Source organism: Rhizophagus irregularis, chromosome 5 (assembly GCF_026210795.1).
Source record: "Rhizophagus irregularis chromosome 5, complete sequence".
NCBI lineage: Eukaryota > Fungi > Glomeromycota > Glomeromycetes > Glomerales > Glomeraceae > Rhizophagus > Rhizophagus irregularis.
Window position 1 is genome coordinate 4,523,591 of NC_089433.1, and position 123,853 is coordinate 4,647,443.

The following is a 123,853-nucleotide window of genomic DNA, read 5'->3' on the forward strand; positions in this document are numbered from 1 at the left end:
ATTTTAATAAATCTTCTTCATTACTATTTTTACTATTACATAAAATTTCATAATATTTAGCTCTAATTTCGGGTGGTGATTTTGTACAAGATATAAGCAATATGGACAATTATATCAGAACTATTTCCACAGATCTATTATTGTTTACAATAATTGCATTTGTCTCCAGGTCATACTATTTGGTAAAAAGTTAAGCTGGCTGTACAAATGTTAAATTGGCTGAGATTAGATTTAAACAAGTATTTAGCCATGATTAGGGATTGAGCGTCATGAGAAAAAATATTGTTATGAGTGCCTAAACAAAGTTGAGCCTGTCTACAATAAATTAAAATAGTAGTGTCTGATGGTTATTAATAATATATGCAAAGTGACTTAATTGTTGAGCATAAACCCTTGACCAAATGCTGTGCAAGTCTAGAATATTTATGTAGTGAAGAAAGGCAGTTGGGAAGCATCTGGGGAGGCCACATTTTTGTTTGGCTAAGAAAATAACAGGTTGATATGTCATTCCATTCTTGTTCAGATAAAGTAGCTAGTTGACTAATGTAAATGAGTTTTGGTAAAAGAATATGATTCACCAAATATACACTTGTTCTATAGAGATTTTCTTTTTTTTGTACATTTAATACTTTATTGAGATCAAAAAAAAGAGTGCAATATGGCATAATACAATAACTATCAATCCTAATATTGTGATTTTCTTAAATTGTAGTGGTTGAAGAAATTCATTAATAATATTGTAGTGATATTTTTATTAAAAGAGGTATAATTATTATTGATATGAAGTGTTGAAAAAATATTATTATCATTTGTAGAAGAGTTATTATAAGTGCGATATTTGAAGAATATTTTTGTCAGCATAATATAATCCTAGAATAAGTGCATTAATTGATTCAACATGTTGTGTTGATTGCATCTCTGCAGGAAATAAATACATGGAGAAATACTCAAGGTGTGACTTCCCAGAGTAGAACATCCATAATATGTGTCCCCATCTGTATTCTATTTATATATGAATAAGCCCATGAATGTTGAGTTGATTAAATAGGATTTCCTTACAAATCAATTTCAAAATCTTCCTTTTCATTGGCTTTTACAAATATTAATATTACTTAGTTGAACTGTTATATTAATTATATGTGTGGGGCAATGATGTTATTTTTTTTTAAAGTTAATTTCTTTTTGACTACAGGTATATTTGATGAGTACAAACACAGCATTGTAACTAACAATTGCAACAATTTTATTTACTCCTACTTTGCAAATAACTTTTGATAAATACTTCACAGTGTGTGAATATCTGCCATAATTGCCTTTTTTATATGCCATTTGCATAGTTGAATTTTATTTCATTCCACCCTAATCTATGCCTTGAAGAATCTTGTGCAGTTTGGATTATCCATTTGGTAAATAACACTGTTTTGTCTGTTAGTAAAAAGGTTAATTAATTAAAAACATAGTAATATGAAGTGGAATTTTGATTTGTTTGAAAAGCCAACTTTAAAATACTGATGTCAACCCTGTCATAGGCTTTTGAAAGATCTTGAAGAACTATTTATGGATCTTGTTTTTGGATTCTTGCCTTTAAAGTGTGTAGCATTGTCACATTGATTTATGTGAAATCTTTATCTGTAAGATAAATTTTGGATCCAATCTTATATTGCACAATTTACTAAGAAATTTTGAAGAACAGTAGTGCATATTATTAATTTAATTAAATGTTAATTTTTGACATTTCCTACTTTTAAATACTCTAGAAACAGTAATTGTCATCTTCTATAATTTGGTATATAATTATATTTTCATAATTAAAAATGATATGTAATTCATCTTGAATCCAATTGTCCAAAAAATAATTGGTATTTATAGTATTATTCTCCATTTAATTTATACTGTTCTTGTGAGAATGCTTTCCATTTATTGTTTGAAGATATGTTCATATTCTTATAAGAGAGTAATGACCCTTGTAAAATAAATCTGGATCTAATTAAGATTATATATCTACTTAGGATACAAGAGAGCAAATTCCATTACTATGCTGATTTTTTTTAACAAGGTATATGGTTCTCAGCTTATTTAGGGATAATTCCAACATTTTAAGAATATTAAATAAATTATTGGAGTGAAAATTAGGAAATGACAAGACATTATAAACTCTTAAAAATTGACTTTAATTGGGAATTATATATAAAAAAAAATAAGTAAAGCAATGGAACTTTTTTTTATAAAATAATTAAGTAAACAATGGAACATTTTTAATAATGATAATCTCATAATTAGCCTATAGCCCCTTGTAGATCTTACTTTGGTTAATTGCACATTCCATTTCTTGTATATCATAAGCCTTTCCTTATTACTTTCAATATAGAGAAAATTTTTGGACTAATCCATTAATTTCTACATATTAATAATGAAGCTATTCCTGCATATTTTATTATTATTAAATATCCTGAATATTATAATTCCAATATTAGATAATTGAAAAAAATAAAAGATGCCAGTTATTCTATTCTCTGGTTGTAGACAGATTTGCCATTAATTAAAAAATATGAATTTTCAGTATTCCCAAAAAATATATTTACATTTTCTAATTATCTAATTAATTGAATATTTTTAAAAAAGATTACTATGTTTTTACATCCAAAATAAGATCAATTCTTTAAGGCCAGTTGCTTCAGCATGGCGTGCAAATCATTCAGTCCCAAATCTCCAAAAATAGATTCTGATTGAGTAATGTTTTATAATCCAATATATTCTTCCACAAAAGTCTTACAGAAATTAAACACCACGTGTGAGAAACGAATAACATGAATATAAGGAAGTTTTATTAAATTTTTAAAAATTTCATTAAGACAATCATCATTAAGTTGATCCGTTATGTTATTCAATACTTTAAAGTCAAAAGCCGATGAGGAGGAGGATGAGACTTTGAGTCTTAATTCAAAATCTTTTGAAAAATTTTTGGATATGTTCAAATGTTTTTACATTTTTAAATTGAAAGAAATAATATAAATAAGAAAATTTAAATAAATAAAAAAATCTCAATGTTGTAGGATGATTACAATTTAACTTGAATACATATCATTTTTATGGATGAAAACTCAGAATAACTTAGATTAAATACAGTATACTCTATTAAATATCAGTTTATCAGTTTTTCCATAATAACTTAAAAGTTGATTTAAATTTCAATATATTTTAGTTAGTTTATTGAATATTAAATCAATGACTTCATTAGGTGTATTCTTTAGTCTGTTAATCTTTATTTCAAGATTCTGGACTAATATCCTCTAAATAAAGGCACTGATGTTGCAAGCATACATATGTACTTTTGATAGATTAATAAATTCATTGTGTAGATTAATCCATACAAAATGTTAAATTCATTGTATATATAAATATATATAAGTCCCTTTAATGCAATGATCTTCAATTTCATAATAAAATTAAAAGTAGTTCATTGTGTTTGATAGATTCGGACTGGGCCTATTTCAAAAATATAATAAGCACAAATGACCATAATATAGAAATGTTCTGAGATAATATGTTTTATCTCCTTTTTTGCAATGTCTTTTTCCCAATAAGCTGTCCAAGAAAATATGAAAACTGGAATTTGCTGCAACTTTAAATAAGTTGATATATAAATGATCATAATGAATTCAGCTCTACAACATTGTACTCCCATTTTGGAATAATATGTGTTGAAGGTTCATAGTGAACTTGATGCTAAACTATTTGAAATAATTTGTGTTTCAATAGTGAGTAAGGGCCTACTAGAAAATATATGGGTGTATATTTCTTGTTCCATAATGATGTATGTTTGATAATGGTGTATATATAATGATAAGTGTTATTATCCTCCTGATATTTAGCCAGTAAAGCTTCATGTAAATAGATGAAATTAGTGATTATAAATCTTAATACAACGAAATCTTATCAAGCATCTCGATATTTGAAAGTATTTATTTTGAGTTTACTATTAATGGGTCTGTTCAGTATATTTATATTACTAGGGTTTCATGATGATTTAAGATGTAGATTATCTTAATCTCCCCTAAGCCCTATGAAATTTTAGATGAACCTGTCGGAACTATATTATTAAAAGCCTGTCTAAGCTTTTCTAAGCCTACAAATATGCCAAAATTAGAAAAATTCAACCAAAACAAGTTATTTCAGAAAACTTTGCCACCGTTAGGATTATTAGAAAGAAACCATTTTGTGGCGCAATAAGACAGGTTTGAAAATTCTGATGATAAATAACGAACCAATGATTAACTGTAATAATACAGTAGATGTCTCGTGCCAATTACTGGTACAAGACCCATAAATAACTGTATATAAATCTGACAAAAAAAAAAATTCAACTATTAGCTGTACGTATTTTCAGGGCCGGAATTATGATAAATGTTGGTCAGTATCTAAATAAGGTAATAAATTTTCAATGTGAAAATCCAAATAGAAAAGATCTACGATATTACGCTTGCGGCCTCTTTATGTGCGTTTTTAAATAATTTTTTTTTTAAAAAAAATGGGTTTATGAGACAATTATTTTAGTCGTCATATTCTTTTTTGATATTATCATAAGTACTATGGGCCCTTTATGATAAAATAAATCTTAATTCTTTTAGTAATATATTAATTTTCTGGACAACCTTTATGTAAATTTTATGAGAATATCATTATGAGAGAATATTTCGCAATTGTCACATATATATTTTTACAAATAAACTATTCCCTAATTGACTTGTTATTTATTACATGAATTTATTGTTATTAAGTACATTTAATTTTAAAAACCAATTAGCGTTTATGAAAATGAAGTATATTAAATTCAAACTCCTTGTTGTACTTCTAGAAACCATCAGAATACAATATTATATCAGAATATTATAAATCAAAAAATTTAATCTTCATAACCTATATTAAAAATTTTGTAATTAATAATTTTTGCAAGGGAATTTGTTTCGATATTACGTGGAAATTGATCTACATAATATACTTGTATATGTAAATCGATTTTCGAATTGTGTAGTCGAATTAAAAAAAAAAAAAATAGATTTTCTATATCTCTATTACTAATAATTTTTATCTCTTCAATTTGTAATTCGTACAAGATAAGGTACAAATCGATCATCCAACTTGCCCCTGAATGTTTATCGCAGATCATCACGGAAATTTGATATTTTTTCATGTGATATTAACAAATTTTTTTTTTTTTTTTTTTTTACAAAATTTTTTTCATATATATATAAAATACGAACAAATTATTGATTTTTTCTCTACGGTACAATGGATCTCATTTTATCCGTACTTAGTTGTGCTTTAATCCTAGGTAAAGTATAAAATATTGGAAAGAAATTCACTATTTACATTATATTTAACTTAGGTTTTAACTTTATTTTCTATTCGCGTATATATAGCATTTAAAATTCCGCTAGTCATTCTTGCATATTTTACGTTTTACTTCTTTAAAAAAGGACATAAATCACCAAATTTATTTCAACGTATATCAGCGACCATCTTCAAAACTTTTCAATTATATTTACCCCTATGGCTGATAAGAAAATTATATAACTCATGTGGAACATTGAAAATAATCTCTCATGAACAAAAAAAGCATTGGGTAAAGAAATTGGATGCAAGTAATGAAAAAAACGGATGGGAAGGATATTTAATTGCTGATGATGTTGAACATTCAGAAATAGGAAAGGATGTTGATATGATTATTTTATACGCTCATGGTAAGTAGAAAGGAAAGTTTTGGTTAAAACTATTTGATTTGTTGCTACACTTTTGTTTCAATATAATAGGTGGAGGATACGTTTGCGGTAACGCTTTAATATTCTTATCTACGTTCATCGATTGGATTAAAGCATGGAAATTAAGTTATGGTGCTAGAACACAAATCTTGTCTCTAGAATACAGTAAGCTAATTAAATATTTTAAATATAGTTGTTTTATTAGCGTACGGTTATAATGAATATTTTAAAATTTAATTTTATAGGATTAGCTCCTGAGTATTCATTCCCAGCTTCTAGAGAAAATTTGGTGGCGTGCTATCAATGGCTTGTTAATGAAAAGAAAATTAGCCCATCTAAAATTACTTTTGGTACGTGATTTTATAATTTATTCAAAACTGATATTATATTTAAAACATTTAAAACGATTATATTCAAAAGTAAAATTTTTTTAGCTGGTGATAGTGCGGGTGGAAATTTGGTTGTAACTAGTGCTATACATCTTGTCAATCAATTACACGTAGTTCCTCCAGCCGCTCTTCTTTTAATATCTCCTTGCGTAAACGTGAGTGAATTATCTAAATTATTATTTTTCTTATTCCAATTCAATATTTTATTAAAAATTTATTTAATAACTTTACGTGATCTGTTTTAATTATAAGTACAAAAGATCTAATACAACACTTTTCGATTTTTTCAGGGATTAACAAGTGCCCAATCGTTTATCAGCAATGATTCATTTGATTGCATAAATATTACTTGGTTCCACCATTGTCTAGAATTGTATCTAGGCGACTCAAATCTTCCTCCAACTTGTCCAATGATTTCTCCTATATTCGAAAATAAACTTTCAGGCTTACCGAAAGTATGGGCTTGTGTAGGAAGTTATGAAGTCTTTTTAGACGACGTTAAATTATTTATTGAAAAACTATTGTCAAATAACGTAAAAGCAGAATTGACAATAGAAGATGCCAATATTCATGCTTACGCTGTGGAAAAACTATTAAGTAGAAATGGTGCTTATGATAATACCATCAAACGCATTGGAGAGTTTTTGTATGGTGAAAATATTAATTAAGTAATTTCAAGTCTTAAAAAATTTGCAACGTTGCAATGTGAAAAAGTAAATTAAGTATGTTTCATATGAATGATATCTTAAATTAAAAAAAAAAATATTTTTTTTACCATGTTCTCGAAAATATTCTTTAATAGTTGAATTTTTTTTTATATTTCTTAATGACTTGATTTTGTTTATAAAGAATAAAAAACTTTCCTTATCATCATTTCTTTCAATATGTTTTAAAAAAAACATTAAATTAGAAAGTGATTTTAAAATATCATTGAAATTATTTCACGTGCTGTCCTATGTCGGACGTAAATACCGAAATGAAATTCGAATGAGGGAAATCAATTTACATAATTTGTGACGGGACTGGTTAAGGTATCTCAAAAATCGGAAAATCAACTATGTCAAATTATCTAATAAGGTCCCGGCAGAGATGTGAAATGTCGTGTCATGTTCTCCAGACTTAAGAATTTTATTAACTTTTTAGTAATAAGTTCGATATGATATCTCACTTACAATTAAATATATGAATAAAAACAAATTGGTACAATTTGCATCCAAAAAAATTTTAATTTTAATCGACTAAAGGTTCTTGGTTAGTCGGTTTTTAGCCAACCTGTTAAAGTTTATTTTTGGTCGGTTCCGATCTTAAGTGAATTATTTATATTAAATCTTAATTGTATATAGTATATGTGAAAAATGATAATAATACCATTTTACTTCCGGTTCGATTTACTAAATCAATTAAAACCAATTTTTAATTTATACGTGATTAGGTTTATCAGTTTACAATTTAGTGGTAAAGTAACGTTTTAAATTTTGGGCATAATAAGTTCATGAAATCATATGTAAAAGCCGTGATTTATATCAATAAGAAGAAAAGAATAAGATAGAAATAATAATTATGCACATAGCGATAGCCTTATTTTGTCAAAACAAGTTTATTAAAGATAAATAATACACTTTTTTTTTAAGAAAAAAAATGGGTTTATATAATTCCAAAAATATATAAAAATATATAAACATATTTATATATTGATGGCTTATTTTGTCAACAATCAAATCAGAACAAGTTTATTATACATTTTAATAAAAAAAAATAGGTTTATAATTCCAAAAAATATAAAAAATATATAAAAGTATATAAATAATTCACAAAATCTTAGGATTCTAAACAAGCTTTTCTTTTCTTTTTTTTGTCCTTTATTAGTATTGAGATAATTACAAACGTAACTAATCCCAATATAGATGTTAATATATAATAAATACATCATATCAATAAAGTATCTATCTAATACATAATTATTGGCTATACCAAAAATAAAACCTAATTACAGTACAAAAGACTACTCTATTGAATACATTTACTCTTTATCACCATCAGTATCACTAAATTCCCTAGCACCCTGAGATTGCGCACTACGTTTTTTATTAGCGTTCAAAGTATCATTACCTGTTTCACCTTCTTTACCTTTGCCTTTAAATCCTTCTGTATTACCACTAATTTCCTTAATTCTATCACTAAATTCCTTATTCAATTTATCAAACTCTTTAACCGGATCCTTATTGTAAGTCGTTGAACCCATTCGACTATCCTTCCAATCAAAATACCAATTAGCGTTGTTAATTGAAGTCGTATGAGTTCTTCACGTTCTAGGCGATCCATCGCTACATATAATTTGATCCTGTGATTTCAATTGTAAATCTGTTCCTACTAAATCATCTTGCAAAACAAGCTTTTCTATTTTTTAAAAAAAATTTCAAAATTAATACTATATATAATAATTAAGTATTAATGTGATAACATCAGATATACTAAAAAAAGTAACTCACCATTATTTTGTATTTCAGTTTTTATCTCTGCAACTTTACACAATGAATTTTGGACTGTAGAATTTATGTCTGGTAAAGGTGACCTATTATTAAATTAATCACTATCATATTAGCTACATTAATATCTAACTTAATTATTCCTATTTATAATTCAAATTAATACCATTGAGCGTAATTAATATCAAGTTCAATTTCTCTTGAACTATACTCTAAGAAATATAAGAAATAAGAAATATATAACAATAAGTTTCAATTGAATTCTTAAATTATGTTTTGTACAATTTAACACATACCTTGTTTTATTGGAAACATTTCATTTAATGGTCTACTAGTATAAATCGCATTTGGGCATTGAATATTATTCACTGAATTCTGAGTAGTAGAATTTAATTCTGATAAAGATGACCTAAATATAAATATTTTTAAATTATTAATTGCATTAATGTCTGTTTTAATTATTTTGTAATTACATATTAATACCGTTTAACATTGTTAATATCAAACTCAAGATCTTTTGAAATATACTCTAAAATATAGAAAATGTAGGATAAATTTTGTATATTATTAATGCTTAAAAATAATTATAACGTTAAGTATTATAAATAAGATAAAAAAATTAATACCTTGTTTCTTATTAAAAGTTGATGATGATAAACTAATAGATAATGACTCTGAGTCAGAGATTAAAGGATTTAATAATCTGCTAGTATAAATAGCTCCAGGATGAGAGTTTACGGCAAATCTAGGATCAAGTTTGTTTATCTTTATTAATCCCAATCGTATTTTTTCAGCTTGATTAAATTCATCATCTTCCATATTTACAGCTTGATTAATATGTGAATGTAAAATATTTTTTATTGCACATCTCCATAAAGCAATGGTTTTACGAATTTCTTCTATACGAGGTCTTTTTAAAGGATCAGAATCCCAACATTTTTTCATTAAATTACTAAAACATTTAGGAGTATCATCTGTGATTTCAGGTCGTTTTCCATCAATAATTTTATAAATAAGATCAATGTCATGGTCAAAATCAGCAAAAGGTTTACAACCTATCGTTAATTCCCACATAATTATACCAAAACTATAAATATCTGATTCTTTTGAAAATTTGTTACCATCAAATATTTCTGGAGCGATATAAGGTATTACTCCATATATTTCATTATTTGATGAAGTAACATTTGCAGGCTGTGATAATCCTAAATCTCCAATGTGCCATTTTTCATCAACTAATAATATATTTCCACTATGTAAATCTCTATGTATAAAATTCTCTTTATGAATGCAATCAACTCTAAAAATAAAGTAAACAACTTTGATAGTTAGCCAACCTAATATTAATTGACGAGCACAAATTAAATAAATATAATAATCACCCCCTTGAAATTTCCAGTAAAATAGTTAATTTATCTTTCCATGTAATATTTTTAAAATTGTTTTGTAAATAATTATGCAAATCTCCTCCATCTGCATATTGCATTATTATCATATGATCTTTTGTATTAGGATCTTGTGTAATACCATAATATTTAATAATATGTTCAAATCTATTATGATATTGAATAAATGATTTTAACTAACATAAATTATAAGGTAGTTATTGGTTAATTTATTAAATAATAGAAATAAAAGATTAACTTTTTATATATTTACCTCATTAATAAAATATTTACTGATATTCTGTGATTTCAAAAATTTTTTTACAGCAACAATTTTTCCATTAGGTGATGAATTTATTTTCCAAACTGCTTTATAAATTATACCAAATCCTCCCTCTGCAATTCTTTTAAAATCTTTAGTTTTGGAATATTCAATCACTTTTATATTTTTCCGACTCGTCTCAATTCTATTTTTAATAAAATCATATATTTTTAATGGGTCATTGTCTTTATAAGTATTATTCATAAATTTAGAAATTTCATCATTAGTATCAATAGTAGAATTAAGAATTTCATCTATATTATGATTTCCATTGATACTAATAGGTTTCACTTTTTTGCATTTTATACATTGAGATTGGTTTGTAAATCCAAAAATAATATTTGTTGTTAAACAATATCTACATCCATTATAAATTATAAAGCAATGTGAACACCATTTTTGACTGTCAGATTTATATTTTAACTTCTGCCTACAAACTATACAATCACTAAAAGTATCCCACCAAGGTAAATAAAGTATTGGAATATTTTTTTTGGTTAAGGTTGATTCTGTATATCCAGAAGAAACTGAATAGCAATCCAAACACATGAAAGAAATTTGGTGATTAATTAATTTTCCACACTTACAACTTTCACTTTGAATTACCTTACTTTGTTCATTTATATCAAATGAATGATGTGTAATAATCTGTTTAAAGTATGAAATTTCAGAACAAATAATGCACCATTCTTGTATATTTTTTGTACAAACCCCCAAATTTCTCAGTTTATCATGTTCAGTACATTGAGTATTACTTGTGAATATATGTACATCTACCGTATTTTGAGTTGTAAACTTTGCAAACTTAATGTACCAATGTAAGCAATATTTGCAATATTTTTGTTTAAACAGAAGTGTTAATGAATATTCATTTCTACATTGATGACATATATTCTCATTATTATTAAAAGGAATGAATATGATTGGAATAGAAAAATTTTCTTTACTTTCTAAATTTGAATGGGAAATATATTTTAGGTCAATATAATTAAGCTTACTTATAAATCCATATAATTTTAATAAGTTAGAATTTTTATCATTAACATATTTAACAATCCGATCGTGATTAACAGCATTCATTTTTGTAGAAACAATAAAATTTTCCATAATATTTTTAGTATCAATAGTTATAAATGATCTTCTTTTACATTTTTTACATTTAGATTGATTTGTAAATCCAAAAACAATATTCGTTGTTAAGCAATATCTACATCCAATATAAATTGTAAAACAATTTGAACACCATTTTTGACAATCATCTGATGCCTCAGAGGGTATATCATTTAAGATATGTTTACAAACAATACACTGCTCAATATTATACCACAATGATAAATAAAGAATTAAAATAACTTTTTCAGTTAAAGTAGATTCTATCCATTCAAAAGAGATTAAATAACATTTTGAACACAAACTAAACTCAGTATTGATTGATAAATTTTGCCGACCACATAGTGTACAATCCTTTACATATTTAATTATTTCATTTTGTCTTTCATAATAATAATTCATATCAAATGAATATTTTGTAACTATTTGCTTAAAATATAAAATCTCAGAACAGTTCATACACCATTCTTGAATATTTTGTGTATATGATTCAATATTTTTTGATTCATGTTTAATACAATGAGAATTACTAGAATTATTTATATGCACATCTAAACATACATTTTTGTCACTTAAGTCCTTGTGATACCAATACAAACAATATTTGCAATATTTTTGTTCAAATAAGATTGTTAAAGAATAATTAAGTCCACAATAGTTACACCTATCCATATTATTACTAAAGGAAATAAATCGAATTTGTCCATTTTCTTTAATAGGATAAGAACGATTATCCGGATTTTGGTATTGTTTGGATAATTTGATATTAGACATATACCTATATACTGTATTCACCAAATCTGATTCTTGTTTAATATTATTCATCCGATTAACAAGATTATTCATTTTAATAATATCAAAATTGTCTAAATTATACTCAATGCATGTAACGTTGATATTAATAACTCTTTTACATTTTCTACATTTAGATTGTTTTGTAATTCCAAAAATAATATTTGTTGTCAAACAATATCTACACCCTGTGTAAATTACATAACAATGTGAACACCATTTTTGACAGTCAGATTTATATTCTAAATTCATTTTACAAGCCAAAGTACAAATACTTGAATTATCCCACCAAGGTAAATAAACAATTGGAATAAGTTTTTTGTCCAAAGTTGATTCTATCCATTCAGAAGAAGTAAAATAGCAATTTGGACATAAATCAAATAAATTATTGTAATCTTTCTTATATTCACATAATTTACATTTAGTTTCTTTAACTATATTCCATTTATTTTTATTCATTTCATTATTTTCAAGAAAATTAAAGTGATCAAATAATATTATGTCTTTTGTAATTATTTGCTTAAAACATAAAATATTAGAATAACCATTGCACCATTCTTGAATAGTTTGTGTATCTTGAACTTTATTTCTTATGACATCCAAATATATATTGTTGTCAGTCAGTTTCTTAGCATAATCAAATAAGCAATTTTCACAAAATCTTTGACAAAATAGTGTCTGAGAATAAAAACTTTTACAGTAAGCACAAACAAACGTATCGTTATCGAAAGGAATGAACAAAATTGGCACAGGACTGGATTTTAATCTTGGTGTACGATTGAAAGAGTTTTTATCGTTAGTACTTATAAGTTCCATGATATAGTTTATTTTATTGAATAATGAAGGAAGAAAATTTTGAAAAATTAAAAATTATGAAGATATTTATAATAGAATTTCGGAAAAATATCTCCGTAAAGAATTCCTCCTCAGAATTCCATGATGTATCAGGTATTTAAATAAGGAAATGATCTGCAGTAAGTAAGAATTTTTTTTTGCCGATTATTTTTGAATACTGTGAATACTGTAAATAATTTTTATTTCTGACAATTTAATTTAAATTATTGCAAGAGATTATCATAATCATGTGTTAATCATATTACGCTCATTAATTTTATTATGATATTAAGTGAATTATTTACATTTCATAGTTAAATTTCTCGAAATGCATTATAAATCAAAAATCCAGGATGTCGATCATCCGGACTGAAGATAGTTTTTGAACGTAGCTTAATGCCGTAATATACCTAGTAAATTTATTAATTATGAGGCGTAGTATTATATTTAGAATTAGTGTATAAATTTTAGTATTTAAAATTGTATGACGTTACAAATGCGTCCTACGGATTTGTTTATAGGTGAAGATCAATGATCGACATATTGAATAAGATCCAAAAAATAACGTATAACTTGAAATTATTGAACGGGAACTATTGAGATATGAAAAGATACAAAAAGGGATTAAATTTGACTTGATAAAATTTCGGGTTACGAATTTTCAAATTACGAAATTTAGAAATTACAAAATTTAAGTTACAAATTTTGAGATTATAAACTGAGATTATAAACTGAGGTTATAAGCTGAGGTTATGAATTTAGGTTATGAATTTTGGAAAATTGTTTGAATATTTACTTTAAGGATACGAATTTGGAGATTTAATTGAATATTGGGATATTATTTTATTTATTAGTATTGTTAAACCAAGCATATATTGTATTTATTTATATTATTTTATATTATTAATAAAGTATTACTTTGTTAAGTCCTAAGGTGGCAAATTTATTGTTGTACGGGCCTTAATAGTAAATTGATAAAGCACCGGACGATCATCGTAATAAAAAATTTGTCTTCATCAAAAAATTTGTCCCATGAGAAGAAAAAACGAAAAAAAAATATTTATAAAATATTGAACTCAATTTATAAAAATGCCTACATACATTTAGAAGTACTGTGTAATCATATCAAATATATTCGTCACTATCCGTATTGTAGAAAATAGGAAATAGGTTGCGGGAATATTTGTCAATAGAAAACATCAATTCTTCAGTACTACTTAACTTAAAAATCTATCTTACGACAATCACACTCCAATGTTTATATTAAGACCACATAATAATCTATTGGTAATAATTTATATTCGCAACTCTTTAAATCTGATTAATTAACTTTTTTTAACAAATAAAATATTAGTAAGTTTAATTAGAAACATTTTTTTTTTTTTTATGAAAAATAATCATTTTAATTGGTTACTTAAACGACTATGATACGCTCTACTTTTTTCTTGCTAATGACGTAACAAATTACTGTACGTGTAATAACAATTTACTCCATATTTTATGGAACAACAAAAAGTAAAAGTTTTGTTCCAATTAAAATTGTTGTATTATAATTTCTATAATTTCTTTCAATAATACCATTTACATTAAACTTTAAACTTTTATTCATTCAATCCATCTTTGATCACCGAAATTATCATGCATCACGTTGAATGATTATCCTTTCTATTTTATTAAATTGAAAGACACTGATATGCCAGATTGTGCCGTTAGAGAATGAAGCATGGCAACGAAACAATTTCATATCATGCAATTAATAATTATTTACTATTAATGGGTAAGTATTATAGTATTCATTTTATCACTAGTACATGAAAATGGATTATTTTAATACGAAAGGAAATTTTGTGTAACTCTACAGGCACGTAAAGTATTAACGGGTAAGTTCGATGGTTGTTGTCATAATTAACTTCATTATTTAGCTGATATTATTAACAACGAGCTTTAAATTGTAAATTCGAATATAAGAATTTTCACCAATATTTAATGAAAAAAAAAAAGATAATAATAATAATAATAAAATTGTTTAATCTAATTAATAGTCTATTCAATGTATCTCAACTTCTACTTAACTCACCGACTGGAGAAATTGGGTCTTAATTATTTTTCATTCATTAGCCAAAATTGTAAATATAACATGATCTAGTCAATTTAAAAATCATTCATAATTATTAAAAAGTACCATAATAAACTTTTCTACCCTAATTTTTTTATATGAGACTGTGTCCAACCCATTGTCCCACATACTTTACGACATTACTCCAAAATTTAGGAAGAACTTCTTCTATTAACCGATATGATTAACGTAGCGAAAATATACATGCGTTATATCATATCTTTATATTCTATACCAGTATACTAGCACCTTATAAATTTGTTTCATCAAATAACTCCTTTCTCTTTTTTTCTTGATTAATAACTACAAAAATAATTTAAAATTATTTATAATATATGAGAAATTATAAACATTAAATAAATAATGTAAATTACCTAAATGGTACTTGAAATCTTAAAACATTTTTATTTTAATAATTTTTATAGAAAATTGTATTTCTTTCATTCCAATATCTATTACACAGATTACACAGATTTAAGATAGCTAAATTTATTTTCCTTGAAAAATTATAAATTCAAATAAAAGATTTTTTTACATTACACAACTTTCCAGTAAATTCACTCTGCAAGCGTAGTTGACGTTGTCTTCTATTTTTCTCTAATAAATTGTTTCTACATCAGTTGAGTATTTGATAATAGCATTGCGTAATCAAATACAAGTTTACATTTTTAGAGTTTGAGCAAACAGTCTATTATTTAGCTGAGTAAAAGTTCTAAATAGGTTTGGTGAACTTTGGTTGTTGTGTGTAAACCTCAAAACATGGTTTAAAATATCAAACAAATATTTTAATTTACCATTAATACTGTTAGACTTAATTATTATTTTTTTTTTCAAAAAAAAAAAAAAAATTGCCACTTCTTGGCAAAATTTAGAAATTCGCTCCTTGATCAAGATGCAATAAAAGTGGATAAAGCAAAATTTTAACTCTGTGTATCTATTTGTATAAATACTATTTTTCAATAATTTTAATAAATTTAACAAAAAATAAAACATACTTTTAAAAATAAGCCCACTCACTGTATCCAAAAGTACACTAGTTAATTTTTTTTTTTATTTTGATACTAGCAGTTTCCTGTTGCTTCGCACCGGGAGTAGTAGTATTACTATATAATATTAAATTTTTAGTCACAATTAGAAGCTCACTTTGATTAATAATTAGATTATGAGAGTAATAAAATATAAATTAATTTTAATAAAACAATATGCAGGTAAATATTGTTATGTATCCATATAATTAAAAACAATCTCATCAAAAAAAATATTTTTATGTGAATTTATTAGTCAGGAAATAATATTGAAAAATTAATCTCAATAAACAAAAAAAGTTCTCATTACAAAATTATTAATATTGTTATGTATCTATATAATTAAAAACAAACTAACTAAAAAAAAATTGTTGATATTAAAAAAAAAATTTTTACACGAATTTATTAGTCAGAACTCAGAAGCAATATCATTGACAAAAAAATCTCATCAACATCAAAAAATTTGTAGGACATAGTTCTAATTTGATTATAGTTTGATCCGATCTAAACTAAAAAAGAATAGTAATATTCTTTTGGGTTAAAAAAAATTCCAAAAATTTTGATAAATTCCGATTAAAAAAAATCCAATAAAAATATAATAAAAAAAAGAATAAGAAAAAATTTTGGTTAAAGTTAGTAACCGAAGGGATAAAAAAATTAATAAAAAAGACTAAAAAGGTAGTTTCAGTTTTTTACGGTAAAATCCGAAAATAAAAAAAAATTATTATTGTCTATCTAATAGAAAGGGTTAGTTGTGGTAACTAAGAGAGTGGTAATAACCGCAATTAAAATACTTTTTTTTTGTTAGTATTAATTTATTAGAATAAAAAAAATTCCAGTTAAAATTTTAATTAACCGGAAATGTATCAGTTTGAAGATTTTCTTAATTATGATGATTTAATAAATACGAAATAGATCGGGCGCAAGAATATCACACTTTCAATGTTACACAATACAAATTATTTATATGGGTAATCTAAATATGATAAAATTTTTTTAATTTAACTATTATAGATTAAGTATATGCCGATCATTTTCAAGTTGGTTTTAATGAAAAATAAAAGTGATATTTAAAACTATCTTTGCTGTTCTTTGTCATTCTAAGTAAATTTGCAAAGTAGCTAAACATAGTCTTAATGACTTTTAAAAATTTATATATTTATTATGTAATAAGAAAATTTTCTCTATTTTGTGATTTTTGTTACGTAACAATGATTGACATGCAAAATTTGTTTTGTCATACATGCAATATTTGTGATCAACATTTTGTATACAATGCATTTTGAATAAATATTATTACCATATTTATCTTTACTAATAGGGCGTTTAATATAAATAATAAAAAAAAAGAAAAAAAGTTATTTCTTTATCTTCCCCAATTAAGAAGAATTTGATATAGTAATGGATCAATGTATCGACAAAGGTAATTATATAGCAGAATATATAATATAAAATTAGAAGTTAATAGGTTATCTTATAATTAAATAAAATTAATAATAACAGATAATGAAATTAATTATTATTTTTATTATATTCTTATGTAACTAAATAATTTATTTAATGATTAATAATACCATAGATTGTAAGTTATCAGTTACTTAAATTTTTAGTTTTTTTACTTTATTTATATTCAAATAACTAAATACTTTGTTTAAATAATTTTTTAATACTACAGCTAGTAAGTTACAATACTTAATAATATTGTATTTAATATTACATTTATTTATTAATATTTTAATATAACTTAACTAATTATATTTTTAATTTAAATAAATAGATTGTAAGTGATATTTTAATTTATAGTAAATAGTATTTTTCTATTATATTTATATCTAACTAATTAATAATTGATAATACTACAGGGTGTAAGCTATATGATATCTATATTTCTATATTATATAGTAATTTAAGCTAACTCAATTCTTTATTTAAAAATTATTTTGCAATTTCTTTTAGTGGGTAAGTTATTTATTTAATTCTATTATTACTTATTGCTATAATAAACTAACTAAATTCTTTATTTAATAGATGGTAAGTTATAAATTAATTAACTAATTCTATTATTACTTATGGACATATATTTACATATAATTTAAACTAACTAAATTAAAAATTATTTAAATAATATAGGATGTAAGTTATTTATTCTATTATTTATTGTTATAAGATTTGCATATAATTTAAACCAACTAAATTCTTTATTTAAAAATTATTTAAATAATATAGGGAGTAAGTTATTTATTTAATTCTATTATTACTTATTGTTATAATATTTACATATAATTTAAACTAACTAAATTCTTTATTTAAAAATTATTTTAATAATATAGGTAGTAAGTTATTTATTTAATACTATTATTACTTATTGTTATAATATCTACATATAATTTAAACTAACTAAATTCTTTATTTAAAAAATTATTTTATAGAAGGTAAATTAATTATTTAATTCTATTATTACTTATTGTTATACTAATATTTACATATATTTAAACTAACTAAATTCCTTATTTAAAAAATTTCTTTTAGCTAGTAAGTTATAAGTTATTTATTCAATTCTACTATTACTTATTGTTGTAATATTTAAATATAATTCATATTAACTAAATTCTTTATTCAAAAAAATTATTTTGTAATTTCTTTTAGTGGGTAAGTTGTTACTTATTATTATAATATTTACATATAATTTAAACTAACTAAATTTTTTATTTAATAGATCGTAAGTTATAAGTTATTTATTTAATTCCATTATTACATATTGTTATAATATTTACATATAATTTTAACTAAATTCTTTATTTATAGCTCGTAAGTTATAAGTCATTTATTTATTTCCATTATTACTTATTTTTATAATATTTACGCATAATTTAAACTAACTAAATTCTTTATTTAATAGATCGTAAGTTATAAGCCATTTATTTAATTCTATTATTACTTACTATTTTTATAATATTTACATATAATTTAAACTAATTAAATTCTTTATTTGGAAAATTATTTTGTGATTCTATTAGTTAGTAAGTTATAAGTTATTTGTTTAATTCTATTATTACTAATTGTTATAATATTTATATATAATTTAAATTAACTAAATTCTTTATTTAAAAAATTATTTTGTAATTTCCTTTAGTGGGTAAGTTATTTATGTAATTCTATTATTACTTAATTGTTATAATACTTACATGTAATTTAAACTAACTAAATTCTTTATTTACAAAATTATTTAAATAATATAGAGTGTAAGTTATTTACTTAATTCTATTATTACTTATTGTTGTAATAATTACATATAATTTAAACTAACTAAATTTTTATTTAATAGCCCGTAAGTTATAAGTTATTTGTTTAATTCTATTACTACTTGTTTTTATAATATTTATATATAATTTAGCTAATTAAATTCTTTATTTAAAAATTATTTTGTGATTTTTTTTAGTTAGTAAGTTATAAGTTATTTACTTAATTCTATTATTATTTATTATAATATTTACATATAATTTAAACTAACTAAATAAAAATTATTTAAATAATACAGGGTGTAAGTTATTTATTTGATTCTATTATTACTTATGGTTATAATATTTACATATATAATTTAAACTAACTAAATTATTTAATAGATCGTAAGTTATAAGTTATTTACTTAATTCTATCATTACTTATTGTTATAATATTTACTTATAATTTAAACTGACTAAATTCTTTATTTAAAAAATTAACTAAATAATATAGGGTGTAAGTTGTTTATTTAATTATATTATTACTTATAATTACATATAATTGTAACTAACTAAATTCTTTATTTAAAAAATTATTTAAATAATATAGGGTGTAAGTTATTTATTTAATTCTATCATTACTTATTTTTATAATATTTTAAACTAACTAAATTTCTTATTTAATAGGTCGTAAGTTATAAGTTATTTTTAATTCCATTATTACTTATCGTTGTAATATTTATATAAAATTTAAACTGGCTAAATTTTTTATTTTAATAGATAGTAAGTTATAAGTTGTTTATTTAATTCTATTATTGTTATAATATTTACATATAATTTAAACTAATTAAATTCTTTATTGAAAAAATTACTATTTATATAGAGTGTAAGTTATTTACTAAATTCTATTATTATTTATTGTTGTAATATTTATATAATTAAACTAACTAAATTCTTTATTATTTTGTAACTTTTTTTTAGTGGGTAAGTTATTTATTTAATTCTATTATTACTTATTGTCATAATATTTACATATAATTTAAACTAACTAAATTCTTTATTTAATTTGTAATTTCTTTTAGCTGGTAAGTTATTTATTTAATCTATTATTATTACTTATTGTTATAATATTTACATATAATTTAAACTGACTAAATTTTTTGTTTAAAAAATTATTTTGTAATTTCTTTTAGTTGGTAAGCTGTTTATCTAATTTTATTATTACTTATTGTTATAAATATTTACATATAATTTAAATTTAACTAAATTCTTTATTTAATAGATGGTAAGTTATTTACTTAATTATATTATTACTCATTGTTATATTATTTACGAATAATTTAAACTAACTAAATTCTTTATTTAAAAAATTATCTAAATAATATAGAGAGTAAGTTATTTATTTAATTCTATTATTGTCATAGTAATATTTACATATAATTTAAACTTAATTAAATTCTTATTTAAAAAATTACTTAAATAATATAGAAAGTAAGTTATTTATTTAGCTCTATTATTACTTATTGTTATAATATTTATATATAGTTTAAACTAACTAAATTCTTTATTTAAATAATATAGAAAGTAAGTTACTTATTTAATTCTATTATTACTTATTGTTATAATATTTACATATAATTTAAACTAATAAATTTCTTTAAAATTATTTAAATAATATAGAGAGTAAGTTATTTATTTAATTCTATTATTACATATTGTTATAATATTTACATTTTAAATTAACTAAATTCTTTATTTAATAGATCGTAAGTTATAGGTTATTTATTTTATTCTATTATTACTTACAATATTTATATAATTTAACTAAATTTTTTATTTAAAAAATATAGCTCGTAAGTTATTTGTTTAATTCTATTATTACTTATTGTTATAATATTTACATAATATCTAAACTAACTAAATTCTTTATTTAACAAATTATTTAAATAATGTAGCTCGTAAGTTATTTATTTAATTCTATTATTACTTATTGTTATAATGTTTACATATAATTTTAGACTAACTAAATTCTTTATTTAAATAATATATATAGCTCGTAAGTTATTTATTTAATTCTATTATTACTCATTGTTATAATAATTACATATAATTTAAACTAACTAAATTCTTTATTTAAAAAAATTATTTAAATAACATAGCTTGTAAGTTATTTGTTATTTCTATTGTTATATATTTTATATAATATTTATTTGTTAACTATTCTTTTATTTAAAAATTTCTATTACTTTAGTTGGTAAGTTGTGAAATATAACTTATTATTATAAATATTTATACAAAAACTAAGATATATATTATCTTAAATTCCTATTTAAATTTTAGAGTAAGTGTTAATTTTAATCTTAAATATTAGTTTAAATTTTATTATAAACTTTAATATAATTTTAATTATTTAAATTTATAGATTTGGAAAAAGTGGAAATGAAATCATAGATGAAATTATTCTTGAAAAAAAGTTAAGATGGATTCCTTATAATAAATTTAATAATATTGAATTTCTTGATGAAGGAGGATTTGGTATTATATACAAAGCTATTTGGTTAAATAATAATGGAAATAAAGAAGTAATTCTTAAATGTCACAAGAATTTAAATGATAATTTAGTTGAATTTTTAAATGAAGTATGATGTTATGTTATTTTTTTAATTTAAATTATAATTTATTTATATTAATATGTTTATTATTTTCTATAGTGGAAATATCATGGAAGCTGTTTAGATTCAAATGATATTATTCATTTTTATGGATTTACAAAAAATCCAGATACTTTGGAATATTTGGTAGTAATGGATTATGCAAACAAAGGTAATTTAAGAAGTAACTTAACAAGAATAATTGAAAGTGGTTGGGATCAAAAAGTTTTTATGCTGTATGGAATTATTTATGGACTTGGCTTTATACATGAACAAAATCTCATTCATTGTGATTTTCATGATGGCAATATTCTAAATCATAATGAGGATAAAATTTATATTAGTGATTTGGGATTATGTCAACCCATAAAATCATCTTTAGAAGAGTCTAAAATTTGTGGCGTTATACCATTTATGGCACCTGAAGTTTTAAGAGGCAAACCTTATACTCCAGCTAGCGATATATACAGTTTTTCTATGATTATGTGGGAATTTACATCTGGAGTACCACCATTTAATGATAGAGCACATGATATTCAACTTAGTTTAAGTATTTGTAGAGGTGAACGTCCTGAAATTATTGAAAATACTCCACAATGCTATGTAGATTTGATGAAAAAATGTTGGGATGGTGATCCATTAAAAAGGCCATCTTCTGGGAAAATTTTAGAAACTATTGAAAAATGGGTTTTATATCCTAAAGACAAGAAAATTGAAGATATTAACGAAGAATTAAAATGCAATATTATGGAATTTATAAATGCACCAATTGGGCATAATAATCTTGCTACTGAATCTCACTCACAAGCTTGCCATACAAGTCGCTTACTTAATTTTACTAGTAAACAATTGAATGAAATTCTTGAAAGTAAAAATTCACAAACTTATTATGCAACCCATTCTTCTACTGGTATAACTGAAGATTTGGATGATTGTATAATTGAAGATACAAGTAATTAGGTATGTAAAGTGTATATAATATAGCTAGTGTAATATAAAATAAATTAATTACAAATTAATTAATTTTATTTATTTATTATTTAGATATTAAAAAAATGAAAATTAACTAATTATTTGTGTTTTAAAAAAGATATAGTTTTTTTGTAATATTTGATATCATGCATTTAACAAAAATTGTTCTTCACTTTATTCTTTTTAGGTTTATTTAAACACTAAGGCTAGAGTAGTAAAATATTTAAAAGATTCTTAGTTTGTAATTTAAATAATTCCTTTTTTTTTTTATATTTTATCCAAATATTAAATACATGTATTCTCTCTTTGAATTATTTAAACACTAGGACTAGAGTAGTAAATATTTTACAAATTTCTTAGTTTGTAATTTAAATAAATCTTTTTTTTTCTACAAATTGTCAAATAACAAGTATATAAACCCATTTATACATAAATTAAAAATGAATAATGTAAAATTTTTTATACTTATTTCAATAGCTGATTGTATTTAATTATATTGTTGACTTATTTTTAATATTATTCAAATATTTTGGTCAATATAGGAATTACACCAAGGATGTCTACTGGATTATATAATGCATTAGTTATTTTTTTATTTTTTTTGATAAATCAAAGTCTGCTTGCTAACTTTATCCAATTTTGATGTACAAGTACATTTATGTATGCTAAAATAAATATATATTTTATTTATTGCTTAATGTAATCGAATTAAAAAAATCAATATACAGTAAACTATTATGTTATTAAATCTCAATAAATAATTTCCTCATTATGCAAACATTTTACAGCATTTACAAATTGAAGTGCTAATTTATATTTATCATTCCATTTGAGTTTATTAAAATTCTCTTTTAAATAGAATGTAATGATTCACAACAAGCATATTCCATAACCAAATAAATATTTGTTTTCCATTTTGAATTGGATAATATTTACATGGCAATTAACTTCTCATTGCATTTTTAACTATATTTGTATGATATTAGCAGTATACACATATAAATATTACAAACCATTTTTAATATTTTACCTTATTAACAATTTTGTTAATTGTTAAGTAAATTAAATAGAAATATTAAAGCTATAACAATATAAGAATTTTTACAATTTGTACAAATACATTTTAAACTAAAAGACTCAGTGAAATTGAATTGGATTAATTTGGGATGATGGTTATGGTTATTATCTATTGCTTTTAAGATGTTAGTTTTAATATTATTACTATACTTATTATAATAAATTAATCGAAATAACTTCACTAAAACACCATTGGTGCTCAACGACATAGTAGTATGTGTTTTCACAAAAACTATGGTCTAAATAAAGAAGTTGCTTTAATTAAAATTGCTTAACACCCTCAAAGATGGCCGAAAAAAAGATTTAATTAGTACTATTCTTATTTTTTATGCTACAAATATTGCAAAATAAAAAAATTAGGAAAATATAAGCAAAGTATATGCTTGCAGCTAAGGTTGAATCTCAACTGTTTTTTAAATAGTTGCAAAATTACAACTATATATAAGACTTAGAGTTGTGGTTGTGAATTATGAGTTGTAATTAGTAAGGCCTAGTTGCGACCACATTGCAGCATTAAGTACTATAATGTGAAATATAATTATTACATTAATTTTAACCAGTTTATTAATAATATATAATAAAAAGTTAAGGTAACAAATAAAAAATGCATAAATCATTTTTAAGCATAAATAGTTTAAAATAATACTTAATATTGTTAGCATGAATATCTTTATTATAGTATACAATCAATAATGGACTGTAACAATGGTGAGTATTTAAAATTTTATCAAAAAGTAAATAAAGTGTAAGATGGCCATCTAACTTTTATATATAGTATTGTTACTGAAATATATCGGCAAGTAAAGGTCGATGGTTGGTTAAAATAAGTCGTATAAACACCAGGTTATCAACGGGATTCTTACTCAATACTACTTATCAGGTATTATTCGTTAAAAATCGTCAAGATAAATACCTACAAAATACGATAATGATAACACACGTCGAGTAATAAATGAATAATATATCAAAACACACAGAAACAACAATTAACGATACGATGTATAACGGTTTTTATTAATAACATTATGAAGTGATAGGATTAAGGGTTTTACAACAAAGCGATAATAAATGATAAAAGTGATAGGAAAAGGATTTTTACTATAGCTGATAAAATACAATCTTCGGTAATGACTACTTTTATCAACGAGTTGGTGAAAGGTATTTATATCTATTCTCCATCTCTTTTTCCAACACCATCTATTATCATATCAAAATCTAATCTACCAATAGGTTATAAACACATAACGGAATATGTTTCATGGTAATATGGCTAATTACTATAATAGTGATAAAAATAACCATTATAAGCCCTCCTTTTGATAAGTTACGAATGACAAATTCTATCAGTTGATTATTATTAATCAAATTATCCTTCATTAACTCTTATTATAGATCTTATACATCAATATACATCAATAATCTTTAAAAAATACAATTATAGACAATAAATAAAATAATATAATATAATAATAATATAAACAATATTGTAATATATGATTATACATATGTAAAACTAATAATAAAAATAATAATAAAATTGATAAAATAAAGAATATTATCTATATGGCTAATTTAATGTACACAACCTGCGGTCATAAATCATTATGTAATGATAGAAATCGACATGGACACAAATTATATCGGATCGTCATATAAACATCGAATAACGTCGAACATCGGATGTGCATTTTATCGCGTAACAGTATATATAATAATTTTTAACTTACACTTTTGTATAAAGGGTTAAAATTTAATGATTATAAAATGATAAAACTATAATGCTCATTACTTTCTTTACTCACTGGTTCCTCTGGTTCTTTTATTTTAGGTTTGATTTCACTACAACTTTACGAAAAAAGAATGTCTGGAATTTGTCACCAGAACTGTTTGGAAATTGTCCAGTATACCTACAAAATGTCTGGAAAATGTCCGGAATTATGAAAAAATATGGTGTCCAGAATTTTTTGAAGTCCAGAATTTGTTCAGATATGAAAAATTCAGGACAATTTCAGATAGACAAAACTGGACAAATTCTGGACAACTTGACAAATTCTGGTAGTTAGATGAGAAAAAATTCCAGGCAATAAAAAATCAAAAAATGTAAAAAGCAAAAAACTGGTATTTAAAACCTGTGTGTATACTAAGTAAACTTAAAGAGCAAGCAAAAATACTATCTATGATGTTAATTTGAACTACTATAAACAGTTACCAGTTACTCAGTTAGGTATTTGTATAAAGGAATATATTATTGATATCATGACTTGCCGATCATTTCAGAGAAAATTTTTTTTCCAGACAAATTCCAAATCTGGACAAATTTCGGACAAAAATCAATGTCTGGAAAATGTTCCAAATCTTGCGCATTTTCGTATGTTTTCAGGTAGTGGTCCGATCATATTTTTGAAGAGTCATCTGGATTCAATCCGAATCTTTACAGCCAATCCGGATGATAATCCAGATCAATGGATTTATCCTTTATTTAGGATCCATCCGGATTAATCCCATCCGATTTTAAGGATCCATCCTTTATTTCGGATCTATTCGGATTTATCCTAATCCGAAATTTAATGGATGATCCGTATAAATGAATTTATTAATTAATTACTCCTATTATTTATAAAGTTTTCAAGTTTTCAACAAATAAATAATAAAATTGTTAATATATATAATATAATTGAATTCATTGAATTAAAGAAATAGTAAAATATTTTATTAGACTAACAAGAAAAAATACATTATGAAACTTAATGAAAAATTTATTCTAATAAAATTTCCTGAGTTTCACCATCCCATTCTTTTGCAAAAACTTCCATTGAACGAATATTTCTTTTTAAAAATAATATTTGTCCTACCAAATTTGTATCCAAATGCGTTCTTTTTACTGTAATTAGATTACTAGCATGCGAGAATAGTCTTTCACTTGACACGGAAGTCGCAGGAATTCCAAGATATTTGCGGGAAATTTGTGATAATTTTGGAAAATTTTTGCACGAATTCGCCACCAATCTAGTGGATTTTCCTCCTCCAATGCAACCGGCATTGCTAAATAATTACTGACTTCATCAGTGGCTGCAAGTGATTTATCTTTTTTACTTTTAGTTTGACGGCGTTGACGGTATCCTTTCTGTGAGCGCAATGATGATTCTGCATCCGAAGAAGGCATAGTTATATTTGATGGCTCTACTGCAGGTGAGTGCGGTGTTGAGTTATTGGATTCCATTTCATTAAACTCATCACGAAGCTTTCGAATTATTTTTTCCTTTTCATCATCTACGATTTCTTCCTTAACTGATTGGACTGATCAATTCCATCATACCATGTCCCAAAACAGGGCAAAGTCTTCTCATTCTCTGACTAAACGTCAATCTAGAGACATTCTTAAATCTGAAATGAATAGATTAGTCGCAGCTCACCCTAATATTTTAATTGTTGACAACCAATATCATTGTAATTCTCGTATAGTTTGCAATGTTAGGGGTAATTTAGTCCCCTTTGATCCTTATACATCAGATGACATGAAAAGTCTTGAAATGTGTTCTTTAAAACGTGATGTAAACATCAATTTGAATCTTTCTTTGCATCATAACATATCGAAATGGTCCGTCTAGATCTTTCCTTTGCTTATGATTCCAAGCAGGTGGGTCTGTCTAATAGTTCTAATACTAATTAATTTTCTTTTTTTACAGTATAGAATTTATTACTTTTTCTTTTTGTTTTTTTTTGGAATCCTTTTATACATAGATTTATCTATTTCTGATACTTGTTTTTTTTTACAAGATAGTTTTTTTTACAATTAGAATAGTGTGAATCACTCCACTTATGACAGTATTTACAGGTGGCGACCTTGTGTCGAAAGAAAAATACGGATCGAGAAATCTTTTTTTTTTGGTTGTTGGGGTGGATGCCCTATTCCTTTGTTGGTCGTAGCTTAGGAAAAGACTAGGTTCTTTATATAATTAGAAGTTTGGGTCCGTTAGGTAATGGATGATAGTAAGAAGTAGGATAAAACCCTTTAGAGGGTATATGTTCTGTTTAATTGTCTGTCCAACTTCACATAAAATAAATAAATAAATAAATAAATGATAGAATAAGAGAAATAGGTTGCGTGGAGAATATGCGAAGTTATAAATATAAGACGGTCAAGGCTAAACTTTGCTTCACAATAATCTATGAAGAAATTTATAAGCGAGGGCCAATATAACAATTAAAAAGAACGGTCGTCAATATTTTTTCCGAATGTTTGATTCTAAGTTAACGTTCAGGCGTAAATAAAAAATTTTGTTGGCAAGAATGCGCAAATTTCTACAGGAAATGAGATAACAGATGGTGAAATTGTGAAAGAACATAACAAAAAATACGGAGCCTTTTTCGGAAAAGTTATTAGGATCACAAATTAAAATATATCTTAATATACTAACAACAAAAATGATATGATGAACATGATAACAAATCATAAGTTAGAAAAAGGATTACAATTGAAAAGTCAAGATGAACTTATAGGAAAAGACGGTAATTTCAGGTCTCAGAGGATCCACAAGACGAAGCTGAACAACAAGGTATCAGACAAGTCAAAGGACGAACAAACTCACGATACAAGGAATAGTCTACTAGATCTAAAGGAACTTGGAAATGACAAGGTTACAAATTTTAATAAATTGAACGAGGTTTTTAGCGATAGAATAAATAAAATTAATGATAATCAAAGGTAACAACGGGTAAGGTATTAAAAAAAAAGAAAGATGGAGAGATTATAAATGAAAATAAAAACGTGTTGCGTCTGATCGATTGTGAGAGTGATAGTAGTGAATAAAAATTTTAATATGGTAGATTTAGATTTGTATTATTTATTTCATGGGGAGTTGGAAATAATAGGGTTTTTTTCCCGAAGGGAAAAAAGCCCTATTGTTTTCCTTCCCAGGAAATAAATGGGTAATCCCCTGGAGCGTGTCACTCATTAAATATTAACTATTTCAACTATTTTAAACTAAAATTAGTAATTTTCCGGCTATATATATGAGACCGGGAAATAACTAAATAGCTTAGGTCTTTTATAATATAGAATATAGATTCAAATTTGTATTAGATAGATACTTTATTAACACAATGCATGATTTTGGGGTTGATTACTTTTGTAATTTTCTCTAAAACTAAATAAAGAAAAAAATAAATAATTACTTTTGTTTACTGTCTCAATCGTAAAAAACCATTGTCAATTTGCGAAATCTTTTTGTTTTGCCCTCATCCCTATAAAAAATGACCCTCCAGAATATTTCCGGTATAACTCCATGGGTTCCGTAAATATTCAGTGAATTTTTTCGGAATAATAACCGGTTGAATAACAATCCGGATTCTCTCAGTAATTTCAGCAATATAAATACGGAATTATCAGATTTCTAAAAATAACTGATAATTTGCTGATAATTAACTATGATAAAAAATGGAAAAAATATGAATATATCTAAATAAAAAAGCAAATAAAAAATTCACTAGGGATAACAGTCAGTGACGCCTTGGATCTGTAATCCTAGTTTTTTATTATGTAATACAACGCCGTAACGAACTATAATTTATAAATAAAGTTTTATTTAAAAAAAATATATTATTAAGAAAATTAATACAATAGTAGTATTAAATATTGGCTTTATTATTAAATATTAAACTATTTATACTTTCAAATTAATAAGACGCGTATATACTTTTCAAAAGTTTATAAATATATAAACTTTGTTTATTTATTATAAATACAACTCAAACTTTTATCTAATTAAACATTCAACTCTTAAAAGAAATTTTTAAAATATTTATTGTCAAAGAAAAGAAAAGATGTCACAAAGTACTAATCACACTATTGATATTTGTGAACTTAGTTATGAACAGCGCAAACAACTCTTTGCTTAAGAATTAATAATTTTATGTAATTATTATTACAGAATGATTTACTCGTGGTGAGTGTATAAATTCATATTTTTAGTGAAGGTATAAAAATGAGTATAAAAATAAATAATCTTCATTATTTTATTACGGTTCAAAGACACAAACCTTACATTACCAGTTTCTGAATCTAACTTTATATTTCGTGAATGGCTTGCTTTGTATTGTAATAATACAGGTTTGTGCTCTATTATATAACTTTTTGTATTTTTTTAAAACAACTTTTACTTAATTTTATTATTGTTGACCAAGCCAAAAAAAGAAAATCGCTGGTGCAAAAGAATATGGCCTTCCACTACCACAGCAAAAAAAAAAAAAATTATCAAACCACCTAATAATAAGAAGTGTAACATGAGTGATTCTACTGGCAGCTTGCAAGCTTCTGGAAGTACTTCAAGTATTATTTTTATAATTATTCCATAGTAATTAATATTAACATTTTAAATAATATAAACACTATTATTTTTTATTTTCAAAAGCAACAACTTCTATCTCCAAAGCTAATGCGCTAGATACTGAGGCTCTACCATCTTCCACTCCAGGCGAAGTTAATACTTCTGAAACTAAGGCCAATTCTCTCCATATTACACCTGTTATGGATAAAATTGCAGAAACTTCTAGTAAGGCAGTAATTTCATTTTTTTCAAATAAATATAATTATATTTATTATGCTTTCCAATTTTATAGGTAAAAAAGAAAAAGAAATCTTCCTCACAAATCCAAGTAAAACTACAAAATCTTCATGAATAACAAGGTCTGTTGGCAAGAAAACTAATTAGTAACATAAAGGAGAAATCCTAGAATTGTATCTTGGAAATTTATCCGAAATTTATCCATTTTACGCAATAAATTATTCTATGAATTAAGTTTTTTATTAGTTTATTATCAGTGTTATTAATTAAATCTATTCAATAAATTTTCAGTTTTTTTACAGGTAATTTCAGTAAAATTTCCATATAAATGCCGCAAATATGAGACCTTTACTGAATAAACACGGAATTGTCTATTTAATAATATAAACGGAATAAAAACGGAATCAAACGGATCAAAATTTTTATAGGGCATATATGATTTATAAAATAGTCCAATTCTTTCTTCTATTCAGTTGCAGTCAATATAATTTTTTTTTAAAAAAACCGTAACGCGTTTATTATTTATGAACAAGTCAAAAGATATAGTTACATAAAGCTATAAACACCTAGAAAAAAGCAGACAAGACCTACTTTCCTCTATAACTGAGTCCAATCTAGTCTAAAAAACTATGACAAATCTAAAAATTAATAATTGTTAATTTTAAAATCTATCTATTGTGTATGTTGCAGTCAATTTAACATTTTGGTGCTTCTGGTTTATTTATTTCAGGTCTAATTCCCCTACAGATTTCAAATGCTAATATTTCATCATGTGCAAATTTGTCAAAAGGTTATCTTCCAGTTACTAAAAAATACATCTCTGCTAAATCCATATCTGAATTACAAAATATATAACTACCATAATATAAAAACTAATAGTTGCCAATATATTTCCTGTATGAAAATCACGATGAACCTTGATGAATATTTATTTTTAAGACCAATAATAATAATGTTTAATAATGCATCAAGATTATATGACCAATCAAGTTTATTATAATGCTTATTTATCCAATAACATACTATATTTCCACCTCTTGCACAATCAAGAACATAATATAATCTATCCTTCCATATTGCTGAATAAATTGTAGCAAACCCACCTTCATCTATTTTTTTAATATTTTTAAATTGGTTATAATGTAAAATATTATATCATTCGGTTCATTAAGTTTTTAATTGCATTTCTTAAATTATCAATTTTTCATTTCCAATTGTCCATTTTGTAAAATTTAGTTTTAAATTGTTTACCTGAACATTCTAACACCATTTATATATTACACGAACAGATTTCACCACACTTTTTACAATATGATGAAAAATAATGATATAAGAATTTGTATCTGGATCTTGAGATGTTTCATATATCGATACTAAATTTTGCTAAATATTTATTAACCTATAAAATAAAAAAAAAACAACCTTTTTATTTGAATTTCTTGTCCATTTTTTATTATAACCAAATAAATAATGGACTATTTTCCATCTTGCTAAATATATCGTAACAAAATCATCGCTTATTTTTTGAATATCCTTTATTTTTATATTTATCGAAAATATAATTATGACAAACTACACATATTTCAAAAATATCCACAAATTCGCATTCAACAACAGATGATGCGAAATAACTTCCTGATGAAGAAAAAACTTTTTTAGATAAAAAAATTTTTCGTTCAGAAATAAACATTATTAACTCTTTTTAATAATATTGTTGTAAAAAATCATATTTCTCTCAACTAGTTGGAAAAAATCCAAGAAGAAATTGGCGACTTCCAAAAACATTATGAAGAAACTTCAAAAACGTCATGATGTGACTGTGCGGGCACTTAACAAATAAGCCACTTTAATAACCTTAAATATAAGACTATACAACCTGAACTGTATATACAACTTCTTTCCGCTTATGTCAACTTCGTAATAAAATGTCTATACGTCCATACACGAATATTTTTAATCGCAAACAGTGTCATTGGTTTTTTAAACGAAAGTAAAGAAAAGCGGATCGAACAACTCTTCTAACACAGAGCCATCTATGGAGGAGCAGTTACAACAAACATTTTTGCATTCCTCTTTCTACTACTATAAGAAAACGGAACTTAGTTGGACGCTAATGAAAAATGCTTAGAAAAATAAATTTTATCCAATAGTATGTAATTAGATTCATCCTATTAGTAGAAGTCTGAGCTAAAACGCTAAGATGGGCCTTTTTTTCGAATGTCTTCAAAGATTTGTTCTAGAAAATAAATAGATAGACACCTGCCTAAGAGATTTTTGAAATTAATATTTTAATAAATTAATATTTTAATAACTGTCGAGTACTGGTTACTGCATTAGCGACTCCTAATGAAATGGAAATTTTATTATTTAAACCGAAAATTAACTTTTTCGATTATTAAATTATTTATGATTAACGTGGTAAAGGATTATTAAAATCTCGCATGTTCATTTATAATTTTTAACAAATATTTCTGTTAAAATAAAGAAATATTGAATTTTTATTAAGAAAACATCTAAATTAAGACATGATAAGTTTTTGTGTAAAAGCAAATTTTTTTTTTTTAAAAAATAAATAAACAAAAAATAATTGTAACTATAAATATTATCTAGAGTCCGTCTCTTTTAACTCTTTTATCAAATTTTTTCACCATATAAAAACTTTCCAATGCGTTTGACGGTGTTATCATAAGCACCACCCCTACTTAATGCCCTAGTTGCCGCATAACCATGCATATTAGCATCATCTACCACGAATTCTGTTTTTATATTATTTTGTTGTAATTTTCCAATAAATGCTGTAACATCATCCAAAAAAATGTCAAAACTTCCAACGCAAGCAAATACTTTCGGTAAACCCAAAAGTTGACTTTCAAATAATGGAGAAATCATTGGACAAGATGGAAGAAGATTTGAGTCGCCAATATATAAATTTGTGCTATTGTTGAACCAGGTAACATCTGTGATGTCATTCGAAGCATTGTCGATGAATGATCGAGTATTTCCTAGTCCCTGAAAACCCCAAAAAGAATTATAAAATGAATAATTAGCAAGAATACTACGTATAAAAACTATAAAATCATAAATTACTTACGGATACTGTAGGAGAAAGTAAAATAAGAGCAGCAGGAGGATCGGTATATGCTTGATTTATAAGATGTATTGCGCTAATTATAGCCAAATTTCCGCCTGAACTATCACCAGCTAAAAAAAAAAAAATATTTTTGAATAAAATTAATTTAGATTAAAATATTAATTTAAATAAATTATCAAAATATGTACCAAAAGCAATTTTGGATGGGCTAATTTTCTTTTCATTAATAAGCCATTGATAACACTCCAACATATTATCTCTAGCAGCTGGGAATGGATGCTCAGGCGCCAATACTATAAAATTAAAATTTCGATATTCGTTATAGATTATACATTCAAAAACATAATACGTTAATATTTAATTAACTTACGATAATCTAGTGATAAGATTTGTGTTCTAACGCCATAACTCAATTTCCATGCTTTAATCCAATCGATGTATGTATCTAAGAGAAATAAAGCGTCACCGAAAACGAAGCCACCACCTATTTCGTTCAAAACAAATTAATATTATTGAAAAATTTTTTACTTTTTTCGATTCTTTACTTACCATGAGCGTATAAAATAATCATATCAGCATCCTTTCCAATTTCTGCACGATCAACACCATCAGCAATTAAATATCCTTCCCATCCATCTTCTTCGTTACTCGTATTCAATTTCTTTACCCAATGATTTTGTCTTCCACGAGTGAATTTTTCAGATCCACTAAATAATTTTCTTAATAGCCATAGTGGTAAGTATAACTCAAAGGTTTTAAGGATGGTCGCTGTTATACGTTGATATAAGGATGGTGTCAAACATTCTTTATCAAAGAATAAAGACGTGAAATATGCAAGAATTGCTAGTGGAATCTTAAATGCTAAAATAATACATATATAGAGTTGATTTAATTAATATCTCAGGAATAAATAATTTCTTATCGACATTTTTATACTTTACCCAAGACTAAGGTACACAAAAGTACAGATAAAATGAAATCCATTTTTGATATTGATAAAAATAAATGAAATTAATCGGTGTTTATATTAAATGTTTTTAAAAAATTATGCTGCGCATCACATGAAAAATTTAATTCAAAAATGTGAAATCCGCATGCGAAAAATTTGTTTGAAAGTGATCTGCATAGGCACTTTTCCCATATTAATTAGCGTCAAAATTTTTTCTTGTGACTTCATCGTGACTTTTTCTTTTTTTTTTTAAGTAAATTTATTTTATTCGTTAAAATCATGGTAATAGAATGGGGAAATTGTATTTTAACGCACCCTGCACAAAATGCATCTCGACTACTGTTGACAGCAGGAGTTTAGGTTAAGTTAGGTTAGCATTTTGTACGTCATATCCTTTCTATGTCCCTATTTTTAGTATCACTAATAATAAAAATCTCCGTTAAATAACATCCCTGCATTTTACGTGGAATGCATCGAAGATAAAAACCCTTAAAAAATATTTTTATTTATTGCAATTAATACAATTAATTCAATCAACCCAATTTAGGACGATTATCCTCCACTTTTGAAGTTGAATTATTATTAATACCCCACTTTATTATAGTCGAAGACATACAAAATACAGTAATAAATCATGTTGATAGTGACTTTGAAGGAGAAAATAATCACCCCTTAAATTTTATATTCTCGTAACGTCAAATTCTTTAAAATTATTGAAATAATATGAAATATGTAATTTTTTTCGTAAAACTTTTATAAATCACGAGATATTTCAATTTATGTATAGAATCACGTGAAAGTTGAGTTAAAAATTTATTTCGTCGGGAGTTAGTTAAGCGTTGGGACTGGTTGAAAAATAAAAATGTTTAAACGATTGCATTGCATAAATATTGTTCATTCCTTGTTGAGAAAAACTCGGGAAAATTTGGTAATAACTTAATCGTGTTCTGTCGTTACTCGTTAGTTTTCACCTTATTCTGAGCTTTAACGAGTTTTACCGAATGTACTGTACCTATCCCGTATTTGATGCAAAATTTGAGTCGGGTCATTAACCCGGGTAAACTCAGCCCGTACGAATTACAATAAGACAACATTTTTCTATTATTTCTATTATAGATGTAAAGCCCATTTAAAATTTAGACAAATAACAAGTGCGTACATGAAGCATTATTGTTCCGAACATGCGCAAAAAACCCGAGAAAAAAAATTATTTTTATGCAATCAATTTCAATGATTAATACCGCAAAAAATTTGTATAATATTCTTTGTTTTAATCTTTATTTCGAGACAAAAATCTAAATGTATTAAACATATGCTTGTACATAAAATGATCGCCGCTATGAATGGCTGCGCCATAATTAATTAATGAACGGACGTTAATTTTTTTTGCAAAATAAAAAACAAACTTTATATACAGGTGAAGATCATGCGATGATAAATAAATTATTAGAAAAGAATTTTACGATATAATATTGGAATGGATACACTATTGATCAATTTTTTGATATTAAAGAAATAAGAAAAGATGATTTAGGTGATTTATCACAATTTTACAGAAATACGGTAAACTGGTTCGTTATATTATAATAAAAGGAATTAATGAGAAATTCTTACTTTATTTTGTATAACTCAAAAATCTATAAGTTCACTGTTGAAATATACTTTATTAAAACAAATATATTATTCCTAAATTATGAATTTAAAGTAAATATCACAAAAGATTATTTGTTTGTAGTTCTTCACGCTGTGAAAAATCTGTATGATTTGCATAATTCGCAAAATATTTTAATCCGTTTAACGGAAAATGTTTCACTTATCAAAATGACGCAACTGATCTACATCATTTGAGATTAGTGCTGGTCAACGTGATAATTCTGGCCTATATTATATTAAAATTAAAATGATGCCAACTAAAATGAAGTAAATCCCGCTTTAAATGGCAGGTCATTTCCGAGCACTTATTCAATAAAAGTAATATTCTTAAAAAAGTCATCTTAGTTGCATACAGAGCTATTTAAGCTAAGATGGTTCGTTCATACACGCGTATAGAAAAATTATCAACCGACAGTGCACAAATGGGATCTTTTAGGATGACGGATGGTGTATAGATTAATAATATTAGATAGTCGTCCCGTAATTTAGTTACTTACAAATTGTAACATATAAACTTTCTAAGAACAACGTTTTTTTTCCGCAACACATGTTAAAATTAAAAGTGGAAATTTTGGTGATTGGATAAAAAATTATTAATAACTTTAATTTAATTAGTCGTACAAAATAGAATTATTATTAAATTATTAATAGAGTCCTTAAGGAAAATTCATCAAGAACGGATGGTTTACCTTGATTTACATACAGTCATACAGGAAATAAATTAAAATTATAATATGTAGTCCTTGAACTCTTGAAGTAATAAGAGATGACGATAAACAAGCAGCTGATACATAATTTATGATTATTACGTATTTAATAATAATTGACCTTTTCTAATACTCACATGATGAATCCTAAATATCACTACAAATACAGTCAAACCTCTATATACCGATACAGCTTTTTTTAGAAAAAAATATCGGTATATCAAAATATCGGTACTTGTAATTCGTTAGCAAATTATAATGCGGGCCAAAATCTAGGTATATGTTGTTATACTTTACTATAAATGGACAAAGGAATTGTATCGATATATGTTATATTGTGAAATTATGTTATAATGAGGTTTTTTTATTAGTTGCGAAACGGGAAAAAGGAAATTCATCGGTATATGTCAATTATCGGTATATAAACTATCGGTATATCGAGGTTATTATGTTGATTTAAATAAAAAATGTTGTGATTCATGATTCAAGTCCAGATAATAGACCAAATGTTATTTGACTATTGATCTTCGAAAGGAACATTATGAAATTAAAAAAAATATTCCAGAGAAGCGGAAAAATATAGAAATTTACATTACATTTTGTAAGAAACAGAAACTTATTTATACGCCTTGACCGCTTAATACAATTTACGATTTTATGCTAAATAAAAGTTCTTTTACGCATAATATTACTTGTATGAATTTTTAATTGCAATTTAATATAATAATAATAAACATTTATTCTTGATACATGTATTAATTGTATTATTGTAGTTTCTACTATTACAAATAGAAATTAATTTATAATAATTACCTAACGCCTTCTCTTGATTCATTGTGCGCAATGGTCTTTTATTTTCTTGTGAAACCTTAATAAAACAATATATTTACAAGATCATATATAATTAAACTCTTAGATTTATTATAATATAGTAGTTGAAACAATAAGAAATGTAAATTCAAGTGGATCGCGATCAACCTTTGGATATGAAAATTCCCCTATGTTACATTAGAAATAACATATAGGACTGATCATCAAGGATTTAAGTTTCAATTCAATAATATAAATTCATATTTGTAAGTAGGTTATTATGATTCCGGATAAATTTCCTAGAACTTTACCGAATAAAGTCTTATTTAACACGATTCATTATTACTCAAAGCCATTATATAATCGTTAAGAGAACCCTCTTTCCATATTTAGTCAATTAGTATGACTATCAAAAGTAAAAACTCCGGAATTTAACCGAAAACTAATTAATCTATGGAAAATTCTCGGATCTATCGGGTAAATTTTGATTGTTCCAATGGGAACATTTCAGGGGCTTTTCGACACAAAAATAAATATAAATAAATAAGAAAAAAAAAATTTTTTTTTTCAATATTGAAGATTCAAAGAAATCGTTACATTTCACTAAATATACATTTTTTAATATGAAGTATCATTCGTTGACTAAACGATTATTCTCGAAGAAATTTTTACACTTCATTATTCTTTGCAATTTATTTTTCAATGTGGTCATCGGTGCAGATCCTATTCCATCAGCTGCGCCTCCAATAAGTGGTTGGATTCCAAGAGAAATGAATCTTGATCGTACTGAAATTCCGAAAAATATATTGGTGGTGGTTCCAGTTGGAGGTAAATTATTGTTTTTAATCACGAAATTTAAATTCATTATTTCTAAAATTACGTTAAATTTAATTATAGGATTGAGTCATCTTCGACACATTTTAACAATTTCAAATATCTTGGCCGATCGTGGATACAATGTAAGTAAAACTTTGGAAATTCCGAAAGATACTTTTAATTTTTTATTAAAAAAAAAACTTTCTCTATTCTTTTTCTCATCTTCGCAAATAGGTTACGTTAACGACGAAAGGAACATTTAAACTATCACAACAATATCCAAAAATTAATTTTATTTCACTCGGAGAAGTAACCGATTTCTTAAATAATCCAGAATTCGTAGATTTAGTTCAAGGAAAATTTAACATAGGAAAGCTTCAAAACATATTTAAAAAACGGTTCGATTCTTATAATAGTACATTTTTACAACTTAAGGTAATTTCTGAGATAGTTAAACCGGATTTATTTTTCTGTGATACTTTAAATAACGAACCGTGTTTTGACATGGCTTGGGTAAAAAATAAACCTTTCGTTGGAATTGCAACTAGTGTCTTAGGTAAGTTAAATTTTTTTTTTATTCCTTTTTATTTTAATAAAAAGTATAAGATACATGTAAGAATTTCATATATTTTAGGATTGTCACGTGTCCCTTATAAATCAGATCCTTTATTTGAATGTAAAGTTAGCATGGAAAATGAATCATTTTGGGAAAGATTTAGATGTGAAATTATTTCACCACTTAAGTTCATATGGACATTAAGAAATTCTTTTGGCGAATTTAATGAAGTAAGAGCTAGTTATGGTTTACCAACATTAAAAAATCCATTTGATCGATGGCAATCTTCTTTATTCTTACTCGATAATTTCTTTGGTTTTGAGGTTAGAAATTGAAAGATTATTTTGTTATAATTGTTTTTTTTTATCGATTAATTATTTAATAATTACAATTATATTTTTATTTTGATTAGATGCCAATTCCTTTATCTCCGATAATTCAGGTAAATTTTACATTGGTCGAGACTCAGCTTTTATTCTCATATCCTCAAAAAATTTTGTTGCTTTGTATATATATATATATATATATTAGGAAATTGGACCGGTTTTACCAGATTATTATCCTCCATTAACGCCGGATATCGAGAAATTCCTTACGTTGCACAAACGTACAATGTTTGTAGCACTAGGATCATTCTTATTCTTAACACCTGAAAATAATGCAAAATTATTACAATCTATCATTGAAGCCACTGAAAATGGAATTGTTGACGGAGTTATTTGGGCAAATATTGTAAAGAATCGAGAATCATTTCCTCCCAGTATAACTCTTTCAAATGGTAGAATTATTTCCACTTCCGATATATTTGAAAACAAGAATCCAAATATTCACATGGCATCATTTGCACCTCAATTTGCCATATTAAATCATACTAATACAAAACTTTTCCTAAGTCATTCTGGGGCAGGAAGTGCTCACGAATCATTATATACAGGAACACCTATACTCGCATTACCAATTACTTTTGATCAACCTGGTAATGCCGAAAAATTGGAATTGGCTGGTGTAGCTTTAACATTAGATAAGCTTAATCTAGACGTGAATGATATATTAGATAAAATTAAACGAATTCAAAATGATGAACAAATACAAAGTAGTTTAAGAAGGATTAAAACTTTAGCCATTATTAATAGTAATAGAAAATATAGGGCTGCAGATTTAATCGAATTCACCTTACATTCTTCAGCATTGAACCAAAAGAATATAAATGATGATAATAAATTTGATGATAAATTGATATTTAAAGATCTTATTACTCCAGATACTAGGATGGGTTTCATTAAGGGAAAATATTTGGATGTTTACGCTACCGCTTTAGTAATTTTCGTTAGTATTTTATATGGAATTCTTCGAGGTCTTTATATAATTGGAAAATTAATTTACGTGAAATTATTTAAAAATGAAGATAAAGAAAAGAAAGAATAATGAGAACAAATTTAAATTTTTTTCTAACATTTTTAATATCAATATTTCATGTACCTTTGATCTATTTTACATTTTTTATTAAATAATTTTTAGCTTCAGTTCATCAATTAGTATTTTTTAAATATGATTTCGGTATACACAACGTCCTTAGAATGTTTTTCATATTGTCACGTGGACGTTAATTTGTCGGTGACGTAACTCAAACTTCATTTAAAAAGGAATAGGGCGTTGTATTAATCACGTGACATCGTGACGCTGTGATGAAAATTATTTTGACTTCCTATACTTTGTCCGGAAGGAGTGAAGGACAATATATGTCTACGCACTATTAAAAAAAAATCGATCACATGAATTTCTCTGTCCGCCACGTGATAGTCACCCAATGAAATCGCAAATTTTAGTTTTTCGCTTCGGACTTACAACGGTTCCCGTTTCCTAGTTCTGTATTCTGTATAAACGAATAACATAAAATTTCTTATAAAAAAAGCGTTGTAAGTTTATAAAATTTCGCTTTAAGTAGAAATGCAATTTTCCTTCTTGCAATATACCAAGTAAACTTCTCACACCTTGGAATTAGACATATATAAATACAAATACTGGAATAAATAAAATATTCAATATATATTATATAAAATTTATACAAATTCTTTATAAAAATACAAATAATGAAAGAATAAAATAATAATAATAATAATTTGTTTCGATTGTTATATATTATACAAATCTTACATATTTTTTTAGTATTATGTTAAAATAAAATATAAATACATAGTTTAAAATTTTGTTATAATGATTACCTACATTAATTAGTATAGTTCTTATTCCATTGAGCTGTTTTATCATTATCTCGGAAATCTAAAATCATTATAATTATTTAATTATTTTAATTTCAATTATAACAATAATTATGAAATTTACTTACCATTATTTGAATTTACTTTTAAATTTCCAATTACACTGGATAATTTTTTAGTATTATCATCAAAATCTATTAAAAGATGATAAATCGGGATTTAATTTTATTTTAATTTCAATTGTAATAATAATTATAAAATTTACTTACCATTATTTGAATTTATTTTTAAGTTTTCAATTACACTGGGTAATTTTTTAGTATTATCATCAAAATCTATTAAAAGATGATAAATCGAGATTTTAATTCAAAGTGTTCAAAGTTAATTTTACAATCATGTTAAATTATATTACACTTACCATTAGGAATACTAAAGAAATAATTACTATGGAATTCTTATAAAAAAAACATATCTTAGAGATATTTATATAATAATATACATTTAAAAATTAGTTAAATTTATAGTAATACCTTTTTGTCCTGTTTATTTATTTAAAAAAGAAAAAGATAATTATTAATTGAAATTTTTTAAAATAATAATATAGTCATTACATAAACATACCTTCACTTGAATTCGGGAATTGATAAATATTACTGGTATTACCTCGGCTTGTAGGGATATTTAATTGCAATTGCGAACTATATGATTCTTGGTTGCGTTTCAAAGCTTCATCTAGATAATATGATGCACTTATCTTTCTTATCTTTATCCAAAGATCATTTATATTAGGTCTTTTTTTCGGATCAACATTCCAACATTGCTCCATCAAATTTTTATATTCTATAGGAATATGTGATATTATTTTTGGTCTCATTCCATTTATTATACTCATTGCAAGATAATAATCATGCTTATAATTACTATACGGAGATTGCCCAAATGCAATTTCCCACATTAGCATCGCAATACTATAAATATCAGATGTATAATTATATTCTTTTTTAATTATAACTTCGGGTGCTATATATGGTAAATTTCCATAGATGGATCTTAATGGCTCATTTACTGGACCACAAAATCCAAAATCACATATAAACCATAAATCTAAGTATTTTGAATATAATATGTTTCCAGAATGTAAATCTCTATGGATTTTATTTTCTCTGTGAATACTATCCAGAGCATTTATTATATCAACGGTAATTTTAATTCTTTCTTTCCAAGTAAGATTATCATGGTTTTTTATTAAATATGTTCTTAAATCCAAATCCATTTGATGCATTACAAGGAAATAGTTTTGAGTTCGTGGATCTTGCGTTAGACCATGACATCGAACAATTTCAATCCATTTATTACTCATAGTTAAATGTGATTTTGCCTTTTAATTTAAAAATATTTCAAAAAAAAAAAAGATTTTATTAGAATAAATTAAATAAATTATATTTAATAATTTTTGTAATTTATAAATTACATACCTCATCAAACCAAGTTCTATTTGCACTTATAATATTTTCTAACTTTTTAAGGATCACTTTATGCGTACCTATCCTTTTTAATTGATTTTCTTTAATATCCCATTCGTTATATTGTCCATCTATCCATTCAGCTAAATAAATTTCGGAGAATCCACCTTTAGTTAAATATTCAATTTTTTGTAAATTATTGTACGGGATCCATTCAACTATCATACTTGGATGAAACGTTTCAGATTGACATTTCTTTATTAAATCATCAATATCATCATTCCCTGATGTCCAATCTAAAGAGTTTATTTCCAAATAGTTTCGAACGCAATGTTCACAATATAAAGTTGCTAAACATTCTTGTTCGCAATTTTCGCACGTCCTTTTTTCTCCTTCACCATAAAGAATTTTATTATAATCATAATCTTCATTTAATAATTGCTCCACTTCTAATCTTTCATTTTTCGTAAGATATTTATTGGTATTAATGGTTTGTATTCTGAATTCATGTCGTTTGGTAATGTTATCGTGGAAATTATAATCAGTTAACGCGCATACTTTGTTAAATGCATTTATAGCATTAACATTATAAATATAGCCCATAACTAATTTGTTGAATTACTTATTTTCGTAACTCAAAAAAAAAGCGAAAAGCAAGAAAAAGGATTTCCGTTTTATTTACGTTTATTTATACTTAATTTCATCGGATTTAAAACTCCGTCATTCAAATGGATTATTAACATATAATTTTAATACAGTAGTATTTTAAAATATAATTATTTGATAATCTTAATCTCATGAGTCATGGTCGATAAAAGGAAAATCTCATAATGTACTACTGTGAATTAAAATTAAAAGATAGAAAGAGTATATTTTTATTTTTGTGTCATTCATGGAAATATTCTTTATTTGTTTAAAAATGAATGCGAACGTTTAAAGTAGTTAGATTCATGTTGATCAAAACAAACAACTTTTGCTTTTAGTATGATCTACAACACGTTTTTCATATGCGTTTGTAACGAGAGTTACGTACTGATAGGGGTATTGTTTATTTTTCGTGTCCATTGTTACAAAATGTTACAATAATAGTATTCACAGTTTTTCGAAAACAATAGGTATTCAAAGGGATTATATACGAATGTTTTTCAAAGGGTTATACACGAATGTTTTTCAAAGGATTATATACGAATGTTTTTCAAAGGGTTATACACGAATGTTTTTCAAAGGATTATATACGAATGTTTTTAAATTATAACGAAAATAAAAAAAAAAAATATGACGTGGATTAAATTATGGTCTCATTCTTTATAATCCTTATAAATGTCATTCATTACAATTACTGTTACACAGTATTTACGAAAAGAGCAAAGGACGTTGTAAAATTTAGGTAATGCATTCGAAAATCAATTTAATGCAAAAATTATTAATAATACTTTCATTACAGTGAATTTTAACATTACAATAAAACCTTTTTAAAAACTATTGATGCTTCTTTCAATATTTCAATTTCATCTATGATAGATAATGCAACATACATCCTATAACTATAAATATTTGTATCCGCCGTATTCTTGCATCGAATTCTATTTTTTTGTTAAACCATGCATATTTTGCATATTTTCTTATTGAACGCAGCAGCATAAATGATATTTATCAAAACGGATTAATTAAATGTATTTGTTGTCTATTACAGTTTACTTTGGACTTATCTGATTTCATTGTTGAATTAAAGTGTAGTACGAATTTTTTTGATCTCAACATTATTCATTTTAAACTTACTTTTTATGTAAGTTGATAATGTCCGGAAAATTATTTGTTGTACAATGTAGTTATGGGCTTGAAATGTGTAATAAGTAGAAAAAATATAAAATGGAGATTTTTGAAGAATAAATAAAACCATTTCACAATGACTAACATAAATGAAATTACCAATATGAATGAAAGATTAAATTCGAGATTCAAAAAGTTCAGTTTCAGTGGAATTTGCTCATTTATTTTCTTTAAAATTCTTGCAAGTGTACGTTTCAATTATACTTTATTAAACATATAAAGAAATTTTTTTGTGAGAAAAATAATCGACGTTAAATATGCAAATAATTCGGCAATAATTAACAATTAATATAAAAATGTTATGATAGTTACGTTAATTACCTATGTGTTTTTTACTTTTTTTCCAATTCTTCTCAAATTTCTTTAAACTTAATCTTTTTCTTTTTGGAAACTTTGTTGTATTCCAAAAATCTCTTGTAAAAGAGGCGCCAGTTCATGAGATGAACATACTTTGTGCTTATTTGATAATTCTACACTAAGAAGTTCGGAAACAGAAAGTCCCGAGGCGGTTGGAAAATCAAGGAGATAATTAATATCTTTTCCGCTAAAATATTCATTTGAGAAGAAAAATTTAGCCATGGGATCCTTTTCCAAACGAAATCTGGCATCTTCCGAATCGCTAAAAGTTAAAAGGTCATTGACAAAGATTTTGATTCTGTAAAATAATTCGTCATCTGAATGCAACTTTTGCAGTTCAATTTTATGGTTCATTGTATTTTTTTCACGCGTAAAGTATAATAATAATAACCTTTTTTTCTGACGCTTCCGATAATAAGCGTGTTATAGTTTTAGTTTATTTAATTATTAATTCAAGAAATTGATCTAATTTAGATTAATATATTTTTTTTTGATTTTTCGATGATACCTGAATTATCATAAATTTTAAATTATATCATATACTGTACATGACATGTGATTTGTAATTTTAATTTTATAATAAATCTGGCAAAAATTACATGAACAAAGAATTTAGTAATTCCGGCCGAAATTATTTCGGTCAGAGCTAAGATGAGTAATTTTGGTCAAGATTTATTGATGACCGAAATTAAGTTTAACTAATAATGGAATGTTCATAATAAAGTAAAAGTTATTAAATCAAATTTCTTTTAAATTCACAGATCTAACCATATTTTTATTATTTATTTTAATTTAATAATTATATAAATCTAATATATCGTCAAAAATGATTATGATCAATATTAATTAATTAAAATAATAATAAATAATAATAAATTAAAATTAAAAAATATATATATATATAAATTCCAAATAGAAAAATCGACATAAAAAAAAAAATTTTTTAGACTTACTAAATAAAATTTAGTGGAGTAAAATCTGAAACTAAATTACAATCTCGTACGCGTGGTAATTATTTTATGCACATATATTTCCGGTTGTCAATGTCAAAAAAGAAAAGATCCACATAATTATTTGAAATTCTTTTACGTAATTATGATAATCAACTTTGATTGGTAAATCATTAATAATTAAATTTTATAAATGTACGAATTAATGTGAATTTTTAATGATGGCGTAATTGATAGCGTAATTTAATGGTAAATTTACAGATAAACTATTTATTATTAATTTATGTACAAAGTATACAAATTACAAAAGTTAATAAAGATAATTAGCTATAATTGTTGATTATAAAGCGATCTAAATTTTCGGAATTGTTTTTCAGAAAAATTTAGATTTACATATACATCCATTTATTATCTACAAATATTTATCTCTTTCACGTGTCTGACCGCATTTCATACCTTCAATCTCTACTCGTATTACGCTGTTTTCTGAATTTTTGGGGTACACCAACACAATCTCCAAAAAAATCTACTAATTTCCTAAACCCATCTTCACTTATACCTTCTGCGCCTCTAATCTTTAAAATACTTAAACTTTTAATTGGGTACATATAAAACATTTCCAGATGCTCATCGGTCATACATGTACAAAATTGAAAGGATAGTCTCTGTAATTGTGTTGTCCTCGTCACCCTCATATCTTTTCTTGTGTCTTTAGATAAAATTGCTGTCGTACTTGAAGTATCGCCAAGATTTTGTAAAAATGATCCGAAAACTTCAACGCTAAACTTCCAATTCATATTAATATTGAATTTAATTAATGATGGTGGAATCGCTCGTCCTATCTCTGCTAATAAATTTTCAACATTAATAGTTTGCATATCCCTAATTGAAGAATAAAAGGATCGAGATTGATACTTTGGATCATAAAGACTTATACGTTTCAAATTTCTACATGAACGTAATAAAGACGGTAGATATACTATTTGACTTTCATTTACACACGCCAAAAATTGCCTTATATTTGGACACATCTCAATAAATGGTTCTAACATGGAGTTCGAGGAGGGATTAGAAGTGACTTGTAAATTATTTGCAAAAGAGTTTGGTAAAGGAATTTCCGCGAACACTTTTCCCATTAAAACAACAGTTTGTAAAGAATACCCTGCCAAAGAAATTAATTTTCTATATAATTCAAAAGGAAGTCTACTAGAACTAAAAGTGATGGCCTTCAATTGATGAAATTGTTGTAATTTTTCCGTTATTTTAGAACAATTTCCATAATTCTTACAATTAACAATCTTGAGAACTTTTAAATTCTTACAAATTAATAAATGTTTTAGTGGAAAATTTTCGTGAAAATTAATTGATAAGAATTTGATTACGGTCAACGTATCAGATTGAGTTGTTAAAGATTCAAAAATTTCATTCTTAAATATTGTGTTGTACCTTCCATCTGATAAAAGGATTTTCTTTAATTGTCTTTGTGATCTTATTAAGCGAGCCAAACCATCCATTGAATCATCATTAACATTATTAACATTAGGGTGTTGAGGTTCGAGGCAACGAAAAGATATGTAACGAATATCTTTTGCCACACTTGCACAAGAATCAATTAAACCTTTCGTATATTCCCCAAAAAAATTACAATTACGCAATTTTGAAAAACTACGTCTCGCTCCAGGAAATAAAAAAATATTATCGCTAAAAAGCATACTCTTTTTGAAATCAATTCGATCAAATTTTGGAGAATTGGCAATAAAATGTTGAATTAAAAGTTTGAATATGAACAAACGAAAAGAGGATATAGAAATTGCCCAATAATGAAAAGCCAATAAAATCTTTTCACAATCAAAAACTCGTAAGAATGTAGCGTAATTAAAAGTTGAAATTTCGTTCTGTATGGGGACCAATTCTCCAGGAATTTCTTCTGTTTTAAGACGTGAAACGTAGGTGTTTATCAGCATTTTGCAACGATTAGATTTTAAATCTCTACCAAACGGATTCCGCCACAGTATTGGAATAGTAATTTCGCACCAGTTTCGATTTACCAAAAGACAGGAGTATAAAGAATTTGTATCATTACGGAGATATTCTAGAATTTCCCTAATACATTCAACCGGTAAATATGATGCCATATTAAAATCTATAAGATTGAATTAAAATAAAAGGTTAAAATGCTTAATTAATTTCTCATTTTTCAAAAATTGAATTATAATAATTTTAATATTACCTGGGTGTACTGAGAAAATAATTTTGTCTGAAAAAAAATTATAAAAATTCGTTAAAAAATTACTTAACCTATTTAATTATAACTTATACTGATCCGATAAGTCTATTATATTATATACGGTTACATCATCATACAATTTTTTATACATCATGATATACAATAAATATAACCAAACAATTCTTTTGATTTGATATAAATAAATTTTCCAAATAAATAATTTTGACCCGAAATCATAATAAAAATAATATAAATACTAACCTTATTAAGATGAAATAAATAACTTCAAAACTTATTTATTTTAAATAATTAATTCATCTGAGAAAATCATAAGATACGTCGTTTCCTGTATGGCGCAGCGAAGTTTTAAGCTAGCTGTTCTAGCTATAAAAGAACTAATTAAAACATGAAACATACAAATATAGTACGCCTTTTTTTATAATTTAAATTTTTCCGAAAAAAAAAAAAGAAAGAAATGAATCAATAAAAAAAATTTTTTTTTTTTTTAAGGAAAAAAGAATTATTTTTCTTTATAAAATATGAATGTATGCAAAATAAATAACAATCAGGTATATAAGGTATTACTAAGCATTTTCATTATTTAGCCGAATAAAGTCTGCGCCACGAAGATCATTAATACTGCAGTACCACCCATTTTCTTACACGATTGAGATTATAAAATCCGGAAATTATTCGTTCCGCAAGTCATAAACGTAGTACAAAATGGAGAATGATTTGTGTTACGAAGAACGAAGTAATGTCTTTTTGGTTGAACAAGGTTTTTTATTGACCTGCACATAAAAAGCTAATTTCTTTCCCTCTACCTGGTTTGAAGTCTTCCATATTTTATCCACGTACATATTTTAAACTTCAAATTTTTTTTTTTTCATGATTGCGAAAAGTTTAATTTGAGCATTTTGAAGTGTTACGAAGGATAATCGATTTACTTTGTGGCTAAAATGTACTACGCTGCATGAATACAAAATTGGCATATAAATAAGACGATACATTTCCGGATTACGTTTTCTTAAAAAAAAAAACTTTCATTTTTTTATCTTTATCATTTACCTTCTTTTTTTTTTTATAAAAAAAATTACTATCCTTAACTATCTTTTTTTTTAGAATTTAGAAATCAAAATAAAGATTAAATAAAGAATATATACAATATATATAAGAATATATAACATGCCAGAAATATACGACACAGTAAAATCATTTAAACAACTATCTTGCGATTTCCTAAAAATATTAGATCAAGAAGAAACGTTTGATGTCATTATTTACGTTGGCGATGAATCTAGTTGTGAAACATTTAAAGCTCATTCAATCATTTTAAAAACTCGCTCAGAGTATTTTAGAGCCGCATTATCGGCTGCATGGAGTAAAAAGAAAGAGGATGGTTTTTACGTAATTGATTTGCGTGGAATGAACATACCGCAAGCTATATTTGGTCATGTGCTCTTGTATGTATGGAATGATTTATTTTTTTATTTTGTTGCTTTTTTTTTTATTTTTTTGATCTTTTCCTTTCGAAAAGTGTTCTTTTTTTTAATAAAAGAGAAATAAGATATTTAAATTCTAAATAATTCAAAATTTAATATTAATTAATTTTTTATTATTATTTTTTATAGTTACGTATATGGAGCATATTTAAATTTAGAAAAAGTAGGGGTTTCAGAGAAATTACAATTATTAAAAGCAGCAGACGTATTAATGATGGATTCTTTTGTAGATTATATGGAAGCCGATTTAATACGAAATGAAAATACTTGGATCAACGAAAAAAGTAGCGAGGTGCTTTATGTAGCTTTACAAATTTCAAGATGTAAAGAGTTAGTTTCATTGTGCAATAATGCAATACTTCGACACCCAAAAGCTTTTGTAAGCTCCAAGGAATTTTTATTTCTCCCACATGATTATATGGTTGGCTTATTAGAACGAGACATATTTGGATTGGAGGAAATTGATATATTTGCAGCAGTGATAATGTGGGGAATAAATAATACTCCTGGAATTTCGTTGGTAGATGATTTTTCAACTTGGACATCAGACCATATAGCAACATTACAATCAAATGTGATTCAATTACTTTCTTTAATAAGATTTTTCCAAATGGAACCCGATGATTTTATTAAAAAGGTTGGACCTTTAACTAAAGTATTCATGCCAGAATTATATGATCAAGTTATTGAATATCATTCGAACACACAATTTCAATTTATTTACGATATTTTACCTTTAAGATTAAACAGCACAATTATAAAAGAGAAAGAGGAACCTGCGTTAATATCATATTGGATTCTTCATCCTGATACTGCGGATGATACACCAGAAAAAAATCCTTACACGACATTCGATAAAGTCCCTTTTGATTTTCACTTGATATTTAGATGCGGTGGTGCAGAATTGGGTGAACAAAAATGGCGCGAACAATGTTATAATCAAGGACCAACTGTTACGATAATAAGAACAAAAAATCAAAATGAAGATGAAGCTGTATTTGGTGGATATAAAAGTATAAGTTGGTCAACAGAAAATCAAGAAATGCGAATCGGTGGTGATGGATTTATATTTGGTTACCTCTGGCAACAAAGAAAGTTATTGCTGCCCTGGATGTTAAGAGTTAATAATCATTTAGATGTTGACATGTTTTTAGGAGATGGTATTGAAGTCTTTATTGATTTTAGGCATGGTCAGAAATTATTGGCTCATGCTAATGGATTTCAAGATTTGGAAGAGACAATTGAAGAATTAGAGGTATTTAGGGTTGTTCAGAAAAAATTTGATGAATGACCAGATGTGAACGAATTGATAGGTTATACTTGTTGGAGTTTAGAATAGAATGAAAAGTGTTTATTATGAATATGTTTTGAGAGTCGCGTTGACCGCAGATATCAAGAACATTATTGATATATATATATATATATACACATTTTTTTTTTATTTTGTTTTTCATTAACAAACAAGTAATTAACATAACAAATACGGGTTTTGGTTAAATTAATTTTTAGGATTTATAAATTTGGGTTTAAATAATTACAGTGTTGGCTATGATATTTGGTAATATATTTTTTTTTTATCTTTATTTATTCTTGGTATGGACAATATGTGAATTCTAGAAAAAAGATAGTATTTTTCGATACAACATTAATAAGTTAATATGGTATCGATTTTTTTTTTTATCCAATTTAACTAATACTAAGAACAAATTCCCAATTTCGATCATTTTTAACAACATTCCTTATTTCATTTTTTTTTCTACCACATTATTATATATTTTTTTTTACGTAGTGGGAACCTAAATATAACCATATATTTCTCCTTCTTTGTTAATTTTTGCAAATAAAAAAAAATCGAATGTAAATTATCCTTTTTTTTAAACAAAAAGAAAAAAAACTTCATAAATAAAAGAAAAACACATTTGCAAAGTTTACATTTGTCATTAACTTATTAGCCTTGTTAGATTGTTTGTGCTTGTGAATTTGAAACTTTTTTTTTTTTTAAAAAAAAAAAATTTACGTGGTTACGTTACGAAAATAACTTTTCGCGATTACCTTGATCATCAATTGCAGCTGTGATCGTTAATTTACGTTGCTAACATAAATGCGATCTTGAAAAAAGAAAGGGTAAGTAATACAAACATACAAATATGTGAATAAAATTATCGTTTTAAATCACGCTTGAAGGGAACGCATAGTAGTAAAGTAGGGGGAATCGGTATTTAAGCCCAAAGATTTAGTTGATATTATAAACAAATACATACAGTGCATCCCTTGTCGCCACCATTTCTCGAAGTCAATTTTCTGAATGCTCGTTTCCCGAACTGAAACATTTTCCGAAATTCTAATTTCTCGAATGTCTTGAATCCCAATTTTCTAAAGTTCAATTTCCCGAATCCCAATTTCCCATGTACTAAACTCCTGATTTATCACATAATATATGTGATTTATACAATAACGAGGATTAAGGAAATTATTGCGTCAAGAATTTTATTGTTAAATTTTTAAATTTATGAACTCACTTTGTATGTACTAGCAATAATTACTACGCAGTAGATCAGATGAATTTTCTTTTTATGGCTCTCACGCAAAGAAGTTTACGTATATAATAAAATTTTGTAATCAAATACTTCACGAAATGATATATTCGGGAAAATGACAATCGGGAAATCAAACTATAATCCAGTACATCATCAATTACATTAATTGAAGCTCCATTATCTAACAATCTCTCTAATAATTTATTCCGCTCCAGTTGCCCCTTTACCTACTGTATATTGAATACTCAACCAATCGGGGTAGAGGAGGACAGACAGTATTAAATTATCTGTAAAAAAAAAATTTTTTTTTTTTTACGAGAATTTTCGAGATTATGGCGTAAACATGCGTAATTAATGTAGTATAGTATTTAGTAATCACGATATGTTTCATTAAAGGTTAAAACTTAAAATATATCAACAATATGACACATTCCTATATTGTCGAAATTGTCAAAATCAATATTTTAACACTAGCGATTTTTTTTTCTTACAGAATTTTCTTTTCTCATATTCTAAATTCTAAACTTTCGCTCTTTTCTCCCTGTTATACATACATTATCTTATAATTTTTATATACAAATTTTACGACACAGCGCTAAAAATATCTATGAGCTAAAGAAATGACTACTATATTAAAAAGAAAATATCTTTATTTATAACATTACTTCAAATTCATTACTTTCTTATTCTTTAACACATTATCTATCAACAAGTTTTATGAACAAATGTAATATGATTCCATAATAGATTCTTCAATTCCATTAAAAGACACTTGTGTACATTCATTTCCAAAAAAAAAGAAATACTATTATTTATAATATATCATAAAATTATATCTAATCATATTACTACCTTTTTAACATATCAGTTTCATACAATCAATACACATTAATTATTTTTTTAAGAAACTTTAATATCTTGTTACTTACACCTTTATTATATCAAGTCATTTTTCAATTTATATACAGCATATATGTGTATATATTTTCAACGAACCCACTTACAATATGTTCAATGAATATTTTATTTAGCTTCTAAAGAAACAAAAATATTTTTTTTTTAAAAAAATTATTTTAGCATTTCTAGACTGTTTAAGACGTGGAGGAATCCCGGAAAGATATTTATTCTTTATTATTAATATTTTATTAATTCTAATATTAGATTGTATATAACAAGTACAGTATAATCCATTTTTAGCTGTTTAATAGTCAAATTAGGATTTCACGAATTATCACGAATTTTAAATGAAAATAACCAACCATTTCTTCAAATCTGAAAATCTATTAATATTTTAGTTAAATCATAAAGTAACAAATTATGAATATTTTCTCAAAAATTCCAATTTCCAAAAAGCTTATTACCAAAAACACCTGCTGTAAAAAAATCACCTGCCACGATCAGGCAAGCCGAGTTAGACAGACATTGGGGTCTTCACAAAATTCGTGATTGAGATTATGATTGAGATTAGAGGTTAATCTGGTTTCACAAAAAACGTGATTGAGATTAAGCTTAATCTCAAGCTGATCGTGATTGAAATTTTATATGAAATTTCAATCTTACTCATCAAGTAAGATTAGAATAAGATTAGCATTAACTTCATTAACCTGGCAAATTTTCTTGAATTTTTTTTTTTCAATTTAAAAAATGTATGCATATTTTTTATTTAAATACTTTTTGAACGCGAAACTATCGCAAAACGCGAACTTTTTTTTGTCATTTTTCTTAAACCATTTTCTTTTAAACACTAAAAGTTTGTGATCTTTTTAATAAAAAAAAATGGAATCTACCCATGAAAATAAAAAAGATAAAAATACTGAGAAACCTATTAAAGCTTCAAGAGTCAGATGGACTGAACCTGCTATTAAAGCTTTATTGTCTTTTCTTCTTGAACATAAAGAAAAGCTTGAAGATTTAAAGTATAAACGTGGTGCTACATCTAATCCAGAGAGTGTTCAATTGTGGAAAAATGCTGAAGCTTTTTTTTGACTTTTGAATTTGAACAATCTTATAGTGTTGTTCAAATTGCTAACAAGTGGAAGAATTTAGTAGATAATTATAAGGTTTTTATTTAAAATTAAATTTTCTTTACTTATTATTTAAATTTATTAATAAATTTTTTTTTATTTAAGTCTCAACTTGCAGCTTCAAAAAAAAGTGGCGGACCTCCCATTGTTATTCAATATAAAGAAGAGATTGAGGCAATTTTGAATAAGGATAGGCCTACATTAAATCCAAAATCTTGTATTGATTCTTCCGTACCCTTACCAAGAATAGAAAATTTTGATCTTGTGCAAGAAGATTTTGAAGACAATAACAAGACAGAAATTACATATGAATTCCCTAAAATTGGTAGAAAATGAACAAATAAACGTGAAAATAAAGAAGTTGATGTTAATGTAGATAATCAAAGCAGAAAAAAATCCAAAAATCATGGAGCTATTTTGGAAAATACTATTCAAAAGTGGATGGAGCAACAAGAAATTAGGCAAATAGAATTTGACAAAAGAAGAGAAGAAAAAGAAAAAAGAGATCAAAGGGAAAGGTCAGAATTGCTTACAATGAAACATCAATCAGATATGATGTTATTTGGTTTATTAAATAATATTACAGAAAGTTTGAGTTCTTCTCAAGGAAATTCAAATAATCAATCAGAAAAAAATTTACAAGGTATTTATTATTAATTCCAATGGTAATATTAAGTTTATTTATATGTCATGTTCAAATTCAAATGTTTGTATTGCATTCAAATCTTGATTTTTGCGTCACATTTAAATTTTGATTTTTGCGTCACGTACAAATTCAAATTTTTATTTTACGATCAAAATCTGATTTTTTATATTAAATTCAATTCTAATTTTAATTTAATTAATTTAATTTTAATTCAATTTATAGATGATTTACCTCAATTTTCTTCAAATTTCATGTACTTGCAAAGAAATTTACAAACATCTTTACCATCTTTTGCACAATTGGATGATTCTGAATATAAAAGTGATAGAAATGATAGCTCACGCACCCAATAATAAATAATGTAATTCTTTTAAATGTTTTATGAAATAAATTGGAAAATATATGTTTGTAACAATTTTTTTAATTCATTGATTTATTACTTAATTATTATTTGTATTTAAATATCTCCTCTGATGATTATTCCATAATAAATCACATATTGCATTTCTTATAGCATTACCTTCTGATGTTTCATTAACATTTGTTTCACTATTTACATCAGTTCCTGTATCATGATATTGTTCTTCTGGTGGTAAAAAATCGCGTCTTTCTTCACAAATATTATGGAGTATACAACAAGTAGTTATCATATGTGGTATTATTTCAAATGAAACTTCTAAACTATGAAGAAGACATCTCCATCTACCCTTTAATAAACCAAAAGCTTGTTCTACTTTGATTCTTGTTTGTGAATGTTTACAATTGAAATATGTTTGTTTTTGAATTAATCCTCTACCTATATCTTTATAAGGAACTATTAACCAACTAAGATTCGGATATCCTCCATCACCTAATATGTATTTATTATTAAAAGTTGTTACTAAATTATTAAACTTATTATATAGATTAGAATTTACTAAAATTCTACTATCATGTGTAGAACCTGGCCAACCAACACATATATCTAAAAAACTTGTTTTATGGTCAACTACTGCTTGTAAAACAATTGAATAAAATCCTTTTCTATTAAAATAATCTACAGGAAATAGATGAGGTGCTTTAATTGGTATATGACTACCATCAATAGCTCCAATAACATTAGGAATTCTTCCAGTACCTTTGAATCCATTTGTAATTTCATTAATTTCTGATTCTGTATTTGGAAAAACAATTTTTTCCGCTAGAAATTTTGTAACTATTACATTAATAAAATCTCTTAATGCATAACTAAAAGTTGATTCTCCCATTCCAAACCTATTACCTATAGACCTAAAACATTCTCCAGTAGCAAGAAACCATAATGATGCACCAACCTTTTGTTCCCATGCAAGTCCAACTATACCAGGTCCTGTAATTTCTCTTCTTAAATGTGGTATTATTTCACAGCATAACCATTCGAATGTAGACCTGGTTAACCTAAAATGTCTTTTAAATTCAAAATCTTGCATATTTAAACATATTTCATTAAACCAATACTGAGATATTGATCTATTTAATCTTCTTAAATTGATGCACTCATTAATTTCTATTCTATTAAGTTGTAAATATAGCAAGTTTAAAGGTAAAATGTTAAAATTTTCTTCCTCTTCTTCTTGTTCAGTTTGATAAGTAGCAATTAAATTTTCTTCAAATTCATTATATTTAATAAGTATAATAATTATTAATATACAAATTGAAATTTGGAATTCCCTGTTCATTACTGAGAAAATAATATGTAATTATAAAAATTTATGTAAAATTTTAAAAGAAAGTACGAAAAAAAAAATTTTTAAAGCATAACGGTAAATCATTAATCTAATGTAACACAAAAATTTGTGAATCAAGATTGAAACGTTAATCTCAATTTCAAGCTGATCTCAATCCCAATCTCAATCCCAATCTCAATCACAGGTTTTGTGAAGACCCCCATTGTGCGGTAATAAATCAAGCATGGCTAGACAAAATGTCACCCTGTGTCTGACATTTTACCTGTTTATGCTTGATTTTCATCTGTCCCGTGCTTGATATTTATCTGTACGTGCTTGATATTTTATCTGTACGTGCTTGATGTTTTATCTGTATGTGCTTGATATTTTATCTGTCACGTGCTTGTTGTTTTATCTGTACATGATGCTTGATGTTTTTATCTGTTCGTGCTTGGCATTTTTATCTGTCCGTGCTTGAGGTTTTATCTATCTGTACTTTTGTCCAATTGTATTTGATTTTAATTTTATCTTGTCAAAAATTAGTTTCTTTGTCAGCATAGGGGTGATATTTTGTCAATCACATGTTTTTTAAGTTTAGCATAGTTTTTACACGAAGAATTTTTTTTTATTTTATTGGCTTTTTTTTATAAAACAATTTTTGTAGAGAATTTTTATTTTTAATATAGGCAAAGGTTTTTTTTGATAAAATTCTTTTGGAATTTTTTTTTAATAAAAAGACTTTTTTTTGATAAAAAATTTTGTTAGAGAATTTTTTATTGATAGGGAAATTTCTGAGTTTTTCTTCGATGGATAATTTCGTTAAAAAATTTAAATTTCATTGGAGATTTTTTTTTTAATAAGATTTTTTTTTTTGATAGAGAATTCATTGAGAATTGAGAACTTTTTTTTTTTGTAGAATTTTTATAATAGGAAAGATTTTTTTTGATAAAATAATTTTGTCAGAAACTTTTTTAGCAAATGAGATTTTTTTTTGATAGAGAATTTCGTTAAGAATTTTTTTTTTAATAGGAGGGAGTTTTCCTTGATAAAGAATTTCTTTTGGGAATTTTTTTTAATAGGTGAAAGTTATTTTTTATGGAGAATTTTATTAGAGAATTTTTTTTAATAGGGGGATTGTTTTTGATAGAGAATTTTATTAAAGAATTTTAATTAATAGGAAGATAAATAATTTCGCTGAGAATTTTTTTTTTAATGGGTAAAATTTTTTTTTTTTTGATAGATCATTTCATTAGTAAATTTTTTTAACAGAGAAGATTTTTTTTTGATTAAGAATTTCATTAGAGAATTTCTGGTTGAAAAGTTTTTTTATTTTTTTGATGGAGAATTTTGTTAGAAGTCTCAATAGAAAATTTATTGAAAATAGTTTTTTTTAATAAGGGTATCGAGAATTTTGGCTTGATATTTTTTTTTTTAATAAAGAATTTCATTAGATAGAGAGCTTTTTTTTAAAAAAATTGATTGAAAATTTATTAAATTTTACAATTTTAATAAATTTTTTTTTTTTTTAATGGATATTATAAAATAAATGGTTTGCTGGTAGTTAAAGCTCTGCATGAGCTGGCTCGAGCTGAGCCAAGGCATAGCTCACGCTCAGCTCGAAAATTAAGAGAGCAGAGTCCGCAATGAACTGAACCACGGCAAATATTGGCTCAAGCTTTTTGAGCCAAGCCGAACCATAATAAATCCTGGCTCAAGCTGAGCTGGACTTGAGCGGGCTCGAGCTGGCTTGAGCTTTACCTAAAAAAAAAGAGAGAAATGGCGTTAATGATGTTTTATAACACCATTACACAGCCACACACTCACCAAACAACACCTACCGCATATTCCATAGCCGGAGAGATGAAAAGGAGTGATGGGAGACGAAAAGGAGCGATGGGAGATGAAAAAAATTTTCTTACAAAATTTTTTATCAAAAAAAATCTTTTTATTATTGCCGTTTTCAAAATTACTGACAAATTCCGATTTGCGAGGTTTGATATATGATTTTTTGTATAACAAAAGTGAATCACATTTTTACGCGAATTTTTAATATTTTCATGTCAAATTTTTTTGTGAATCATCAAATTCAAGATAAAATGTGTACCAACGCAAAATTTTAGCATATATTTAATATAAAAATTTTGGACTTTTACTATGCAGATATCATTTATTATAGTTATTTATATATAAAAATAAAGTGAATCACATTTCTGCATGAATTTTTAATATTTTCATGTCAATTTTTTTTTGTGAATCATCAAATTCAAGTCAAAATGTGTATCAACGCAAAATTTCAGCATATATTTCATATAAAAATTTTGGACTTTTACTATGTTAATATTATTTATTGCAATTATTTACATATAAAAATAGTGACATAGAAAAGTCCAAATTTTAAATGAAATATATATTGAAATTTTGCCTTGATATACACAATGTCTTGAATTTGATGATTCACAAAAAAATTTTAATATAAATATATTAAAAATTGATGTAGAAATGTGATTCACTTTATTTTTATATATAAATGACTGTAATAAATGATATCTGCATAATAAAAGTCCAAAATTTTTATAAGAAATATATACTGAAATTTTGTGTTGATACACATTTTGACTTGAATTTGATGATTCACAAAAAAAATTTGACATGAAAATATTAAAAATTCATGCAGAAATGTGATTCATTTTATTTTTATATATAAATAACTACAATAAATGATATCTACATAATAAAAGTCCAAAATTTTTATAAGAAATGTATACTGAAATTTTGCGTTGATACACATTTTGACTTGAATTTGATGATTCACAAAAAAAATTTGACATGAAAATATTAAAAATTCAGAAATGTGATTCACTTTATTTTTATATATAAATGACTATAATAAATGATATCTGCATAGTAAAAGTCCAAAATTTTTATATTAAATATATGCAAAATTTTGCGTTGATACACATTTTATCTTGAATTTGATGATTCACAAAAAAAATTTGACATGAAAATATTAAAAATTCGCGTAAAAATGTGATTCACTTTTGTTATACGAAAAATCATATATCAAACCTCGCAAATCGGAATTTGTCAGTAATTTCGAAAACGGCAATAAAAAAAATTTCAAAAGAAATTCTATCCTATCAAACAAAGCCTTTGCCTATATTAAAAATAAAAATTCTCTACAAATTTGTTTATTAAAAAAAGCCAATAATAAAAAAAATTATTCGTGTAAAATTTAAAAAAAAAAAAAATTTTTAAAACTACGCTAAACTTAAAAACATGTGATCGACAAAATATCAACCCTGTACTGACAAAGAAACTAATTTTTGACAAAGATAAAATTATCGAGTATAGTTGGATTAAATCAAACACAGTTGGACAAAAACATCAAGCACAGACGGACAAAAATATCAAGCACAGATGGATAAAAACATCAAGCACGTACAGATAAAATATCAAGCACATACAGATAAAACATCAAGCACGTACAGATAAAATATCAAGCACGTACAGATAAATATCAAGCACGGACAAATGAATATCAAGCATGAACAGGTAAAATGTCAGGCACGGTGTAACATTTTGTCAATCCATGCTTGATTCGGCTTGCCATACTGTAACACCTGCTGTACCTGCTGTACCTGCCGTAAAATGTGGCATACTTTGTCAAGTATGGCTCGAAAATCGAAATAGTGATCACATAATAAATTTTGCATAAATATTATTACCATATTTACTCATACTAATAGGGCGTTTAATAAAAAAAAGAAAAAAATAGATTTTTTTTTTTTATTCAGTTAGGGAATATTTTGATATAATAAATAGTAATGGGTCAATGTATTGGTAAAGGTAAAAATCGTATATATAGTATGAACATTTGATACAATAAGAATTTTAAAATTTTTAACAAATTGACAATATAATAAAACTAGTTTCTGGTAGTGTTAATAAAAAAAATGGCTCTGAAGAATCTGAAGGAAGTACCGAGGAATATGAAGGTATATTAAACAAGCTGAAATATTAAAATACTTATCTATAAATAAACCTATATATAATATATAACTAACTAAATTATATAAAATCATATTAAATAATTTAGCTCGTAAGTTAATAGGTTGTTTTATAATTAAATAATAACGGAATTACTTATTATTTTTACTATATTCTATGTAACTAAATATACTATAGTTTGTAAGTTATCAGTTATTTAAATTTTTAGTTTTTTACTTTATTTATATTTACATAATATTCAAATAACTAATAAATTCTTTGTTTTAAATAACTAATTAATTATATTACAGCTGGTAAGTTATAATATTATATTTAATATTATATTTATTTATTAATATTTTACTATAATTTAACTAATTATACTCCTAATTTAAATAAATAGATTGTAAGTAATATATTCAATTTATAGTAAATACCTTTCTATTATATTTATATCAACTAATTAAGAATTAATAATAATTCAGGGTGTAAGTTATATGATGTCTATATTTCTATTATTTATATAATTTAAGCTAAATTCTTTATTTAAAAAATTATTTGTAATTTCTTTTAGTTGGTAAGTTATTTATTTAATTCTATTTTACTTATTGTTATAATATTTACATATAATATAAACTAACAAAATCCTTTATTTAAAAAATTATTTTAATAATATAGGGAGTGAGTTATTTATTTAATTCTATTATTACTACTTCTTTACAGAAACTTCAAGAATGGCTTAATGCGCAGTAACTGCATATATGTAATTTCTTTACAATTGCATAATGTGGTCACTATGTATTTATAACGCAGTTACCACGCATTAAGCCATCGCTACGATCTTGAAGTTTCTGTAAAGTTATTGTTATAATATTTACATATATTTAAACTAACTAAATTCTTATTTAAAAAATTATTTAAATAATATAGAGAGTGAGTTATTTATTTAATTCTATTATTACTTATTATAATAATATTTACATATAATTTAAACTAACTAAATTCTTTATTTAAAAAATTATTATATAGATGGTAAGTTATTTATTTAATTCTATTATTAATCATTGTAATAATATTTACATATAATTTAAATTAACTAAATTTTTTATTTAAAAAAATTATTTAAATAACATAGCTCGTAAGTTATTTATTTAATTCTATTATTACTTATCATTATATAATTTAAGCTAAACTAACTAAATTCTTTATAAATTATTTTGTAATTCTTTTAGATTGTAAGTTATAATTTATTTATTTAATTCTATTATTACTTATTGTTATAATATTTATATATAATTTGAACTAACTAAATTTTTATTTAAAAAATTATTTAAATAATATAGGGAGTAAGCTATTTATTTAATTATACTATTCTTATTGTTATAATATTTACATATAATCAAACTAAACCAACTAAATTCTTTATTAAAAAATTATTTTGTAATTTCTTTTAGATTGTAAGTCATAATTATTTATTTAATTCTATTATTACCTATCATAATAATATTTACATATAATTTAAATAAATTCTTTATTTAAAAATTATTTTTGTAATTTCTTATACTAGTTGGTAAGTTATTTATTTAATTCTGTTATTATTTATTGTTAAAATATTTACATATAATTTAAACTAACTAAATTCTTTATTTAAAAAATTATTTTATAGATGGTAAGTTATTTATTTAATTCTATTATTACTTATTATTATAATATTTACATATTATATAAACTACTAACTAAATTCTATATTTAAAAAATTATTTAAATAATATAGGGTGTAAGTTATTATTTATTTAATTTTATTATTACTTATTGTTATAATATTTACATATAATTTAAACTATCTAAATTCTTTATTTAAAAAATTATTTAAATAATTTAGGGTGTAAGTTATTTATTTAATTCTATTATTACTTATTGTTATACTAAATTCTTTATTTAAAACTTATTTTGTAACTTTTTTTAGTTAGTAAGCTATTTGATTAATTCTATTATTATTTGTTGTTATAATATTTGCATATAATTTAAACTAACTAAATACTTTATTTAAAAAATTATTTTATAGATGGTAAGTTCATATTTAATATCTATTATTATTATTTGTTATAATATTTACGTATTATTTAACTAACTAACTAAATTTATTATTTAATAGATCGTAGGTTATAAGTTATTATTTAATTCTATTATTACATATTATTATAATATTTACATATAATTTAAATTAACTAAATTCTTTGTTTAATAGATCGTAAGTTATAACTTATAAGTTATTTATTTAGTTCTATTATTACTCATTGTAATAATATTTGCATATAATTTAAACTAACAATTCTTTATTTAAATTATATAAATATATAGGGTGTAAGTTATTTATTTAATTCTATTATTACTTATTGTTATACTAAATTCTTTATTTAAAACTTATTTTGTAACTTTTTTTAGTTAGTAAGCTATTTGATTAATTCTATTATTATTTGTTGTTATAATATTTGCATATAATTTAAACTAACTAAATACTTTATTTAAAAAATTATTTTATAGATGGTAAGTTCATATTTAATATCTATTATTATTATTTGTTATAATATTTACGTATTATTTAACTAACTAACTAAATTTATTATTTAATAGATCGTAAGTTATAAGTTATTATTTAATTCTATTATTACATATTATTATAATATTTACATATAATTTAAATTAACTAAATTCTTTGTTTAATAGATCGTAAGTTATAACTTATAAGTTATTTATTTAGTTCTATTATTACTCATTGTAATAATATTTGCATATAATTTAAACTAACAATTCTTTATTTAAATTATATAAATATATAGGGTGTAAGTTATTTATTTAATTCTATTATTACATATTGTTATAATATTTACATACATTTTAAACTATCTTAATTCTTTATTTAAAAAATTATTTTGTAATTTCTTTTAGTTGGTAAGCTATTTATTTAATTCTATCATTGCTTATTGTTATAATATTTACATATAATTTAAACTAACTAAATTCTTCACTTGAAAAATTATTTAAATAATATAGGGTGTAAGTTATTTATTTAATTCTATTATTACTTTATATTGTTATAATATTTACATTTGTTTAAACTAACTAAATTCTTTATTTAATAGATCGTAAGTTATAAATTATTTATTGCTTACATTATTACTTATTGTTATTATTATAATATTTACATATAATTTAAATTAACTAAATTCTTTATTAAAAAATCATTTAAATAATATAGAGAGTAAGTTATTTATTTAAATCTATTATAGTATTATTACTTATTATTATAATATTTACATATAATTTAAACTAACAAATCCTTTATTTAAAAAATTATTTTAATAATATAGGGAGTGAGTTATTTATTTAATTCTATTATTACTACTTATGATATTTACATATATTTAAACTAACTAAATTCTTATTTAAAAAATTATTTAAATAATATAGAGAGTGAGTTATTTATTTAATTTTATTATTACTTATTATAATAATATTTACATATAATTTAAACTAACTAAATTCTTTATTTAAAAAATTATTATATAGATGGTAAGTTATTTATTTAATTCTATTATTAATCATTGTAATAATATTTACATTTAATTTAAATTAACTAAATTCTTTATTTAAAAAAATTATTTAAATAACATAGCTCGTAAGTTATTTATTTAATTCTATTATTACTTAGTATCATTATAATATTTACATATAATTTAAGCTAAACTAACTAAATTCTTTATTTAAAAAATTATTTTGTAATTTCCTTTAGATTGTAAGTTATAATTTACTATTTATTTAATTCTATTATTACTTATTATAATAATATTTACATATAATTTAAACTAACTAAATTCTTTATTTAAAAAAATTATTTTATAGATGGTAAGTTATTTATTTAATTCTATTATTACTTATTGTTATAATATTTACATTTAATTGAAACTAACTATTTAATTTCCTTTAGATGGTAAGTTATTTATTTAATTCTATTATTACTTATTGTGATAATATTTACATATAATTTAAACTAACTAAATTTTTATTTAAAAATTATTTAATAATATAGCTTGTAAGTTATTTGTAATTTTATTGTTATATATTTTATATTTATTTGTTAACTGTATTCTTTCATTTAAAATTTCTATTACTTTAGTTGGTAAGTTGTGAAATATAGCTTATTATTATTATATATATTTGTACAAGAACTAAGACATATATTATCTTAAATTCCAATTTAAATTTTAGAGTGAGTGTTAATTTTAATCTTAAATTTTGTGTCAATTTTATTATGAACTTTAATTATTTAAATTTATAGATTTGGAAAAAGTGGAAATACAATTATAGATAAATTTATCCTTGAAAAAAGATTAAAATGGATTCCTTATAATAAATTTAAAAATGTTGAATATCTTAATGAAGGAGGATTTGGTACTATATACAAAGCTATTTGGTTAAAAAATAATGAAGATAATAAAGAAGTAATTCTTAAATGTCATAATAATTTAAATGAAAATTTAAATGAATTTTTAAATGAAGTATGATAGTATATTATTTATTTTTTTCAATTTGAATTATAATTTACTTATATTAATATATTATTATTTTTTATAGTGGAAATATCATGAAAGATGTTTAGATTCAATTGAAATTATTTATTTTTATGGATTTACAAAAGATCCAGATACTTTAAAATATATGGTAGTAATAGATTATGCAAACAAAGGTAATTTAAGAGGAAACTTAACAAGAATAATCAAAAATAATTGGGATCAAAAATTATATATGTTGTGTGAAATTATTTCTGGACTTAATAGTATACATGAACAAAATCTTATTCATTGTGATTTTCATGATGGTAATATTTTAAATCATAATGAGGATAAAATTTATGTTAGTGATTTAGGATTATGTCAGCCTGTAAAATCATTTTTGAAAGAGTATAATATTTATGGTGTTGTACCATTTATGGCACCTGAAGTTTTAAGAGGCAAATCTTATACTCCAGCTAGTGATATATATAGTTTTTCTATGATTATGTGGGAATTTACATCTGGTACGCCACCATTTAACAATAGAGCACACGATATTCAACTTAGTTTAAGTATTTGTAAAGGTGAACGTCCTGAAATTATTGAAAATACTCCACAATGTTATGTAGATTTAATGAAAAAATGTTGGGATGAAGATCCATTAAACAGGCCATCTTCTAAGGAAGTTTTAAAAACTATTATAAAATGGATTGGTCTTCCTTCTAACAAGAAAATTAAAGATATTGATAAAGAATTAAAATGTAATATTATGGAATTTATAAATGCACCAATTGGGCATAACATTCTTACTACTGAATCTCATCCACAGGCTTGTTATACAAGTCGCATACTTGATTTTACTAGTAAAAAATTGAATGAAATTCTTGAAAGTGAAGATTTGAATAGTTGTATAATTAAAGATTTGAAGTCATTAGGTATGTAATATAGTATATATAAAAATTAATCTTGCAAATCATTTTTGTGAAATTAATTTATTATTTAATATTAAAACAGATAAAAATACTAGTAAAAAATTGAATGAAATTCTTGAAAGTGAAGATTCACAAACTTATTATGCAAGCCATTCTTCTACTGGCATAACTGAAGAGTTGGATGATTGTATAATCAAAGATACAAGTAATTAGGTATGTAATATAATATGATATAAAATAAACTAATTTTGCAAATTATATACATGTAATTAATTTTATTTACTTTAATTATTCAGATATTAAAATAGATAAAAATCAACCAATTATTTATGTTTTAAAAAAGGTTTATAGTTTTTTTAAGTTATATTTGACATCATGCATTTAACAAAAATTGCTCATTATTTTATTCTTTTTAGATTTATTTAAACACTAAGGCCAGAGTAGTAAAATATTTTAAAGATTCTTAGTTTGTAATTTAAATAATTCCTTTTATTTATATTTTATCCAAATATTAAATATATGAATTCTCTTAAAATTATTTAAACACTAGGACTAGAGTAGTAATTATTTTACAAATTTCTTAGCTTGTAATTTAAATAATTCCCTTTTTTTATATTTTATCCAAATATTAAATATATGGATTCTCTTCTTAGAACTATTTAAATACTAGGACTAGAGTAGTAAATATTTTACAAATTTCTTAGTTTGTAATTTAAATAAATCTTTTTTTTATAAATTATTAAATAATAGGGTATATAAACCCATTTCTAATGCATAAATTGAAAATGAATAATGTAAAATTTTTATACTTATTTCAATAGCTGGTTGGATTTAATTTGTATTGTTGACTTTATTTTTAATATTATTTAAATATTTTGATTAATATAGGAATTACATTAAGGATATCTGGGTTATTTTTTTTGATAATTCAAAGCCTGCTTACTTTATTCTATTTTGATGTATAAGTACATTTATATATGCTAAAATGAATATATATTTAATTGAAAAGAACTTTTTCCACTGATCACTTGTCCATAAATTTTAGGAAAAACTGATGAAACAAAAAGCGGAAGAGTTCATATGTAAAGTTATTTCTTGAGCCAGACAAATATTATTAACTTCTTTAAATTCATTTTGAGACTAGATTCACACAAAGTTAATAGGAAAAATTCTTTTGGACCTGTTACAACATTTTTTCTTTTTTAACCTATACGGAGGCTTGAGACCTTGTAAAAGTTAGAGGACTTGTTTTACAACAATACGAATTGGCTTAAAGGAACAGAAATGGTATCACATAGTACAACCCAGTAAAAAGTCCTGTACTGAATTCATATTAGGTTTGTATTGAATTTATACGTGAGCCCGTTTGGTACGAAAAATTGGACCATAAATAGGATAAAATTAAAATAAATATGGCCAAATTTTATACCGAATGGGCTCATTTCATAATTGGCCTATATTTGGTACAAGAACTTTTTACTGGGCAAGTAAAGCTCTTTCCTTTGTTTTATCAGCTTGTTAGAAACTTTTACTCTTTGACCTTGGGTTTCTTGAGAATTTTAGGTCAAGTTTAGCATGGTGGTGGAAGGAAATAAAAATTTTTTGAGGAACCAATGAAATTGGAAATCAATTGCATCATCTTGCCGGCGTAACTACATAGTCAAGTAATAGTAGTAAAAATATTTCAGGGACTAAGCAAGGTGACGTCAGATGGGATAATAAAGCAGGGTCGAATTTAGTTTTGGAGCTATTAGTTGTTATTTATTGTATATACATGTAACACTGTAACACATTCTAAGATTAGATTTATTAGATTTGCTGCTAAATTTTCATCATTACTACTCTTGGGCATATTTAGTATCTATTGGGTTAGTAGTTTGGTGTAGAATTTCTTGGGCTAAATCCTGTTTTAGTTAAAGTTAAGACTTAAGACCGGGTTAGAATCCCTGGTAGTATTTGTTTTTCATTAAATGGTACACTAAATAAATGTTTAGTGTTAAATAGGAATGCAATAATCCATTCTTTTATAAAAACATAAACAGAAGGAGTAAGAATTCCAGATCAAGTTAAAATAGATTTGCAATCATTTTTCTCTAATGTGGAATGAAAGATGAAACGAAAGATGATGATCGCAGCAATGTTAGTAATAATATCATAATTTAATAAAAGTCATAAATATATTACTCCAAGGAAATTCAAATATAATCATATTGAGGAAATTTTAAAGGGAGGAATTCTATTAGTAAAAAACTCTATTAACAAATTTGATAAGCTTTTTTTTGAAATTTCTATATTGCAATCATTGGTTGAATTTAAAGTGTAAAAATACCAAGTTCGAAAATTAAATATTTTGTATGACAATTAATAAATGATTGATTAATCATATGGCCGATTTGTCTCTTATCACTAATTAATTTTTAGTGATAAATATAAATTATAATCAACATGCCGATCAAAATAACCTGAAAAAAGTGATAATAACAGATTATGCACAATGACATACATGACGATTTCATATTTAAACCAATTGTTGGTATCTTGAAACTAGTTTCTCGCAACTTTGAAACCTGTCAGGAATTGGTCTGTAATTGGTTTTATTTGGAAGGAACTATTTTATTTTGGAAAATGGTAAGTAGTATATTAAAAATTTATTATACTCACTTAACGAACCTTTTTTGCTTTAAAACAATAAAAATGGCTGGAACAACCGTACGTGTTCTCATTGCTGAAAGTAATTTTTTTTTCAATAATTTTTTTTAATGTAGGAAAGTTCAATAACACCCTTTTATCAATAGCTACGTTTTCTAATTGTGTTTTCATACATGATTATCCAAGAAGTTCTAAAATTGAAGCACATTTTCAATCAAATGAACGATTATATATTTCATATTACAATATTATTTCTCTGGGAACCTATCCTTCCACACCGAAATTGACACAAAAATCTAAAAACAACGCATCTCAATATCCAATACCCGACGATTATATAGTTGAAACAGAGTTTTCTGAAAGAAGTCTTATATGCAAAACTAAATATATTTCAGTTTCAAAGGTAGTATGCTATACAATTAATTGGAAGATTGGTCATGCAGAGTGGAGTGTTAGTAGTACCCAATCTTCAACAGCTGTTGTTAATACATTTTTACAGGTATTTAACTCATATTTATATTAGATAAATTTTAATAACATACAATTAATTTTAATATTATATTTAATAGAAAATTAACTCAACTAAATCATCTGGGCCTCAGTTATTTGGATTTGATATTGAGCCACTATATCATGCTTGTTTACAAATTGGGTTTTGACCTGCTACTGCTGTTACAACAGAAGTTAATAACTGAAAAAGACCACTTGAAGATATCACTTCCTGTTCACAGCAAAATAAAAGATTTAACAGTTTTGGAAGGGATGTGCAAAAAGCAGTTGATGAATTGATTGTTAAACATAAGCTGACAAATTTATCTGGAGAGCCAATTTTATATTTACAGCATATTGGATTTGATTGCAAAAAGAATCAAGTTTGCATCAACTTCAAAGATTTGAATTCTATAACAATTCAAACAAAACTTGATGCTATTGTACATGTGTGTGATGAAGCACTTTTAAGTCGTGATGGATATCGGCATTTAGCAGCAGATGTACCATCACTTTTTTGTGAATATTTAGTTGCTGATCACTGAAATAAGATAAATAAATTAATAAATACTCAGATACATGTGGAAATTTTTAATATAGAAGATATTGATCAATTTAATAGTGATAATATATAATTCTGATGAACGTGCTAGTGATGCTTTAGTAAATAATTATAAAGTAGGAAATGGGCTTATCGGTCACTTTCAACTTTACTTAAAATATTAATACCTGTTTGGAAAGGAAGAGAAAATCCTGTAATAATCCAGGAGATATTCTTCATATAAAACTTGGTGGAGATGGTCGTAATGTTGGGAGAAAACAAAATCATGTAATGGTTACTTTTTTGTTTATTAAATGAAAAGGATGATATACTTAAACCAAACTATCAATATAGGTATATTTTTTGTGTATTGTTAAATTAATTGTAATTTTAATAAAAAATAAAATAAAATTCATTACTGTTTTAGTATATATCTTTACATAGGTAAAGAAAAATATGAGACATTGGATAAAGTTGGCAAAATATTTGCCTTACAGTTGGCTGATTTAAAGGAGAATGGAATAATTGATGATGATGGCGTTCACTGGCCTATTAAATTTTATTTTTCTGGTGATTGGAAGTTTACCTATATTATTTTGGGTCTAAATGCACCTAATTCTGAATATTTTTGTCTATTCTGTGAATGTGATGCTAAATCCCGGCATAATATGGATCTTTTTTGGATGCCTACTGGAAATACTAAAGGTTAAAATTTTTTTCTAAATTGTTAATTGGTAAAAAAAAAATAATATGTAAGTAATCATTATAATTACATTAATTAGGGGGGAAAAGGGCATCTTTGTTTCCTGTGATTGATTTACTTAATTATATTTCTGATGAGCTTCATATCTTATTATGGATATCTGATATATTGATGGAATGTCTATTTAGAGATCTATTTAAGAAAAATGATTTTGAACAAAATTTTAAAGAAAAAATTGAAAAAAAATGAATGACATTAAAATACTACAATATTTTCCTGTAAGTGAATTTATACCTGGAGTACATGGAGTGGATATTAAAAATTTGTGGTGTAAATTTTATCAGTTGTATGAGGTTTTAAGAAAACCATCTCACACTGAAGCAGAAATTTTAAAATTTGAGGAAGATGCAAAAAATTGGCCAAATGAATTCTGCAACAGCAATTCTGGGACTTTATAGGAAGGATGATGTCACACCTTACATGCATATGCTTACAATGCATGTCCCTTATTTTATGTGTCGATTAAAGAAAAAAGGACTTTTGCTTAGATTATTTTCAACAAGTAGCATTGAAAAAAAAAATCACGATCAGGTATGATATAAAATTTTGCATAAATGTTTTCATTAACTTATTATTCGTTTATTACTTATTAGGTTAGATTGTTTTTTAGAGGAACAACTATGGGAGGTGGTAAAAAAACTTCCTGTTGCTTATGATATACTAGTATTTAAAAATTGGCAAATCTTTTATTTGATCCTAATGAAATAACATGTAGAAAAATTAATATTTATAATGGTGAAAATACAATCTAAATTATGTTTTACATACAAAACTTCTAATTTATAATTTATTTATTTCTGGAATTCTGGTTGAAATCCAAAAAAAAATTCTATTAAAATATCTATAAATTATTTATTGATATCTTTTGATTTAATTCTTGAAGGGAAGCGTGGTAAAATAAGTCTATATTAGTGTTCCAATCTGTGGATCATCCGTCATCCGTCAATAACTGTGATCTGAATCTGAATGGATAAATTTAGTTCATCCGATGAGTGATCTGATGGATGATCCGTCTAACTAAATTTAGTTACTATGATCAAAGTTTAAAATAAAATTTTTTTTCAAATATATAATTTTAATTTTAACGCTCCTTTTAAAAATGAGACTAATCGCTACATAAAACTCTTAACCAATGAAGACTTAAGAGCTGAAAATGAAAATTTGATTATTTTATTAGAACTTTTCCCGTATTCTTTATTTTATTCACGAATTTTGTAGTTGTTTTCTTTCCTGATTTGCAAGCCTAATTACCCAGAACCTCCTAACTAAGCCGTTTGCTGAGAGAACAACTACATTTTACTTATAATAAGAAAGTTATTTAGGAAGAACATTTGAACTTTTCTTTTCTTTTCTTTTTTAGGAATGGGGTTTTCAACTTGATCTTGGTAAGTGTCGATGATGCTTCATGTTTCTCCTTTCAGGAATGACAATAACATTCCTCCTTTCTTTTTTTCAAAAGGAATGGATTCTGTCTAGACTGAAACAATTTAGGTAAATATTAGAGGGATTTCTTGTTTCTTCTTAATTTTTTTTCTTTCTAGGAACGGCATTGACTGTTCCTTCCCTTTTTTAGGAGCGGATTCAGCTCAGGCTTCTTAGAATGGCCTTAGGTAATATTGGAAGGTTTTTTTTAATCTTTTCTTTCCAGGAATGGTATTGACCGTTCCTTCTTTAATTTTTTTTTTAGGAATGGCATTAATTATCCCTTCTATCTTGTGACTTGGACTTTAACGTTATTAAGATTCTTGACTAGATTCACCATGAATTGAATTTAAGTGTTTGCCATTTCGTTTTAAAAATATTAACTTTTTGAAAAAATTAGGACACGTCCTAGTTCTTTTTGCAGTTAATATATTGCCAGCATTAGAGAATAGTCTTTTGCTTGCAGTTGAACATGCATAAACTGCTAAGTATTTCTTAGCAAGACAAGTCAAGATTGGAAACTTTTCTTTTCACTTATATCACCATGCAAATGGATCACCTTCTAAATCAATTTCCTCTAATTGTAAATAACCAATCTCATCATCAGCCAGAATAATTTTCTTCTTTAAGTCTGCAAAAATAGTATATGCTTTTTTGTTTTTTTTCCTATTATCATCTACATTTATAGGTAATAATAAATCATCATTTGAACCTTGAAACTTTAATTCTTTATATTTCTTTTCCAACAAATCTTTAGCTGCATAACGTTCTGAATCAGAAACAAAGCTAAGATCTTTCATTCTTGGATCAAGTAAAGTGGGAAGAAGTTTATCAAGTGATGTAAGATCATTCCAATAATAATTCATCACTGTGAAAAGACTGAGTTTAATTTGATCAATTAGACCATAACAATTAACAGGATTATTAATCTGAGTTCTTTTATTATTAGTCAGCAATTGTCATTCATTATTCTCTATTCCAGCTTGCAGTTATTCATTTTCTTCTACTGCCATATCTTCATCAAATGCCGTATCGTTATCACCAAAATTAATATTAATTTTTTCAGCTGCTGCAACACCACATGATGTTGAAGGATGAAACCTCTTTTTGATGTTAATTAATATAGGATTCATCATTGAATGGGTACAATAACTACTTCCTCCTAGAAGTTCTGTGGCTTCTGCATAAGGTTTTAATACTGGAATCAAATCCTGAATTAAATCCCATTCATCTGAAGTTAACATAATACTATTTAACCTTTTTTCGAATCTAAATCATTTTTTGTAGTAAGAGTATTAATCAACATAATAATATGATTTTTAAGTTTCAAAAGCCTCTGCCAAGCTAAATATGATGAATTCCATCGTGTTGGTGAATCAGATATAACATGAAGATATTCAGATATCTTTTCAGGATTCTATATTATATACAAAATTTTAATATAATTTTTTGAATATTAAAAAAAAAAATAATAAAATTATGACAAAATACTTGCAATATATTCCTTTCTAAGATCATTATTCAAATCTGGAAATTTTTTCTGGATATCTTCTAAACGCTCACTCTGCTTTGAATGCAAAAAAAATTGATAAGACATTTTACACGTGCTATTAATACCTCTGCGGATTTCATACCCTTCCCAACAACCAACTGTAGTATATAAGCTGTGCATCTTAGACAATTGACATTTTTCATATCTAGAATTGCTTTTTTGACATTAGAACTGTTATCTGTTGTTGCAGTAAATACCAATTCACGAATTTTCCATTCCTTCAATATTTCCTCAAGCGTTTCAAGAATATGTTGAGAGGTATGTGGATACTTTACGTAGGCTATATCCAAAGTATATTCGTGTAATTCAAATGAATTATTAATAAATAAACAAGTAATTCCAAAAAAGCCTTAGCGGTTCTTAACAGTCCAAAGATCCAAAGTCAAGGATACCAATTTGGCTTGAACTCTAATAGTTTGTTGCAATTTTGAAAAGGAAAAATTAAATGCATTGTGAATAATACCCTTTACAGTTTCTGGACAAGGCATAACAAAGGTAGGATTTAGTTGATTAATCAATTGGCAGAATTTTAGATTTGCAACAACGCTAATCAGTTGGATATCATCAACTATCCAATCAACAAGATATTGCCAGCATTCCTCTTGATTTTTTGCTGAATAATGTTTATGACTCTTTGTAACTTGATTATCTGGATCTTTAACAAACCTTATTGTTTTTACCATCTTTAGTGATATCATGCTTATTTCTTAAATGATTTATCGCATTACCAGTAGACCCACTACTATTAATGTATATTTTTCTACATGGTGTTTGATTGGAAGCATCAATAACTTTACAGACAATTACTTGACGTGTTACACCTTTTATTTCTTGTGTCTCTTCATCCCAATAAGTCAATAAGTCCAAACCTAGCTAGTTTTTTTTTGCTGTTCTTAGAGTTGGTCTCATCATCATTAAGTAATGGTGCATTATTGGGACTTTCAGTTTCGTTAGGTATTGGTATAGGTATTCATTTTGGCTAAAAGTATTTCGTCAAGTTTGATTTAATGATTATCATTTATAAGATAGTTCACATGACCTAAAGTATGATCTTTTCTTGTTAAAGACGATACAAAAATATCACATGATAGTAACGACAATAAAGATAATTTATCTTTTGCTGATTTGATCTTTATTCTTAAATAGAACAGTTCAATTTTCTTTATATATTATTTACAATCAAAGTAATTTATTTTAATTTTTTTGTGTTTGATTTAACAAAGCAAGTCCTAGAATGTAAGAGTAGTTAATATTATTGATCATTCTTAAAATGAAAGAACTTCGAAAAAAAAGGAAAACAATACCTAAATTGCTAAACCAGCCAAAAGAACCTAAGCTGAACCCATTTTTAAAGGAAAAAAGACGACATGATTAATACTTAACACCAAAGAAAAGTCATCAAAAGAGTCTCTGGACTTACTAGATCATCTAAGATCATCTAAGATCATCTAAGACAAAACAAAGGTGGCCAAACTATTTTCAACAAAATAAAAGGAATAGTTGAATTCATTCCTAAAAAAAAAAGAAAGGAGTGGTTAATGCCATCTCAGAAAGAAAAAAAAAATAAAAGAAGCAAAAAACTTACCTAAGATCATTCTAAGAAGTTCAAGCCTAACCCATTCCTAGAAAGAAAAAAATATCAAAACCAAATCCATTCCTTAAAAAAAGAAAGAAAAATTGGTTAATTTCATTCCAAGAAAAATCTCTGTCCTGACACTTAAATTCGCCCATGCCTTAAAAAAGTGAAGAAAAACAAAACTTAAAAGAAACACGAAATCTCTCCAACACTTACTCCAAGGAGCCTAAGCCGTCAAGCTGAAGAACCCATTCCTAAAAAAAGTAAGAAGGAACGGTTAATGCCATCCCTAGAAAGAAAAAAAAATCTTAAAAAAAAACAAAAACCTACCTAAAGTCGTTCTAACCTAGCCGAAACTATTCCTAATAAAAAAAAAGGAACAGTTAATTCTGTTCCTAGAAACTAGAAAAAAGGAAAACTTTCTATATATATATACCTAAAATCATTCCCATCATGTCGTTACCGTTTCTAAAAATTAAAAGAGAACAGTTAATATCGTTCATAAAAAAAGAAATACCAAAAAAAAAGAAAAAATTAACCTGAAATAAGTCTAACGGCGGTATAAGCCGCTGTTCCCTAGTTGTTCCATTACAAAAAAAAAAAAAAGGTTTAAAAAAAAAAAAAAAAAATTTTCTTAAAAACCTATTTAAGACGATCGGATTTGACAGATGATCTGATTTCATCCGATCCATCAATAAAATGCCCATCCGATCTATCTAATTTATCCGACGGATGACGGATATCCAAATTTGGAACGGATAATCAGTTGACGGATGGAACTCTAGTCTATATTGCGATTGATTATTTGTTTTAGTAATAGTAGGTATTGCAGAGTGAGCAGAAGTGTGATTTTCATTTGTTACTTCATTTCTAATAAAGAAAAAAATCAAACTATTAATTCTTCAAAACTATAAAAGATTTGTATGTGAAATTCTGAACCTTACCCATTATAAACTCTCATGAATCCGTTATAAATGTGCAGATAACTGTCCCACACTGAAAGATTCGGTTGTTTTCAACCAATTCATTCTGTGCCTAACTAAAAGAAACTTCATAAATTTCCTCACTATTCACAAATAGTAAATATCCCGTTGTTTTTGTTTTGGGATCTTGTTGGCAATTCCAGTATTCATAGTTTAAAATTTGCTTTAATCTACCTTTCCCCACCTCACCTTTAAATGTACAACGATATTTTCACAGTGCTGAATTATACCTAAAAGAAGGTTCATTTTGAAATAAATGAACAAATACATTCTCAGGAAAGACACTTATTGAGAGTCGTTTGGATCCTACAGAATGTCTATTGAAACCAAGACGTTTTTTAATTAAGACTATAAACGCATCTTGGTAAGATACAAGCTGCTCAAAAGTAGGCTGGTGGAGTGAATGGAGATGATGTATAGTTTTATTGTTTTTATGCTTAGTTCTATCATGAGTTAAAAGTTGTTTTCGTGAAGAAAAAGTTTTTTGGCAAAGGTAACATTTAAGGATACAGTAAACGCGTGATTGTGCCGCAGCGTGAATTTTATTTAGTTGTGATTGGTAAACACAATGTGATATGTATAATAGTTAAACTGGTAATGATCGACCGTCGATCATTTCGCAGGTGATATAACTGAAGTGAGCCAAATCGGCCATATGTTTTTATTTATAACTTAAATCAAGGAATTTCTTTTTTCATCTGAATTTTTTGATACTGGTGAATTAAATGAATTAGGACGCCAATTAAATAATGTCGAGATGCATAATTTAAATTCTTTCTTTTGATCCAAATTTTTTTTGATCTAAATACGCTCCATTAAATTTTAAGAATAATAATATTTCTAATCCCAAAAATGACAAAATTATTTTGAAATGAAGGAGGATGATCTTTTTCACGGTAACTTATTGGAATTAGAATAACTAGAAGTGTTAAAGATAATAATATGTAAAAAGGTTTCCTTTCCAAATTGGTTTAAATGTAAGTGATATGAATAATAATAATGGATATAAATAGTACTGAAAAATAGGTAATTTTGGTGGAAATTCTTTCCATGTTGATAAAGGTGAATTAAAAATGTTTTATTGAGAACCTAATAACATTTTAGTAATAAATGTTATTTGTCTATTTTCTATTGATGTAAATATATTGAAAAAAATTAATAATATGATTTTGTTTTCTAAGTTATTTTTAGAAAATGAAAAAAAAAAATGAAAAACTCTTTGAATTTATATACTTTTTTCTTCTTGTTTTTCAGAACAATGAAAATCATTATTATAACAATGATATTACGATAGACAAGAAAGCTTACTAAAAGGTCTTTACTAATTTTAAATTTCAATACCTTATGAGTCATTGTTGGTCTCTTGGTACGATGTGTAAATAAATTTCTTTGATAGGGCATTATATAAATTCGTTCTTCTTTAGGGAGAATAATTGGAAGAACTCTAACACAATGTAAAGCGCACAAATGATCCTTCACAAAAGGTTTAATAGCAGATTCTTCCGTGTATCTTATATAAGCATGTTGGAATCATACTCATTCGCAAATAACATACGATTCACTTATAGAATTAAAGAATAAAAAAAAATTATATGTGGAGAGAGTTTACAAATTTTCAATAAGAATACGTCATATAATTAAAGCATGAACTAAGCCAGCTTGAAGCTGGCTTGAACTTTTCAAGCCAAGACAAGCCAAGTCAAGAAATAAATTACTTTTAGAAAAATACATTTTTATAAATCAAAAATTTCAAATCAGTGAATTGATCGCTAATGCATGTGACATTAAAAATTATCTGCGCTAAAAGTGATGTGTACTATGTATACGAATTTGTACTAAATTTACAAGATTTGATCGTACAGGTGCACTATCACTGAATACATTTGTACAAATTTAACCGTCAGGTCAGGGGCTGATTGAAATCATTAAGCTATTATAAGCTTGTTTCCAGAATTTTTTTTAAAATTTTTTAATTTAAACAATTACGCAATTCTGGCCCTGAAGTGGTGCGTTCTTTAGTCTAAAAAAGAGTTATAAATAGAAAATACAAAGAATTGTAGGAGCATCGAAATCACATTGCATGTAATTGTTTCATACAATAAAATTCTAAGAACAGATTTTTTTATAGTTTTATATCATTATAAAAATATTTAAATAAATAGAACAATGAAATTTCCAATAATATGTATGAAACATGCCAAGAAGTTATTCTATAAAATTTTACAACGAATTTATCTCACATAAAATACATCATAAGAACATGAAAAAAAATTTTTTTTAATGTGTTTACTTGATTCTAACAGGTTCTAACTTCTAAACGAAATTTTATTAATAGTACTTTTTAAAAAACATTTAATATTAATATTAATTCTTATTGGTGTTTTATAATTGACCATTATTTAAATAAATTTTTTTACTTTATTTTTTTTAAAAAAAAAACAAATCATTATTTATTTATTTTTAAAAAAACAATTTTAAAGATAACAAGATAAAATTGTGGCATAATGTTACATTCTAGTTGCTGTTGAAATAAAAGTTGTGATGGAAACTACAATCAAAAATATGCAGTAATTTTCTTATAACTTTTCATATTTTCATAAATTTTTAATTTATAATGTTTAGTTGATTGGATTCATAAATAAACAACATTCATGCAGCAAATTTATTATTAAAACATGAAAACATCTTAAAACATTAAGCGGAATGAACAAATTTTAATTAACAAAAAATTTAAGATAATGAAATTTTATTTATAAACAACATTTAATCCATTTGAAATACTAAAACTAGAGATCTGGTAATCATTATTCAGATTTAAATCCAAATATCAAAAGAAACCAGATATAATAAATCAAGGAAACCGGATTTATCATATCTAACTAAAACTAATTTGCATCTGATGGATGTGGTCGGTTGTATTTTTGTAACTCGTCATCATATCTTCGTTCGCGTATTAATTTTGCCTTATTTGACAAATGTGTATCGAGAAGAAACAATAAAATATAAAAATTAAATCTAGCGACTTGATTTTATATCTAAATACAGTATATGTTTCTTTCAGATTCATGTTTAACTTTTTTAATTAGTTAATCTTCTAATATTTATAACAGAATATTTAAATTGTCAATAAATCAGATTTCTCTTAGGTTTGTTGGTGCAAATCTTTTTAACAGTTATCAACAAATCAGATTTTTTTCAGATTTGTTGATGCAAATATTTTTAACGGAATACTTAGATCAACAACAAATCAGATTTCTTTTCATGGTGCAAATATTTCTAACAGAATATTTAAATCAACCAATTGGATTTCTCTTAAATTTGCTGACACTGGTCTTTTCCGTATATGCACTTTATTTGTGCTGAATATCTGCCGATTATCTTTCTTCTGCCATCCTCTAATGATCAGGATGAAAAGAGAGGTCATTGCATTTGTTAGATTTATCTCAAATAGTCTGGTATGTTTTCCACAATGCCAGTATTTGAAATTATGATCAATACTAATTACACAGCTCTGAAAAGTTCCTGGAGTATGTGTAAGGCCAAAAGGATAGGTCAAAACAATGATAGGCACTCTACTGATGGACAATTTTCATAATAATTAATTACTTTGAGATCACCACCACCATTTGATATTGCTTTTAATGTAACATAGTCTATTTTATTCAATTGTTGTTCCATAAAAAAAACAAAAATCGGCCGCCACTAAAGTTCTTAAGTTAAAAGTAACTCTTAAAATATTGTATGTTCAAATGATAAATATATAAAGAATACATTTCTAGATGAATAAGTGATTGTTTCGTCTTCAAAATCATCTGTCCATTTAAAATATCTTAAATTTTATTGAACAAATATGCCAATCCATAGTTAAATCGTGTGCATTTATTAATAATTATAATACAATTATAATTATAATATAAGGCTATTTGATAATCCATAAAAGTATTGTTGAATTGCATATCAATTCATAAAGAAATCCAAGATAAACTTTGGGTTTAATAAATATTTTACTTTGACACATTTTTTTTAACAAAGTGTTATAAAATTCTTCTTGTAAAAAGAATTGATTAATTACTATTATATCCCCAAGGGTTCTTCCATAAAATTGGGATTGCAATAGCTTATGGTTGAAGATAACAAATAATACAAGAATGACTATTAGATAATGCAGTTGAATCTCGAAAGTGTTCAATAAGATGTATATAATGTACAAGATGGTCTTATAATGCTTTATTAACCATTGGACATGAAAATAAAGCATTGGAATTCTTTGAATATAAAATAATTTTATTTATGTTCAGTGTTAAAAAGTCAAAAAATGAAACCAGTAAAAAATATTTTTTAATAAAGGGAAAAAATTTTTTAAGGGGAAAGGGGCTCAGTGGTAAATTTATAGGAAAATAAGAAAATGTCAGGATCATCAATTTACATTGTTGTACAGGTTCTTTCTAATACATTGAGATGTACCAAATATGCATCTCTAGTAATGATTTGCTGAGTTGCTATAATTGTTAAATGTAAATTTTTTTTTTTTCCTAAAATAAAATACTATGATATTATTTAGGTTTTTGTTTTGTAAAATTAATAAGTATATAAATATTTCATTATTTCAACAATTAAGTATTTTATTAGATGTTACAGATGAACAATAAATTGTAATTTGTGTAGCTTATCGTGCATTATTGACGTCTCACAATAAGCATTTAATTTCTAGCGTGATCAGTTATTTATAAATATGGTAAATAATTTATTTATAAACAGAATGAATACAAATAAGACACGGAATTTTTATAAACAATAATAATTTATATAAGATACATAATTATTTGGAATAATTTTTCTCTAAAATTTGATTATGTATAGATTTTTCTAATATAAATTGTATTGTGTTAATATTTAATATAATCAAATATTCAAAATATTCAAAAGCAACATTTATTTATACTGTATGATTTAATAATGAAATAAATTTTGTAAAGACTGTAATGAATTTAAAAAAAATTTCTAATTTACAAAATAAAAATTATCTTAAACTTTATAGAAATTTTTATGACTATCACAAAATTTTTGTTATACTGTATATATATATAAAAAATATATTTATATGGATGGTTCCAAAAAATGTTATTATCTATATTTTCTACTAAAACCTGTTATTTTATTATTATTATTATACTTTTTTGTTATATAGTTGATATTGTCATAAATTTTTTCCAAAAAAAATTACTTTCAATTTTGGCATTTTCTGGACAAAATTTAAGTTTGTTTTGACTTTTCCATGGGACAAATGGGACAAATCTTGTTTGACTGATGTCGCTTTAACACTTTCCAGAATCAAATCCGATTTCTACTTTGACCTTTCCAGAACCAAATTTTGTTTTGCTAGCCTTTCCGGGACTAAATCTTGTTTGACTGCCGTCTCTCAGACCAAATTTTGGCTGGAATCTGCTTTTTGGACTATAAATAAATGTTGAATTTTCAACTCATTATTTAAGATATTTGCTTAAAAATATGAATTTAATTTAAAAATATCCATACCAATTTTTTTTTCATTGATTATTAATGAATTATACGTATAACAAGTGTATATAAAGTATATTGTATATCTTTTTAGAAAAAAATTTTAAAAAGTGAGAAGAAAATTGATAGTTAGAAAAAAAAAAATTTTTTGAGCTTATTTATATTTACATTCTACATATAAAGTCAAATACTTTTTGAATTTCTTTGTTTTGCTAATTAAATCTACAATAATATTATCTAAATGTATAACAAAAGGACAAAGGATATAAGAAATTCCTTGTTGAATATTTTGTAATAATAATAAATGTTATTAATAGATATGTCATGATTGTTGTATGTTAAACTTATTAATAATCAGAATTGAATCTTTATATTATTATCCTTTAACAATAATGAAATTGAGAATTTTTTAATGCAACTTAATTTATTAACATATTCAAGATACAAGAATTGTCTGCGTAATTTATACTTTTTATTACAAGATTAAGGTAGTCAACAATACGGCTAATATATTGTGGATATGACCGATATTTTTAATCTATTTTAACAATCATCCCTGATCGTCTAAATTATTTCAGGGGATTTACAGATGAAATTATGTAGTGTTTTAATATACGCGTAAAACATTAATATATTAAATGTATCATATTGATTTTTTAAAGAGTAATAGCAAAATTTTATTATTACTAAATTTTAAAGCTCGAAGTTTTGCTTAAAGTCCCAAATCTTACAATTTTACTACGCGTTAAAAACTTTTAATAAATGGTAAAATAGTTACTTATTATATTAAATATGAGATCCTTTTCTTATATCATAAGCCCATTAAAACTTCAAATCGGGCAACTATATATTATAAGTTTGAATGTGAGCCGCGTTTGATGTTGAATTTTATTATTTCTAGACAGTTTTTTTCTTTGGACGAAAACTAGTAGTATTCATAGTCGAAGCAGTTCATTTCTGTAAGGTTGTTATTTCCACCATCATATAAAAAAATTTTTAATTTTCTCTAATTAACTATCGGACTATAATGATCATATTGTTGAAACTGATTAAAGGATATTTAGGATATCTATAATTAAAAATTGTAATCATCCAATTTGATGATAAAATTCCTTAAAAAACGTCAACGATTCTCTCATTTTACGATATATACTTACAGCATTAGTTATGATTTATAATCAATATAATTATACATTTTAGTTTATATAATTAAAATTTTACTATAACTAATAACTTGTGTTAGAGTATGGGAAAATTGTCTTTTTATTGGTGTTAATTATAAACAAATAAATACAACAATAAAATAAAATAATTTTTTTTGAAGAAATAAAAAATTTTTTGGTTTAAGGCTTCAAAAGTCTTTTTTTTCAGTTTAAAAAAAAAAACCGAAAAAAAAATTAAACTTTCAGTCTATAACGATAAAGAAAAATTTCAGTCTAAGAACCGAAAAAAGATATTCTTAAATAAATTTCTTGGTTTATACTTTATATGGAGTCGAAAAAAAAAATGATAAAAATATTAAAAAAAAAAATAGTAAAAAAAAAGCCTTAACCGGATGGATAGCTTTGGCGAATGGCCAAAAAATCAAAAATGAAATATGATTGATAAGACAAATTAAACTTTTTTTCATTAAGACTTACACACAGCCAAGTGAGCCAATCAAATTATTCTAACTATAATAAATACGGAATAGATCAGGCGCAAACATATCATGCGTTTCCATGTTACAAAATTCAAATTACAACAAAATTACAACGAGACAGAATTTTTATATTTAATTGGAGTCGTGACAAACGTGACGATCGACAGTCAACTCATAAGCTCAATAAATTTATAAATTTTATAGTTGTGACGTTAGCCTCTTCTGGAATTTAAAAAAAGTAATATGCCAAGAGGAGTAAAAACATCTTTAGTAGCGCAACTTTTAATATTAAATGCAAAATCGTTTATTATACTAGTGGCTAAAATAACGATTATAAAAATAATATCAGAAAATTTTAATTTTTAAGAAATCAAAACAATGGAAAAATTATCACAATTAATTTATTAAATAAGCGTGGTATATATTCAAATGAAACTAGGCCAGGCAGCAATACTGAAAAAGATAACAATCGAGGTTGCATAGAATTGGCCAAAATGATTTATAGATCTTTTTTTTTTTTTAATGCCAGCCAGAGTTTTGTGCCACCTTAAAATCATTCACTGACATTATGCATCTCCGGCCAGAATTAGGATACGTAGTAAATGTGTGCCGATCACTTGTTACCCTCTTTATGTATTGCTCGGGGTCCTAACACAACATTAGATTGGCAACATGCCCAGTTTTAGAATTCACTTTTGGATATGTGTAGCCGCACCTGCATCAATTGCAACACGTATGCATCAATGAGCTGCAGGCTACTGTGCATGCATCTAATTCATTATTTACAATGAAATAAAATATTCCCAGAATTCAAAAAAAAAAAAAAAAAATTCCCAGAATTAATAACGGTAAAAAAAATTTTTTTCAACAAATAAATAAAATTTTACCATTATTACTTAAATGACAAAATGACATTGGTAAAAGAATGGATTGAAGAAAAGATAAAGAATGAGTATATTCGTTATTTTGAACACGATAAATTTAGTTATATCGAAGAAATTGATGAAGGATCTTTTGGTGAAGTGATAAAAGCAAAATTGGCTAATATAGGATTTGTCGCACTAAAAATTATTGTTAAAAAAAATTCAAAAGAGAAACTTAGAGATGTAAACAATGAGTTTGTCAAGGAGGTAGGAATCGTAATTTTATGTTGTTGGTAGAGTATTAATAGCTTGGTATATAAATATAAATTAAGTTTATTTTTATTTTTAGTTAAAACTCCTTCGTGAGATTGATCATCATCCAAACATCAATCGTATTCTGGGAATAACAAAAGGTTTAGTTTTTTTTTTTGGAATAATTCATTTATAAAGTTCAATATAACTTATTTATGTTCATAATTATTAGATTCTAAGTCTTATATTTTGGTTCTGGAATATGCCAATGAAGGAAATTTAAGAGATTATTTAGAAAATAATTTTGCTTCCTTGGAATGGAATTATAAAATTCAAATGGCGTTAGATATTACTAGTGGATTGAATTTTTTACACTCCAAAGAAATAATCCATAGAGACTTGGTAAGGCGTATTAATTTTGTTTTATGATTTTGTGATTTTGTCTCTGATGATAAATTTAATAAATAATGTCATTTATTTTTTAGCACTCAAAAAATATATTAGTGAATAATGGAAGATTATTGATTGCAGACTTTGGATTATCTAAAAAGTTGGCAGAAGTCTCAACTAATTCAATTGGTAATAAAAAGGGGATTACTCAATATATTGATCCACAATGTTTTAAGAATATAAAGTATAAGAAAGATAAGAAGTCCGATATCTATAGTTTAGGTGTTTTATTATGGGAAATTTCAAGTGGGCGTATTCCTTTTTTTGGCTGTACACTACTTGAATATCACATTAAAAATGGAGGTAGAGAAGATCCCATTGAAGGCACACCTCCAAAGTATGAAAAACTTTATCAAGAATGTTGGGATGACAAACCAGAATTAAGACCTGATATTGAAAAAGTACATGAAATTTTAGGTCAATTAAATACTGAGAATTCTTCTGATCTACAATCTTCACTTAACAAAAGTAATTCGGAAGGTGATGACTTATATATATCTGATTATCCAAGAGGTAAGTTTATATACTAATTAATTAATTACATGGTCTCAATACTAAATATTACCGAACTTAATTATTTTAATCAACTAGAAAAAGTTAAAAATCTTCTGATAATTGGCGGTACTTTGAGCGGTAAATCATTGTTATCCAACATATTGTGTGATATTGAAAACGGATGTACAAGTAACGAGACCAAAGATTTATCGAAAAAAGATTTCGAATGGAATGGAACGAAATATCACGTGATTGAAATTGTAATTTGGTCTATTGAAAAAGTTATTTATAATAAAATAACAGATTTGATGCCAGAAGGGATAAGCCAATTCTTATTTTTGGTTGATGAAAGCTTTACAACAAGAGAAGAAATAATGTTTGAGTTATTTAAAAAAATTATTTTCGAAACCGGTATTCTTCAATATGTTACTATTATTCAAAACAAGCGTGAAAGGGATCAAAAATATGTGTTTGAAAATAAAATAATTGCTGAAATAGTTAAGTCATGCAATGGTGTAGATAATTTCTCAATAGATATTGATAAAGAAGAAAACAACAATGATTATGAAGGACAAAATATTATTGATAGAAATGTAAAGAAAGAGATAAGAAATAAATTACTAAATTACTTGGAAGAAAATTTTCAGGAAAAATATTACAAATTAGAAAAATGGGATGATATATATAGTAAGATTGCTAATTACGCTAAATCAGATATGAGTTTTGTTGAAGTGGAAAAAGCTGATATCACAAGTAAGTTAATTTAATTAACTAAATTGATTAACATTAGAACTAATAATTCCTATGCTATTAATCAGATATGACTTCAGATATTTTCAAGAATTTATTTAACTATATTGACAGTGAATCAAAAAAAAGAGATCAACAATGGTTTAATGAAAAATATTCAGAAGCGGAAGTTATGGATATTACTGATAACAGACGCTTAAATCTTACTGATTCTTTAAAAATAGAAGGTTTTGAAAATTTAAAAAGAATTAGAATAAAGAAATTTAAATTAATTAGTTTGGAAATAAGAAATTGTTCTCAACTTAATGAGATTAACTTAGTAGAGCTTCCTATACTTACGAGTTTATCTGTAACTGGCTGTTCAAACCTAACCATGATAACTGAGTTAACCAGTTTGAAAATTAGTGATTGCTCTCAACTTAATAAGGTTTACTTTTCAAATCTTCCTAAAATTAAGAGTTTATCTGTAATTAACTGTTCAAAATTAACCAATTTTAATTGTTCATCAACTGAATTAGCTAGTTTGAAAATAAGTAATTGTCCTCAGGTTGATTTATCAAAACTTCCTAAAATTATTAGTTTAAATCTAATTTATTGTTCAAATCTAACCACACTTGATTTTTCATCAAATGAATTAACCAGTTTGAAAATAATTAATTGTTCTCAACTTAATAAGATTGACTTGTCAAGAATTTCTAGAATTATGAATTTATCTATTATTAGCTTTTCAACCCTAATTACATTTGATAATTTATCAACTGGCTTAACCAGTCTGAAAATAAGTGATCATAGCTTGTCAAAGTTCACCAAACTTGAAAGTTTATCTATAACTGAATGTACGCTTGCAACTAAGTTAACAAATTTGAAAATAATTGGTTATTCTCAACTTAATAAGGCTGACTCATCAAATCTTTCTAAAACTATGAGTTTATCTGTAATTTACTGTTCAAATATAACCATGCTTGATTGTTCATTAACTGAGTTAACTAGTTTGGAAATAAGTGATTTTTCTAATAATATTGACTTATCAAAACTCACCAAACTTAACAGTTTATCTTTAACTAAAATTTTAAATCTACTCACGTTTGATTTTTCATCAATTACATTAACCAGTTTGAAAATAAGTAATTGTTCTCAACTTAACAAGGTTAACTTGTCAAAATTTCCTAAACTTACAAGTTTATCTGTAACTAATTGTCAAAAATTAACGAACCTTGATTGTTCATCAACTGAGTTAATTAGATTAAAAATAAGTTGTTGTTCACAAATTTATAATATTGACTTGTCAAAGCTTTCCAAGCTTGAGGGTTTATCTGTAACTGAATGTTCAAATCTAACTACTCTTAATATTTCATCAATTGGATTAACTAGTTTGAAAATAAGTGATTGCTCCCAACTTGAAGGGATAGATTTGTCAGAATTTCCTAATCTTATGAATTTATCTGTAACTAATTGTCAAAATTTGCCCAATCTTGATTGTTCATCAATTAAGGCATTAGGTCAAAAACATGAATTTCCTAATTATTTTTTCACCAATAGTCCAGGAAGAAAAAATTTATTAATAATTGGCACCATTCATTCTGGTAAATCTGCATTAGCTAACGTAATATGTAAAACTAAGTTTTTTGAAGAAAATGGATGTAATTCAAAAGATTTTCAAGAATATGATTTTGTTTGGAATAATACAAATTATCATGTGGTTGATATTAGAGTTAATTTAATTGAAAATGAAATTTTATATAAGATAGGACAAGTAATATATTCAATGCCGGAAGGGATAAGCCAAATTTTATTTGTAGTTGACCATAGATTAACGGCAGAAGAAATAAAAAAACTTAGTGAAATTGAAGAAGAAATTTTAAAAATCGAAATTTGCAAAATTACTACTATTGTCAGAACTAAATTTGAAGACTTTAAAAGTAAAGATGAGTGCAAAAAAGATGAAGAAAATCTCTATAGTTTAAACAAAAAAATATTTATCAAAAATATATTTACTAATAAACCTCCAATCATTCATGTAGACAATCCATCAGCACATATTTATGTTTATGATAGTGATGATGATGCTACAGTAAATTACATTGGTAGAGGAAGAAGAGAAAAGTCAAGAACTATACTCCTAGAACATTTGAATAAAGTATGTTCAGAAAAATACAAATTAAATATGTGGGATAAGTTGTATGAGTCTAATATGTCAATAGATAATTTAGATAAACAGAAATTAATAAAATCATATTTAAAATTATATGATCCTGACGTTGTTAAAATTATCAAAAAACTAGTAAATGGGGAATAAACGTGTTAAGAGGATTTTACCAATGGTATGTTTGTTAAGTATGTGTTGATTATTTTTTATACAATATTGGGATTATTTATTTTATATAATATTGGGATTATTTTTTATACAATATTGGGTGGTTATTTTTTTGTTAACATACGGATTGTTTATATGACAAATATTAATAACCAATAAAATTTTAAGATTTCATATGAAGTTTTTTTGACTTATATAAGGGATAAAGTCTTTAAATAAATTTATCCTTTTAAGTTATTACAAAAATTTATATTTACAGAAAATGATGTGATATCAATAACTATGGCACAAAAAGTATATACATAAATTATTATTCGAATATACATTTTTGTATATTCAAATTACATGTAATGGTAACTTTTATATATTCACATATGACGTGTATAAAGTAGTTATTTCTGAATATACAATAGTTACTATTTGAATATTTCTATTCAAATATACAAAATCAACATAATAATCATTTTTATAAATCTACCAATTTTTATGGACAATCCAAAAACCATTTGTGATTTTATAAATTTGGATGACAATTTTTATGATGGTTTTTGTATATTCAAATGACATCTTTTGTATGTTTAACTAACAATACTTGTACATTCTATGACTGCTTTTGTATATTTAAATGTTTGTTATGTATAAATGTACAAAGTTATCATTTGAATATATAAAAATTGTTATTATGATACTGTATATCTATTGTAGCATCAGATTAACAGTATAGGATATTAATTTTACAATTAGTTAGAACATTTATTTTTATATTTATTTAGTTATTATATAGTTATATTATATTATTATAATTAGTTATATTTATAGTGGAATGGAAAACAAGAAGCATCGTTTGGATTAATGGCGTAAGAATTTTAGAAATTTTACCGACTATGATTTTATTAGAAATTTCGAACATAGTAGATGTATACGCTGTAAAAGAATGTTGACTCATATATGGATTTGTAGCGCAAAACCTGGTTACTATTGGCCAAATCATTAATCAAGCAAAAAAGAAAGTGAAGCTTCACATTGAAATTAATTGTGCTGCGAGGTTATTTGTTATTTTAAATGAGCGCTCAAAAGTTATTTTTAATGATCGTATATTTCATGACTCAATTATATTTGGGAATTAATGATGAAATGTTAAAGAAATGAAATATTTGGGAGGAAGTAAAGGTATTACAAAGCAAATGAATCGATCGAGTAAAGAAGATCTTACTTTGATTCTGTCATCTCGAATTAGCCCTATAAAAAAAGAAAATTCGGAATTTGTCCTGAAAAGTATGGAAAATGTCCAGAAATTTTCCGTGCGTCCGGAAAACATTTGGAAACGGTCACGTTTTGGAACACTTTCCGGACGCACAAATTCCAGACATTTTCTTGACACTCCAGAATTTGTCCAGAATTTGTCCAGAATCAAGCGTCCGGAAAATGTTCCAAAACATGACCGTTTCCGAATGTTTTCCGGACGCACGGAAAGTTTCTGGACATTTTCCATACTTTTCAGGACAAATTCCGAATTTTCTTTTTTTATAGGGTAGTCAACAACGATGGTTAGAATATAGTGAGGATCGGAATGAACGTATGAATTAGGGTATTTAGAGAAGCTAATTACTCTAGAAATTTTTCTTTATTTGATTTGTAGTCTAGTTAAATAGGTTATTTTAATAGATGGGTTACTTTATTGATTATTAGTATTGTAAGAAATTTGATACAAATCTAATTAATACTGTACAATATAGACGTAAAACATCTAAAGATAATTTTTTCGCCTAATAACTCCTTTAAGTTTTATTTATTATTTATTCACATGATTTTGTTATTTAATATTCATTTAGGATAGGAAGGGTTTGGGGCTTTTGGCGTTGGTAGGTCATGACGGTGATAACTTTTCATTTTGCTGGAGCTGAATCAGTGAATGTTATTCTTTGTACTTCGAAATTATTTACTTATAAACTGAGGTTTTACGAAAAAAAAATATGCCGAGACTGATGACGTCTTATAACTTTCTTGAATAATTATGTATGAAATTAATTTCAGAATTATTTCCATATATGAATTGGCTATGATGGCTTTTTTAGCTCAAAATTTGTACAATTTGGTTGTTTCTTACAATATAATATCTCCATATTTCATCTATTATACAAAACTTATGTTACATAAAATCAATTAATCACAATAAGATGGAATTTTCGTTTAGTAAAGTTTAACCGTACAAATTTGGGATAGTTTTACTATCAACTGTAACCATGTTAAGGATGAATTAATAAGCCGAGCCAGAAAAATAAGGATTGTATGCATAACATGCTATTAAATAAGCGATTAGCATAAAAATTAATTTATTTTTGAGTTCTTATTGCATCATCGAGGAATATGTGCCAAAAAAAAATATTACAGTAATGTGAAAAATAAATACAAAAAAGTTTGGAGTACGATTATCATATGACACAGTATGATATACATATGATGTCGACTACAACCCAAAAAAAAGAACTACCCCAAGAGCACTCCAAAAAATTCTGCGTAAATCATGTGATCATCACATATCACATGATTGAGATTAAAGAATTATGTAATTTATACAAAAAAAATTCTGATATTCAAAAAAATTAAAGTATTTTATTATGAAACTTTTAAAGAAAAACTTTATTACTCTATTACTTTTAAAAAAGAAAATATTTCATAAATTTATTAATTTACTGCCTATCTACAAAATAAATCACTTCTGTTTATTATGATCTTTCCAAGTGCGTGGATTTGTAATCTGTCTTTCATACTTATTATTAATTTCTTTTTTTGCAAATTATTCCATTCCCTTTTAAATCTTTTCACCATGAAAGTTTTTCCCAACCACATAAATATTTATTATATTGTTGTTGATGATGTGGAATTAAACGAGTAAGAAGAATATAAATTACCAAATCAAGACATGGTCGAATAAATTTTTGAAACATTGCAATTAAAATCTACTCTACTAGTTAAATCATTTTCTAAATATTCATTAGTGTTGATTTCTAAAATTCTTTCAAATAGTTGTTTTGACATTTCTTCTAGAGTTAAAAGTTCTACCTCTGTGTTAGATTGATTAGATTGTTTATATTGCAAAGTAGCTTTATGATGACATATATTACAAGTTTTAATTTGCTGAGTATTTTCATTAATGAAAGCTTCTAGAGGTATTTTTTTTTTGACATTTTTTACATTTTTGTAAATTACCAGTAGTTACAATATCCATATTGAAAGTGGAAAAGCGAAACTTTAATTAATTATTATTTATGTAAATTACGTAACTCTTTAATCTCAATCATGTGATATGTGATGATCACATGATTTACGCAGAATTTTTGAGGTGGTTATTAAAAAAAAGTGGCAGACACGTGACTGCATTTTATTCATCACAACCGTCACACCCACCGTGTTTCCACTTTTTATATGAGGGACTTTGTTTTCGAGTAAGTAAAACTTATTCGTCACACCTTATTCATCACAGTCTATTTTCACGTGTTAGTGCATAACTCCGTAATGCGGGCCAAAAGTCACGTATCTGTCACTTTTTTTTTGCCATGGCTAGGGTACCTTATAAAGTCCTATTCTTCGCTCGCAACGGAAAAAAAATAAATTGCTCTTCTGAGTTTCTTCATTCTGTAATCGTAAAAAATAAAAAAAAATCAAACTTATATAATAGCAATCATAGTATGCAGTATGTTCCGCTTTTTTTAAAAAATAATTTATGATTATATATGCTTAAATTCTCTCTTGCTTCCATTGTATACAGTAAAAAGACAAGGAATTGAAAAAACGAAAATACTGTTAATAGTTTACCTTTGGTCAGTCAAACTAACATAAATAGAGTTATCTAGTATATACAAGAAATCCCGTTCTACGTCCTCATGTAATCCCTTTCCTCAAATATTACTCTAAACAATTAAAATTCAAGGACGTGAGGTGACATGACGGGATTTATTGTATATATTAGATAATTTCTTTGATTAAATCAAAAAAAAGGTAAATATTATTGATTTTACGATAAATTATTAAATTTTATTGATATCTTTTTTATAAATTAGATATTAGATAGTAAAGAAATGATGATTAACAGCATTTGCGGTATATACGATTCTTATCACAAGGTATTTTTTATTAATCTCAGTTTATTATATATAAAATTCTTTTGTTAAATCTAGATATCGATTATAGTGGTATCCGTCAAAGTACGAACTACTGGTGAATCATTTCGTTCTTTTTTTTCTTTTACGAAGTATGAACCAATTTGTAATTTTTTTTTGTTAATTTTATAATTTGTAATAAAATTATATTCATTGTTAGTATTTTTTTTTTCGAAATAATACGCGCGTTCGAAGATTTGCATCGATTTTCGAGGAAATAAAATCAACATTTGACCCGAATTATATTTTTAAATTCATTATTCATTTGTATACATGTTTAGTTATCTTTGGCAAAACTTTCAAAACTTAAAATGCCAGTCAAAATCTTATTTAAACAAGGAAAAAATATTATATATATTTATTTTTAAGAAATAAAAGAAATAAAGAATTTATTACAGGCAGAAAAAGCATCTTGCACTCGATTTAATATTATAAAGTGGTATAGTTAAAGTAGCAAAAAGTAGACGAATATTTAATATAAATGATAAGAAAAGACGAAAAATGAATAAAAGCGAAAGAAACTTTTCGAAGATATTACAAAGATATCACACGCGCGAAAAAATTAAATAAATTAAGATTAAACGAACAATTATCCAAAAGTAATAAAAAGATAAAAAAATTCGTTAACCTATTAAAACTATTATTCCAAGTTGCAAAAAAAATATGGCAAATTTCAAAAACCTTAATTTTTTTTTTTTATAAAAAAAGAAATAAACCTTAATTGGCGGAGGCCGGGATTTCCACCACCGAGGAAAGTGGCGCACAGACCATGTTGTTAACTGAAAATGGCTATGCCTCAATTACCTCGATGGTTCCATAGAATATTATTTGATTTATGTATGGCAAGATAATCATGAACACGGGTTGTAATATACGATAATGGATAATACGCGAAGTTTATAATACACGATAAATATTAGTGGCGGTTGTGGCGGTTATATCGGTTTTGTCGATTGTGATAATTTAAAGATGATGATTTTGATAATTTAAGGGAGTATTTAAGGGAAGTTAAAAATGCCGATAATATTTGTGGGTGAAAAATTATAAAAAATAATAAATATAATAGGCACAAATATTATCGACATAAAAGGAAAAGATAATTGAAGGAATGTCATTTTTCGAATTGAATGATTATTTTAACCAATAATTTCATTAGTTATTTTTTTTTTTTTTTGTATTTTGGAATTTTGGAAATTAATAAAAATTGAGCATCTTTTTATAACAATTCTTTCTTACGAGTACGTAATACAACATATCACGCCATAAATAGTATTTTTGGGGTAAAGAAAAAAAAATTATAAATCTTTTTTATGAAAATTGATATTAGATATCTATAACTTCATACTACAACTTCATATCACGCCAAATGTCCAAATTTAAATTGATAAGAATCAGTACTTTTTTTAGGTTGAGTATTTTGTAATTGATTCAACAAATAAGTTGAAATTTTTTCTTGTTTTTTTTTTGTTTTAAGGAAATAATTTTTAATTATTTTACAAATAAAAATAATAAAAATAAGAATTTAACGTGAACTTTACTTCGATATCGAGAAAATGAAAATAATTGACGATTAATTTTTATAAACAAAACCAATTTAAGCAATTGATTTACAAATACTTGTAATGAATATCAAATTTGATTTTCCCATTTGGAGTTTAAAAAGGTATATTTTAGACTGATTTAGACATTCCTTTCCGTTATTCCGAAAAAGCCCATATTTTTTGATTGATAAAATAAATGTTCTTAACCAAAATTATTCAACGGATGTATTCCCGCGATATAAACGGTATTTTTAAAGTTTAATATATATTTTTTAAGGAATAATTAATTTGTACGTTTTTATTTTTCATGAACTGATTCGAATTGAATGAAATATAAATTTGGTACTTTTCTTCCGTATATCCCGTTTCCGGTGGGAAAAAATTTCCGAAAGGTACGTAATAAGAGGGTTTAAATGAGATTTCTTTTTTTAAGAATCAGGTTCAATTTATTTATAGTTGAGTAACTATTTTGGTCATGCTAAAAAAAAAAATTGATGAATCAAATGGGTAGTCATCTTTTATATATAAATATATATTTTTTTAATAACAAATTATTAAGAATACATATTAACAAATTTGAATTCATTATGTGGCGAAGTTTAATAATTAAGCAGTCTAAACCGCGTTTTCCATTGTGAAATAATATCATTTTTAAAATACTTTTTAATTAAAAAACTTTGCCATATTTCTTTTGAATTATCGATTAATCCCAATAGTAAGTACACTTAATTGAAAAATTCATTTGGTGATCATGACTCCTGACAATTGGAGTAACACGAGTGCACGTGCTAATCTGATTATTAATTTCATGGGGGAGTTTGGTTTTTTTCTCCAGGGGAAAAAAACCCTAATGTTTCCCCTTCCCATGAAATAAATGGTAATCCCTTGGAGTGTGTCACTCATTAAATATTAACTAAAATAAGTAAACGAAGATGGTCATTTATAAACTCAGCAATTTTTAAAAATTAGTATGAAGGTGATCATGAGTGACACTTAGTGCGACAGGGGATTATGCGTTTTTATATCCATCACGATTTTATGTATTTGACGCTTTTTTTTAAGTTAATTGGTTTTCTATTAGGTGCGAAATTAAACAGAACTAACTGGAACAGAACGCCAAAAAGAATCTTGATTTTAAGAGAATTATTGTAGTGTAGTAATATTATAAAACAAATGTTTCTTGAAACTTTCAAATCACCACAATATAATATTTTTAATTTTAATAACAATTTATGTGGCAACAAATTTATGTATAGTATGATACCTGAATCTAATAATACAATTGTACAATTGGTTCAGCTACTGGACAAATAATTGAAATAACAATTTAATCTTCGAACGAATTAGAGATAAAGTTCAACAGAAAAAAAAATTCGGGTTGGAACAAAGGAATATCAAAACAATATAAACAATATTCAGATTCATCACCGACAGATTAAAGACAATACTACTTTGTGAACAGGATGAATAGATCAAAATAATGAAATTATTTGACCTGACAGTGCTTATACATAGAAAATAATATATTGGTTTTATATGACACGTCAACGAGGAGTATTGATTCAATTTCGATTGTTATTCAATCAACCGCAAAAAATCAAGAAGGAACTCCTACGACTTCTTCTTCGATATACGTTATTCCCTACGATCACGAAACAAAAAGAGATCAGGAACGGGCAAATGTTCTAGTCGTTGGAAGCCATGAGTCGTTGAACTATAATAAGTAGATTGGGCACTCACCTGATTATTTATGAGTATTATCGTAATCATGTTGATATGCGCCAGAGTTTCAGAGATTTTGGCATATTCTTTGTCCGTGATTCTTAAAGATCAAATGGAGATTGATATGGATTAATCCCTTATTTATTTCAATAATTTTGTTTATAGTTTCGGTATGTATGCATTTTTTTTTTTTTGCTTCTTTTTCATATAAAATTTTATAGTAAAAATCCGATATTTTTCCGTGAATTTTATAGTTGAAATATACACACATATGTATTTTATCTTAAACGCGAATGGGTACGAAATTTTCTTTGTTTAAATTGTAAAGTTGATTTTATTTAAATAAACTTTGATTAAATAATTTAAAAAATTTAAGAAAAAAAATATTATTCTACTGATGGAGAAGCAAAAAGGTCAAATAAAATTTGAATATTTTATTTTATTTGTTTATTTATTTTATTTCAAAATCCAACAATTTTTTAAAATTACTCACTCTCAAAAGATTCAAAAAATAAAGAAATAATTCTTCAAGTTTTAATATCAAGGAGTATTAATGATATTTTAAGATATTCCGATTTTCTTTTTTATTAATCTGAATCGCTATAAAATCTAAAAAATATATATCAACACATGTTATACCTTTTTTTTTTCAAAAAAAAAATCTAAAAAATATGTATCATCGCATGCTATTGCGTAGAAACTACTACAGAATTAAAGATACCAAAATTTTTTTCCAAATAAAACCTCTCGAACAATGCTTAGCGCCAATATTGTTTATAGACTAGATCTCGCATTCATGGGAAATCACTCAAAAGATAGTTTGTTAAATATGCTCTATATGTCGAATAGATTACTACGATTTTTGCATTGAGATTTAGAATCTTGATCTAGGAGAATTAGAATCTAATAAGTGTAAAATGTAATCGCTCATTCCATCGACAAAAATAGCAATTTTGTCGTGTAGCAATAAATGACCAAAATCTGATGGAAAAATGTAATCCAGGATTCAGGTAATGATACATGCAAATTTCGTAATTTTTGACCTCTTATCGACGGCAATATGATGCATTTGATCTTCCGTGAGATTCCACCATCTTTGGGAACGGAGATGAAACTTTAGAATACCCGAAATAACGTTGCAGTGTGCGCGATCTTGTAATTAAGGAGTGACTTTTACATCCATCAGAAAGTGGTTTCGTAAGTACAAAGCCGTGACTTATCCCCAATAAATAATTCAATATATATTTATTGACCTTATTCACAACGATATGTGTTCTTTTGACTCTCCATGAGATTCCATCATTTTTGAAACTATTAAAGAATACCCGAATAATGCCTATTTGTTGCAGAGTTCGCGATCTGTAATTAAGAAGTCGACAAATAGGTCATAAGGACAAAGCCGGGACTCATCCTGATATCGGCCAATAAATATTGGCTAGAAACATACAACTAAAGTGTATACATAGTTATGTTGGTGATTCTGTGGTTCATAACATCAAATTTGGATGACGACTTGCTGTAACCAAGCCATATGAAAGTAATATTCTGGAATAGATCTTTAACAGACATAAAGTATCATCTCCTAGATTAACATTATTATATAGTAAAGGATTTATATCAATAGTATTCGAATTTCTAGAATCACCTTTTAATAACAATTATAGTAGTGATATTATACAGATTTTCATACGTCAATTCTTTCCAATATGATGACCATCCACTGTATAATGAATTTCTAACCTCAAAGGTTTCCTCTGCAAACAGATCATATTTAAATAGGGGATCGACTTCATTCGAAGTACACCAATCTTGCCACATCCTTTAGTTTGGTACCTAGTCCGGAAATATTGCAAATTGAATGCAAAGGGATGTACTGAACAAGGTGCTCCTGCATTTGGACTGAATTAGAATCGGAAGAGGAAGACATGGACTCAAATTGTCCCTTTTAACGAAACTCCCAATCATAGGTGGAATGCGGCTCGCTGCCACTACCTTTGAAAGAGCGTGTAAATATCTAAAAAAAAAAGCATAATACATTAAAAATTAAAATTCGAAAAAATTTAAATGTAAAACATTTTCGATTAAAATAAAATAGTCTCTGATTTAAACGCCACAAATTCAAATAATAGATTTACCATAATTTTCTTCAAGTCCTAGAAAAGGGCATAACACCTACATGTGTTCATTGTATAACTCAATTATGAATTGAATGGATAACAGCATTTTTGAATAGATGGATCTCAAAAGGCCAGTTATGCACAAACCCATAAAGCAAAACGATATATGCCAAGGAAAATTGTTTGGACTTGTTATGATAATTTGTCATCAAGACGCGATAAGAAATCATCAACTCCACCTAAATAAAATCAATATATAAAAGTTATTAAAATTCATGCTTAGAAATTAGATAAAGTGTAAAAAATAAACAAGTATGATCAACGTACCAATAAAGATTCAACAAGAAAATGTTCTTTTAGAAACTGTACACTAGTAATGTCGATACACAACAAATACGAAGTTTGAAATTGCATCAAGATTCACCTATATAAACTTTTTTAAAAAAAATCCAAAGTAGGTTACCTACCAATATAAAAAAATAAATAAATCCATAAAAAAACGACTAAAATAAATAAGTTTGATAAAAAGAAATGCCGAATTACCGAATATTAACCCCTACTCATTCTTTGATGAATAAAGAAAAAGAAGCCGCGAAGAAAAATGATAATACTCTTATCATTTGCTATAATTATTTATTCGCTTAATCATTATTGATCTCGTTATCTACATCAGCTTGTCTAATCGTTCTTTCAAAGAAATATGACAATATCTTCAGAAATTATGCGTCTGCCGAGACTCGAAATATGGATTTGAAGCTGTTAAAGTTAATAGGTTATTAAAATTCTTCAAATATTATGCAATGTTTCAAATCTTTACGATTGATAAGAAAAGGCATTTAAATATAAGACTATGCAGCATAGCGACACTAACTTTATTATACTATACGCTCTCGTTGATAATTAAAGCTCTTACTTTGTTAACTGTTCATTTTCTGGAAGAAAAATTTTCGACAGTGATGAGGATGAGGATGAGGCGACGATCGTCGATCGTTTATAATAAAACTGGAATTAAAATATTTACACGTGTTTTTTCCTTTTTAAAAAATGCATTATTTTTTTCCGAAGAAAAATTTCTGGATATTTACCGTAGTGCTGAAAATAGAAATCGGCCAAGGAAGATTGAAGAAAATATTTTACCGGACTTTTCCGGATGTAAAATTTTATTTAGCAAATGCAAAATTACACCACATGTACATAAAATAAAAATAAGTAAATAAAACAAATGCTAAATTATTTCTTTTATTAAAAAGTGCCAACAGTTGCAAGGTGGACAAAATTTTTTTTTTTTTTGATGTACAATAAATTTGATATCATTTCTGTAACTCGCCATTTATCATTGCCATAAAAAGTTCCAAAAGAAATTCATTTGTTTTAAAAGAGTTCCTTTTGTAGGGGTGGTAACAGAGCCATTTTCTTGATGTAAAATTGATGTTTCGTTCTAGTAATGCAATAAACAAAGTCAATTTACTGTAAATCGGTCGAATCATTGATATAAAGATTGAATTATGTTACTTTAACTTTCTATACCGTATATACATTGCTTCCAGAGGTAAAATACTAATTGTTATTCCATCAGGAAAGGTTAATCCTTGCCCTCGAACACGTTGGTACATAGAAAATTATTGTGCATTTCCATACGAATAATCTAGAGTCTTGAGGACGTGAGATACATCTACTGAAAATTTGGTTGAAATGACATCTTCTATTTCTTGACTGCTTTTGCCGGTTAATTGGACTCCTACGAACACAGAATTACTTAGAGAGTAACAAGGATGTTTAGTTATTTTTCGCTTCTTGAGACCTAAATTTAGGACAAAAAAAAAATGTAAAGTGTAAGAAATATAATCATGTCGCAAAAATGTAAAGAGTGGGCATGAGCGTGAGCTGAGCGCGAGCTTGAGCATGAGCTGAGCGTGAGCTGAGCATGAGCTTGAGCATGAACTTGAGCATGAGCTGAGCATGACTTGAGCATGAGCTTAGCGTGAGCTGAGCATGAGCTTGAGCATGAGCTTGAGCGTGAGCTGAGCATGAGCTTGAGCATGAGCTGAGCGCGAGCTGAGCATGAGCTTGAGCGTGAGCGAGCTAGGCGTGAGCTAAAGCGTGAGCTGAGCGTGGGCTAGGCGTGAGCTAAAGCGTGAGCTGAGCGTGAGCTAAGCGTGAGCTAAAGTGTGAGCTGGGCGTGAGCTAAGCGTGAGCTAAAGTTTGAGCTGAGCGTGAGCTAAGCGTGAGCTAAAGCGTGAGCTGAGCGTAGGCTAGGCGTGAGCTAAAGCGTGGGCTGAGCATGAGCACTCTCAAGAATCCATTTCTATGTTGAAAACAGATTCCTCCTCCAGATTCAGAACATAAAGACATTTCTTCACTTACTTCCTTCCATAATTATATTTTGGAACTTGAGAGATACGTGTAAAAATATTTATGTGTAAGGAAAGTATCATTCTTATAAATATCAAGTGTTAAAAGTCTGAAAGTTTTTTTTTACGTGAACGGTGCCCTCAATAAATATCGTACGCGAGTCGTACGCGTATCACAATTGACATATACATGATGTACATGATGACGTTTTTACTCGTACGACTGCGGCGGAGTGCGGACCATTATACATTTATACATGAGTGATGAATGATAATCTTTTGATCTTTTACATTTTCCCCACTTTTATTCATATTACTTATTATAGATTTTATTTAATAAATTCTAATAAATACATTAAATGGTAAGTAGCTTTAAAAATGAAGATTTAAAAAAATATACAATTTATTTTCCTAGAAAAGTGAACAAAGAGAGAGTTTTCTTTTAATTTGTTATTAATATATTTTTTTTTGATAGACTACTTACTTATCTCTTTATGTGATTTTAAAAAAGCATACAGATTCATAGACGTATATTCAAAGTCTTCAAACCCTTCGCCTACTACACATCAAAGGAAACAGTTTGTTTATTTTTATTTTATGTGTAATGGTTGTGTGTGTGAAATTTTACTATCACGGATAGAAGGAAAGGATACAAAATTTTTAATTATTATTAGGAAGGAGTGAGTGACATAATTATTGATAATTTATCATTAAAAAGGAGTTGGAAACATAGGATACGAAATTTCTTTGATATTTTATTATCGAGAAGATATAGGAAACATATGATAAGAATTTTCTTTGATATTCTATTATTGGGAAGGTGTGATGAAGACAAATATAGTATCATTATTTATTTACCTTGGGGAGGGTTTAATAAAGCAGTATCCGATGCATACCTTGCGTAGAATTATGTTACACTTCGGTGAAATTTTTAGATATGGGTATAGATATGAATTTTTTTTTTTGATATTAAATGGAATTTCAAAGATCAATGAGTATAATTAGAACAAATTTCAAACGAAAATCAATAATCATCTTAAATTAACATACTACTATATAACTCATTTTTATTTAAAGATTGAACGCGAATTATAACATAAATAAAGCTAAAAAAAAAATGGAAATATTTTTATACAGTATCAAAATAGAATTTAATATTATTTTATGTAGTACATTTTCTTTGAGATCCGATCATAAAAACGACACCGGCGACACCGCCACCTCTGTACAGCAACATCATCACCTCATGATTCTGGAACATCACCACTTCACGATCCTCGCACTTCCACTTATGATTCTGGTTCATGATCTGAGATAACATCCATCATTATTTCGTAATTCTGAAAGAACATCTCAAGCCCAGAGAAATAAAATACAGAAAATATATTGTCTATAAATCCATCACAAAATCATAATGCAGCAATCTGGAAATAAGAATATATTACATTAGCAACAAATTTATTTTTCTTAGTAAAACATTACAGAGTATAAAACGATTATCTGTCAATAAACCTGACAAAATTGAAGAGATATGAGATATGAAGACTGTATGCAAGGGAAATTCTCTTCATTAAGGAATTTTCATAATCCTGACCGGCACGGACAACTAATGCGTATTTTAAATATACATAATTAAAGGATGTGGCAACAATTAAAAATAAAATTGACCTTTATTACAACACAACATTTGCAATTAATACATAAGGTTAATTTCTTCTAATATATTAAAAAATGTTATATAACGTTGTAACATACGTGACATTGCGCAGAATTCAATAAATACAACTCAACTCTAGATTCCTTGTAATTAAAATGACAAATTAATTAATTCACTATTATTTCGCTACGGACTTTAAATTTTTTTTTTTTAAAAAAAAATATTGAATCTCGAATAATTTAACAAATTACGAACTTTACAGTATAATCATCGATCGATTCGATTTTACCAATGATATATGTACTTTATATTTCTATCTTCGTTCCAGTTAAAAAATCGGTACAAACTCTAAGCTTCGGAAGAAGTTTGGTTTTATGAGGAAAGAAGGGATGGTCGTAACAAAACGAGACAAGCTAGCAATAAAAAATTTGAACATCCATATTTTTTTAAGTGCAAGACCGATAAATAATCGTCAACTAATATAAAATTAATTTTTATAAATCGTTGAATAAATAATACATATATTATATATTACATCTAGGATCCGAACCGACACAATTGAGAAAACGAGTCAAACCGAATAACCGGTTCGGTACCATAATCGGTTTTTGTCATTTCGGTCCAGATCTGAGTAAGTTTATATCAAAACTTATTTATGTACCAAACCTAATGAAACGAACCGACTCAAGTCGCTAAACCGAACTTTTTCCATCCCTAAAAACCTATGAACCAACCCTTTCTATATTTTATAGAATGTATATCAAATGTTCAGAAAAACAAAATCGTTTTTGTAAGTAAATCAGCCTTCTGATTGTGGTAAGTTACACATATTTCATATTATTTCAACATCCCTGATTCCAATGGGGACGATATAATAAATAAAACAATGAAAAAGCCCTTGTTCTCCTAAACGATATATAAATATGCATATTATCAAATGATTTATTATGGTAACAATTATTTCATCTCGCAAATCATAGCTACTAGACTTTATTAGAATGTGATGGAAAAAATGATGATGCAATTGATGCATGCAAGGAAACCGAAGAGATCAAAATCAGAAAAACAATGGACAAAAGATTTGATATATAAGGAATAGGATTTTTTTTTATTGTTCATTATTGTATTTCAATATCTAATCATTATTTTTTATAATATGCTTTTTTAAAAAACTTCTCATAAGATAAAACTGTACATTATTTTTTATTTTTCTTTTTATTTCCTTTTCTACTTTTATAACTTTTTAAAAAAAAAAATCCGCCGAGAACTGAATCTTTCTTATAACCCTTATAACCTAAATTTTACCAAATAACAAAAATATATACTTATATATACAAATATGAAAATTTTATACGAAATTAAAATTGTAATTTTTAAATACGTTGAAAATCCAATTTCACTTGCTCTCGCTAACCGTGCTTGGTATACTATTTTCCATGATCCGCACGCGAGATCTGAATGGCTCCTTAATAAGTATGGGAGAGCACATGCATTATTTCATGCAGTTAGGCTTGGACGCAATTTCCTCACGTTAGATGTTATAAAATGCTTAATGGCTAAAAAAGCAATTTTATCACGTTACTTTGTTCAAAGACTTATGTTACAATGTGGAGGTTGTGATGGGAGATTGTTGGAACTTAGAAATACTCTTAACGTAAGCCAAGAAGATTTCAAAAGATTAAATTCTTCCCAAAAGCACCATTGGGGCTATGACCTATCTGTAGATGTTTTCATATATATTTTGGAAGAAGCAATCAAGTTATATGAATCAGATGTATATATAAAAGGGAATGACTTTGATCTCCTTCATTTACTAACAGCCAGTTCTTCCATGATAAGCCTCTCATCTGAAAGAATACAAGTTGACATTGAACAAATAAAGGATTTAATATTAAACAAAAAATTAATACCATTCCCTCCATCAACAAGAGAACATGGTTATGAAAACGTACATCAATTAAATATCCTAGCTCGTGCCATCGTGTTATATCCTGATCTCGTAAATTTATGGAAACAAATCGGTTATCATGAAATATGTAAAGATACGAATAGCCTTGTGATTCGGGGCGTATATTTGCTTTTATTTCCATCTAATACCGATCAGCGCAACTGGGTGTGCCCAGATGAGAATGTAATATTTAAAAAATTAAAAATATTTATTGATCTTGGATTTAAACTTGACAACCAAAGCATAAGGGCGGTGATTTACCTATTTAGAGATAGGATATCAGAAATAGGTGAAGTTATTTTAAAATCTTTTTATTTAATCTGTAAAGATAAATAATAATATGTTGTATATAATTTTTATTTTAAATGGCTTATTATAGTTTTAAATTTATATTTAAGTTTTATAGTTTAAAATTTTTATTTTAAAGTTTTATATAATTTTAAATTTTATTTTAAAGTTTTATAGTTTTAAATTTTTATTTTATTTCTAAGTTTTATAAATGTTTTAGGATTTTGTTATCTAAATAAAAATTATAAATATCGGATCATTTTTTAAATGATAAATTTTATATTTTTATTAATCAAGTCCTTGGTATATAGAAATGTGCGTAAATTTAGAATTTAGCATTATCGCGCGTTCAAAAAAATAAAAATTAAGTATAGAACCTTATACTAGCCAAAACCTTTTTTCACTCCACGTGACTTATTGTCTTGAGTGTTTATTTAAACCACGTTGACGGCTCCGCAAATGATCATCTCATCTTTTTACTGCTAACTCTCCATAAATGCACCCTCTAAACTATAAACTCACTCCTTTATTGAACCCAACCCTAAGAAGAGAGTTGCTAATTCAAGAACACTAATTTGTGTAAAGGTTAGCTTCGCTGTGTTTCATGAAATATTCAATTTTAGACTAAAACGTTCCTAATTGTTGTTTAAAGAAATATGCGATAACTTTGGAAATTACGTCCACTATAAATTCAGAAGTTAGGAACATGGGGTTTAAATCTATTTGGGTTTCTTTACAGTTGTATTCTATAAAGATCATAAAGGTTTGAATTATTATAGTATTTGAAAAAATTTTATTCACAAGTTTAACGCATTAATATTTTATTTTAGGTTGCAAAATATTAAATCAAAGTAATCAATTGCGTCGATATAGGTTTGGTTTATAAATTTTTTTTTTTTAAAAAAAAAGAAAAGACTTTTAATGTAACTATCATTTCAGTACGTAGTGCCGGTTATTTTCCTTATGATTAGATAAGGAAGAAAACATAAGTCAAAATTTCACAATCTCCTATGCATTTTGTACTTGAATTAGAATTTTCTATTACTATATTTGAATCTCACATACGTTTCATTTTGTTTTTTTTATAATGTTATATTTTTTATTTATTTATTTTGATTTTGATTTTATCAAAATCTGGCTTACGCATTTAGTTGCTATTCGACTTCTGGGTCGTTCTGGGTCGTTCTGGTTCGCAAGAATGGAACATTCATCTTATTTGTAAAAACAAGCAAGAGGTAAGTCCGATATTTAACTGCATTTTTCAATAACATAAAATTATGAAATTAATCAATATTTGCTATTCTTTAGCAAAGTCTTGATTTAATAACAATATTTTATACCAATAAGAGTTAGGATAAACCGTTTATTCCTCCTCTTTGCTAATAATGGCGCAACTTGTCAGAGAGACGTTCTCTATTATTTTCACCAAATTATGTGAACTCGTATATTTTGTAAAAGAATCCGGTGTTGTATAGATGCAGTATGAAGTACCTTTCATATGATTACAATGATCCTTTTGATCACAAGTGAGAAAGCATCAAGAGTACCGAGAGCAGCAGCATCAGTAGCAGCAACACCGAGATAAGGTTAAACTTTTTAATCAAAACTCATGACTCTTCGATCTTAAAAGCATCTGATCCATTAGCAATACCACCGCAACCGAAAGCTAAAAGAATTGATATTAATAATGTAGTGACTAATGAAGGTGATTTACTGGATATGAACAATGCAGTAAGAACAATATAATAACAGCATTTACTATTGTTGCGATGCTTATAATATTTTTGGATGTTATGAAGGTAGAGTTATATTAGGATTAAATAATATATTGTTTCATTGAAATTAATTAAATTTATTTTAATGCAGGTCGTGCAAATTTGGTTGGGCTGATATTAGATACCTCAATATTTTATATCGTAAGTTAAATTATGTTTGGATAAGTTATTTTAATTTCAAATTAATCGTAATTTTTTTTATTGCTTTAATATTAGGTTGATTGGTGCCTCGCGTTGTAAGTCATTTGAACGTAACGAGAAATTTTGAATCGATGCTTTAATTGTCTGTTAAGATGATTTTTAACTGGAACAGTTATTTGAGATCTGAGTGGCCTGTGTTATTAGATGAAATTCATTAAGTAAAGATTTTTGCGAAGTTTGCCAGAAATTAATATTAATTTACATTATATATTAAATTTATAGGAAGGATTACTGTCGATTACAGCAATTCATTGCACAAAATGAAGTTATGAAGGTGCTTTTGATACTAAAATTATAGATAGAAATTGTGGTTGGCTCCTATAGACAATAGGATATATATAATTTATATAATATTCAATAAAATATTTGATAAAAATATATATTTAAAAAAATATGACACACTTAAACCATTAAGAGCGTTATTTTTTATTATTTGTAAAGGAGATAATAATTAATCATTATCTGAGTTGATAAATAAACTCAAAATGCTGTAAATATATTTCCATCTAATTATCAAAATTATTTGTCTTTTTTAAAAAAACACAACCGGTCAAAATATGTGCATCAACATTATTGGTCTTTAACAAATGACTAAAATACTTAGCAGCTTCAGCGACAATTAACAACTCATTTCATAAATACGTTAAAGAAAATCATTGTGAACGAAAATATACTGTAACATAGAATTCAAAACTTTTAAACATTAAAACATCAAATATAAAATTCACAAGCTTTCTTAGTATCAAATGCTTTGATCTTCCCTGTTTGAGTAACATAAGACCATACATCAATTAATCGGATAATTCGTGCCGAATAGTCTTACTTTAATGATGGACCAATACAAAAATGATAACCATAATTATGTTTCATTGAGATTTCACTTTCACGTTAGGTCGAATAAAATGCTATTAACTTGATCCAAAAGTAAAATTAATAAATAAAATATAAAGAATTAACACGTTAAACCAATTAAAAAAGAGTAAACCTTAACAATTGCAGAATGGTCATACAAGGACTTAGAAAGTTTTCGCCAATGTCCAAAGAAGTAGTTCCCCATGCTGTTGCCTTTAATTTTGATCAGGAAAAGTTATAGTAAAGGAATACGCAATTCCTCTACGCAAATATTTTTTCATGAATATATAAGCTCAAATAACATCATTATACCAATGATATCTCTTTCTCTCAATTTCTTTATTCCATTCTTCAAATAATTTAATTCGGTGAAAGATATATCCAGGGAGAAGGCTAACGAAAAAAGTTTAGCTATTTAACCATAAATTATTCTCTCAAAATAAAACAAATAGAATATTCATTATAAGAAATTTTCTTTTGAACTTAGTTTTTTTTATGCGTGTGATTTATATGTTAACAAGCTGCGGATTAAAGGATTTTGTAGCAATCTTACAAAATATATGTGTATATGTCAGACTGTATTATAATTGATCATTTTGATGTAACGTTCCTATACATTATCCATTAAAAAACGGATATCTGGATATCCGGATGAACGAATACAAACTACTTTTTACATTTCAAAAAATACAAAAACAAGGATTCTCATATTCTTGTATTTTCATGTATTCACTTATTGTATTTAATTTCTTTTTTAACAAAATTTGTGTAATAATATGACATCTTTAACCTTAAATTTTCCATTATCATTCATCCATTGCAATTAATTGCGCCAATAATTCTCAACTCTTTTTGTTATCATTTTTATTATCTCTATCGAAATTGTAAACTTATTCTTAGTCTTTGTTTTGGTTCAATCTTTTGAAAATTTCTTACCCAAAAAATTTACTTGCGTCTTTTCTTTTTTCATTTTAAAAGAATGTGATGGAAAAAATAAAACACGTTATTTCAATTTCAGATTAAAAATCTGACTAAGAGAAATACACAGTTTGTTAGTAACTTTAATTAACGCCTAGCACTTTTATATTTGTTAGTTTTTCACGTTCTTACTATATTTTAAAGTTAATATTATGATATGCTACGATTTCTGCAATATGCTAAATATGCTACAAACAAATCTTCGAACAAAAAAGATGGAAATTCCCTAAAACAACGAATAACTTGTTTAAACAAGTTTATTGTCCAATAAAAAATAATTACATTATTTCTCGAACAAATTAACGTAAAAAATTTTTTATTACAGTTCAATTATTTTTAGATAAAAATATGATTTTTGAGTTTGTATATTTTGGTTAAATTCAAGCTTTTTTTTAAAAAAAAATTGAATAATTCTTTCCTCCAACCTTTCAAACATTGGATCATTCTGATATTTTTTTTTCTGTTATAGATTATTCACAGTTTTGGCAATTATCATCAGTATTTTATTGCCACGTATTATTTTTCAAAACAAAAAGTTACCTGTAACTAACATTGTATAAACAAAACATTCAGTAATATTTCGTCATAAAAATTTTAAAGGATTCAAATTGAGGCGCACTGACACCTTCACATGCTCGTATTACTGTGCCTTTTCTATTAAAAAAATGTAATAATTATTAATATAAATTAAACCAAAGATGCTTTTGTATAAAAAAAGTCTGTCTAGATTCTTGATTGTGGTTTATTTTGCAGTTGAGGCTTTAGTGCATTCAGGCTGACATACATCAGCCATTAATTAACTAAGCGCGAAGTTCGCTAAACGCGTGATATTCTCCTTTATATAGAATTCTGATGTTAAAAGCACAAATATTTGAATTGCGCATTTTTCTTTTCTATTTAAGCAATTAAGACTTTCGGGCCGACAAAACAATCAGCCATTAATTAAATAATGACTCGCGTCAGATGACGGTCTTAGTCATCCGAGGTGCGTCAACTGACACGATCTACAGCAAAAATTTGAAAGAAAATCGCCGGATATTGGCTTAGTGATCACTGCGTAATGCGCAGGTTGAAGTTTTCCGTAAATACAAACAAATATTTATGTGTACCACTTTTTTTTCAAATTCCACTGTTTTTTATAAATTCTCCCCTAAGACTTCCTTGAGACTCCTCTTGAAACTCTTTCACAAATTCTTTTTCACACCATATTTTAATACTTTCAAAGATATTGATAACTGATAAATATGGTTTAACATATTCATATCTAATTCATCATTATTAAATATTACAAAAAAGTTTTAATGTTTAGAAAGTAGAAGAACAAAGAGGAATTACATAAAAAGAAAATTTCCCACTTCTTGAAAGAACAAACAATTGGCAAAATTATGCCTAATTAAGATAAATTTTTATTAATTTTTTTATTTAATAAATAAAATGAATGAAAGTTCGTAAATAATAAATAACTTTTGTTCTGTCAATGTATAACATTTTTTTATTAAAAAAAAGTTATAGTATTTTTATTATAGAGAATTTTGTGTTAGCTGAAGAGATTAGCTTTTATTATATAGAGTATTTTACATTTGGACATGTTGACAATTTACTGTAGGACTTCATGCATCTTCTCCTGTTGAAAGCATTAATGTTTGGATTAAAAGCTATAATTTTAATTCCAATATTTCCTTATGTGAGTTTAGTGATGTAATATATAAAAGGCAAAGACAAAATATTCGTTTAGTTTACGTAAAAGACGAATATGAAGATAAAATTAGCAAATGTTAATATTATTGAATTAAAATCTGATAAAATCATTAATATTGTCCTATTACTTTAAAACGGATGAATCAGAGTTATATTATATTTCAACGAGTTGGTATCTTTTTTTTTACACCATTATGAAGGATACATCTTTTTTAGAAATCTTGAAAAAAAAAAGATTTTATGGACATGTATGTGAATGTAAATCCAGGCGGAGCAAGTCATATTCAGCCAAACGATAAAGTCACATTCTATAAACTAAATATACAGGAGAAGCCTCGGAGTGAAATTACAAATTCCTTTTGGAATGAGGTATAAGACTACTGTTATCTGATAATATACTATTCTCAAGATAATGTACTCATATTTAATTACTGGATAAATGATTATAACTAAAACAAAATACCAGATTTTGATTTTTACTATTTTTACTCTAAAGCAGCATTACCAACAGCAGCAAATGTCACTAAGGATATAATTCAAAGTTTAGAAAATTAAATTTTAAAATAATTATTTTTTCTATATTTAGATCTTTTATTATTTAGATAAAAATGCACATTTCCTTAAATTTTTTATTATTCTTTAAATAATAATGTCTTAATTAATTGAACAATTCATAACCTACACAGCTTAAGCTTATTTTATGCTTTATGATTTAATATTGTAAAAACTTATATTCCACTTTCAAAATGACTTGCCGACGTTCTAATACTTCTCGCCAAAAATCTAAGGTTCGCAAACTCGATCGAAGGTGTATAGATAATTTAAATCTCTGAGGATTACTATGAGAAACTTATGGTTTTTAACTCATTGTAATACTTAATAATGATGAATTAGATGACTTTACAACTACTACAGGATACAGTTTATACTTTAAATTGATGGTTAATTAGTAGAAAAAATTAGAATGTGTTAATAGAAGACCATTATAGCAGAAGCTTTGGAAGGCTCAAAAAAAAAATAAACTTAAAGTCTTATTGCTGTCAGACATGTGTGCTTATTGCGCTGAAAAAGGACATTGGGTCGAAGTCTGTCCCCATCTTCTTGATAGTCAGCAAAAATCTATGTTTTAATCGCTGGAGTACAGATGAAATCCAAGAAATAGATATATAATTATTAAGATTTGCAATTAAAATAAGATATTCAAAACTTCATATTACATTATTTTGTTTATACCAATTACTGACCAAAAAATGTTTAGCTGTAGTATGGCTGGATACTAAAGTTAAAATGTCTAAGATTAATACCGCTTCTGGTTTATAATTTCGTATATACCCTTTTATTATTATATTCTAATTTCTTGTATACATCTGAAGAGTCTGATCTTGAACATCTGATCTCAAGGATGAGAAAGAAACTAAATCTGAAGCGGATGGGTGATCAAACATTTTCAACATTATTTAGAACTTAAGCCATTTATAGTTGTTACTGACAATGCCACTTTAAAATGGCTGATATGATGTGAAGGCCATTTGTCTCTTCATCTGAATTCCAACATATAAATGGGACCTGGATAGAAATTAAGGGATTGATGCCATAAGGTTTTTTAATTGTTAATATATTTTGGAAGAAGAATACCGTAATTATACATATTATAGAATAATAGTTAAACATTTTCAAAATAATATAAAAAAAGAATACTAAATTACTAAAAAATGAACTAATATTGGATTATCATAAGTAAAAGTAAAACATAGAATGGCTTGAGGATATTATGACTTATTGGCAAAATATTATCACTAAAAATTGCTTTCATTATTATTTATTCACTATTTATGAAAATCTAGTTAAATCTCACTCTCAGTCTCTCACTCACTCCTGTTAATATTATTGATTTTTAACATATCTAATTCACCACTATTAAATATTATAATAACTTCACATTTAAGGTTAATTAGTAAAAAAGCATTACTTTTTTTATTATAATATCTGAGATAAATTCTTATAATTACTATATTCTTCTTCCAAAGTATATTATTAAATAATTGTAAGATTATTTCGAAATAGTATATTACATTAATTCAATTAACAGAATGGGATTGAGAAATCTACAAAATTGCTTCTATAGAAAGTAATATCCTGGTGTATTTGAAATTTGGATCACTGATGAGCAAATGGGTTAACAAAAACTTTGATGGATTTAAGAGAGCTTATAGATTTTGGAAAAGAAGATAAAAAAATGAAAGACTTTTTTTATTAAACTTTCTTTATAATTTACTTGGTTTTTAATGAACTATTTAATTTACAATTAACAAGCTCAAACAAAAATTAGCAATAGATAAATAGGGTTTTATGATTAGAATGGTTTTTTATAATGCAACTTAAAATTCCTTATTGCATTATTTTTATTTATACCAAAAAAGTGTATAATAGTCATAATTGTTTCTAAAAGGACTATTCTTTCTCTGTTAATAACATCCAATATTTTTACTATTTCCATTATTATTAATATGGTTGCTTGTCACTCTCACATTTCTAAAAAAATCAAAGGACTGCATTAAGAACAATGAATGATGACTGTAAAATTTCTAAAAAGTAGTTAGGTTCATGGAAGTATTTCTTTAAAATATTAAAAAATCTTTATGGAGTTTTAAATTTTATAAAGTATTTAAAGACTAAAAAGAACAGAAATTTAATGAAAAATATTCCTTTATTTTATATTAAAGGCGAAGATCCTATTAATAATAAAAATGAGGATGAAGAAGGCAAATATCAATCTATCAAAATTCAAACAATTGGATAATGGTTTTATTGAATTAAATAGTCATAAATATGGCTAATGTCAGCTAAATTTCTTAATTTTATAAGACTTTTCACAGACTTATTTAGGAAATTTTGACTGAATAAAGACATTTGTACTCAGTTTAAAAAGTGAATAGGAAATGGTGCATTTATATTTTGTTAGAAATAATAATTCAGTCATTAATTTGACAAAACTTACTGTGGTAGTCTGGTAGTAGATTCATTAACCAGAGAATTCAAAGGAAAAAGTTATAGTCACCAAATTGGAGCTTTTCAAATTTTATGAATTTAAATTCTATTTATTAGTTTTTTAATTGATTTCAAAAATCAAAACTGCTTTTAATTATTGATATTTTAATTTTCTTACATCACATTTTTATGGAGTAACTAAACGTATAAGCCTGCCTTTCTTGAAGTAAAACTAAATAAAATAGATATTGTTAAAGCTTACAAGTTAAAATACATTAAAAGAAATTTGAAACAGAACTTTAGAATCAATAATAAAAGAAAATAGTTGATGCATTCAGATGCATCATATATCCATTATAAGTATCTTGTGCAATCATTTTATAAAACACGTTGTTATAGAGCACAAATTCCTTTAAAAAGAAAAGACATGGATGACTAGTTTTTTAGATTTCTTATTTACCATTTATGAAATAGTTAATTTTTTGAATTAAAATTTTAATTAAAAAATAATTTTTATATATTATAGATTTGCATTTCTGAAAATATCAAAAAATAGATAAATTAATTAACAAACTTTCAAAAAAAAAGCAAGATTCTGCTTGAGCACAGCAGAAAGACAGAGCATAGCGAGTAAGGTTTGGAGTTATTGGAGAACGAATGGGAAAGAAGCCTGACATCATGGGAATGATGAAGCAAGAGGAAAAGGTTGGTGACTTAAATATACATATTCTTTTTTTTTTTAGTATTAACTCAAAAAATATTTTTTTTCTTAAAGGGCTCAAATAATCAACATTGAAGATAAATAATTTAACAACTTCAGATTTAAGTTCTATTTTTTAAAAAAATTTTGTATTTTTTTTGAATATTTTTTATTTTTTAAATAGTGCATTTATATTTTGTCAGAAATGATGATTCAGTTATTAATTTAACAAAACTTACTGTAGTGGATTCATGCCTCATGATTATAAAATATATTTAAATGGAAAATTAATATTCAAAATATTTATTAAGAAACATATTGAGGATTTAGATATGTTGGTTTTAAAGGATAATTATAATTTTACATTTTTGTTAAAAATGTCTGATTTGTTTTGGGTTAGTTAAATTATTTAAAACATATAAAATAGTTAATATAGTTACAATACAGAACTTATTAATGAATTAATTAGGAAGTTATTATTAGGCTTTAAGATATTAATATGGGAGCCTAGAAATGAATTACAAATAAGAAAAGAGAAAAAGCATAATATCAGTAACAAAGATAAAATAAAGAAGTCAAGTGGAATAAAATCGTACATAGAAAATGCTGAGGCACTTCATAGTAGAGAAGCCTGAGAAGGTGAATGGAATAAATGGAATGATATTTCTTTCCATTGTGGTGGGCATTGGTCAAACTTTTAGGCGGATCTTGACGGTCACCTAGAAATTTTGGTTGCATCAATTATTGATAATGATACAGCCATGATATAGGTGATAGATCAACTTTTTCTTTGGAGGAGTAGTCTTGTCTCATATGAAATAAGAAAAAAACAAACTTTTATAAGATCTAAAAATAAGCATATTATTGGTTGAATGTATGTAAGTTAGCAATGTTATAATATGACAAGGCCACATCTATAAAAATAAATAAAAAAAAAATATTCAAAATATTTAATTAAAAACAGTAGCTGTGGCAAAGTAAAAATTCTCATTACTAAAGCTTTCATACACTACTTGGTCTTTTAGTATTAATTCAAAAAAATATTTTTTTTCCAAATAATCAACACTAAAGATAAATAATTCAGAAAATTCAAATTTATGTATATTTTTATATTTTTATAATTTTTTATATTTTTATTTTTTTTTATATTTTTATATTTTTTATATTTTTTAAGAGTTTATTCATTACCTCATTATATGATTATTATTTTAGTTAAAATTTGAAAACTTTTTTTGTAAATACTTTGTAAATCTTTTAAAAATATTTTATTTACATAATGAAAATAATAAATATCAGGAAATTTTTATTTGAAAATACAATATTATAAATACAATTATGGGAACAGAAAAGTCTCACAAAATTTTTATGGATTTTAACATTATAAGAATTTTAGCATTAAGTAATAAGTTAATCAAGAATGCTAAAGGAAATAATGTGTTATAGGATTGTTTTGAAAAACATGAGATACATTAGAAACTTCTTTATAGGCTTTTCATCTTCTCAGTGTAAAAAGATTAGCACTGTATTAGAAGATATCTTGCAACTCGTATTGACAAAGCTGAAGTAGACAGAGTAGTGGGTGTTACTAATTTCACATTTTCTGTTACACTCCCACAGCCCATAGCAGATAGCTTTTTATTATTTTTATTATTTTCTTTTTAGTTTTCCACATAACTATTTTTTGTTTGGTATAATTTCCCACCTTACCTCCCCTATTCCTACTAACTTTTTTCTTTATCTTTAGTTTACTATATCAGATATTAGATACCGTATGACTAGAGAATGGTGCCAAGTTATAATAGATTTAGACAATGTATAAACGATAGATAGTTTTATTATTAGTTTAAAGATGGCAATTTTATAGTGTAATTTAAGCAATACTGGCCAGAAATTGGAAATAATCAGACAATAAATTTTATTATTGAAAAAAGTTTCTGGAAATTATTATTATTTTTTGCAATAAATTTACTGTGCATGCATATACTTGCTAGCTAGTTCACAGCATAGTTTTAACACTTTAGTTAATCAGGCAGCAATAAATGCTGTGAATTGAAAAAACTAAGAAGTTATATACCAAATCCAGAATTTGTAAAATTTTCTTATAACAAATTTTAAAGAAATATTTAAAATTTAGAATGCCTAAGAAATTTCTTCCAAATATTAATAACTTATTATTATATGGATAAAGTTTAATCACTACATATCTTCAGTAGAAATGAAAACATATTGAAAGAAAACTAACAGTCAAAAACTAATCATGGCATTCGAAGCAAAACTAATCGATGCTTTGAAATAATAAAATAATAAAAATGTTGATATAAAAATATAATTATTAGGGACTTAGGGTATTAATTTACATGATCGGCAGTAATAGTAATATAGTATTACAGATGACACAAATTTCGAAAAAAAAAAAATTTTTTTTTTTACTTGTTTCGACTTGAGAGATCTCTTTCGTTATAGACAAAGATAAGCAAAAATTTTTACTTCATACAATAAAATAAAATAAATAATTGTTAAAATACAAATTATCGATCTATACCGATATAAAGGAGTGACATTGTTTATTGTGTTCCAAAGTACATTTCGAGCTCTATAATGTGGTACTGATTGCTTTTATAAAAGTTTAATTTATTTAAGTAAAATCTCTTGACTTCACTTAATCAAAATAAAATCAGCTTATCTGAAATCCGCAATAACCATCTCATTAAATAATGCCACCATAAAAAATAACGATTAAAAATAAATAAAATAAATTCAATTTTGAGGATATTTACAAATTCTTTAACTTAAAATACTGTTTCTTATAAAATGTACAATTTAAATATTTTAGCATTTGAAATTTTAAAGTATTATACTTTATAACTTATGAGTATCATTAATATTTTTAAAGCCTTAATATATATCATTTTTAATAAATTATAAACTAATCTTTGCACATTTTTTACAATACAACGTACATTAGAGATAACGTATTCGCCAAAATTTACAAATAAAAGAAATTGGCACCCATACATTTCCTCATCTATTATTTTAATGAACGTATTGACTAAATTATAATCAATGAAGACACCAAATTAAGCAAATAAAACGTTTATACAAGAAATTAAAGACCGTGAAAGTTAGAAAGCATCACTTTAGACTAAAGGCCTTGAGATAGTTGCAATAGTTATGGCTTGTGAAATTTAATAGAACAGAAATAATTCATCTAAAAAAGTGAAGTGTAAGATAATTAAAACTAATATTGTTGAATATATAGAGAAAAATCCATTAAAATGCTTTCTATATATCTGAATTATTCTTCAACTCTACAAATAGTTACTGGAAGAATGTAATATAAAATAATATAAACGACTTAAGAAACTTATATTTGTATATTTTCGATTTTTTATAATTACATGTAAAATTAATTTTATTCTCTCTCTTTAATTTGAAATACTTCATAGTCTTCTATTGAAAATTCATTTCCGGTATCTCTGATCTTTTTTTCATAAAAGAACTTTTGATACCGAATATTATAATTTACAAACTCACCAGTAGCTCTTATAATAATGTCTGTGCCAAAACATGGACCACGTTTAGCGCCATAATTCAATGCATGTTCTGTATCTTTAATATTACTAATAATTGCACTTTTAATATCCTTTTCTTTAAAAGAAAAAACAAAACTATGTTTTGTTTTTCCCCAATTATCTGAAGAGCTCCACATTATCGGATTATAACCACCAATAATTTCTTCTGTTCCTTCTACTTTAATAAAGGTAATGGTATTATACTTATCATCACATAATTCATGAAATTTTTTAGGTGTAAATCCATCTCGGCTTCCTCTTAATAATAATTGAAATTTATACGGTAAATATAATTCTCTTAAATGATCAAATCTGCTATTGTTAATAACTGTTTTATCAATCCATTTCAAAATAGTTGAGGCAATTTCTAAAGTAACAATTTTTGTATCAATAATGCTCTCAATTCTAATATTTCTAGGAAATAAAATGCTGTCATTTGGTTCACTTTTAGGATCCAAATGAGATTTTAATAAATCTTCATAAAGTTGATGATTTAAGAGTCTTTTATAGGGACGAACTTTTTCTAAAAAATCTTTGGATGATAAACTAAAAAATCTAATTAATGATAAACAATGTTGTAAAACATTTTTCATTGCTTTGAAATCATCATTCGACCAAGTATTAGGATCTGGAATAAGTGTATGATTTTGTGCGAGACCCCATTTTAATACATGTTCCCAAACCTCAATTTCTTTCATTTGTAAATCATCTCTTTTAATAAGTTGAACTAAAGATTTTTCAGGAAGAGAGGTGAAATCAAGTGATTTAAATATTTTCTCTGGAGATTTTACCATAAAATCCGTACAAAATTGTTGAAGTTCTAATAAAGAATTTGATTGAAAGCTTGTTCTATGAATAAGTTCAAAATGTTGTTCCATCCATTCGGTTTTATTTTCAATTAAATATTTTTGTAAATAATCAACTAATTCTTGAAGTAGAAGCTCATCCGCAGCTAATAATAGATTGAGAATCTCCGAAGTGTCTTGTCCATTCAATGAAATAATACCACCATAAATATACCTATACAAAAAATTTGAATTTCGAATTTGAAAAATTTGAAATAATTTGAATATTTAAAAATTTGGGATTATGTTATTACATATAAATTTATTGTATACAAAGTTACAAACTCTTACTTTAAAATAATCTGAAAGATTTCAGGCGATATGTTTGATAATTTAATATGAGCCAAAGAATTATCCCTATTTTTTTTATTAGAAGCCAAAGTTCGTCGTAAATATGGAGAACGGTAACACAAAATATTCATATGAGCACGAAAGATTTTTACATTAGGATCCTCTCCAACTTCAATTGTTATATCGTAATATTCATCATCATCTAATAATTCAATATAGTTTTTACTTAATTTTGAAAAAAATTGGGTAGACATTTTGTCTTTTTTTTTTTTAAAAAAAAGCGGTTCAATTTAAATGTTGTACTCCGTACCTCGTTTCACAATGAGATTTAAATTTATTGCGTCATTGATGATCATCTCTTAAGAATCTACATTTTTTATCATACATTACCAAGTACTGTTAGAAAGTCTGAAGAATTTGGTTAACTGATTTGAGCTCTGATGGAAATATCTTATTCTTAACCGTTGATAATCAATAGTATTGTAGAGCTTGTGCCCGTCATAAAGACGTTTGCCACCACAAGCTACAAAATAAACCTTTATTTAATTTGATAAAAATTATAACAGTTCCCGAGTTTCAAAATAAAAATAAGAGTTAATAATAAAATGAAAAATTCAAGAAAGAAAATTAATTCTCAATAACTTCAAAACAAAAATTCTAAATTCTATTTTTATAATCAGATCGCATTAATAAATAAACAATTTCTAAATTCTAAAGTTTAATCACGAGCCTGTAGAGGGTAAACAAATTTATCACAATAAAATATAAATAACCAATAAAAACCCAGAATAGTTTTACGTCATTACGGACGCAGTACATTTAAAACTGTCTGTTTTTTACTCTAAAATATAATACTACGCCCCAAAATTAATAATTTCACAATATAATAATATTTCGACCGATTATTGAGCTCAAATTTAATTATTTAATTTTTTAAAAATTAAAAAATTTAATATCACTATTAATAATAACTAATCATATTACCAAAAAAAATAATAATAAGCATTTACATGAACATAAATTAATCTTGAAGATTGCGAGTCATATTTTTCGATTTCATTTAGTTGGTGAAACCTTAATACAAAATATACAATAAATATATTCAGTATCGATAAAAGTCCTATTTTAAACCTTGCATCTTTTTGCAAGGCAAAGATTATTTTTAAATATTTACAAATACAGTAACAGAAGAAATATACTTTTATTACAAATTTCTTAATCTTTATTTAAATCGATAAATAAAAATTTATACGTGGTAAAAGACCGTTAAAGTTAGGAATCATTAAACTTCCCCTGTGTTAAATCCCGAAATTTAGCCGGCATTATGACGTTATAAGGAATTAACCATTGTGGATTGTACACCGAAAAATCAGTATAGTAAAATAATATGGAGAAATATTATTTCAGAAGCAATCATTTATTTCTTATGAAATTTAATTATTGAAATGATTATAAGGTATTCAAAATAAAAAAATGCAAAGGTTAATTCAAGTCAATACTACTAAGAAAAAATATGGAAACAATAATATTTAAGATTATTTTATGAAAAAATATAATAAATATAAAATAATTTTGTACAATTCTTTTTAAATACGCTCTAAATTGTTGATATGTTGCATTAATTTAATACAATTTAATAATAAAGTATTGCACCCAAGAAATTATAACCATGTACACATTTGCATTTTTTTTTTGCAAAATAATTTGTCATTTTCGAACAAAATCCAATATCAAATTATTTCAATTTTCAATATATAGATACTACACTCATTTCCTTGTGATTTGATGTACTTTATAATCCAGACTCACTACTAGCACTTATTAATGATAATGTCATCGCCAAAATATGGACCATATCTATGGCAATAATACACAGCGTAAAATGTATTTCTTATATTACTAACAATTGCATTTTCAACATTATTATCTTTAAAAGAAAAAATAAAGCTGTCTTTAGTTATTCCCCACGAATTAGAAGAATTCCATATAATCGGAATTTTTTTTTGTTAATGTAAACTGTTAATGTTTGTTAAGGTTACGAAAAGTAAGTCGGTTTATAAATCAACCAATTTAGGAAAATTTGAATAAGGCTTTTCTTGGCTTGTGTCATTTGTGTAATATAGATTTAAATGTGAGCTATACAGTCTATACACGTAAAGCATTGTATTCTTTATTCGTGATATGATTGTTAATATCACAAAGTTTTTTTTTCAAAAAAAAAAAAGTTTTTTTTTTCATACGCCAACGAAAAAAATACAAATACTTATATTCTTTATATATAACATTTTACTAATCAAATTTTATTATTATTGTTATTTTTATTGTAATATTGTATAATAATTTAATTTTAAACAATTTTATTAATTGTCTTACTAAGATGTATCTAATGATAGTAATTCCATATCTCTATGATTGAAAGGCATAAAGAAAATTAGCCAAATATCAACAAGATGAAAAAAAAAAATTAGCCGTCTAATCTTTTTTCCGTTTAGAAACTCTTTCTTCATCTCATTGGTGTTCCAAAATTGGTACTCGTTACAATTAAATGTAATACAAACAAAGATCTTTTATCTCGATTATTCTCAACAAATCAAAAAAATATATATATAATAGCGGGTGCAGTTTTTGTATAAGAATAAATGTCCCTATATATTTCAGGTTTACCATTTTTTTCAATAATATTTTTCTAGAAATTTCTTTCAATTAATACTAAATATTACAATGCGGTTAACATACAGTAAATATGCAAGATTAGCCAAATTTAGGCAACGGAACGTGTTAAATTAACACGTTTCGCTTTTATAGGGATTGATGACCTAACTATGGATGAAAAATTCTTAGATTATACGCAAATCAAAACTTTACTCTGTCTAATTTCACTATGATGGCGACGCATCTGTGTACCCTACCCCTATATATATATATTTCTGAGTCCTGTGCTTATAATGATAAAAAAATAATATTATAATATTTATAAAGTCATTTGTTATATAATATTTCGGTTATATGAACCGTCATTCTGTCGGCAAAACATTTGTCGGCGACAGGGAAATTTTATGAGTAGAAAATCTAATATGCGAACATCTGAAATCATATGGAAATTCTGTTTCGCATTCGATTTAATAACGAAACCCTTTCCTTTAATAATGAAAGAACACGCATGCACCGTTTATTTCTTTACACGTCATGCCCGATATGGCAAAAGTATGAATCTTGATAAGACAAGTGGTAGTAAAGAGCATAATATAAATACACGTTAAGTTACGGCACTTTTTTCAAAAAAAAAAAAATTTTATTCAAAAAAAACAAAGAAATTTCTCTATAAAAAAAGAAGTGAAAACTATTAAAAAGGCAAAATGAAGTTCAATATCTTCCTTCTCTTTTTGGTTATCTTCTCTGTTACCGCTTTAGCTGTACCAGTTGAATTGAATCATTATTGTAAGTATTTCCATTGTGGTTACTAAAATAATTAAATGTTAATTTTTTATTTCATTTTAATTAATAAATAGGTGATTATTGTAAGTATTACTCCTGTTCATTTCCGGTTGGTACAAGCTAAATCGAATCAACCAACCGGACTGGAAATGAACCGGCCTATTATATTACACTCGATGTTATTATTAACTGAAAATATTAAACTTTAATTTTCCATTTACTTAATTTTAATTAAATAATGTATAGACTGTAAGTATTCATCATTGTTGTTATTATTTTATGGTACCTATTTTTGAAAATACTAACTAATAAATTAATAAATAGGCTGTAAGTATCGGCTTTATATATAATAGTTATTACTGTATTATGTTTTTAAAATATTTAAAATTTAAAATATTTTACCTTTAAAATATATATATATATATACACATTAAATACTAGGCTGGGGTAAGTTATTATATTTGATGTTTATTGTTTTAAAACAAATATTAACTTTTTTATCTTTCCTTTTATTTTTAAATAATAGAATGTAAGTGTTAACATTATTATTACACACAATGTTATTGTTCTTACAAAAATATTAATAAATGCCAATTTTTCTTTTATCACTTAAATAACAAATAGTTTGTAAGTATCTTCATTACCATTAGTATTACAAAAATATAAAAATTTTTTATTTTTTCTTATTAAAACACTAATAAATATGGAGTCATACCGAGGGCAAGAGGAGTTCGAGGAACATCTCTTAAAAGAAGTCAAGTCTTTTGTGGGCAAAAATTTTACAAAAGCCAACTCTAGGCATAAAGACGAGTTAGAGGATATTTTCGACAAAATATTTTTCAGGACGCTAAAAACACATAGGCTACTAGTGGAAATAAGTAATATTACTGGCATAAAAGGTGAAACCATAGAAATAATAGCCAGGAGTATACTGAGGTTCGCATATAGAGAACATGATAATGATGTCAAAAGAATTGGAAACCAGAATATTCGCCTTCGTTCATGGCTGCGGCAGGCGCAGCAAAAACCTTCAACACATGATACACATCTAGATAAAGAAATAGAATGCGAGTTAAAAACACCAATCAAAAACGTCTCGAAACAAAGAAAAACGCCAAAAAATAAAAAACGTGAAAAAAAATTAGTTAAGGAAATTGTGCTCCCAACAAAAGTCGATCAGTTATCGATCCAAAAAAATTCTGGGGCTCAAAGTACAACATCACGTGACATATTATTTTACGACATACCATCAAGATATAGTGAGGAAGAGGTGGTCAATGCCATAAAACAGTTAGGCGAGGTACATAGAATTAGGATCAAAAAACATTACAAATACCAATCAGTAAGAGCGGACATATCATTATTGGAAGACTATGAGAACTCCTTCTTGAAAGGAGCGTGGAAGGAGAAAGTTTTAATAGGAAGCAACGAAAAAAATAAAAAAATCATTGACATTCGTTGGTTCAAAGGAGACAGGACAGTTAAAGATATAAAAGAAAAATGCAAATGGAAAGCTTACAAAGTAATTCGGATGAATTACTACCAAGATATAGCGAGAAAAAATTATACTTTTGAGTATGGAAAAATAGCTCGTTTTGGAAATAAAGACAGTTTTCTTGGCATACTTTAAAAATGAAGATCAGTCGAATAGTGCAATCACTCTGGACGGTGGAATCACAGATCAAGCCTGGATTATTCACGGAAAGCGTCAAGATGGTGTGCCAAAGAAGTCTTCAAAAGAGGATCTTCCAAAGGCCCTTATCAGTACGGTTCCGAATAATAAAAAAGAAGAGCAGATGACAACAATCATTATGCCAACAACTATTAAAGATATAACCACGGAAGAGGTAGTTGATACCGTTAATAAATATAGGAAAAACCTGCTAAATGAAAAGCAAGTTAAAATGATATCGCCTCCACTAAAAGATTACACTTCTATGGATAATGTGGTTAGAATCATAGAAGAGTATAGAGAAGAGATAATGGTTGAACATGGAAAGGTGGCATTCAATAATACAATAATGATTGAATCATCAAAAGAAGATAGTGCTGCTGAGAATATAAGAGTCGGAGACACGAAAAATAATAATAAAGCTAAGGGTGCTTTAACTAAAAACGTTGTCAACGACAAAAAAGATAAGTCAGTGTGCACCAAACATGGCGAAAAGATAGTTACCCCAGTGGAATTACATGAATACACCAAAGTCAACGCTGATTGTACTAAAAGACTACCAAAGAAAAGTGAGTATCCATTTACTCTTTCAAATCGTAATCCATTTG

The 123,853-nt window shown here is 25.6% G+C and overlaps 22 protein-coding genes across 22 annotated transcripts in view; 14 read left to right on the forward strand and 8 right to left on the reverse strand.

The window, feature by feature from the left end:
* The first annotated feature begins 5,281 nt into the window (after positions 1 to 5,281).
* Positions 5,282 to 7,054, forward strand: OCT59_025509 (uncharacterized protein). The gene is made up of 6 exons (XM_025317174.2): positions 5,282 to 5,332; positions 5,421 to 5,741; positions 5,811 to 5,924; positions 6,005 to 6,109; positions 6,194 to 6,303; positions 6,439 to 7,054. The coding sequence occupies exons 1-6, from the start codon at positions 5,290 to 5,292 to the stop codon at positions 6,814 to 6,816; spliced, it is 1,071 nt and encodes a 356-aa protein (XP_025178830.1). The 5' UTR covers positions 5,282 to 5,289; the 3' UTR covers positions 6,817 to 7,054.
* Positions 7,055 to 8,168: 1,114 nt separating this feature from the next.
* OCT59_025510 (uncharacterized protein) lies at positions 8,169 to 13,059 on the reverse strand (the record flags this gene model as incomplete). The annotated part of the gene is made up of 9 exons (XM_066138972.1): positions 8,169 to 8,394; positions 8,455 to 8,545; positions 8,638 to 8,720; positions 8,801 to 8,846; positions 8,931 to 9,043; positions 9,118 to 9,163; positions 9,261 to 9,544; positions 10,017 to 10,216; positions 10,294 to 13,059. The coding sequence occupies 9 exons, from the start codon at positions 13,057 to 13,059 to the stop codon at positions 8,169 to 8,171; spliced, it is 3,855 nt and encodes a 1,284-aa protein (XP_065992145.1).
* An 8,831-nt stretch (positions 13,060 to 21,890) lies between these two features.
* OCT59_025511 (uncharacterized protein) lies at positions 21,891 to 23,141 on the forward strand (the record flags this gene model as incomplete). The annotated part of the gene is made up of 6 exons (XM_066138981.1): positions 21,891 to 21,912; positions 21,966 to 22,078; positions 22,151 to 22,262; positions 22,698 to 22,958; positions 23,044 to 23,050; positions 23,135 to 23,141. The coding sequence occupies 6 exons, from the start codon at positions 21,891 to 21,893 to the stop codon at positions 23,139 to 23,141; spliced, it is 522 nt and encodes a 173-aa protein (XP_065992146.1).
* A 4,315-nt stretch (positions 23,142 to 27,456) lies between these two features.
* OCT59_025512 (uncharacterized protein) lies at positions 27,457 to 27,747 on the forward strand (the record flags this gene model as incomplete). Its single annotated transcript, XM_066138991.1, has 1 exon — positions 27,457 to 27,747. The coding sequence occupies one exon, from the start codon at positions 27,457 to 27,459 to the stop codon at positions 27,745 to 27,747; it is 291 nt and encodes a 96-aa protein (XP_065992147.1).
* Positions 27,748 to 28,569: 822 nt separating this feature from the next.
* On the forward strand, positions 28,570 to 28,848 carry OCT59_025513 (uncharacterized protein; the record flags this gene model as incomplete). Its single annotated transcript, XM_066139002.1, has 1 exon — positions 28,570 to 28,848. One exon carries the CDS (start codon positions 28,570 to 28,572, stop codon positions 28,846 to 28,848), a length of 279 nt encoding a protein of 92 aa, XP_065992148.1.
* A 1,573-nt stretch (positions 28,849 to 30,421) lies between these two features.
* Positions 30,422 to 30,816, forward strand: OCT59_025514 (uncharacterized protein; the record flags this gene model as incomplete). The annotated part of the gene is made up of 3 exons (XM_066139010.1): positions 30,422 to 30,467; positions 30,550 to 30,690; positions 30,758 to 30,816. The coding sequence occupies 3 exons, from the start codon at positions 30,422 to 30,424 to the stop codon at positions 30,814 to 30,816; spliced, it is 246 nt and encodes an 81-aa protein (XP_065992149.1).
* Positions 30,817 to 33,152: 2,336 nt separating this feature from the next.
* On the reverse strand, positions 33,153 to 34,777 carry OCT59_025515 (uncharacterized protein; the record flags this gene model as incomplete). The annotated part of the gene is made up of 6 exons (XM_025317176.2): positions 33,153 to 33,711; positions 33,794 to 33,903; positions 33,982 to 34,086; positions 34,164 to 34,277; positions 34,343 to 34,654; positions 34,735 to 34,777. 6 exons carry the CDS (start codon positions 34,775 to 34,777, stop codon positions 33,337 to 33,339), a joined length of 1,059 nt encoding a protein of 352 aa, XP_025178833.2. The 3' UTR covers positions 33,153 to 33,336.
* Positions 34,778 to 38,535: 3,758 nt separating this feature from the next.
* Positions 38,536 to 40,810, forward strand: OCT59_025516 (uncharacterized protein; the record flags this gene model as incomplete). Its single annotated transcript, XM_025317177.2, has 6 exons — positions 38,536 to 38,740; positions 38,810 to 38,871; positions 38,963 to 39,284; positions 39,363 to 39,607; positions 39,697 to 39,726; positions 39,816 to 40,810. 6 exons carry the CDS (start codon positions 38,536 to 38,538, stop codon positions 40,707 to 40,709), a joined length of 1,758 nt encoding a protein of 585 aa, XP_025178834.1. The 3' UTR covers positions 40,710 to 40,810.
* A 701-nt stretch (positions 40,811 to 41,511) lies between these two features.
* OCT59_025517 (uncharacterized protein) lies at positions 41,512 to 42,329 on the reverse strand (the record flags this gene model as incomplete). The annotated part of the gene is made up of 6 exons (XM_066139038.1): positions 41,512 to 41,564; positions 41,632 to 41,697; positions 41,773 to 41,838; positions 41,922 to 41,957; positions 42,034 to 42,042; positions 42,125 to 42,329. 6 exons carry the CDS (start codon positions 42,327 to 42,329, stop codon positions 41,512 to 41,514), a joined length of 435 nt encoding a protein of 144 aa, XP_065992150.1.
* Positions 42,330 to 45,165: 2,836 nt separating this feature from the next.
* OCT59_025518 (uncharacterized protein) lies at positions 45,166 to 45,507 on the reverse strand (the record flags this gene model as incomplete). The annotated part of the gene is made up of 1 exon (XM_025325908.1): positions 45,166 to 45,507. The coding sequence occupies one exon, from the start codon at positions 45,505 to 45,507 to the stop codon at positions 45,166 to 45,168; it is 342 nt and encodes a 113-aa protein (XP_025178835.1).
* Positions 45,508 to 46,561: 1,054 nt separating this feature from the next.
* On the reverse strand, positions 46,562 to 48,067 carry OCT59_025519 (uncharacterized protein; the record flags this gene model as incomplete). Its single annotated transcript, XM_025325909.2, has 1 exon — positions 46,562 to 48,067. The coding sequence occupies one exon, from the start codon at positions 48,065 to 48,067 to the stop codon at positions 46,562 to 46,564; it is 1,506 nt and encodes a 501-aa protein (XP_025178836.2).
* Positions 48,068 to 49,755: 1,688 nt separating this feature from the next.
* OCT59_025520 (uncharacterized protein) lies at positions 49,756 to 51,739 on the forward strand (the record flags this gene model as incomplete). The annotated part of the gene is made up of 2 exons (XM_025317178.2): positions 49,756 to 49,793; positions 49,962 to 51,739. 2 exons carry the CDS (start codon positions 49,756 to 49,758, stop codon positions 51,121 to 51,123), a joined length of 1,200 nt encoding a protein of 399 aa, XP_025178837.2. The 3' UTR covers positions 51,124 to 51,739.
* A 2,406-nt stretch (positions 51,740 to 54,145) lies between these two features.
* OCT59_025521 (uncharacterized protein) lies at positions 54,146 to 55,392 on the forward strand (the record flags this gene model as incomplete). Its single annotated transcript, XM_066139069.1, has 5 exons — positions 54,146 to 54,285; positions 54,381 to 54,429; positions 54,499 to 54,718; positions 54,770 to 55,036; positions 55,262 to 55,392. 5 exons carry the CDS (start codon positions 54,146 to 54,148, stop codon positions 55,390 to 55,392), a joined length of 807 nt encoding a protein of 268 aa, XP_065992151.1.
* A 9,307-nt stretch (positions 55,393 to 64,699) lies between these two features.
* Positions 64,700 to 66,663, forward strand: OCT59_025522 (uncharacterized protein; the record flags this gene model as incomplete). The annotated part of the gene is made up of 8 exons (XM_066139083.1): positions 64,700 to 64,702; positions 64,802 to 64,815; positions 65,051 to 65,270; positions 65,347 to 65,458; positions 65,894 to 66,199; positions 66,279 to 66,401; positions 66,493 to 66,539; positions 66,613 to 66,663. 8 exons carry the CDS (start codon positions 64,700 to 64,702, stop codon positions 66,661 to 66,663), a joined length of 876 nt encoding a protein of 291 aa, XP_065992152.1.
* A 2,227-nt stretch (positions 66,664 to 68,890) lies between these two features.
* OCT59_025523 (uncharacterized protein) lies at positions 68,891 to 69,504 on the forward strand (the record flags this gene model as incomplete). The annotated part of the gene is made up of 3 exons (XM_025331998.2): positions 68,891 to 68,927; positions 68,992 to 69,344; positions 69,415 to 69,504. The coding sequence occupies 3 exons, from the start codon at positions 68,891 to 68,893 to the stop codon at positions 69,502 to 69,504; spliced, it is 480 nt and encodes a 159-aa protein (XP_025178840.2).
* A 14,734-nt stretch (positions 69,505 to 84,238) lies between these two features.
* OCT59_025524 (uncharacterized protein) lies at positions 84,239 to 88,436 on the forward strand (the record flags this gene model as incomplete). The annotated part of the gene is made up of 6 exons (XM_025330361.2): positions 84,239 to 84,460; positions 84,543 to 84,606; positions 84,678 to 84,847; positions 84,931 to 85,408; positions 85,487 to 86,143; positions 86,209 to 88,436. 6 exons carry the CDS (start codon positions 84,239 to 84,241, stop codon positions 88,434 to 88,436), a joined length of 3,819 nt encoding a protein of 1,272 aa, XP_025178841.1.
* A 9,635-nt stretch (positions 88,437 to 98,071) lies between these two features.
* OCT59_025525 (uncharacterized protein) lies at positions 98,072 to 98,408 on the reverse strand (the record flags this gene model as incomplete). The annotated part of the gene is made up of 2 exons (XM_066139107.1): positions 98,072 to 98,233; positions 98,322 to 98,408. The coding sequence occupies 2 exons, from the start codon at positions 98,406 to 98,408 to the stop codon at positions 98,072 to 98,074; spliced, it is 249 nt and encodes an 82-aa protein (XP_065992153.1).
* Positions 98,409 to 99,209: 801 nt separating this feature from the next.
* OCT59_025526 (uncharacterized protein) lies at positions 99,210 to 100,457 on the reverse strand. Its single transcript, XM_025331999.2, has 3 exons — positions 100,359 to 100,457; positions 99,507 to 99,795; positions 99,210 to 99,432 (listed from the first exon to the last, which is right to left on the reverse strand). The coding sequence occupies exons 1-2, from the start codon at positions 100,366 to 100,368 to the stop codon at positions 99,614 to 99,616; spliced, it is 192 nt and encodes a 63-aa protein (XP_025178842.2). The 5' UTR covers positions 100,369 to 100,457; the 3' UTR covers positions 99,210 to 99,432; positions 99,507 to 99,613.
* Positions 100,458 to 103,341: 2,884 nt separating this feature from the next.
* OCT59_025527 (uncharacterized protein) lies at positions 103,342 to 105,184 on the forward strand (the record flags this gene model as incomplete). The annotated part of the gene is made up of 6 exons (XM_025329120.2): positions 103,342 to 104,133; positions 104,805 to 104,823; positions 104,891 to 104,935; positions 104,993 to 105,001; positions 105,069 to 105,111; positions 105,178 to 105,184. The coding sequence occupies 6 exons, from the start codon at positions 103,342 to 103,344 to the stop codon at positions 105,182 to 105,184; spliced, it is 915 nt and encodes a 304-aa protein (XP_025178844.2).
* Positions 105,185 to 105,248: 64 nt separating this feature from the next.
* OCT59_025528 (uncharacterized protein) lies at positions 105,249 to 106,512 on the forward strand (the record flags this gene model as incomplete). The annotated part of the gene is made up of 7 exons (XM_066139130.1): positions 105,249 to 105,257; positions 105,390 to 105,473; positions 105,547 to 105,586; positions 105,975 to 106,037; positions 106,105 to 106,154; positions 106,230 to 106,249; positions 106,437 to 106,512. 7 exons carry the CDS (start codon positions 105,249 to 105,251, stop codon positions 106,510 to 106,512), a joined length of 342 nt encoding a protein of 113 aa, XP_065992154.1.
* A 10,330-nt stretch (positions 106,513 to 116,842) lies between these two features.
* OCT59_025529 (uncharacterized protein) lies at positions 116,843 to 118,392 on the reverse strand (the record flags this gene model as incomplete). The annotated part of the gene is made up of 2 exons (XM_066139140.1): positions 116,843 to 117,713; positions 118,139 to 118,392. 2 exons carry the CDS (start codon positions 118,390 to 118,392, stop codon positions 116,843 to 116,845), a joined length of 1,125 nt encoding a protein of 374 aa, XP_065992155.1.
* A 3,884-nt stretch (positions 118,393 to 122,276) lies between these two features.
* Positions 122,277 to 123,853, forward strand: part of OCT59_025530 (uncharacterized protein) — a gene marked incomplete at both ends in the record, with an annotated part of 1,798 nt that continues 221 nt past the window's right edge. Inside the window, 2 exons of the mRNA XM_066139148.1 lie at positions 122,277 to 123,095; positions 123,163 to 123,853. The exon at positions 123,163 to 123,853 is cut by the window's right edge and continues 221 nt beyond it. Of these exons, the coding sequence (XP_065992156.1) occupies positions 122,277 to 123,095; positions 123,163 to 123,853 (1,510 nt within the window). The remainder of the gene's footprint in view (positions 123,096 to 123,162) is intronic.

Coding starts and splice junctions, on each gene's coding strand:
- OCT59_025509 (XM_025317174.2), top strand. CDS start 5,290: ATGGATCTCATTTTATCCGTACTTAGTTGTGCTTTAATCCTAG. Junction 5,333..5,420: donor TAGTTGTGCTTTAATCCTAG/GTAAAGTATAAA, acceptor GCGTATATATAG/CATTTAAAATTCCGCTAGTC. Junction 5,742..5,810: donor GATTATTTTATACGCTCATG/GTAAGTAGAAAG, acceptor TCAATATAATAG/GTGGAGGATACGTTTGCGGT.